The sequence below is a fragment of the Kogia breviceps genome, chromosome 1, assembly GCF_026419965.1.
Source record: "Kogia breviceps isolate mKogBre1 chromosome 1, mKogBre1 haplotype 1, whole genome shotgun sequence".
Lineage (NCBI taxonomy): Eukaryota > Metazoa > Chordata > Mammalia > Artiodactyla > Physeteridae > Kogia > Kogia breviceps.
This window is the reverse complement of record NC_081310.1, coordinates 101506143-101650321: the sequence shown is the minus strand read 5'-3', so window position 1 is coordinate 101650321 and position 144179 is coordinate 101506143. Positions and strand designations below refer to the sequence as shown.

Genomic DNA, 144179 nt, shown 5'->3' with positions numbered 1-144179 from the left:
AGGCCACTAAGTTTGTGGGCATTGTGGTATGAAACAGTGGATAACTGAAATAGGTGGAATCACTAGAATTGGTTGGAAGGTGAGGAATAAAATGACTAGAATGACTCCCACTAATTGAGGTTTAAAGAAATAGATAATGAATGTAGATGATGGTGTAATGAGCATTGGGAGCCTTTGGGATATTCCAGTGTGGCCAGATGTCCAGCCGGTAGGTGAATACATGGGTCTGGGGCTGCCTGGATTGAATCATCCTTTTCAGTAATTGAGATTGGATTAAGTCACCAAGGAGCACCCAACGAGTGAGGGGAGGTAGAAGCCAAAGTTCAGAAGAGACAACCGTGGGGAACACGAACTTTTAAGATTGGGCAGAGGAAAGAAAGCCAGAAGAAGAGATGGAATTTTTTAACACAGTTAAAAAGGGGTAGAATATGTTTATGTACTTTGCTTTTTTTTTTTTTTTTTTTTGCGGTACGCGGGCCTCTCACTGTTGTGACCTCTCCCGTTGCGGAGCACAGGCTCCGGACGTGCAGGCTCAGCGGCCATGGCTCACGGGCCCAGCCGCTCCGCGGCTTGTGGGTTCTTCCCGGACCGGGGCACGAACCCGTGTCCCCTGCATCGGCAGGCGGATTCTCAACCACTGCGCCACCAGGGAAGCCCTGTACTTTGCTTTTATTCTTCCTTTTTTTCTGGCTGATCAATGAGGAAAAAAAGAAAAGCAGTAGAAGAAATCAAGACTCTACCTGGGATGGTAATGGAAGGGTATCCCAAGGACCTAATCAGTCATTCTCAGGATGTAAACTACCCCTAGAAACACAGCAGGTCAGTGGTGAGACGTTCCCCATCGCATTCCAGGGCACGTGGGAGACACTCAGCAAAGTGGCCTGGCAAACCCTGAGAAAAAACTATTAAACAACCTTGCTGCCTATGCACCTCTTTCACCCAAACAGAGATCTGAGGAAAACCCAAACAAATGCAGAGAAATATGGACAAACTAGCCACTTGTCAACATCAGAAGAGGCAGAGATGTGTGCAGAGGCAGCCACAGGTGGACAGAAATCAAAATCTATAGAACATAGACAACACAGTGAGGAAGAGACAAAGATACATGAACATAGCAAAGGGGCATGTTTCTTGAACTGTGCGACCTCTTCCTCAAGTTCGTATCTCTCTCAGATACAACATCAGTGTTGCTTTATGGATAACGTCCTGTGGGAAACTCAATTATTCCCTTTATATTTCAGGATATGTAAGTATACAATTACATATTTATGCCAGAGTCACAAACTCCCCATCCAAAACCCACCATAACAGTTTAAATTAACAGAGCTGCTGATACTCTTTACAATATGGAGGGTATGTGTGGAGTGTGTGTTTAGTAATCACATCACATCCCTCAATCAAACTCAGCTATCTTGGATTTAGTCCCCTCATTTTACAGGTTTTTTTTTTACTTTTTTTTTTTTTTTTTTTGTGGTACGCGGGCCTCCACTGTTGTGGCCTCTCCCATTGCGGAGCACAGGCTCCGGACGTGCAGGCTCAGAGGCCATAGCTCACGGGCCCAGCCGCTCCGCGGCATGTGGGATCTTCCCGGACCGGGGCACGAACCCGTGTGCCCTGCATCGGCAGGTGGACTCTCAACCACTGCGCCACCGGGGAAGCCCTTTTTTTACATTTTTGATAATAAGACTGCAGCACTCTTTGCAACTCTCTACCTCTTAACCAAAGACTCAATTTAACAAGCACATGCTGAGCACCCACTCTCTGAGGTTCTGCAGGGCCCACACAGATGTAGGTAGTAGTGCCCTAGTAAACCAGCACTCCAGAAAAGATGCCCTGATTTATAGCATTTGCCAATTTTTGTAGTTGAAACACTCCCACTGTGGCTGATTTCAAGCCACCAAAGGTTTTACAACTATCTCACAAAAATCCTGACTATTTAGCTGTCCTGGGACAAACACTTAATAATGAGTTGCAGGACTTCCCTGGCAGTCCAGTGGTTAAGACGCCACACTTGCTTCCACTGCAGAGGGCACGGGTTCAATCCCTGGTCAGGGAACTAAGATCCCGCATGCCCTGTGGTACAGACAAAAAAAAAAAAAAAAAAAAAGGAAAAAGAATGAGTTGCCACATGGAGGGAATCTGAGGTACCCCAGATGACAACCAGTACCAACCATCAGCTATGTGTGTGAAACCTTGTTGGTCCTTCCAGCCCAGCTGACTATCCAGCCAAAGTGTGCCCAGGTGAGACCAACACAAGAACCTCCCAGCCAAACCAAAGAAGCATGAGAAATTATGCATTATTGTTTTAAGCCACTAAGTTTTGAGATGCTTTGTTATACAGCAATCACTACCTAATACACATAAAGTACAGATTGCAGGGGAAGGGTCAGTCTATAGAGAAGCAAGAGCCTTTTTTTAGCTTTCCCATCCCTTTTTTTTCATCCTCAGCCCTATTCACAAGTTATCTGGGAAGTTTCAGTCTCTTTCTTTGCTACACCAATACTTCCTGGACACCTAGTGCTGAACATAAGCATTGGCAGCTCCAATGCTCTAGCCCCTTTGAATATGATGACAGTCCAATTTTTAATCAGACTATAGGCTGCACAAAGCAAAGATTCATATTTACAAACAGTGGTCTTAGGAAAATGTGTTTTACTGAAAACCAGGACTGATAATTCCATGAAGTGAGGGGAATATGAATCCCCATGAGCAAGGCCACCCAAAGGCAGACAGAACATTTAATAACACCCTCCTCCTCTGTTTTATTGTCTCCGCTGGATACTGACATTTCTTATCTGTCCCACCATCAGTAACGGACTTTGACCAACTGTAACTGATGTGTTAAATATTGACTTGGTACAGTAGCGAGGATCCAGGATCCATTTCTTCCAGGACATTCCATTCCCATAGTGAGTATTTTGGGGGACAGGGTGCCGCTGTTTCTGCACACTTTTGCATAGTGGGCTCCTCTAAGGGATTTTCTTCTACTAAAGATTTCCAGAGACAAGGTCTGTCACTTTGGCCTGTGTACCATCATCATGTGTGAAACACTGGTGACTCCAAAGTGTCAGGAACCAGGATGATGAAAAAGCATCACCTCAAAAATTCAGTTTTCTAAAGAAAAGCAAGAAAATGATGATAACAAAAGTCAAGATAGTGTTTCCTCCCAGGAGAAGGGAGCGGGTTAATGATCAGCAGGTTAATGGTCAGGGAGCGGGTTAATGACACAGAGAGAAGGCTTCAGGTAATGCTCCATTTCTTACCTGAGCGCTTGGGTCACATGGCATTTGCTTCATAGCAATTTTTTAAAGTATTCACATAATTTTTTTTATTGAAGTATAATTGATTTACAATATTGTGTTAATTTCAAGTGGATAGCAAAGTGATTCAGTTTATATATATATGTATTCTTTTTCAGATTCTTTTCCATTGTAGGTTATTACAAGATATTGAATATAATTCCCTGTGCTATAGAGTAGGATCTTGTTTATCTATTTTATATATAGTAGTGTGTATCTGTTAATCCCAAACTCCTAATATATCCCTCCTGCTCTTCCCCTTTGGTTGGTTTTCTTTGTTTTTTAATTTTTAAAATTTTATTTATTTTTTATACAGTAGGTTCTTATTAGTTATCTGTTTCATACATATTAGTGTATATATGTCAATCCCAATCTCCCAATTCATCCCATCACCACCCCTGCCACACTTTCCCCCCTTGGTGTCCATATGTTTGTTCTCTACATCTGTGTTTCTATTTCTGGCTTGCAAACCGGTTCTTCTGTACCATTTTTCTAAATTCCATGTATATGCGTTAATATACAATATTTGTTTTTCTCTTTCTGACTTACTTCACTCTGTATGACAGTCTCTAGGTCCATCCACGTCTCTACAAATGACCCAATTTCGTTCCTCTTCATGGCTGAGTAATATTCCATTGTATATATGTACCACATCTTCCTTATCCATTCGTCTGTTGACGGGCATTAAGGTTGCTTCCATGACCTGGCTATTGTAAACAGCGCTGCAATAAACACTGGGGGGCATGTGTCTTTTTGAATTATGGTTTTCTCAGGGTATATGCCCAGTAATGGGATTGCTGGGTCATATGGTAGTTCTCTTTTTAGTTTTTTTTTTTAACATCCTTATTGGAGTATAATTGCTTTACAGTGTTGTGTTAGTTTCTGCTGTATAACAAAGTGAATCAGCTATAGGCATATGTATATCCCCATATCCACTCCCTCTTATGTCTCCCTCCCACCCTCCTTATCTCATCCCTCTAAGTGGTTGCAAAGCACTGAGTTGATCTCCCTGTGCTATGCAGCTGCTTCCACTAGCTATCTGTTTTACATTTGGTAGTGTATATATGTCAATGCTATTCTCTCACTTTGTCCCAGCTTACCCTTTCCCCTCCCCAGGTCCTCAAGTCCATTCTCTACATCTGTGTCTTTATTCCTGTCCTGCCCCTAGGTTCATCAGAACCTTTTTTTGTTTGTTTTTTTTAATATTCCATATATATGTGTTGGCATATGGTATTTGTTTTTCTCTTTCTGACTTCACTCTGTATGACAGACTCTAGGTCCATCCACCTCACAACAGATAACTCAACTTCGTTTCTTTTTATGGCTGAGTAATATTCCATTGTATATATGTGCCACATTTTCTTTATCCATTCATCTGTAGATGGACACCTAGGTTGCTTCCATATCCTGGATATTGCAAATAGTGCTGCAGTGAACATTGTGGTACATGACTCTTTTTAAATTATGGTTTTCTCAGAGTATATGCCCAGTAGTAGGATTGCTGGGTCATATGGTAGTTGTATTTTTAATTTTTTAAGGAACCTCCACACTGTTCTCCATAGTGGCTGTACCAATTTACATTCCCACCAACAGTGCAAGAGGCTTCCCTTTTCTCCACACACTCTCCAACATTTATTGTTTGTAGATTTTTTGACGATGGCCATTCTGACCAGTATGAGGTGATACCTCATTGTAGTTTTTTGCATTTCTCTAATGATTAGTTATGTTGAGCGTCCTTTCATGTGTTTGTTGGCAATCTGTATATCTTCTCTGGAGAAATGTCTATTTAGGTCTTCTGCCCATTTTTGGATTCGGTTGTTTGTTTTTTTGATATTGAGCTGCATGAGCTGCTTGTATGTTTTGGAAATTAATCCTTTGTCAGTTGCTTCGTTTGCAAATATTTTCTCCCATTCTGAGGGCTGCCTTTTCATCCTGTTTATGGTTTCCTTCACTGTGCAAAAGCTTTTAAGTTTCATTAGGTACCATTTGTTTATTTTTGTTTTTATTTCCATTTCTCTAGGAGGTGGGTCAAAAAGTATCTTGCTGTGATTTATGTCACAGAGTGTTCTTCCTATGTTTTCCTCTAAGAGTTTTATAGTGTCTGGCCTTACATTTAGGTCTTTAATCCATTTTGAGTTTATTTTTGTGTGTGGTGTTAGGGAGTGTTCTAATTTCATACTTTTACATGTAGCTGTCCAGTTTTCCCAGCACCACTTATTGAAGAGGCTGTCCTGTCTCCAGTGTATATTCTTGCCTCCTTTATCAAAGACAAGGTGACCATATGTTCATGGGTTTATCTCTGGGATTTCTATCCTTTTCCATTGTTCTATATTTCTGTTTTTATGCCAGTACCATACTGTCTTGATTATTGTAGTGTTTTTAGTTAAGGAACCTCCATACTGTTCTCCATAGTGGCTGTATCAATTTACATTTCCACCAAGAGTGCAAGAGAGTTTCCTTTTCTTCACACCCTCTCCAGCATTTGTTGTTTGTAGATTTTTTGATGATGTACATTCTAACCAGTGTGAGGTGATACCTCATTGTAGTTTTGACTTGCATTTCTCTAATAATTAGTGATGTTGAGCAGCTTTTCTTGTGCCTCTTGGCCATCTGTATGTCTTCTTTGTAGAGATGTCTATTTAGGCCTTCTGCCTATTTTTTGATTGGGTTGTTTGTTTTTTTAATATTGAGCTGCATGAGCTGCTTATATATTTGGAAGATTAACCCTCTGTCCGTTGATTCATTTGCAAATATTTTCTCCCATTCTGAGGGTTGTCTTTTCATCTTGTTTATGGTTTCCTTTGCTGTGCAAAAGCTTTTAAGTTTCATTAGGTCCCATTTGTTTATTTTTGTTTTTATTTCCATTACTCTAGGAGGTGGGTCAAAAAGTATCTTGCTGTGATTTATGTCACAGAGTGTTCTGCCTATGTTTTCCTCTAAGAGTTTTATAGTGTCTGGCCTTACATTTAGGTCTTTAATCTATTTTGAGTTTATTTTTATGTATGGTGTTAGGGAGTGTTCTAATTTCATTCTTTTACATGTAGCTGTCCAGTTTTCCCAGCAACACTTACTGAAGAGACTGTCTTTTCTCCATTGTATATCCTTGCCTCCTTTGTCATAGATTAGTTGACCATAGGTGTGTGGGCTTATCTCTGGGCTTTCTATCTTATTCCATTGATCTATGTTTCTGTTTTTGTGCCAGTACCATATTGTCTTGATTCCTGTAGCTTTGTAGTATACTCTGAAGTCAAGCAGTCTGATTCATCTGGCTCCATTTTTTTCCCCTCAAAACTTATTTGGATATTTGCCATCTTTTGTGTCTCCATACAAATTGTAAGATTTTTTGTTCTACTTCCGTAAAAAATGCCATTGGTAATTTGATAGGGATTGCATTGAATCTGTACATTGCTTTGGGTACTGTAGTCATTTTCACATTGATTCTTCCAATCCAAGAACATGCTTTATCTCTTCATCTGTTTGTGTCATCTTTGATTACTTTCATCAGGGTCTTATAGTTTTCTGAGTGCAAGGCTTTTACCTCCTTAGGTAGATTTATTCCTAGGTATTTTATCCTTTTTGTTGCAGTGGTGAATGGGATTGTTTCCTTATTTCCTTAATTTCTCTTTCTGATCTTCTGTTGTTAGTGTATAGGAATGCAAGAGATTTCTGTACATTAATTTTGTATCCTGCAACCTTAGTACATTCATTGAAACGCTCTATTAGTTTTCTGGTGGCATCCTTAGGATTCTCTATGTATAGTATCGTGTCATCTGCAAACAGTGACAGTTTTACTTCTTTCCAATTTGGATTCCTTTTATTTCTTTTTCTTTTCTGATTGCTGTGGCTAGGACTTCCAAAACTATGTTGAATAATAGTGATGAGAGTGGACATCCTTGTCTTGTTCCTGATCTTAGAGGAAATGCTTTCAGTTTTTCACCATTGAGAATGATGTTTGCTGTGAGTTTGTCATATATGTGGCCTTTGTTATGTTGAGGTAGTTTCCCTCTATGCCCACTTTCTGGAGAATTTTTATCATCAATGGGTGTTGAATTTTGTCAAAAGCTTTTTCGGCATCTACTGAGATGATCATATGGTTTTTATTGTTCAGTTTGTTAATATGGTGTATCACATTGATTGATTTGCATATATTGAAGAATCCTTGCATCCCTGGGATAAATCCCACTTGATCCTGGTGTATGATCCTTTTAGTGTGTTGTTGGATTCTGGTTGCTAGTATTTTGTTGAGGACTTTTGCATCTATATTCATCAGTGATATTGGTCTGTAATTTTCTTTTTTTGTAGTATCTCTGTCTGGTTTTGGTATCAGAGTGATGGTGGCCTCATAGAATGAGTTTGGGAGTGTTCTGTGCTCTACAATTTTTTGGAAGAGTTTGAGAAGGATAGGTGTTAGCTCTTCTCTAAATGTTTGATAGAATTCACCTGTGAAACCATCTGGCCCTGGACTTTTGTTTGTTGGAAGATTTTTCATCACTGTTTCAATTTAATTACTTGTGATTGGTCTGTTCATATTTTCTGTTTCTTCCTGGTTCAGTCTTGGAAGGTTACACCTTTCTAAGAATTTGTCCATTTCTTCCAGGTTGTCCACTTTATTGGCGTAGAGTCGCTTATAGTAGTCTCTCATGATGCTTTTTATTTCTGTGGTATCCATTGTAACTTCTCCTTTTTCATTTCTAATTTTATTGATTTGAGTCCTCTCCTGCTTTTTCTTGATGAGTCTGGCTAAAGGTTTATCAATTTTGTTTATCTTCTCAAAGAACCAGATTTTAGTTTTATTGATCTTTGCTATTGATTACTTTGTTTCTATTTCATTTATTTCTGCTCTGATCTTTATGATTTCTTTCCTTCTACTACCTTTGCGTTTTGTTTGTTCTTCTTTCTTTGTCTTGTTCCTTTAGGTGTAAGGTTAGTTTGTTTATTTGAGATTTTTCCTGTTTCTTGAGGTAGGATTGTGCTGCTCTAAACTTCCCTCTTAGAACTGCTTTTGCTGCATCCCATAGGTTTCCGATCGTCGTGTTTTCATTGTCATTTGTCTCTACATAGTTTTTGATTTCCTCTTTGATTTGAACATTAAATGCAACATTTGCATTACAGGGGTCCCAGAAGGAGAAGAGAGAGAGAAAGGACCCGAGGAAATATTTGAAGAGATTATAGTCTAAAACTATAAGTTTCCTTCTAGTGTATTTTTCATTTCAGTTATTGTATTGTTCATCTCTGTTTGTTCTTTAATTCTTCTAGGTGTTTGTTCTTTAATTTTTCTAGGTCTTTGTTAAATATTTCTTGCATCTTCTCGATCTTTGCCTCCATTCTTTTTCCAAGGCCCTGGGTCATCTTCACTATCATTATTCTGAATTCTTTTTCTGGAAGGTTGCCTATCTCCACTGCATTTAGTTGTTTTTCTGGGTTTTATCTTGTTCCTTTATTTGGTACATAGTCCACTGCCTTTTCATTTTGTCTATCTTTCTGTGAATGTGGTTTTCGTTCTACAGGCTGCAGAATTGTAGTTCTTCTTGCTTCTGCTGTCTGCCCTCTGGTCTTGTTTGTTTTCTATTTCTGTGAGTCTGTTTCTTTTTTGTAAATAAGTTTATTTGTATCTTTTTTTAGATTCTACATATAAGTGATATCATATGATATTTGTCTTTCTCTGTCTGAATTACTTCACTTAGTATGATCATCTCTAGGTCCATCCATGTTGCTGCAAATGGCATTATTTTATTCTTTTTTATGGCTGAGTAATATTTCATTATATATATATATATATATACACCACATCTTCTTATTCATTCATCTGTCGATGGACACTTAGGTTGTTTCCATGTCTTAGCTGTTACAAATAGTGCTGCTGTGAACATTGGGGTGCATGTATCTTTTCAAATTAGAGTTTTCAACTTTTCCACATATATGACCAAGAGTGGGATTGCTGGGTCATATGGCAATTCTATTTTTAGTTTTTTAAGGAACCTCCATACTGTTCTCCATAGCGGCTGCACTAATTCACATTCCCACCAACAGTGTAGGAGGGTTCCCTTTTCCCCACACCCTCTCCAGCATTTATTATTTGTAGATGTTTGATGATGGCCATTTTGACTGGTGTGAGGTGATACCTCATTGTAGTTTTGATTTGCATTTCTCTAATAATTAGTGACGTTGAGTATCTTTTCATGAGCCTGTTGGCCATCTGTATGTCTTCTTTGGAAAAACATCTATTTAGGTCTTCTGCCCATTTTTTGACTGTGTTGTTTGTTGTTTTGATATTGAGCCATATGAGCTGTTTGTATATTTTGGAAATTAGTCCCTTGTCAGTTGCATCATTTGCAAATATTTTCTCCCATTCTGCACATAATTTGTATACTTTCGTAAATGTAGGTTTTATTTCACCGTAAAAAAATAATTTAAAAGTAGTGCCTTGTGCATTCTGATTTCTTATCATGTCACCTGGGAGCTTGTTAGAAATGAAGAATATGGACCCCACCTCAGACCTACTAGACCTACTGATCCCCAGTGGTTTGTCTGCACGTTAAAGCTGAGAAGCACTGTCCAAGCTTAAAAGACCATTAAATCACTAGTCCCAAGGTATTGGGAAAGTCCTTGAGTCCTAGTTTCTTATCAGCAAAGTGGGCATAATAATACAGATGTGGCCTACCTTCCAGGCTGCTGTGAGGAGGATGTGAGATGATGAATGTGAAAGTACTTTGAAAAAACAGTAAAGGACTATCTAAAAATTAGGTATTTTTATCACCTTGGGGTAGAGCCCTGAAAGAATCAATTACAAAGAAGCAAAGCATTTCCTCAGTTGCATACTTTCTGGAATCTTTTCAACTCTAATTTCCTGTCAGCCTCACGCTTCTTGGTTCTTCTTCAAACTTGCTTTCCTCCCTGCCCTAGGACCCAGATGCAGGGTCCTCCAGGACCTTTGCAACCTCTCTAGCACAGTTGGCCTGTTTCAAAAGGCACTGGGGTTGCCAATGTGACTTTCTCACAAATTAAATTGTGCTGTATAACAACAGTGTTCTGGCCTCACCTGGGTGGAAGCTGAGTTCCAGAGGAATCTGTGAATAGCGGATAGGCAGACCTCCAATACACTTTCCGTTGCTCATGGCTCTTGTTTTTCAGGAAATAAAAAGCAGAAATCCTGTGCTCTACACGTTGGAAAAACTCAAAAAGTGATGAAAAATACATGCCTTATTTTGTAAGATATTAAGTCTTCTAAACTTTGAAAAATACACAGCAATTCACAAAAGGTCCAAATGGACAGGTAAGGAAAGTACTTATGCGTGTGGCTGGCCCAGGTTTCTTGCATTGGGGTCCTTCTGCTGAGTTTCAGGAATCAACATGATGTTATTTTTAAGGATGAATTTCATAAACACTAGACATTCAGTTGTCAAGGTTAATCATTTGTTCATTTAAGTATGTCTTTAAAGGCCGGTCCACACCACGTTCTGTTCTTGGTTGTCCTTGTGATCTACTAGTACAACATGGAGAGATATAGATGTGTATGCATGCGTGTGTGTGTGTGTGTGTGTGTGTGTGTGTAGGTTTTTCAACAACCACATTAAAGAAAGAGAAAATATCAAAGGGGTATAGTGAAATTTTTAAGAACTCCCCCCAGAGCACATGTTCTAGAGTCAGACCTTCCTGGCCAATCCTAGTACTACCAGTTATTAGTTATAAGACTGGGTAAGTTACTTAACTGCACTGGATATAAATGTTTTCATCTGCACAATGGGGACAAAAACATGACCTGCTTTTTAGGTTTACTGTAAAAATTAAATGACTTAAACCATGTGCCTAGTATGTGATAAGGACTCCATAAATGTTAATTACATAATGATCAAAGAGAGGAACTAGACATCAACTTAGGGGAAAAAACTTCAAACTTATTAATGTCATTATCATGCTTATTGATATTCTTCTGATGATATTTGGGCAGAAAAGAGTTAACATAGCAGGCTCTTTTATCTTCAGACAAATTATGCTCAGAGGCTGAGAATGTGTTTGCCAATAATTTATTTAACATAGCTTCACTGTGGGAATTATAATAATTTCACAAGCCAATAGCATACAGGATAAGTCTCTTAATAAGCCAGTAAAAAAATAACATAGTCCAAACCAATGATAGATTAATTACAGTATTGTTCCAGGTAAGGGGGAGATGAAAGGAATAAAGTCCAAATTTAGTTGAGGTGTGCCTTTGCACGAGCTGGTTCAGAATAGTCAGCGTAGCCAACCAAGAGCTGACTTCCAGCTGCTAGAGAAGTGGAAGTCCCTTGTTGCTAGGGATGAAAGCATTGGCGTTGGCGGGCAAGATACTCTCCTTCATGAGGCTGCTGCACAGTTTTCACCACTGCTGGCAAAGAGTCACCTTGCCAAGGCAGGGGCTAGTGCCCCAAGGTCTTCAGAGAGCTATTTAGATCAGCAAAGGGTAGCCTTGCCCAGACCGAATGGTCTTGGTAAGTCCTCACCAACTCTTGGTGTTTAAGGCTGAAATGTCCCTTAGCCAGAGTGGCTCCTCATGCGTTCTTATCCATAGGCCCCCAGCAGTGCCTGCCAACAGCTGAGCTACTGAGCGCTTAGAGACGACAATAGATGTTTATGACATCAGGACACAGCTTCCTCAATGTAAACAACTTCACTTTTGGATCAAAACAACTTCAGTCTTAGATCATAAAAAGAAAAGTGGGTTTGAAATCATGTGAAACCAATACACAGGCCTAAACTGCTATACAAGGAGAGGTCTGCTTGCAAGGTTGGCCCTTGGCTGGTGTCTGGGAACATAGATTTTAAGAAGGTTCCCACCCTTAACTGATAAGACCAGCTTGCTGTGTCCAAACTGTTTATACAAACAACGTGGTTTATGCTCAACCCCCGCTTTCCTTCTGAGAGTCTGGAATTTGGGCTTGTGCCAGGCAGAGGCTGCCTGCGCACACAGTCAAAACCTTGGGCACTGAGTCTCCAAGGAGATCTGGTTGGCGTCTCTCTCACATGCACAATTCTTTGCTTAATCAAAGAACCAAGTGTGTCCTTTGGTACTCCACTGGGAGAGGACCCATAGATGCTTGTGCCTGGCTTTTCCCAGACTTCACATACCTGCTCTTCGCTTTGCTGACTGTATTTGGTGTCCTTTCACTGTAATAAATCAGAGCCATGAGTAGGATGGGATGCTGAGTCCTGTGAGTCCCTCTCGTGAATCATCAAACTTGGGAGTGGTCTTAGAGACCGCCGGATACAGTGCTAAACTAGTTGCCTCTGAAGGGAAAATATTGTTTTGGAAAACACTGGTACCAGAGCATTATCTAACTTAACGTCAATAAATGAACATATCATTTTCATAAAAAGACTCAGAGACATAGGACTCGAAAAAATGTTCTTGAAAGAGTACAGGATAAAAATGCTGCCAAGCAGCATTCTGTCCTCAATAACCCCTCTGTAAAATTGTAAAAATATTAGGAATCTTCCGGCGCTGTAAAAGTTAACTGTAATGTGTAGAGGAAGGCAGAACATGGCAGTGCTGTAATTGATAATTTTTAAATCATCACACTTTAAAAGTCCTCCTGCTCCCTTCACACAATTTACCCGCTAATGGACTTGATTTCATTGTCAGGATGAATTAATTTTGATATTCACTCACAAGTCCTGTGTTTTAAGAGATAAATGTAAATATATTGTGTTATAGATATTTCTAGACTAACTGCTTCAGCAGCAGTTTTGGAATGTATTCATTCAACAAGAATTGATTGAATACCTTCTATGTGCCAGGCAGACATGTAAAATCTTTAGTTTAACTTCAGTCCTGCTGTTTTCATTATGCTACCATGGAATGCAGCTTACTGGCCCTAGTTAGGCAAGCCTCTCAAAACCCCTTGCTTTATTTTCTGTTGAAGATGATAATCAAACCATGTATTTGGGTATGTTGTTGTGCTGGGCTTTGTATCCAATGAATTAGTCAGGAGTATTGTTTTACATCCTTTTGATGACAGCAGCTTTCCCATTAAAAAAGCAAATCCTTCATTAAAAAAAAAACAAAAACGTTTAATAGCATGGTACTCTTTCCAGCTGGTTAAATTTAGAACACTGAAAAAAAAAGTTTCATAAAAGACTCTTCTCCAAGACTGGGCTGGAGTATTTTCAATTTGAGGGTGAGTTGGATGAGTTTGTATTTAACTCACATATCTACATTCGTTTGTCCATTCACACGAGGGGGCCAAGCCCTCCTGGCCCTCCCAGTTTGCATAACGGTGGGTGCAACTGCTGTTGCATTATTGCCGCTGATGACGGCACCTCCCTCCGAGTGGTGACAGATTTCAGGGAAAGAGGCCTGTGCCAAAGCTGTTAGTATTTTCCACTTCAAGCCTCAAATTGAAACATTCCCAATCCCCTCGGAGGCCCACCCTTTCTGTTCTTTGAAGTAATTTGGAAGCCTACAGTCTGTAACTGGCAAAAATGATGGAGACAGACAGTCAATACATCCCGTTGCAAAAGGAAGCAATACATTAAGTCAAATCAGTGTTTGTCTACTGAGCACGGGAGCTGTGGAAACGCTGAGTCAGGAGTAAGAAAGTAAAATGTTGCATTCATGGAGCATATAATCAGGTTGACTGTCTAAGACAAGGCTTTTTGGTGTCAGGGAACAGAAGGCACCCTTGGGCTGGCTTATGCAAAACCAAGCCTTTATTATAAGTGAGAGAAAGAAAGCTGCTGGGTCTCACTAAGAGCCTGAAACCGAGGACTGAGTGCCAACAGGAACCAGTGTGGCTCTCCTTGTAGGTCTCAAGTCTCTCGCTGCCTCTTTTTCTCTGAGTTTCTATTTCATGGTATCTCCATGTTGACCAGCTATGTGAGCTTGAAACCAGCTGAGACTGCTTGTGGTACCTGCGAGATCATTCCTCCCCTTCCATGGGAATAGCGTTTTAGCTGGACACAAAGCTACCAGCCAAAGGCTATTCTTCCACTCCTCCCTTGCTGCTAATTGCAGCTGCTGACTAGGCTCTGGCCAAATGCAATACAGACAGGAGTGGCGTACGTGTACAAGTTCAAGGTTATGCTCTTACATAGAAAGGCTTGAACTCCTCTCCTCATTTTCCCTCCTCACTGCCTAGGTGTGGCTGAAGATGGCAGAGCTGAAGCTATGTCTTTGACCTGGAGATGGAAACTGCCAGTAGAAAGTGGCAGAGACACGAGGTAGAAGGAGCCTGGGTGTCCAACTCCGTGGAGTCATCAGGTTAGCCTTGGACAGACTAGGTACAGACACTTTTAGGAAAGAGAAACATGCTTCTATCTTGTTTCAGCTGGTGTTATTTTGGTCTTTATGAAAGAAGCTGGAGCCTGGAACCTAACAAATAAACCTGCTTTCTCTGCTTTTCTATATATAAAATGGAAAATGACCACCTCATATCTTCTAAATTTATAAGACCTAAGTTGAAATGACCAACCAAGGATCAAACACCCAAGCAAAAGAATTGATTGCCCCATCTTGGTTTTCTAGTCAGCTAAACTGAGAGGGGAGAGTTGAAGGATACAGGCCTAGGGTCTGGGCTCACCCTGTGGGTGGGGCGGATTTCAGGGGTCCTCAGAGATGCCCATCTACTTTATTGACCCAGGCTTCTGTACTGAGACTAACCATTCCTAGAGGCATATATGTACTGTTGTAGAAATAAATAATGTGTAATATGTAAACGTAAAGCATATGCATTAAGTGGATTAGTGAGTGAGAAGGAAAGCTCAGAAATTGGAAAGGGAACCAACATCTCTCTCCCAATTAATAAGGTCTCCTGTGGACCCGTCCTCCCACATGGATCTTCCAAAGCTGCTGGTTCTGCCAAGAAGGAGGATGATCCCAAGTAGAGAAGAAAGACTCTTCAGTGAAGGGTATTCCAGGAGCTGTGTTCTCCTGCTAGACCCTCAAAGCAGACAGAGTGACTATGAGGTGTGTTTGGTAGGTAGGTAAGAGTTTGGGATGAAAGGAAAGGATGCCAGAGTGGAGAGCAGCACTTTGGGTATATGGGTGTGTCACCCCCAGGGATTGAGATAACAGTAAAGGAAGAATGAGGCAGGGGAATTCTTTGTGTTCATCATCTTCTCTCTTCCCCTATTCTCCCTCTCAGCCAGCAGCCAGCAGCCAGCAGCCAGCAGCCAGCAGCAGGGCATAATAGTTAAGGGAATGGACTCTGGAGCCCCCCTGAGTAAGCTGGCAGGTCGCCCTCTCTGGGCCACAGTTTCTTCACTTTCATCTGTAGAAGGAATACAGTAGCACCCACCTCACAGCATTATGTGAGGACTAAGGAGGTAATAATATGGGGAAAGTGCTCAGAACAGTGCCTGGCACAAAGTAAGTGCTATGGATGTTAACTATCATTATTAAGCCTGTAATAATCATTATTATTCTTTCATTAAGCAAATGCTTATTAAGCCCCTGCTAAGCGCTGAGAGCAAGAGACCCAGCTGAGTTAAGTAACTTGCCCGAAGTTTCACAACTAGGAATTATTGATGCTGGGTTTGGATCAAGTGGGTCTGACTCCAGAAAAAAGGGGTCTGAGGGGAATTCTTATCCGTTTCACCCCACATGTTCCCTTTCTTCTTTCTTTTTCTCTCTCTCTGTCTCTTTATTTAAAATATTTATTTATTTATTTATTTGGCTGCACCAGGTCTTTAGTTGTGGTATGTGGGATCTTCATTGCAGTGCGCAACAAATGGTTAGTTGCTGCATGCGGGATCTAGTTCCCTGACCAGGGATGAAACCCGGTCCCCCTGCATCGGGAGTGAGGAGTCTTAACCACTGGACCACCAGGGAAGTCGCTTTTTTCTCTTTCTTTTAATATGGTCATTAAAGATGTAAAAGAATTAATCTCTAAATTAAAGGAGCACACAGTCTAGTGAAAAGAGAGGCTAGAAAATTATAATATGTAATAATTTCTATGACAGAGGTTAAAAACTAAAAGTCATAGGAGCCCAGAGGAGGTACTTAACCGGATTAGGGGGAGCCAGGGAGGCTTCCTGAAGAAAAGGACTAGTGAGCTTAGTGAGAGAGAGAGAGAGCAGGTAAAGCAGAAGATGACATGGAAAAAGGCTTTCTGGCCACAGATGTTTTACTAAATAACTAAAAGTGAGTCATTGCCTAGAACAAAGAATGTGAAGGTGAAATATATGAGGCTCAGAGAGTGTCCGCCTCTCCATCCCAGTAATTATCAGTGAGACATTCCACGTGAGGAGGGCTTTGTGAACTCAAAGATGTGTGCACTCATCCTGGAAGCACAGGTGAGTCCCACAAGAGTAGGACAAGACTGGGTGTGCTGCTATCTTGGGGCACATATGTTTTTGGTTAAATCAAAGATATAAAAACAAACAACTTGACTTTTCATGAATCAATTCAAATAGTAAAATCCAAGCAGGGAAAGCCATGACTTGGAAGGCATGTACTGTGTCTTGCTCACTGCTGTCTCTCTAGAGTCTAAAACAGAACCTGGCACACAGTAACCACCCAACAGATATTTGTTGAGTGGATAAATGAACTGGATGAAAAGATGTGTGCATTTTAAGAGCACTGTTTGCCAACCTTCACTTATCCTTTGTGTATTGATGTTGATTAGAACAGTATTTTTGGCTTACATTTGAAGGAGCTGATAAGTTATATATTAATCACTCTTTTGGATGGTTATATAAATAACTCAGTAGTCTTCAGCAGGTAACACTGCATTTTTATTTTAATTTATTTTTTTAGAAATAAATTTATTTATTTACTTTTGGGTGTGTTGGGTTTTCGTTTCTGTGCAAGGGCTCTCTCTAGTTGCAGTGAGCGGGGGCCACTCTTCATCGCAGTGCACGGGCCTCTCACTGTCGCGGCCTCTCTTGTTGTGGAGCACAGGCTCCAGACGCGGAGGCTCAGTAGTTGTGGCTCATGGGCCTAGTTGCTCCTTGGCATGTGGGATCTTCCCAGACCAGGGCTCGAACCCGTGTCCCCTGAATTGGCAGGCAGATTCTCAACCACTGTGCCACCAGGGAAGCCCAACACTGCATTTTTAAATTGAGGTGTATGCAGTATAATTGACTATACCCCAATTTTAACTCATAAATAAGAAGTGGGCACCTGCTTTGCACTCAGAACTCAACTAGGGATAAAACATGACCCCATCCCATGGATGTAAGATGTAATAGAAAGATGGAAATAACATGTGAAGAGGATCAGAATATGGCCCCCCCACCAAATATGTTGCTTTGGCATAAGGATTATTATTATTATTATTTGTGGTATGCGGGCCTCTCACTGTTGTGGCCTCTCCCGTTGCGGAGCACAGGCTCCAGATGCACAAGCCCAGCAGTCATGGCTCATGGGCCCAGCTGCTCCATGGCATGTGGGATCTTCCCGGACCGGGGCACAAACCCGTATCCCCTGCATCGGCAGGCGGACTCTCAACCACTGCGCCACCAGGGAAGCCCGTGAGGATTAGTTTGAAGTGAAGGCAATTAAGAAACAACAGGGGCTTCCCTGGTGGCGCAGTGGTTGGGAGTCTGCCTGCGGATGCAGGGGACGCGGGTTTGTGCCCCGGTCCGGGAGGATCCCACGTGCCGCGGAGCTGCTGGGCCCGTGAGCCATGGCCGCTGAGCCTGTGTGTCCGGAGCCTGTGCTCCGCAACAGGAGAGGCCACAGCAGTGAGAGGCCTGCGTGCCGCAAAAAATTTAAAAAAAATAAATAAAATTAAATTAAAAAAAGAAACAACAGACACAGGAGGAACCTGCTGCCTTCCCCTTTTCTGACTAAAATCAGGGCATAAGTTTCCCTTTGTGAAGGTGTCACCCCCCCTTCCCTCTCCTGTACTAAGAAGACCCTTAATCACAAGAGACTCTTATCACTGGAGTTTGCATAGCAAACCTTACTAAAATAACCCTTATCTGCATTAATTTTCCCCATATATTTACCTTCCCCCAATTTTATGCCACTAGAAGCCAGAACCTCTTTACTTTTGTCATGTTACTCTTGCATATTCATGGCCCTATGTTAAAATGGTATATAAGCTCTCAAGCCTAACCACTTCTTTGGGTTTTCACTTCTTTTCTGTGAAGCTCCCATGTGTGTGCATAGTTAATCTTTTCTCCTGTTAGTGTCTTTTGCCAGTTTAATTTGCAGTCATCCGTGATCAAATCTAAGAGGGTAGAGAAAAAGTTTTTTCCTCCCTTACACTTGCATTAAAGAAGGGTGATCGAAAGAATGCTCACCATCACTAATCACTAGAGAAATGCAAATCAAAACTACAGTGAGGTATCACCTCACACCAGTCAGAATGGCCATCATCAAAAAATCTACAGACAATAAATGCTGGAGAGGGTGTGGAGAAAAGGGAAGCCTCTTGTACTGTTGGTGGGAATGTAAATTGATACAGCCACTATAGAGAGAAACAGTATGGAGTTTCCTTAAAAATCTAAAAATAGAACTACTATAGAACCCAGCAATACCACAGCTGGGCATATACCCTGAGAAAACCATAATTCAAAAAGAGTCATGTATCACAATGTTCATTGCACCTCTGTTTACAATAGCCAGGACATGGAAGCAACCTAAGTGTCCATTGACAGATACATGGGTAAAGAAGATGTGGCACATATATACAGTGGAATATTACTCAGCCATAAAAAGAAATGAAATTGAGTTATTCGTAGTTAGGTGGATGGACCTAGAGTCTGTCATACAGAGTGAAGTAAATCAGAAAGAGAAAAACAAATACCGTGTGCTAACACATATATATGGAATCTAAAAAAAAAAAAAAAAAAAAGGTTCTGAAGAACCTAGGGGCAGGACAGGAATAAAGATGCAGATGTAGAGAATGGACTTGAGGACACAGGGAGGGGGAAGGGTAGGCTGGGATGAAGTGAGAGAGTGGCATGGACATATATACACTACCAAATGTAAAATAGATAGCTAGTGGGAAGCAGCCGCATAGCACAGGGAGATCAGCTGGGTGCTTTGTGACCACCTAGAGGGATGGGATAGGGAGGGTGGGAGGGAGATGCAAGAGGGAGGAGATATGGGGATATATGTATATGTATAGCTGATTCACTTTGTTATAAAGCAGAAAGTAACACACCATTGTAAAGCAATTATACTCCAATAAAGATGTTAAAAAAAAGTGTGGGGCTTCCCTGGTGGCACAGTGGTTGAGAGCCCGCCTGCTGATGCAGGGGACACGCGTTCGTGCCCCGGTCCGGGAAGATCCCACATGCCGCGGAGTGGCTGGGCCCGTGAGCAATGCCCTCTGAGCCTGCGCGTCCGGAGCCTGCGCTCCGCAACGGGAGAACGGGAGAGGCCACAACAGTGAGAGGCCCGCGTACCGCAAAAAAAAAAAAAAAAAAAAGTGTGATCATTATCAACGCTAATTGTGTGATAATGACTAATGGTGGTTCAACTCATATATACAAAGATAAGACTATGTGAATAAATGTAGTGTAAGATAAATAACTGAGTGATAGTTTTTAATGAAGTATGTGCAATTTCACCTTGGGAACATATGCTTAAAAATAATAGTATATGATCATTTAAATCTCATGAAACCATAAGAGGAAAAATATCCTTTTTTTCTTGTATAACTTCTGGCAGGACAGTTGTAAAACCAAATAATTAAAAGGCAAATTGCAACAGCTGAAATTGATTTTTGTTTTTGGATTTGGAATACAAGAATGCATTGTTTTATTGCACTTCATTTATTGTGCTTTGAAGATACTGCATTTTATATAAATTGATGGTTTGTGGCAACCCTGCATCGAACAAGCCTACGGCACCATTTTTCCAATAATATTTGCTCACTTCATGTCTCTGTGTCCCATTTGGGTAATTCTCCCAATATTTCAAACTATTTTGTTATTATTATATTTATGATGGTGATTCTTGATGTTACTATTGTAATTGTATAACATAAGACACCCATATAAGGTGGTGAACTTAACTGATAAATGTTGTATGTGTTCTGACAGCTCCACTGACCAGCCACTCCCCATCACTCTCCCTTTCCTTGGGCCTCCCTATTCCCTGAAACACAGCAATATTGAAATTAGGCCAATTAATAACCCTGCAATGGCCTCTAAGTGTTCAAGTGAAAGGAAGAGCCTCACATCTTTCTTGAAGATGTGAGACTTTAAATCAAAAGCTGGAAATAATTAAGCTTAGTGAGGAAGGCATGTTGAAAACAGAGAACGGCTGAAAACTAGGCCTCTTGTGTCAGTTAGGCAAGTTGTGAAGGCAAAGGAAAAGTTCTTGAAGAAAATTTAAAGTGCTACTCCAGTGAACACACAAATGATAAGAAAGCGAAACAGCCTTATTGCTGATACATAGAAAGTTTTAGTGGTCTGGATAGAAAGAAAGTTTTAGTGGTCTGGATGGAAGATCAGACCACCCATGGTGGTGGTCTTAAGCCAAAGACTAATCCAGAGCAGGCCTTAACTCTCTTCAGTTCTGTGAAGGCTGAGAGAGGTGAGAAGCTGCAGAAGAAAAGCTTAAAGCTAGCAGAGGTTTAAGGAAAGAAGCCATATCCAATAACTTAAAAGTACAAGATGAACCAGCAAGTGCTGACGTCGAAGCTGCGGCAAGTTATCCAGAAGATCTAGCGAATATCATTAATGAAGGTGCGACACTAAACAACAGATTTTCAATGCCTGGCTTCAAAGCTTCAAAGGCAGGCTGACTCTGTTAGGGGCTAATGCAGCTGGTGACTCTAAGTTGAAACCAGTGCTCATTTACCAATCCAAAAATCCTAGGGCCCTTAAGAATTAGGCTAAATCTACTCTGCCTGTGCTCTATAAATGGAACAACAAAGCCTGGATGACAGCACATCTGTTTACAACATGGTTTACTGAATATTTTAAGCCCACTGTTGAGAGCTACTGCCAAGAAAAAAAGATTACTTTTGAAATGTTACTGCTCATTGACAATGCACCTGGTCACCAAGAGCTCTGATGGAGATGTAAAATGAGATTAACGTTGTTTCCAAGCCTGGTAACACAGCATTCATTCTGCAGCCCACAGATCAAGGAGTAATTTCAACTTTCAAGTCTTATTATTTAAGAAATACATTTCATAAGTCCATAGCTGCCATCGATAGGGATTCCTCTGCTGGATCTGGGCAAAGTGAATTGAAAACCTTCTGGAGAGGATTCACCATTCTAGATGCCATCAAGACCGTTGTGATTCATGGGAAGAGGTGAAAATATCAACACTCACAGGAATTTGGGAGAAGTTGATTCCAACCCTCATGGATGCCTTTGAGAGGTTCAAGACTTCAGTGGAGGAAGTAACTGCAGTTGTGGTGGGAATAGCAAGAGAACTAGAATTAGAAGTGGAGCCTGAAGATGTGACTGAATTGATGTAATCTCAAGAAAAAAACTTGAATGGATAAGGAGTTGCTTCTTATGGATGAGCAAAGAAATTAATTTTTTGAGATGGAATCTACTCCTGGTGAAGATGCTGTGAAGATTGTTGAAATGAAAGCAAAAGATTTAGAATATCATGTAAACTGAGTTGATAAAGCAGCAGCAGGGTTTGAGAGGACTGACTCCCATTCTTAAATTTCTACTGTGGGTAAAATGCTGTCAAACATCACTGCCTGCTACAGAGAAACCGTTCATGAAAGGAAGAGTCCATCTGTGTGGTGAACTTCATTGCTTTATGTTAAGGAACTGTCACAGCCACCTCAATGTTCAACAATCACCACCCTGATCAGTCAGCAGCCATCAACATTGAAACAGCATCCTCTACCAGCAAACAGATTACGATTCTCTGAAGGCTCAGATGATGGCCAGCATTTTTCAGCAGTAAAGTATTTTTTAATTAAGTTGTATACATTGTGTTTTTAGACATAATGCTCTTGCACACTTCATAGACTACAGTGCAGTGTAAACATAACTTTTATATGCACTGGGAAACCAAAAGAATTGTGTGACTTGCTTTATGGCAACATTTGCTTTATTGTGGTGGTCTGGAACTGAACCCACAATATCTTCGAGGTATGCCTGTAATGCCTATGAATCATACCTATACCTGCTTCAAGCTGAAAGTGAAGAGTGCTTCCATCACTTTACAAAGCAGTTTCTTTGAAAACTTTTTGAAACAAAGACTGGGTGAGGTCAAAATATTTTTAAAATCTGTGATCATGATCCAAGAATTTTAAAATGCAAAATTGGAGAAAGAAATGGAAACTAGTAGAGTAGCCAATTCTAAACACACAAAAAAGAGTGGAAAAATGTTTTCCTGTTAAGTTGACTACATTCTCCCCTAAGTAATAAGGATTTTACTTGAACAAGCATTATAATGTAATAGGTGGTTATTTATCTGGAATGGCTGGGAAATGGGCCCACCTACTTAATTTCATTTTTTGGATGAGGTATCAGATAACTCACTCAAGAATTTCTATTTTTAAGTCACCTCAATACTTCACTTCTCTGGGCTTATTTTAATCTTTCTTTAATTCAGGAAACAAGCACAAAAGAATTTTTCAGGACCTCAGATCACCACTGTTACTCTTTTAAGGCCAAATTCCTCACAGCCTTCAATACCTTGCTTGATTTGGCTCTCTGCCTACCTCTCCCACATCATCCTTCTCCCTCTTGCTCCAGACCTCCAGCCACTTCTCTCTGTTTCTGGAATCCTCCAGCTCATCTCGCCATTCAGATCTCCACTTAAATATCACCTGCTCCCTGACTACCCTCTCTGAAGCTGCACACAGACTCTCTAGCACAATATCGATTTGCTGTCTTCATGGCTACAAGAAATTATCTTCCCTATTGTATTTGCTTGATTAAGGTCTGTGTCCCCACCCCCACCCCCCAGGAGACTGAAAGCTCCTAAAGAAGGATTTTTTTTTTGAGCAGGTTTTGGGGTGATTTTTATTTTATAAATTTTAAAAAACTTTACTTAAAAATTTTTTTTCTATTCTTTTTCAAATTCTTTTTCCATTGGGACTTCCCTGGCTGCCCAGTGGTTAAGACTCCATGCTTCCAATGCAGGGGGGCACGGGTTTGATTCCTGATTGGGGAACTAAGATCCCGCAGGCCACACGACACGGCCTAAATAAATAAATACATAAATAAAAAGAAGGATCTTAACTGTCTCATGTACCATTGTATTTCCTGGGCCTAGAAGAGCCCCCAGTACAGGATGGGCACTCAACAAATAGCTAATGAATGGAGTGAAGGAAAGATTGATCAAATGGCATGCCTTCAAAAATGCATTCTATAAAATACATTCTGTTATCAGCTTATTTTTCATTCATTTATTATATATTTATTGAATAGCTACTGTGTATAAAGTGTGGGAGATACAATGTTGAACAGATTGGTTCCTGCCCTCCTGGAGTTTATAATCTAATGAGAAGTAAAAGAAAAACCAGTTAGTTTAGTTTACTATATTAATGTTTTTAATACTATTGGACAAAATGCCTCTTTTCCAAATGTCTTCATTGCCAAAGGTAAACATGTTTATTTCAAGAAACAGGTGCTAAGCAACCTTCTGTGGAAATACTCTCCTTTGTTAGAATAGCTGTGTGCTGAAATTTAGACCATTGAGAAAATGATTCCTGCTGCCTCAAAGAGTGAAAAGGAATTGCATTTCAATAGGGAGCTCTGGTCTTTGCATTTCTGAGTGAACAAGTTTACAGAGGAATTAAACTGCATTAGTATTTTGATACCATCTTAAATTATCTAAGCTTTCCGATAAGCAACAAGGATTGGAATGTGAGTCATTTTGCACTTCAAAATGGTTGCTTAGCTGCGATTCTTGATGTTAACCCTACTCGTTGCAAACAGAAGCTTTTAACTACATCCTTATCAAAATCAAGAACACAATCATTATAAAGAAGCTCAAAAGAAGCAACTGTATTTGATGAAGGTGCAAGGCAATGAGACTCCGAAACTTTATGATCCTCATTCCCTTTGAGAATCAACGAAAGCAGTAGGATCCTCTCCCAGAAAAATGTCCCTGAGCATGGACACAAAATTCACCCGCATAACAGTCTTGCGAAGGTGATTGGGACCTCACCGCTCTTCCTAAACTCTTTCCCCAGACTGCCAAGTTCTGGCAGCTGTGAAGGGTTGGTCTGATTTTGAACGTCAGACTTCAACAGTCAGCAATTTCTTTGATCCTAAATGACAATAGATAAAATGACTGGGATTTAGCAGTGGCTTCAAGCAGGAATAAGGCAAGAATAAAGGCCAAAGGAGAGAGAAGGGTCGAGGAGACACGGGGAGAAAATGAATGAGGAGTGAATGAATGAGGAGTGAATGAATATGGGAGTGAAGAGAGGAAGGAGAGAGAGAAGGGGAGACAGAGGCAGGAGGTGGGGGATAGGGAGAGCGGGGCAGCCCTCCCGTCCGGACCTCCAGAGGAAGCACTTACTCCCTCAGCTCCTGCTGGCCCCGCTGGTCCATGACCAGTCAATCTGTCCAGCTCTCCCGGGCCCCTTCCATTGTAAGCCTAGGGATTCTTTGCTCTGCTTCTCTCAGCCCACCTGCCTTCTTAATAAGGACCTCTGCACTTCTCTGCTTCTTCGCACGAGAGATGGGTTTTCTACTCCTGCCGCCTCCATTTCTTTACCAACCCTTCCCTGTCTTACCCAGTTATTTGATTTCTACCGTGGTCTTGGGGCTTCTCATCAAGAAGGACCATAGTGAAAAATAAAATGTTTTTTCTTGTCTTCACTTATTTTATATATAGTTACTCACCTTTGCCCTTAAATCTCTCTTCTACCTTGTTTTCTGGGTTCATTTTAGTGACTTTTTTGCACTTCTTCGTTGTTTCACTTGCTCCATCTCTTTTTTCCCCTCCAAATCTGAGCAGTCCCAGAGTTTAGCTCTCACTTTTCTGTTTTCGTTACACTCCCTCCCTGAAGAAACTATGGATTATAATGATGTAGTGTAGTGTGGTAAGAAAAACGTGGGGTTCAGAAGCAGAAAAAAACCCTAAATTCTGGTTCTAATATCACCGCTGTGCAACCTTGAACAAGTCACTAACCTCTCTGAGCCTCTGCTTCTTCCATCTGAAAAAAACTGAGGACAATAATATATCTCTAAAATTCTTGTCGTGAGGATTCAATGGGATAAGGTTTGTAAGAAAGTGCTTGTCATAGTCTTTCACTGAATAAGCATCTTGACCATCAAGTATATGCCAGCCTCAATATAAGATGATGCAATCAACAATAGACAGTTTTCTGCCCTAAATCTACTCACAGTCTAGGAAGATGATTGGCATGTAAACAAGTAAATTAAATACACTGTGTCAGGAGCAAAAATAGGAATATTTACAAAATATTTAGAAAGGACACACAGGAAAGGGAATAAATAAATCTACAGGAAGTTTGTGATACAAGGAAGGCTTCTGGGGAAAGGTGATATTTGAGATGGAATTTGAAGGATAAATGTTAAACAATAGAAGCAGAAAAAATCAGGTTATGTAGAGGCACCTAACTGTGAAACAGCATGGACTATTCAGACTGGAAAAGTATGGAGAGGCCAGATAATACTGTGGTGATGATAATGGTGATAACACCCAATTATTGAGTGACTGCTCTGTGCCAGGCACTGCCATAGAATTAAGTACTTGCACACGTGATTTCTTGAAATCCTCATTACAACAACTCTGTGAGCGGGATAGCTTGGGGCTTGCCCCTGTGGCCAAATGAAGAGCCACTAGACTTCTAAGTAGGGTGGATACTATGATCATAGTGTATTTAGAAAAGTGATTAAGGCATCAGGGATTTTTTAATCATGGTGAAGTACACATAACATACATTTTATTCTTTTTTTTTTTTTAAATTTTTTCTCGGTACGCGGGCCTCTCACTGTTGTGGCTTCTCCCGTTGTGGAGCACAGGGTCCGGACGCACAGGCTCGGTGGGCCTAGCTGCTCTACGGCATATGGGATCCTCCCAGACCGGGGCACGAACCCGTGTCCCCTGCCTCGGCAGGCGGACTCTCAACCACTGCGCCACCAGGGAAGCCCCGTTTTGTTCATTTTTAAGTATACTGTTCAGTAGCACTAAGTATATTCACATTGTTGTGCTACCATCACACCATTCATCCACAGAACTCTTCATCTTGTAAAACTGAAACTCTGTACCCATTAAACAAGAACTCATTTCTCCCTTCCCCCAGCCCATGGCAACCACCATCCTACTTTCTGTCTCTGTGAATTTGACTACTCTAGGTACCTGATATAAGTGGAATCATACGGTATTTTTCCTTTAGTGACTGACTTATTTCATTTAGCATAATGTCCTCAAGGGTTGTCCATGTTGTAGCATGTGTCAGAATTTCTTTTTATTTTTTTTAAGCTGAGTGATATTCTATTGTACGTATATACAACATTTTGCTTTCCCATTCATCCATCGATAGACACTTGGGTTGCTTTCACCTCTTAACTATTGTGAATAATGCTGCTGTGAACTTGGGTGTACAAATATCTCTTCAAGGTCCTGCTTTCAAGTCTTTTGGGTATATACACAGAAGTGGAATTGCTGGATCATATAGTAATATTCTATTATTATTATTTTTTTAATTTTTTTGGCCATGCTGCACGGCTTGGAGGATTTTAGTTCCCCCACCAGGGATTGAACCCGGGCCCTTGGCAGTGAGAGCATGGAGTGCTAACCACTGGACTGCCAGGGAATTCCTAGTAATATTCTTTTGGAAATCCATGCTGAAAGGCATCAGGTTTGAAGATAAATCTGGGAGAGGAAGCCTGTGGGCAGGATGCCATTTCCTGACTAGAGATGGTAAGAAACTCAACTTCAGGCTACTGGGAATGAAGAGAAGGGAATGTAGGTAAGCAATTGACAAGATTTTGGTGCCTAACTGGGGGTAAGAAGGGGATTCTGGATGACTCCCTTACAGGGTATCTCCAGACTTTTTGCCTGAAGTGTATATAAGTTTAGGGACCCCCTTTGAGAAAAAGAATTTTTAAAATGAATTTAAAAATTAAGTGCAAGGTTCTGAAAGGGGTCCATGGAAGTGAGGGGGCCCTTCTAATGTACACCTGAGGGAGAAGAGCACGTGCAGATGACATGGGCATAATTTTATTTGTCCTGCCAACATCCTTTTCCTCTGGGGTTATGCGTCTCCCCTTTCTCAGCTCCTGTGGTGATGGAGGAGCTGCCTATTCACCTTCCATACCATCTCAGGCCCAGACCTGCCAGTCAGGGTTTTTCTCCCTGCGGCTAAGAGATTGCTGTGGAGAGGGGTAGGTGACTCAGAACAGGTCAGTGAGACTCAGTTCTGGGATTTTTGTTGGAACTGCTGGGAAATGGTTCATTTTTCTATTATGCCTTTTTTTTTTTTTTTTTTTTTTTCTTTTCTTTGTGGCTACTGAGAGGTTAGGATGTAAGCCTGAACCTTCTGGTGGTAAATCTGACACCAAAAGGGAGGAGTCAGTGGAAGAGAAGAGGTATATTGAGATACACTGGCTTGTGATACACTTTGATTGAGTCCCTGGGTCCAGTCACGCCTAAAGTTAGAACGACTTCAGCCATTTCTGTCAGATGAACCAATTAAGCCCATTTTCTGTCTATGTCATTTTGAGTTAGTTTTCTGTCTGCTCTAACCAAAATATGCAGCTTCTGTATCTGTTCACCAAAAAGAACAATGGTGGGCCCTGCTTGGATCACATGCCTCCTTGGACCCAGTAACCATGCCTCGGGGGATAGGGCAAACCCTTTGACAAGTCAGCCATGTGAAAGCCTCTGGTGGGGAAGGAGGTGGCTCTGAGATTGAGAGACTAACAGTATCCCATGAAGTGAGTGGTGGGTACTCCCCAGATGAAGCCAAACATTTTAAAAAAGGAGTAGATGCGCCTTACAAGGGTGATTTTAGATTCTTCAGGGATCTAGGAAGTTGGGTTTTCAGAAATCATCCTAAAGCAAGCCCAGTTTCAAATCCTAATTTTGCTCTCTATTAACCATCTGCTTTTGGCCAGGTTGTGTATTCTTTCTTACTGAATCAGTTTCTGAGTGTAAAATGGGTATAGATAATATTTACCATTTTAGGATTGTTGTGAGGGATGGCTATAAATGAAGTGACCATTTTATTTATCGTCTAAACAGGGACGCTTTTGAGAGCAAAAAGGAACACTGTCAAGGAGCCTTATCAGGATGGCCTGAGACAAAAAATATTAGCAGTACCCCCTTTCACTCTCAAAAGTAACCCTATTTGGGTGATAAATTGTATGATCTCACTGCCCATAATGCACCACTAATATTGTTTAGCACATAGTAGCTGCTTAAAAGTCGCTTAGCCTCCTCTGAGCCTTCTAATAGAACTGACTGTTCCCTTCTTATTATACTTCTTTGTAATTCTCTGGCATTGTGTATTTACAGGGGATATTCTCCAAAACATTTTTTACTATTGTCCTGGTGGGAAGGTACATGACAATACGATCTACAGATTTGTATCTGTGAAGCACTTTCTTAAAGCTCCCCACCAACTGCTTTTAATTAATGGGTATTTGGAAAGGTAGCATTGACCTCCTTAAAAGCATTTATTTCAATTCAAAGTGTTCTGCATATTAAAGACAGCTCCAGTTAAAATACTTGAGATTGTTGGGACATACCCTGCTAGCTATTTTGTAATGTGAAATTTTACTTAAACTCTAACATTTGCTGACACATTTGATTGTTAGACTTTGGTCAGGATTTTCTAAATCTGTCCTGGCAATGATAAGTTAAAGATGTATACTATTATAGGAGAACACAAAAAAATGGAGAAAAGATTGAAGAAATACTCCATGAAAAAGATATATACATGAAAAAATAAGCACATGAAAAGATGCCTAACGTCATTACTTATTTGAAAAATTAAAATTTAAACCACAATGAGATACCATCTCACACCTATTAGAGTGGCTAAACTTAAAAATATTGACCATAATAAGTGTTGGTGAGGATGTAGAGAAGCTAGAACTCTCATACACTGCTGGTGTATGTAAAATAGTACAGTTATTTTGGGAAAAGTTGGCAATTTCTTAAAAAGTTAAATGTATAACTTTCATATGATCCAGCCATTCCATTCATAGGTATTTATCCAAGAAAAATGAAAGCATATATCCATAAAAAGACTTGTACATGAATGTTCATATAGCTTTATTTGCAATAGCTAAAAATGGGAAACAACACAAATGTTCATCAACAAGGGGTAGGACAACACCTCTGACAGTGCATCATATATATATATAGTGATATATCCTTATAATGGAATACTACTCAGTAATAAAAAGGTATGAACTACTGATATATGCTACAATGTCAATGAATTTCAAAATAATTTTGCTGAAAGAAACCATTTGAAATGGACACACTGTATGGTCCCATTTATATAAAATCCTAGGAAACACAAACTGATATGTAGAGACAGAAAATGTATCCGTGGTTGCTTGACCAGGTTGGGTAGCAAGGAGGAGAAAGAGGGAGGGATTAAAAAAGACCCATTTTTAAGTATGCAGTGGCACTAAGTACATTTTCATTGTTTTGTGACTATCACCACTTCCCATCTCCAAAATTTTTTTTTTTTTTTTTTTGTGGTACGCGGGCCTCCCACTGCTGTGGCCTCTCCCGTTGCGGAGCACAGGCTCCGGACGCGCAGGCTCAGTTGCCATGGCTCACGGGCCCAGCCGCTCCACGGCATGTGGGATCCTCCCGGACCGGGGCACGAACCCGTGTCCCCTGCATCGGCAGGCGGATTCTCAACCACTGTGCCACCAGGGAAGCCCCTCCAAAATTTTTTATCATCCCAAACTAAACCTTTGTACCCATTAAACAATAACTCCCGTTACACAAAACTCACATTTCTGTGAAGTTTTCATGACAAAATTGAATATGATTCTTGTACATTCTACAAGGAATGACCTTGCAGCAGATTAAAGTGGTTTTGACCCTATGTTCTCCGTCGCCACTGTGGTGAGACAGGCTTACATAGTAGCAGGAATGGAATGTGATAGAACTGTGATTTGTACCTCAGATCTGGCCACCATTTCCCACACTCTTTACTCCCAAAGAAAAGTGGGTAAGGTCTTGTCCATGACACTTGGCCACTATCACACTACTGGAAAAACAGCCCAAACGCCTTGCCTCACTAATCCTAGGTCAACTGTGTCATATTTGTGTGGGAAGACTGAGCTAATTATCATTCCTACCTCCTGACTAAATTAGCAAATCACATATAAATCATTCATCTTCCTCCCTATTAACCTCCTTCACCTTCTCCCCCCACCCCCCAGTCATTCAAAGTCCTTGAAAATGCTAATAGCAGTCTTGTGCATTTTCTTTTTCTTTTCTTTTTTTTTTTTTTTTTTTTTTTGCGGTACGCGGGCCTCTCACTGTTGTGGCCTCTCCCGTTGTGGAGCACAGGCTCTGGACGCGCAGGCTCAGCGGCCATGGCTCACGGGCCCAGCCGCTCCGCGGTATGTGAGATCTTCCCGGACCGGGGCACGAACCCGTGTCCCCAGCATCGGCAGGCAGATTCTCAACCACTGCACCACCAGGGAAGCCCTACATTTTCTTTTAAAGTTGACTTATTCATTTCTGCTCCAGGATGGCTCAACTACGGTAAAATATTTGGTTCCTCTTCTCAAGCAGGTTGCCACACCTGGTTCCATGGTCTGTTCTGGCACAGTAGCTGGTGTTTGCTAAACAAAACTCTTATACTAGGGTCTCAGGGTTGGAAACATGTCCTAAGTGTGCAGGAGAAAGTGATGGCAGGAGGCACAGCTTTGGAAGCTGGCAGACCTGGGCCAGAATACTTAGGTCTCTGAGTTTCAGCTTTCTCACCTCTACAACGGATATGATGTCTACCTACCGGTTGTTTGGGGGTAGTAAATGAGAAAGTGTTTGGAAGGCATCTAGAACAGTGCCAGGCGCTCAGGCGAGTGACGAAAGTTTGGTTCCCTTCCTCCTCTCTATCAAATTACTTCGAGATCAGAGGGAAAGAAAGTGGTGGGTTCGAAGCGGGACCACTAAAGAATGGAGGCCACTTTTGGCCTAAAGGATACAAGGATATTTATCTCTATACAAAGATCTGGTTCAAAGAAGCCTACAGATTAAAAAGCAAAAAACAACAAAACCCCAGCCACCTGGGTTTTTGGATTAGCTGAACCCCGGATAAAGATGCTTGTAAAAAGGAGCTGGTGCGAATCCAGAAAAGGACTTGAAATGCCCAGGCTCTGCCATGGCACATTCCCCAGTTTTTTCCGCACGGCACACACAAGAGTGAACTCGAATTTGGCCCAAAGCCTTGACTGTTCCCATGGCGGCAGCAGGGGAGAGGTCAGACCAACAGGCGTGGGAAGCTGCTAGGTATGGGAGGAAAAAGCAGGTGTCGGAGGACGGGCCCCCTTTCTCAGGCAGAGGGGCCCCAAGGCTGCTCCTGGTGCTTCCCGCAGCGGGTGGAAGGGTCCTGCCCGCCACCTGCGCCCGCTGGGCCTGGAGACTGGGAGGAGGCAGAAGGAGGTGGCGGGCCCGCTGTGGTGGGCTTCCCTCCCCTCTGCCGGCCCCCGAGCGAATGCCTGGAAGTTGATGCGAACTCCGGGCCGCTGGGAAGCCCCCGGGCGTGGGGGCAGGGCCAGCTCTCATCACGGGGCTGGCCTCCGCCTGCGCTGCCCTGTCTGCCGGGTCCGGAGGAGGGGCAGCCTCGCCGCGGGCCTGTACGGCGGGAGGGCGGAGACGGGGTCCAGGGACCCGCGCGGGGAGGGAGCGCCGCGCCCGCCGCCCTTCAATTGGCCGCGCCGCCCCCTCGCGGGAGAGGCGGGAGGAGGAGGCCCTCCATTGGTCGGGCTAGTCGGCCAATCCCTGAAGGTCCGGAGGAGGCGGTGGGGGGCAGTTCGTGCGGGACTCCGGAGCCGAGCGGGAGGCTCTGTGGGACCTCCTCCGACTCAGTAGCCGAGGCACCGCCCGCGCCCCGCCGCCGAGTCCGGGCAATTCCTGCGCCGCCCAGGGGAGCGAGCTCCGAGCATCTTGTGGTGCGGCCACTCCTCGGGGCCAGGAGCGGGGAAGCCGAGTGCGAGAAACCCCCGGACCAGAGCTCAGCCTCTTCCCGCCTACAGAATCATCATGACCCACTTCAACAAGGGCCCTTCCTATGGGCTCTCGGCCGAAGTCAAGAACAAGGTACGCCTGGGCAAGGGTGGGGCGGGACCCCGAGGCCAGAGGTGGGATGCAGGGCGCCGCCCAGGGGATCCTGGGACTGGGTTGGCGTGGGCCGCGCTTCGCCCAGTGCGCCTTGTCTCTGTCGGGCTTCGCGGAGAGGAGATGTCGGGGCGGCGCGAGAGTCGCCGCGCGTCCCCGACCTGTCCCCGGCTCCAAGCGCCTGCTCCCAGGCTCTCTTCTGGCTTTGTTCCAGCGCTGCGGGCCGGGACTGGCGGCGGGCGGTGGGTTCCCGGGCTCCTGGAATCCCGCAGCGCCTGTCTTCGGCTCCAGGAGTGGTTCTGCGGCTGCAGGACGCACCCTTCCGGGAAGGGGGCGCTCCTGCGTGGTCATTCGCCCTTAGGTGGGGTCAGTACGCGAGTCTGGGGACCCAGCGAGCAGCCTTCGCCACCCTCTCCGGCCCGGGCTCCTGGCGGACCCTGAACCTTTTCTCACTCCAGACCCCAGGCCGAATTCAAGTGCGCGAGTAAAGTTAGGCAACTTTGGCCTAACGTGGCCAAACTGGGTCCCCCATTGTTCCTCGCCTCTTCCCGGGTGGGAGACCGCTGAGCATCCCACGCACGGACCTCAGGGACCACCGGAAGAACGGGAGCCGTCCAGAACCCTTCACGGTTGTCGAATACCGGTGCCAATTGCTGCTTCTGCGGGAAGCGGAGACAAAGCCTGAGTGCGCCGCTTTGGGAATATCTGCTGTAGACTTGAGATTTATTTTTATAAAACACTGAAGTTTGTAGTACGTTAGACTTCAACGATATCAAGGAAATCTTCATGGGTTGCTTTTGTTTAGGGTTTATTTGCTGAGGCGGGCTGTAGTTTGGAGTGATTGGGCTTTGGTAACGCTCGGTTCTGCCACTTTGCCCAGCATAAGAATGCGTTGGGTTTATCTTTAGTACTTTCGGTCTGGGAAAGAGATGAGAGGCGTCCCCCTCCCCAAATCCTCTCCTTCCTTCCTCCCTCCCTGCATTCCAAGCCCATGACATCAGGGGTTTCTGGGGGGAGAGAGCAGCCAATCGGCGCGGAACTGCTCACAGAACGCTCATTGTCTCCTTTCTGCTGTTCTGGCCAAAGCGCCACAAAGGAGGGCTGCTGTGGTTTAATTCCCATTAACCTCCCGGGAGCCGAAGCATGTCAGGATTGCCACCGCACCGTCCTACCGCTTGTAGAATTCACTGCCATTGTCAGAGCTGTAACATCCCAGCGTTGGGGGTGTACGCGCTGTGGAGTGAATTATGTAGAGGCCATGAAGCGCACCATTGTCACACCCCAAGGGAGAATTGTGGCTCTTCTCGCCCCGTTATATAGTCTCCAGATCATATTATAATTCAGTTGTTAATAAGTTCTAAACAATCCCTGAAGCAAAGAGTTGGTTGATTTTAGTCTGTGTATCCAGAATGGAAATTTAGATCTTTTACCTTGTCAAGTGTGTTGCCCATTTTAGAAAACGATTTTCTGAACATTTTTGTAAAGAACAGAAAAGTGAGTGGTTTGTGTATGATTGATTACAAACCCCACCAACTGCAAACTTGCAGAATATTGTTCAGTTCTTTCCAAGGTTTGCATAAGGAGCTTTAGGAATCCTTTCAGAGGACTCGGCATGTCCAAACTGCTGGATGTGATACCCTGGCCTGGCTTGTGCACATTAATTTTAATTCGCCCTTGTGATTCTTGGCTGGCAACAGTTGAGTCTCTACCTTTTGCATTGTAAATGAGGTACTGATAACTTTGGCAGTCCTTCTAGAGACTTACTTTTCTTGGACGTTAATATCCATGTTAATTTCTTTTGGCTGACTAATGAAGCAACTTCTGCCCTTTGCCTACTTATCATTGAGCGGACTGAAGGAAATGCGTGGACTGAGGCTAGATCATTGTAATTATTATACGTTTTTAAAAATAGTAAAACCTCAGCTTTCAGAACCTTTAGAAAGTTAGTTTTAACTTTAGGTTTATATAGCTGTGGGTTTATCCCTTTAAGCATCAAACCATCCTTAATAACCCCTTTCATTTATATGGTCCTTTCATGCAGTATTCTTTCATAGGAAGTCTTTTTTATACATATATATATATATTTATTTATTTATTTATTTTTGTCTGCATTGGGTCTCGTTCCTGCGCGTGCTTTCTCTAGTTGTGGAGCGGGGGCTACTCTTAGTTGCGGTGCGTGGGCTTCTCATTGTGGTGGCTTCTCTTGTGGGCACAGCTCTAGACTCGCGGACTTCAGTAGTTGTGGCTTCCGGGCTCTAGAGCGCAGGCTCAGTAGCTGTGGCGCACCAGCTTAGTTGCTCCGCGGCACGTGGGATCTTCCCGGACCAGGGCTCGAACCCGTGACCTCTGCTTTGGCAGGCGGATTCTCAACCACTGCGCCACCAGGGAAGCCCCATAGGAAGACTTTTGATCTCAGCAGTAGAGCAGCCCTCTGAGGATTCCTGGGATTATCCAACATCATTTACAGATCAGGATGCTGAAGCTCAGAAAGATGGGATTTGCTCCAGATCACAGAAAAATGTTGGAATATTCTAAGAATTTTAACTCTAAGAGTGATATCTTAGTTTAGTGAGGTACTTAGGGATGTTCTGCTACATGTCACTATTGCCCACCCTCCTCCCTGCTATTTTTGCTGTTCACCTGTCAGTTCCTGGCATCATGATTATTCATTTAATGCTGTTTTAATCTCTTCTGGGCTTGGAAATCAAATATCCATGTTTGCTAGTCCTTTGTATGAGATACTGCATTTCAGTTGAGGGCTCAGAACCACCTGATTGAGTGGGTCTGTGGAACATGATCTTTGTTATTGCTTGGTTTGGACACCTTTTGATTTCTTTCTGCTTTTTCTTTATGTATTGCATAACTGATATGTTGCTTAAATATTAATTTTTTTTTCTTAAAACCTCATTAACAGAGTGGGGGGAGATCGTGTGGAATGGACCTTGGAGTGATGCAGATGTGGGTTCTAATCTCCCTTCTGCCACTTACTACCTTGAATGATGTTGGGCAAATTATTTGGTATTTCTGTCCTAGCTTCCTAATCAGTAAAATGGGGGAAGTGAGAGTTAACCACCTCTGAAAACTAGTATTGGTGTTATATTTCTTAGACTTGTATGTCACTGCCTTTTTAAGTATTCCATTTCTATTAAAAAAAGCCTTTGGTCTTTTTGTATTTGAATTGAGGAAGTATTTGATCTTAAATAGTTTTAATTAGTAAAATTTCAGGGAAAAGTCAGTAAATTTAAGATACATGTTTGATAAGATAATAATACCTGGTAGAACATACAAACTTACTTTTTTTTAATAGGCAAGAAGATGTTTGAAAACAGCCTAAAAAAAGTAGAATCCTTCAGCCTGCAATATAATCAATATGTCTCTAATGACAAGAAAAGGATCATAACTTGCAATCTACAAAGACTATAATGGAGTAGAAGGTCAGGGAATATATAGAAGCTGGTGTAGAAAGTTCAGTGAGGGACGGAAACACTTCTAAAGTAGTAAGGTCTTACATGTATCATAAAGGTTACGCCAGGTCCTTGACTGCATCTTGGGGACCAAAGGTAAATACCTCTATGCCTTACAAGCCATAGAAACATGACAGGTCCCAAAAGGAAGCGCAGCATTTCCTGACACTTGGCTCTGAACAAGATGTTGGAGTCGGGTACTCTCTTGTAGAGCTGAGGATGCAGTGAAGCATACCCTCAGCAGTCTTAGAGCACATGCTGCTGGGAGCTTTCTTACAGGTCTCAGGGAACGTGGAGGAAATTAGTTGTGGGGCGGGAGTGGGTGAAGCTGAAATGATCTTACCTGGGCATGTTTCTTGGGAGGAGTCTAACTGAGATACTAAGAAGAATGGAATTGGAATGCACATTCTAACAGTTTCTGCTCCCAGGGAATGTCTGATTTGAGCAAAGTAGCTTCTCACAGAATCTTGGTTTCAAAATGGTATCCCTCAATAGATAAAAACCATTTTGGAAGGCTTATTTACTAAAATTGTAAGTCATTGAAGAATAAGTTAATAATATAGTAATAATTAAATAGGACCAAATGTCCCATGAGGCCATGCCGGCCTACCAGCCCAGTGCCACTTTGACAACCGGTTTGCTCTGCAGATCAAAATAACCCCAGGGTGTCTGTGGACTCCTGCTGTAAACTGTTTCTGAAGATGGTCTGCCTTGTTTTCTGCTAGAGGAACAGAATCATGGTAAAAATGTATTGATGGGTTTAGCTTTAGCTTTTCTTTTTTTAACTTTACAGTTCAGAAATAGGTTTTTTAAGATTTTTTTTTCATGTGGACCATTTTTAAAGTCTTTATTGAATTTGTTACAACGTTGCTTTTTTAAAAATTAATTTATTTATTTTTGACTGCCTTGGGTCTTCTCTAGTTGTGGCAAGCAGGGGAGGGGCTACTCTTTATGGTGTTAAGCAGGCTTCTCATTGCAATGGCTTCTCTTGTTGTTGAGCACCAGCTCTAGGTGTGCAGGCTCTATAGTTGTGGCTCGTGGGCTGTAGAGCACAGGCTCAGTAGTTGTGGCGCATGGGCTTAGTTGCTCTGTGGCATGTGGGATCTTCTTGGACTAGGGCTTGAACCTGTGTCCCCTGCATTGGCAGGCAGATTCTTAATCACTGCGCCACCAGGGAAGTCCCTGCTTCTGTTTTATGTTTTGGTTTTTTGGCTGCGAGGCATTTGGTATCTTATTTCCCCGACCAGGGATCGAACCTGCACCTCCTGCATTGGAAGGTGAAGGAAGTCTTAACCACTGGACTGCCAGGGAAATCCCCAGAAATAGGTTTTAAATTCAGAACTTTTTGTTTATTGTTTCTTTCCACCAGCAATAAGATCTCGGTCTTATTCACTGATGAGCTATATCAAGATCTATATTTTAGAATATAACTTGGCACATAGTAGATGCCCAATAAATATTTGCTGATTTAATGAATTTACCCATCAGGAATAGATTTTACCATCTCTAGAAACTGGAAAGTAACCATGTTTGACAAGTCTGTGTAAAGGAATTCTGTGGTGCAAGTGTGATGTTTTTGAAGGACATGGTGATTTTTATAGTTTGCTTTTCTTGAGCAATTTCTTTTAATAGTTAATAGTACACTGAAAACTTACCAGTAAGATAATTCCTTCTTTGTTGCTGAAGTTCTTTCTTAGACTCCCAGATTAGGGAGGAACGGTAGAGGCGCCTTCTGCAAGGCTCTGTCAGATGCATCTCCCAAAAGACCTCCTGCGAAGTTGCCATTAAGCCTGCCGCCAGGGTACCGTGCTCCTCCTGGTAGGGATGTGCCATTGTGGTTTGCCTGCTTTTTTGGTTTGTTTTTCTGTCTTGACCAAAACAGTTAAAGAAATAGACAGTTTGCTGAATTGAGAAGAGGTACCATGCTACTTCTTTAAAAATACTCAGACTTATTTACTCTGGAATAGTAATGGGGATCATTATCAAGCTCGCTATCCTGTGATCTACAGCTTTTTACACTCTTTCCTTTGCCTCAGTTTTTTAAGATTCCAAAAATAAGCTTGACAATGAAGACCTTGCTGCTACCATTATCAAACAGAGGCATATCCTCTATCACCCTATGCCTTTGCCCCTTCCAGGTGGAATCATGAGGTTAGTGAGTGTCTTCTTTTCACTTAGCAGTATATCGGGAGCCACAGTTAATATTATCTGTTACATTTTAAGAAATTGTAAAAAAGAAGACGAGGAAGCAGCACAATTGGATGGTTTTGGTTTTTCAGCCAATTATGACCATTATATCTAAGAGAGAGGGGAAATGTTTATTTCTCGTCTAAATATGACTAGGTGGTGGAAAGGAACTAGTTCTTAGAATTTTCTGCAAGTTTCATTTTCTTCTAGGCATTAGCCTTCTATAGCATATACCACGTGCATTGGCTTTCCTTAACTCTGAACTCGTAGCCATGGTGGGCTCTTAGCTATTATTCATATGTACTTGTGCTCAAGTTTTTGTTAAGGGTTTTTTGAGCCTGGGGTTGATCCACACTGTTTGTGGGGCCTGAAGCTTATCATTACAAAAAGTACAAAAGAATTTTGCACATTTTATAAAAACATGACCATGGGAATCTTTGTGAACTTGAAGATGTTGGGTAGGTCCCCTCTAGGTTCCTCGCAGTGAGAAAGTAGAACCTGGTGACCTTGGAGACTGACTGGGTTGTAATCTTGGCTCTGCCTCTTACCCTGTGACTTTGGGCCAATAACCTGTCTGTGTCTCATCTGTAAAATGAGGATGTGCTAGTTCCTACCTCTATAGGGTTTTGGGGAGAAATAAGCAAGATAGACAATCCACGTAACGTTTCAAATAATGCCTAGAGCCAAAAGTACACATTATGTAAATGTTAGCAATTGTTCCATTTTGCTCTGTTGGGTAGGTTCAGTCCCGTGTTCTCCTGATTAATCTTCTAGATTTTAAGATTACCGCCAGTACTTGGACATTCAGGCACGAATCTGTTTGTATCTGAATGAGGCTTCTGGCAAATAGGGGACTAAAGAGCCAAGCAGTACCTCTCGATTTCTCTTCTGTGTCTGTGATCTGCCCCCAGAGTCCTGATCCAAGCCTCCTCCCCTGGCAGCCTGTGATTCATTCCTGCAGTGAAATCCCGGAGTCTCTCTCCCTGTTCTCACTCTGTCCACATTGCCCACAGGGCCACGGACTTCTGTGTAGAGCTAGAGGCCTTGTTTTCTGGGCGTGCCATTACTTGGGTTTTTCTTCCTAAGAAGTCGATTGCTGTTAGACAAGACACATCTTTCATTTCTTGGTTCGGGCGGGGCTCGTATTCCTCCACAGTGGACTAATAAACATATTTACCTTGTACTGTTGTCACTGGAGGCCTTCAGTTTTAAATGGTCTTTGGAAGGATCTTCCTAGATCTGTGTGAAGCAAGTCCATGAGTAGAGAAGCCTAATTCCTAGCTTTCCCCCGGGTGGTAGGGAGGGGACCTCTTCAACATCTTCCTTCCTCCCAGGACCAGGAAGCTTCAGGGTGTGAGCCATGGGCACTGTTGGGCGGCCACATCTGCAGTGGGAAGGCCAGGAATTAGGGATGTGAGTGCAGAGAAAAGAGAAGGCCCTCTGGGCTGGGAAGGAGTCTTCTGGGCAAGTCATAAGCTAAGCATTTATGGCCCTTTTCCTCTCTTCCCCCCACATTTTCTAGGGGATCCTAGCTGCTGAGTGGTGGCTAGGCATGCTGGCTATGATATCATTGTTGTTTCTTCTCTCCCCTTCTCAAATGTTTGCACACTCATCTTTCTTCATTATCTCAAGCCTCTCTGCCTGCTTCGTGCTGCAGAGGTTCTACAAATGGATAGAGAGAGTGCTTTATCATTGCAGTTTTCCCTCCTTCCTTTCGTTTCACGTGGGAGGAAATAGAGAAAATAATCAATACCATGTGTAGTGAGTCTCTCATAATTCAAACATGTGATTCTACTTTGGATGCAAAAATAGCAACAGCAATCATACTTCTAATCGAGTATAGAAATTATACTTATATTAAATAGCATATTTTGAGCTTGTTGGAGTCCTTAGCCCTTAGCAGCTGAGCTGGAACCTTAAGGCAGCTCTTCAGAGTCCACACACAGCCAGATCTCTCCCCCTGAATGGACATACATTTGTCTCTTCTTTTCCCTTTCTTCAGAGGCCTGGATGTTGAATAAACCCCCGTCCCCCAACCTCACCTCGGCCACACACACACACACACACACACACACACACACACACACACACACACACACAGAGGCGTGGGCTTTGCCAGCCCCAACCTCACCTCGGACACACACACACACACACACACACACACACACACACACACACACACACACACACACACACACACACACAGGCGTGGGCTTTGCCAGCCAGGCTTTCATTCCTAAATTTCTTCCTCTCTGGGCTTCATTTTTCCATTTTCTTTTTCTCCTTTCAGTGACAACTCTGCTATTGACATCCTCTTCTGCAGTCGGTCTTACAACATTTTCTAAAACATGCATGCAGTAGGAAGCTACTTTTTATAGGGGCCAGGGGAAGAATTAAAGTCTGAGGCATCTCTGCCAAATCTCTTATTGTGAACTTTTGAACCATGCTGGCAACGCCCTTTGAGACTACAGATTCCGGGGCTGGTTTGAATCAAAGCCGCAGCAAGTTCACAGTGTATCAGTCTGCTACAGTGATGGTGGTGGTGGTTACTTTTGGTTGCACTCTCATTTCTCCATGAGTTGGAAGGACTTTATGTTAAGCCCCAGTGTCTAAGCCACCACTCTGTTCCTGGTTCTTGATCCTCTGTCTGCAAGCAGCGTAGTTGCCTGTGCTATATTCTCTGTGTATAGCTTAGAGTTCCTATCTCAGTTTGGTTAGAGGGGTGGGAGTGGGAGAACATCCAGTGGTGGAAAAGCCTTAGACTTTGGAGCCAGACCTGGGTCCGAGTCCCTGCTGAGCCCATGACCATGGACGGGTCATCTCTGCATGAAGATGATGCATCTACCTTGCGATGCCACCTTCCTTGCCTATGAGAACCTCTTCTCTTTTTTGATCCGTATTTTGTGAATGAAATATCTGTCAGGAAGAATGCAAACCGTACCAAAATATAAAAGTAAAGAAGTGAAAGTATCCTGCATCCCTTACCCCTACCCAACTGCTTGTACAACTTTAAATATCATTTGAACATTTTAGAAAGTGAATTATAGTTTATTGTGTGGATTTCCACTATGTAACTATTCATTACTTCCCTGCTGATGGATATTGTCTTAAAACGTACTTGTGTGGAAAAGTGTGTAAGTTTTGACCTAACATTTAAATGTGTTTATAGGTATTACCAACTTGCTGTCTAAACAATTGTATAGTTCCCACCAAAGGTTCAGAAGAGAAGGAAGATCTCCTCTTGATGTTAAGAACAAATAAAACTATCAAAGCAGCCTTGTCAAAATTCATGTCACTTGCTTTAGTTCTTTATTTTCAAGTCTTGAGTCAGTGACATTTGTGACCCCTATGCCATCTGTCACCCCCACCAGACTCAAGTGGGAGTGGGCAATGAGATAAGGCCAAAGAATGGGGCGAGGACATCTCTTATAAATTATGATGAGATAATTTTTTAAATAGAAAGCTCAGACAGCATCACAATGATCTCTTATCAAAATAGCTATCAAATAGTAGTATCAAGTAAGTGGTTTTTATGGTATATTGGATTTGAAAGAGGAAATCTCTAGTATCTGGACAGAAGTGACCAGCAAAGTGTAGATAGAAGGTTAGGGGTGGACATTTATTGAGTTCTTAAGATGTATGTAAATTAAGTCATTGATTCTTCTCAGCACCTTCTGATGGAAGCGCTATTAATGATCTCTGATTTACTGGTGAGGAAACTGAGGCATGGTGGAGATGGAATTCTAAACGGAGCATTAAGTTTCCAGAGCCCATGCCCCTAATCATTTTAATTTGAGGCCAGAACTCTGGGGAATCAGCATCTCTTGGGAGGAGGAGAAGGCAGACCAGCGAGGGAAGCTCCAGGTCCTTTAACAAGAAGCCAGAGGGAAGAGAGACGGGAGGGTTCCCCAGGAGTGCTGCAGAGAGGCCAGGAAGAGGAAACAGGCCACTGGACTTGGCCACAGGGAGATCACTGGTGACCTTTTAAGAGATCATTTTCAGTAGAGCAAATTTCCGGTGGGGGTTAGGAAGGAGTACTAAGTGAGGAAATGGAGAGGTTTGTCTTGAAATAAAAGAGAAACAGGACAGTGTTTGAGGCTGGCAGCAGGTTCAAAGATGCGCTTGTTTCAGACATGATAGGGGGGTAGTCTGTGCCCACTGATGGACCAAATAAAGGAAGGGCTCAATACACACGGTGGGTGGGAGCAAAGCAGCGAAGAAGCTTCTTCGCCATGAAAAGTTGGGAAAGGAAAAAGGACCAGGAAAACAGAACTGAGGTGGATAAGACATCCCCTTTTCTGTTGCAAGTGCTGTGTTCCTCTTCTCATGGAACCACTGTTGTATGATGGCGTATGCAGCCGGGAGTAGGAGGAGAGGGGTCCAGGCCAAGGCCTGCTCGTGGAATACACTGTTGATTCAGTTGCTTCTCTCCGCTGAGTCCTGCTGGGGCCCCTTTGCAGCCTGGGTTCTGCTGTCTCCTCAGTCCCTCGGCCCTTGACCTGGAAAGGATGCGAAGCTGGGCTTATTTTGTTCTTTGTGCTTGGGTGTCCCCTAGCAAGTCTTCATGACACAATGTCCAGGGGACCTTGGTGTTGTGGTGCAGCACTCTGATGGAGGGTGCAGTGCTTCCAGAGGAACTCACTTTCTCCTCGCATTTCTGTGCTCTCAGATGACATTACAATCAGGTAAAATGTGGAGTTAGTTTTTACTGTTGAGATGTGGAGAGTGCCGTGTGACTTCACTGAAATTTCACACCCTCTGGTTTTCATTGGGGAGAAAACAACAGTGATATCTAGCACAGTTAATACCTCTCTGTAAGACTCCCATGAAATCTCTCTAGCCAGCATCTATCCTACATTTAAAAGGAGGTGTTTCAGCTCTGTTCTTTGCTGGTTGGATAAAGCCATCTCTCCTATGGGCAGGCTCAGCTTTGGTAAGCAGAAGAGGATCCCCAAGAGGAGCTCCAGATGTACTGAAAGCTGACTGAGATGCTGGGATCTGTTCCTCCTTGGCCTCCTTTCCACCCTCGTCTCATCAGTAGTTCAGAGTCAGGGGGCAGTGTGTGTTTTGACTCTGTTCTGGGGCGGACAGCTGGGAGCACTTGGATGAATGTAGTCAGTGGTCTGGGGGCGGAAAGGGTTTCCCAGTTCCAGAGAGAGATGAGTTTACGGTTGACACTTGGGACAGTGGGGGTGGATTTCATGCCTTCTTCCTCAGGTCATAATGGACTCCGAGACTCATCCTATGAAGCAGACTTGCCAAGTAATTGATGAGGAATGAATAGACATTCCCAAGCTACAAAAAAGCTACTGCCATGATATTCCTTGTAATTATGGAAAAAGAAAGGAAGATTTTTTTCAGTGCTATTCACATTGCCCAACTCAGATTATTTAGGAGGCATCTAGAGTCCTGCTGAGGAGACAAGTGTTAAAAACCTGGATAGCAGCAAAAAAATCTGGGTACCTGCAAATACTGTGATGAGTGAGGTGTAGACCCTTAAATATTCTAGAGGTGAGGCAAAGCAAACAAAAACTTGAAGAGCATCTCTGTTTTCCTTTATCTCTGGGGGCTTTCGTTAAGATCCCCTTTCAGCAAGATCTCTACAGTGAGGTAAAATTCAAGACCCAGCCTGCCTCCTTCCCGAGTGAGAGGATGTCCTCCAGCAAGCTTTCTCATGGGTCTCCTTCCCACCGTTGCTGCATTGGCACACGTGCTTTCTCCACTCCTGCCTGCCTCTCTGGTCGGCTCCCTAGGATTTCTGCTTTTTTATCCGTGGCCTGCCCTATGTGTGGCATCCAGAATTTCTGTATGACTTCCATCTAAATAGTTAGATGGTACTAAGCTATTTCTCCTGCCCCCAAAGTCCCTTCTGGGCCATATGTAGCCATTCCTGGCTGACCAGTCTCTCACGATAGGCTGTGTATGATTCTCCTAATCTTTTCTGCACCCAGTTTGCTCCTTCTCAGAACTGATGCCAGTTTGTAAATGTCCCCTTTTAGAGTGTGGCCCACAGAATTGACCACTGGGGTACAGTGGGATTATTAACTAGCTCCTTTGTTTGACTACAAAGCACTAACTCATTCTGTTTTGATCCATGCCATCACCTGGTGAAGTGGTTCGAAGGAGGATTCCAATCCTTGCTTTGGCAAGTTGATTTTCTGAGTCTAGAGGTGACTAATTGCCTAAGATTTTATAGTTCACATACTCCTCTCACACCTGTTTCATTTAAATAATTCTTTCCTTGATTACCTTATGAGGCTGTTTCCATCAAACAAATAAGATGAGCAATAGTATTTTATAAATAATTGTAGACCTGTGCAGACCAAGATAGCATTAGCTTTTTTAGGCTCACTGAGTAAGCACTACTAGTTAGTTCTAGAACTTTGGACAGGATTTTACATATGTCTTGAAGAATTTGTTGATTAAGCTAGGATCTTTCTGAATCTGAATTTTGTTTCTTTTTAGCTATTCCCAATTTATTTTTTATAAGTTTATTAAGTATGCCCAATAGTTTCAAATTGTTAGCTACCAGAACAGAAGAGCACAGATCTAAATCTAAGCCTCCGGGTACACATCCCTAGGAGCTCCTCCTACCTTGACGTAGATCAGCACAGTGGGCATGGTTGTTCCTTCTGACCAGGCCCTACTTCTAGGGTTACGAAACTGGACTTCAGGAGTGCCATAGACATAAGGGACTTTTATCAGAAAGTAAAACAGATATGTCCCTAGTGATCCATCTAAGATGAGATCTAGGAGATGTGACGCCCATAAAAACCAAGCATTCAAATGCAGATGGCTCTCCGTAACAAGAGAGATCTTTAGATCTGTGGCATTTCCCTAGTCTGGTAATACTATCGGTAAATAAAAAATCATTTACTGAGTACCCACTATGGGTCAGGCATGGGCTCTAGGGGTAGAAAGATGAATGAAGCCTGTTTTGACCTCAAGAAGACATAGGCAGGTGGTCTTGGATATACCTCACATACCTACCCTGGCTCCTGGTGATGACTGCCCTGCCCCTCTGAGTGCACACCCTCTCTCTGTAGTCCACTCGAGTATGACAGCCAGGTTCTTCAGCCTGTAGGGGAGACACCCTTGACTTTGGGTGGGAGTGGGGAGGGGTGGGCCCATCTCTAGGTTCCTGTTACTACTGTTTGCCAAGATTTCTCACGTGGTGAGCTATTCAATGTGCACATCTTTATTAATCATTATTTCTGAGTCTAGATTTTTCTGGGAATCCAGCCTCTATGATTACTTCCTCATTGTTTAAGTTTCAACTTTCAAAATCCACCTTTAACTATGTATGTTCTAAGCTTTGTAGTCTGATGGTCATTTTCTAGATGGAGAAGACAAAGTTGACCTTCTATTGTTTCTGCATTTTTCTTACCATTTGTGAGTTATAGTATTTGCTTTAGGCACTGGACCAACTCCTCTTAAGTTATTTTAAAATCTTGCATTTCTTGTCACTTTCACGGTATTCATATGTTGAGTCATAGTATCTTTGTATTTATATGACTATACATGTTTGGAGGGAAAAATTGTTGCTGGTGCCATATGCTGATACCTTGATCTGAAGATCTGGCCATACCTCTCAGAGAAGGGCCAAAATTTAAAATGCCCTTAGACGGCACTCTGGTTTACCCCAGGCAGATGTGATTTTTCCCTAGTTTGGGAATATATAGTCATTTCCTCTCAAATATTTAGTAAGTTCATGCCATAGAATGAGTCTCAGATTCTATAGTGAACTTGAAGAAGGCACGCAATCTACCATGACATCAATGTAAAGTGATTTTCTCTAGAATTCCTACCCCCTACTCCCCATAAAATACAAACCCACTTTTCATTTTTTAAATTAAAATTTTTTTCCCAGTTTAAAGAAAAAATATATATTAAAAATACAGTTGCTCTCCGATCCCATTCTTTCTTCCCTGTAGAAACTGCTGTCTTACATTTGGTATTTACCATTCCCCCAGGATCTGATTTTAATCCAGTGTTTAAAGTTGATGATAGTAGACTGAACATTTGTACTAGCTACTTTTTTTTTCTTTAATTTTATACTTTTTATTTAAAAAGTTTAAAAAAATTTTATACAATTTTTAAATGTTCCTTTCCATTTACAGTTTTTACAAAATATTGGCTGTATTCCCTATGTTGTATAATACATCCTTGAGCCTATCTTACACCCAGTAGTTTGTACCTACCACCCCCAACCCCTAAATTCCCCCCCCCCCATAACTACTAGTTCTCTATGTCTGTGAGTCTGCTGCTTTTTTGACAAACTCACTTAGAAAAAATAGTTACTTCATCTCTTTCAGCAGCAGTAATCTGGAAAAAAATGAGAATTTGGGATGCAAACACAGGCAGGAAGGAGAGTGGAGATGTGTGGTGATGGGACTGGACAGTAGCTGAGGTGAGCCTGTCCGTGGTGGAATGCTCTTTTTGAATTGTAGACAGGAAAGGGAACAGGTTGCAGTGGGGTTTGGTTCATACCAGTTCTGAACGCAAGCTGCGAGTGTTAATTCTGAGGTGTGTCAGGCACTGAGATGGGCTTCCTCCTCACAATGGCCCTGGAAGGAAGGAGACAACTTGCAAGAAATGAGGTCACCAGGGTTAAGTTACTTACTTATGTCACTCTGGAACTGGGAACACAGTTTTTGAAGTTTGACTTCAAAGCATGTGATCTTTGGTCTGTTGTATCCCCAATGAGAATACTTAAAAATTTGCAAAGGTATTTTACATGTTTGGAGGATCTGTTGGGGGAAGGGTTTAAGGTAGGTCAGCCTTGTTAAAGCCTGTTCATTCTCTTGCATGAGATAGCAACAAGGAAAAGTGATAAAGCAAAGGAAGGGAAGCAGCATCTTGATATTTCAGATGGAAATTTACTGTTCGTTTCTTGTTTGAGTCTGTGGAGGTCCCAGTCTTTCTAGTCTCCCCTTATTTTAAATACCCTACTTTATTCTTTTTTTGACGAATGTCTTAACACACCTTATTTAATATTTGTCTCTTTCCACTAGAATGTCAGCTTTTAGGACAGAGACTTTTGCCTTTGAACCATGCCTGTTACAAAGTGGCCATTTGAATGAAGGACAAAAGGAAGGAGTAATGCAGAAAGAAGTTGAAGGAAGAATCCAAGACACACAAGGATCACTTGAAAGAGAGGGAAGCTGACAGTGAATATGATTTTACTTAAGAGAGTTTGGGGTAATGCTGGATTATTCTGGTGGCTCAAAATGGCGTCTAGTGAGAGTTCAGGCACGACTGACATTTGGGGGGACACCCTTGTAACCACCAGAGACAGTAACCTGTCTGTCTGCTTCAGGTTGTAATGACTGCTGGGATAAAAAATGTATTGTGGGAAGGAATATAGAGGAAAGACATGTCTTAATTCTTTAGCAGATTCTACAATATCCTGGTGTAAGCCGGCTGTCAGACAGTTCTCGTACATATACGATCATCACCCGGCCTCGTGCCAGGTACAGCCCCATCTTTCTGCTAAACTGCGTCTTGGCCAAATGCTCCATAGAACAACAGTGTGGAACAGCGCCGTTTGGGTCAGTTTGTGGAGATGTGTTTGAAGATCGGTTCCCCTCATTACTCAGTATCCCCTCTTAGGGATTCTGCCAGGGAAATTTCTCAGACCTCAGTGCTAGGAAGGGCTGGGTAATTCTTAACAGCCAGAAGGAGCCGGCTTTTATCTGATCTAGTGCCTCCCTTTACTGCTAGGAAGTTTAGGCCCTCAGGGCTTGTGTTGTTGAAGGGGATCTTTTTCTAGTGCTGTTTTGTACAGGATTCATTGTAAGACATGTGCATGTGGTCTGGAAGAAGACTTGGCAGACAGGACAGGAGCTTACTTCTGGGGAGGTGGGAAAGGGAGTAGGATTTGGAGGAGGGGTGAAGAGAGACCTGTACTTTTTTACTCTGTCTAGTGTTTCTCAACTTTGTTTTCCACATCTCTTTCCCAAAGAGTCTAGACGTTTTTCCTAATTGCCTCCCGACCTCCACCAAATTTAAAACAAAGGAACAGAGTTTGTTGGGGAGGGTCACAAATTATTGTAATATCTAAGGTGGTTTTCACTCCCTTGGGGGGCAGTATCACCCCCACTGAGAACATGTGCTCTACGTACTTATACCTGTTTAATTTTTTTAAAACAAGTGCTATGGGACTTCCCTGGTGGCGCAGTGGTAGAGAGTACACCTGCCAGTGCAGAGGACACGGGTTCGAGCCCTGGTCTGGGAAGACCCCACATGCCGCAGAGCAACTAAGCCCGTGCGCCACAACTACTGAGCCTGCGCTCTAGAGCCCGCGAGTCGCAACTACTGAAGCCCGCATGCCGCAATGAAGAGTAGCCCCTGCTCAGTGCAACTAGAGAAAGCCCGCGCACAGCAACAAAGACCCAACGCAGCCAAAGATAAATAAAATAAATAAATTTATTTTAAAAAAAAAGAGGTCCTCAACAAGTGGCCTAAAAGAATAAATAAAAATAAACAAGTGCTATTTTAGAAATCCAGAAGAAAGGCCTTTGTACTGGAAGGTGACTCCAGACTGGTGCTCTTAGCTGCTCTGAGGAGAATGCAGGGGCGAGCAGAGGCTGCAGCCCTTCTGGGCATGGGCCCTGGGCTCAGAAGCACTGGATGGCAGGAGATGGTCAATGCCGTCAGATGCCCTAAAGGCTTTTTTCTCAGTCTTCATTTCTTTGCTTTTTGATTGTATTTGGGGGGCGTGGGACGTTTGGTGAGCTCTAGGGAGAAGCCTCTAGCAGGTGTTCTCAGCAACAATGGTACAAAAGTCATTGCAAGTGTGTCTTGATGTGAGAAGAGTTGGGAGGCCCCGCTGCAGAGAATTCGTGGGTGTTTAGGCAAGGAGGCAGGGCCACGTGAGGAACAAGGGGCTGCTGTGGACTTGAATGCACCAGGCAGAAATTCTGAAATCCACTTAGGAAGGTCAAATAAAATAAATCTTAAAGAATAGTAAAGAAGTGAATGTTTTTAAACAACTTGGAGGAGTGATTTTTAAACAGACTGGAGTGAAATTTCCATGAGGTATTAATGAGATAAGATTAAGTAATTTTTTTGCACAGGCTCCGGACACGCAGGCTCAGTGGCCATGGCTCACGGGCCCAGCCGCTCCGGGGCATGTGGGATCCTCCCGGACCGGGGCACGAACCCGTGTCCCCTGCATCGGCAGGCGGGCTCTCAACCACTGCGCCACCAGGGAAGCCCTAGATTAGGTAATTTTTGAAGCTAACTTTCTTGTTCTGAGGAGGAAATACCAGCATTTACTTCCTGCCTGATAAATAAAGTTTATTGGCCAAAGCTTACATTTATTTTAAATTGCTCTCAGTCCCTTGATTTTAAAAGATGTGTATAAGAAACAATTTAAAAATAACCTGTGTAGTTAAAGAATATAATTATATTAGCTTGGGGTTGTATTCTAGTATACTTTTAAAGGAAACTTATGATTTCTATATCCTATGGAGCAGAGCTGCAGGCCAGAAGCTAAGAGACAACTTGAAATAGATTTTTTCCCTAGATGATTTTGAAGAATGTTTTTCTTTTTTAATTTTGAACGTAAAAAAGGAAAGGGCACATTCCTAAATCTTGAATTCTATTTAGCTGACGTGACTTCAGAAAGCTCACTTATTAGCAGTATTTGGGTAGAAAAATCCTTGCTGCTCCTTCACTTAAAGGAAAACTCTAAGTCAAAACCAATAGTTATATGATGTGGAAGCATACCTGGTTTTCATTTTTAGTTTATCACCTGGACTCTTGGCTTTCCATGCGTGTGCTTCTGAATTTTTTCCGTGCATGTGCTATTATATTAAGTCTCAGAGACCTAGTCAGTGAGCCACCCAGAGCCCCACATGTAACTAGTCAGAGGTCAGGGTTTGAACCTGTGTTCATCTGAGTCCAGTCCTTGATTTTTCTTTCATCATTCCCTTGATTAGAACAGTGAACAGAGGACATGAAAATTCTCCCTGGCGTTCCTACTTGGATATTTCATGTTAGATCTGTAATCACTCCGTGGTTTGGGACACGGCACCAAACCTGTCAGAAACATTTTGAACAAAGGAAACATAACTACGCTTTTATGGTTTTTTGGTTGAATAAAAATGGGTCTCATTTGGTTGAGAATTACCACCACCACTAACCACCCCCCCACAAGAAAGACAAAACTCCAACATAACTTCTAACTCTACATTTGAAAAAATGAAGAGAAAGAATTTCTTTACAATTTTTGCCTATTGACCAATTTATTTAACACACAGCTTAGAATGGGAGGAGACCTAGTGCCCTTATTCAGCCAGCCTTCCTGTCTGTACAGACAGGAACTGGTTCGGAAGTGAGACGAATGAACCGGTGTCCCATAGCAAGATGCGGGAGCCAGGCTCTAGCCAAGGCAGAGCCCCTCCTACCCTAGCATATTGTGTTTCTTTAGATTTATTGAAATGCATCTCCTAGTTGAGAGTGCTTTGCTTTTGAAAAAAATTCAACTCACTCTTAGATATTGCTTTTCATAGCTGATGCTTAAGGAGTACTACTTCCTACTTTTCTTCCTTGCCTGTGCCTTTCTGTTTCCCCCTACCCCCAAATTCATATAGAGAGAATTTCTTTTTCTAGCCACCTAGAACAAGACTCCGGTGTGAAAATATAGCTGTCTTAAAATTTTTCTAATCTATTATTTGTCCGTTTTCTAAAGGTGCCGTATGTAAGTGGATGTGTTTGATGTGTTGAGGAGGTACATTATCCAGGACTGTTGTCTGGGGTGTAGTAGGAACGATGGTTCCCTCCTGCGCACCAGAGGCTGCGTGTCCCTGCGGCAGAAGCTTCGCGCATCACTACCTCCTCCTTCCCTGTCCACACATCCAGATGCCAGTGTAACTCAGACTGGCAGGAAGTCAGAATAGATGTGCGATTTTTAGGGGTTGGGGGTCCCGGGAGCAGGAAATTAACACATTAACATTTTGCCTGATCTCTCTCATAAACTAACCTCCAAGCCAAAACTTGATCCAGGAAGCATTGCACAGTGTTAGTTATCTTAACATGAAAATATAAACGCATTGAATTTCCATCTGTGATGCTGGTTGAGTAAATCTACAGCTTAAATAAATTATCCATTATTCTTCAAAGGTGTAGAGCCATTTCTCTAACTTGGAAGGCAGTGCGCACGGTGAGGACTTGCTGTCTCCTTAAATGACACAGCACTTAGTGAAGTCATTTGCCCTCTGGTGAAGCAGAGGCCCCTCCTCCACACTTGGTGGGAAGGTTTCCTCTGTGACTGGGGTAGACTGGAGCTTGGAGGGCCTCTCCATGACGAGAATGTCCTCATGCCATCTCATTTCTTTCCGTAATTAAAACTAATCATGTGTTACAGAAGCAAACATTTCCACTGATTATTTCCATTTCCAGCAACGGCTGCAGCTGACTCCTAAGCTCACTGTGATTACCGTCCCCCTGGGCATTGTTTGTGTGTTGTTGGCATTTTCACCTGTGCTAATGAGAAGAAAAATGACACATAATCTTTCCTTCTTCCCAGGTGTGTTCTTCTCCTTAATAACTGATTGATAAGGACTGACCCTGGGACAAGGCATAGCATAAGAACTTGAGCATGTGATCTTTAACAGTACTTAAATTGTATTATTATTTTTTAAATTGAGGTTTATGGTCTTATTATGAAGGGATCTTTCAAAACCTGTGTTTAGCAGGTATTGTTAGCATGTATGATAGTAAAGCATCTGTGTTGGTAATGTTGCCTTTGTCGTAGAATTCTGTAAGTAAAGAGTTAACAACTTTTAATTTTATTAAATGTTTGGGTGTTGATGCAATGCTGGGTAGGTACTACGGGTCCAAAAGTGAATCAAATGCTTTTCCTTCCTGTGAGGAGTCTAATATGATACAGACTATAAGCAGAATTTCAGTATTCTAGTGTAAGTACAGTAATTATTACAAGGAAAGTATGTGTGGGGGGTGTGTGTGTGCAGTATTTGGCTGACTAGAAGGCATAGAAACACCAGAGCTTTCCAGGCAACAAAACTATTAGACTGGTAGGTATTGCAATACTGTGTAAAATAGTTGGATGTATCAGAATCCTGTCAGTCTCACTCCCTCTCACTCTTTTTTGGAATGTGGTAACTGATGACTTAATCTTTAACATTTCCTGTGGCTGGTGCCATATTGTAATACACTATTAGCCCCTGTCACTTCCTGTTCTGTCATGAATGGGAATCTGTTTTATCTTGATCCATATTTTCTCCCCCTCAGTCCCAGCTTCTCTCCACGTGTTGTTCAAAATTTGTATGACACCTCCTTAACCAAAAACTTTTATTAGTTACTGAAGCTGTAATGGTTAGGTTCGCCAGTGAACTCCAACCAGTGTAATTTACTGCAGGTCACAGCTGTGGTCTTAATGGTTAATTAAAGCAGAAGAAGCCCGCAGTTTTGCGTGCTTTAGTGAAACTTCTAAAGTTAGTTAACTTGTATTTCAGATTGCTTCCAAGTATGATCATCAGGCAGAAGAAGATCTTCGCAATTGGATAGAAGAGGTGACCGGCATGAGCATTGGCACCAACTTTCAGCTGGGCCTAAAAGATGGCATAATCCTCTGCGAGTAAGTTTCGGTCCTAATATGGCCACTCTTCTAGTCCTTTCCACGGGCCTCCGTCTTGCCCACCTTGCCTGTGCAGGGTGTCAAACCTTGATATTCTGCACATGTTTTTAATGCTTTCCTTTCCTGATGTCAGAAGAACCAACTTTACATTCCAGTCCTTGTTTGTTGTGCCAATAAATATGGTATCACTTATGCTTTTCTTTTCAGACTCATAAACAAGCTACAGCCAGGATCAGTGAAGAAGGTCAATGAGTCCTCATTAAACTGGCCTCAGGTAACAGCCAAACCACCAACCCCTGATTCCAGTCGGTTACTCTTTATGTAGTGAGAACTTGATAACAATTTGAAAATAGACATTTTAGCAGAAATTTGTGCACATGACTGTATTGTGTTTTACAATGTTATTTTTAATGTTTCCGTTATTACTTACAATTAGTTCTGTGACTATTAGATGTTTAGCTTAGAAGTTTTCTTATTACATATTTAGCCTGTATACTCTCAGAGAGGATTTGACACAGCTTACACAGAGAAATACAGCCTATGGTCTAGGTCCTAGAACACAGGATAAATGAAGGAAAAAGCAAGGAACTTAACATAACAACTAAAGGTTGACTGTAGAGCACTGTATTAAGCATAGTCTTAGTTCATGAATGTGTATGATAAAGTAAAATTGGATGTTTTGTCTTGAGCATATGCTTTGAATTATGAGGATAAACATTTAGTAACCACACATTTTTTAAATTAAAATTTAAACATAATAAATTGTGCATTAATATAATTTTGTACCTTTTGACAAAGAAACTTCCAGCCCGGGATAGGTCAGACACAGAATTCTTTAAAACATGTAAGGAAGATCTTGACTTTAAAGAACTGAAAAAACTTGACTGCTTAAAAATATTAGAAAGACCATTATGTGACCAACTATGAAAATACTCTTCCTTTTCCAGAGAGAGCTACACTTACCATGTATCTGGTTGAGAATCCTTGCCAAGTAGCTTTCTGCCTGGCATCTTGTACCTAGTCATAAGCCTTAGAATTCTTAGATAATATGAATGTCAGTATTTAGCTCCAAAAGTTGTATGCTTTTTTTTCTTTATAGTTGGAGAATATTGGCAACTTTATCAAAGCTATTCAGGCTTATGGTATGAAGCCACATGACATATTTGAAGCAAATGATCTTTTTGAGAATGGAAACATGACCCAGGTTCAGACTACGCTGGTGGCCCTAGCAGGTCTGGTACGTATATGTCTTTAATGACTGGTTAAAAAATTCCCCCACTATGTTGGTGATTAATTGCATCTTTGCTCTCATAGGAGTTCAGACTAGTCAGGGAGGAGCCTGTCTCTTCTTAGCTTTGAGGAAAAGCTGCTGACATCAGCTGCCTAGTACTGGATAGCTTAATCAGAATACTCACATTTCAGAGGTCTGGGGTATTTTTGAATGGCTTTAGATGTGTTTTTACCCCTAGCTTGGGTCTTAAATGAAACCTTCATCTATGGACAGTATCATTTCTTTGTTGTTCCTTCTGTAAAACTGTTGGCAGAATCACTAGTTAGTGTGCATATTTCTGTCTAGGCTAAAACAAAAGGATTCCATACAACCATTGACATTGGAGTTAAGTATGCAGAAAAACAAACAAGACGTTTTGATGAAGGAAAATTAAAAGCTGGCCAAAGTGTAATTGGTTTGCAGGTAAGCAATGTGGTATTGCATATCAGTTACTTATTCAATGTCATTAATTCTTACCATGCAAAGTATCTCTCATAAGTAAGGAACAGATAGATACACTATAGTGTATATTTTGGGATGGATCTGTGGTTTATACAATTTATGTCCATTTAAAGCCCATGAGACGACAATGTTTTAGAAGAAACCTCAGGCGTGCCATCTGACTTAGTAATTGTTTCTCCAGGAAATGATTTTTTTTCCTAATTACATTGTCCTATTTTTTTAAGAAAATATACTTTATAAGTTCCTAAATGTTATTGACCAAATGAAGCAATTTTAGAAAACCTCAATACCAAAGTCATTTTTTTACCCTAGTAAAGCATGATTTATCAGTCCTGCAGAATACTTTGTTCAGGTATTTTTTTCCCTTCATGTTGTTCCCCTGCAGAGCGTCACAAAAACACCACTGCTAAATGCCTAATATGCTAAGGGCTTTACTGTCTGATACCTGCTGGATACAACGCCTCACTGTTGACTTGAGTCTACATGAGTTGGATTTATTTATTTATTTCAGCTTTATCGGGGTATAATTGACATACGGATTTATTTTTGTACAGTACCAAATCATGTCAGTGGCAAGAAATTGGAAACCTGAATTTCCAGACAGTAATCAGTTGTTTAAATTGTGAGAGCTCCATAGAAGGAACTAGTAATGAAGAAAATGATAAACAAGAGTTCAAAGATTAAGGAAAACAAATCAGGTCATAAAATATTGGGTTGGCTAAAAAGTTTGTTTGGGGTTTTTCAGAAGATGTTACGAAAAACCCAAATGAACTTCTTGGCCAACCCAATACTATATAGTCAGTGTGATCCCAATTTTATTTTTTAAATGAACATGCATATTTTTGTATATATATGTATCTGGATATGTACACAGAAACATAAGCTAAAAAAAGCTAGATGGTTATACACAAATCTTTACAATGAATGTCTAAATGGTAGGATTTCAATGATTTTTTTTCCCCCCTCCCTTCCTTTTTGCTTACATGTGCTCTTTTTATCTTCTCCAGTGACAGGTTTGACTTGTAGTAATAACGTTTTCCTTTAATAAATCTTGATTTTTAAGGAAAAAAGACCAGCAGTAGAAATGTGTCCCCAACCAGTAGAACAAGGTGTACTGGTTGGTCCTCCATGTTATTCTCAGTGGGGAATAAAAGTTAATTATTATTTCTCTGAGTATTGCTAAGTTCAGATTCTTCATTCTGCCCTTCTCTGACTCTGTCTAGTGACATGAGAATTAGAGGAATGAAATGTGGTTCTTTTCCCATGAAAATGTTGGTGATTTTAATGAGACTTAAGCCCTTGCTAAGCTGCCAGAGAAGACACCTGGCATTTACTGTCACATTTTATGCAAAACACGTTTGGAGTAGAAAAGCATGTTGTTTAGCCAAAGATTGCTCTGTCCCTTTAAATGGCTGAAGCAGGTACCCATAAATTTGGTTATTTGTGCTAAAGAGGGTAGGGGAAAGAGTTGGAGAGGAAATTATTCATAATTCTGCCACTGTAATAACTTCTTGTGTGTCTGTCCTTCTCTTTCTATGTGCATGTTTGTATCTGATGAATTATGTTGTGAGGCTTTATATCCAGTGAAGTTTTTGAGATTTTCCTTTTTAAAGTGAGCACCTTGAAATTTATTTGTAAAAGCATAGATTTTGTATCTAGTTGACTGCAGCCTCAGCATTGGAAGGCACTTGTCAGTTGCGTCCCTTCTAAGAAATCTTTTCAGTAGAACAGAAAGTTTTGTTTGTGTCATATATATTGTTGACTTCTGATAATTAGAGATTTTAATTTTAACTTCAAAGATGGGAACCAACAAATGCGCCAGCCAAGCAGGTATGACAGCCTATGGGACTAGGAGGCATCTTTATGATCCCAAAATGCAAACTGACAAACCTTTTGATCAGACCACGATTAGTCTGCAGATGGGCACCAACAAAGGAGCCAGCCAGGTAAGCAATACCTTTTTGTACTTGTTTCAAAGAGTATAAAAGGGCTATTTAAATTCACACTTACCTTATTCTTATTAACTGAGTCCAAAGCGGTTATTTTTGTATGATATATATATATATATATTCCTTCAGGAAAGTAAGATTTGCTGAGAAAGCAAAAGAATCAAAGGGCCTTTTCTGTAGCCACACAAGTATGGTGTGACCCATGGCTTTTATTGGCAGTTAGAACAGCTGGCCTTTCTACCTAACCAGAAGAAAAAGATATGTTTATTACAGTGGTCTTGTTCCAAATACAAGTGAATTGCTCATTCTGATGCTTCTTTTATTTTTAAAGAAGCCCTCAACTAATTTGGTGGGTAAAATTATCTGGTGTTTTACAAAGAACTCTAGCTAGCATCATGGTAAACGTGTGAATCTAAGGAGATGGAAATACAGCATGGTGAGAATGCTAGTATTCTACCACCACAGAAGATGGAAGTATTTCCTGTGAAGAATAAATAGATCACCAGCACCTCGCAAGGTAGTGTGCACATAACCATATCAGAGCGGGACATGTCTTACATACAACAAGAGTGGGAATAAAGTTTGAAAAAGCTTTTCATCATGACCTTAAGAGGTGTGGTGTTGTTGCCCTTTATGGAATATGTCCTGCCATATGAGGCACTGTCTCAGAGCTGCCACTCAGATTTGCTTTTTTACCGATTAAATCTGAAAGCATGTGCTTGGCATAAGTGGAGAAATTAGGTGAGTTACAGTACTCTGAAAAGGAGGGGAGTAGTTGTTCTGAAATAGCTGGCTCTTTGGTGTCTCAGAGCTTTCTGAAAGACTCAAGTCCTTAAGGACTGCTCGGCATAATTTTTGTTAAATGTATTACAGACTTTTGAAATTGGTAACCTGGATAGTGTATATGGTCATAATAGGCATTCAGGTGTAGCTTTCAGGTATGCCAGCATTATGCTTTGTTTTTATATTCGTTATGTCCAATCTTCTCATTCCAAAGTAGGTAGTATTGTCTCCCATTTTGCATTTGAGAAACCTAAAACTAAAAAGTAAGTTAACTTGTTTGAAGCCACATAGCAATTTTATAGCAGAGCAAGGATTTGAAGTAAGGGCTGACCTTAGCTCGAAAGCCAGTGAATATTGCTTTGTAAGAGAGTCAGCATCAGGATATTTTGGTAAGCTAGCTTTGCCCCTGAGCCGAATGAAAGTAATTAGTGTTCACATTCGATGGGAATTTCATAATTTATAAAATACAAGAAACAAGAATAGACTTTAGCTGCTGTTTTAACTTTTATACTATGTTTTAATACCAGGCGGGGATGTTAGCACCGGGTACCCGAAGAGACATCTACGATCAGAAGCTAACATTACAACCCGTGGACAACTCGACAATTTCTCTACAGATGGGTACCAACAAAGTCGCTTCCCAGAAAGGAATGAGTGTGTATGGGCTTGGGCGGCAAGTATATGATCCCAAATACTGTGCTGCTCCCACAGAACCTGTCATTCACAACGGAAGCCAAGGAACCGGAACAAATGGGTCGGAAATCAGTGATAGTGATTATCAGGCAGAATACCCAGATGAATATCATGGCGAGTACCACGATGACTACCCCACAGATTACCAATATGGAGACCAAGGCATTGATTATTAGATTCACAGAGGAGCTCAGTATTTAGCCCGTTGTTTTTATTCAGTGAGAACCAAGCTAGCCTTGAGTAATTTTTCTCTTGTCTTCCTAAAACACTATTATGCTTATTGTACCTAAAGGAAATACTGCCTTACATACATTCCTTTTTCCTTTTTCTGCCTCTTCCCTAAATAGTTGCCTTTTAGTGCTGTAACAGTTAAATCCTACAGCATAACCAATAACTCACATATGAAGTAAAAAGGAATACTGTGAAAGGGGAGTACTCTTGTACAGTCAATTCTTTTATTAAAGATCTATGCATTTTTACAATCCTCTACTTAAATTGGTATTTTCAGACAATAGGAAGCTTTGTTTTCTTTTTTTACAGTTTAGTATCTGGTTTCTACATGGAAGACTAAATTCATGCTTATAGCTAAATGTGGTCTTTGCCAACTAAATTTAAGATGCAGCATTTTAGAAATTTATATATCAATGTTTCTACAGTATTGTTTGCTAATTTTTAAATAAAGTCCTGATCAGTGTGCATTTGTGATTATATGTGTACTCATTCTTACCTAAGCCGACAAGATCTTTTCCGAGTGGTGTTTCGAAAGGAGCGTGTACAAAGCTGGCCTGCAGACATCGAGGTCTGGGGGGTGCGTTTGCTCTTCCTGTTTGTGCCAATGTATCGATGTAGAGTTGCTCTGTTTTCTTCCACTGTATTTATTGCTGCATTTCTCAGCATAAACTTATCCCATTGTATTTTTTATAAATAAATATTTTTTTTGAACATTCCTATGAGCCACAGGCTGATTATTTTCTGGCTAACTTCCAGATGGGTAGAGTCAGATTTTTTTTTTTAAGTATTCTTTCCCAGATACTGTTATACTTGAACATTTCTTTACTGAATCTATACACCAGTGCACTGAGTACTTGAGAAGGGGGCTTAGAAAAATGAAGGGACCTGCCCATTGCACACAGGAAATGCCAGCCAGGATTCAAACTATCATCTGACCTTTGCTTATTCCATTGTGACTCATCTGCCTCCAGTTCATTCTAAATCCATCTTGGAATAATCTTAAAATCATCTTGGGGAACATTGGTGGGGATGGGATGGGGGGATTTTATATTCAGATTCTAGCGTGAATAAATATTAAGAAACATACTGGATCAGGAATAGGACACGCTGTTTGATAATGAACTAGGATTTACAGTAGGAAGTGTTAGCAAAACCTAACCTTCAGTTATGATCTAGAGGAGGTCAAACAAACAGCTAAGTGTTGTAATGATAAAAAATTCAATCGCTAACACACTTTGACAAGTGATTTCCTCTGATAGCACTGGTTCTATTAGGCCTTGGGGGTGAAATGTGCCTGCTTGTTTTTTGCTTAGGCAGATAATGAGGACATAGGGGTGTTTGATGAGCCCACAAAAGCACAGTTGACTTGCTCCTCGTGCTGCAATGACTAAGGTTAATGCCTTGGCGAAACTGCTCTGTTGTAAATCCTTTTCCTAAAGGAGACTGTCAGATCTCAACTAATAATCTTGTTTGAGAAAAAAGTTGTAATTTGCATTTGTTAAAGGAGACCTGAGCTAGCATGCTGTTTCCTGCCCTCCAGGAAGAGGGGTTTAGGGAAACCTTACATTGCATGGCTTGCCCTGCCAAATAAGCCAGATTGGGCGTCCGTCCTGTTAGGAGGGTTAGTAATTCAGTTTACCTGTTGTTATCTAGTTGAAATGAGGCTGCCAATCAACACGTTAGATGTTCCTATTTGTTTAAAGCTTTAAAAAGGAAAAGCCGCCAATGCACGCCCACCGTGGCCCTTTCCTCTGACCCACCACTGAATCTAAATCTGGGAATGGGGTCCAGGCAGAAGGACTTTAAACCTTCCTCCGGGCAATCTCAGGTGGGGCTGTGGTTGAAAACCGCTCCTGCGGAACGTCTGCTAATTTGTAAGACTTAGCCTTGTACTTTTAAGAAAATTTAACTTTTCACATCTGGTTAATCTTCTGCCCGTTCTGTAACGCGCCCATCAGGTGGTAGTTCCTTTTACACTTTTGGTTTCAATTGTCCCTAAATCTAAGAATTGTACTTTGAAAAGCTATAACATATTTAGCACATTTCCCGGAGTGGAAGTGTAGGGGAAAGTCCTCTGTACTAGGGCAACATTCCAGAGATTTTTGCTAAGGTTTATTGGTTGTGAGTGAGGAATTGTCCTTTAAATTAGTTTTTACATATAATGTGCTTTTTAATTGACTACATAAACATGTTGTTAAAAGGTTTTTCAGTTCCAGTTGGTACAAAAAAGGTTGTATAATTTTATGGTTCTAGTATTGTAATGTGGTCAAATAGTGGGGACAAAAACAGTGAGGAAGAATGGGGTCCACATCAGGCCCTATCATTTATTCTGCGCAAGGCTCTTAGGAGAAGGAAACTTTTTCCAGGTACAAATACCTGATGGGCGCTTATCTTACAAAGGCCGGAGTTCTGTTCCCTCTTCATTCGTTAATGAGTTCTTGTCTCTCTGTGCCCTTGCATTGTTTAATTTGTTGATCCTTTTTATAAAACTCTGAAAAACAAAAGAATGAGTTAGACCAGTGTTCTGTATCTGCACAGATTGGCAATCATTTACTTGGCCATATCATTTTGGGGAATTTAATCCTTAAAGTTTTCCCTTTGTTGAACTAAAATATCTTGGGGGGGGGGTAGATTTCAAAGTAGATTTTTAATCAGGAAAGTGTAAATTGGAGAAAGAAGACCTAGTTAGCTTCCTACCACCATCAGAAATATTTTCTTTGGAGTACATACCAAATATGTTAAAGTGCTACTGTATTTTTATGTTTTATTTGGAAAAGAATGAGGATACACTTAATTATAAAACTGTAAAAGTGCTTGTTAAACTTCAGTGCCTGGCCGGACTAAGGAGTGCTTTGCATGCTCTGTTTAAAAGCAAAAGGGCCTAGGTTTTAGGGTAATAGAATGAAAGAAAATTGTTAAAATGTCACTTGACCTAGACAACAGAAAGAGATGAGAGACTTCATTCAGCTGTTAAAATATGCCTGTCTACACAGGATAAGGCAAATCAGCAACAACTGTTGCAAAAGCTGTTGGAAACAGCTGCTGCTATTTCCAGATAGCAGTACGGGGGCTCTAATGAGGGTGTGACATTTCTCAACATTGTGTGCTGTGGTTAATAAAGGGCCTCAGAATTGCAGATCCGTCATACTGGCGCTGAAGGTGATTGGTCTGCGCTGGAGTGGGTGTTCCCTAAAATACAACGGGTATGACATGATGCTTGGGGATGCAAAAATGCCTTAGAAAAAGATCAGCTGTGAAACCTCCAGACCATCCAAAAGGCCAGACCAAGCCATTAGCACCAAAGGGGACTTGCACTGCTACTCCACCCAGACCCTCCTACCCTGGGTCATTTGCTTAGTGATAATTGCTCAGCTTCACTTCTTTCCAGGGAGGTTTCAATAAGGGAGGTGGGATAAACCTCAGAATATACAGCCCAAATCTCACTCAGGGCATCTGGGTCACGTGGCCCTCCGGAAGCGAAAATAAGCTGGGAACCAGCCTCCTTTATGTGTGAGTCTTCAACGCTTCTGAGATTGTGAGGATGGAGTCTAAAACAGGAAATGAGATGTTTACTTACCAAATACTCTTGGTCCATAAAGTAGGGCTTTTCTGATGATCCATCATTTGTTTCCAGATCAACAGCAAAACACAGGAAAAGTGCATCCAGCACAGTTTCAAACATAGATAAAAAACTATGGGCTACTAAGTAGGCAAAAAAAGCAACCAATAGGAGTGGGGTTGCCCACACCTGAAGCACACGGTGGTAGTTAAATGCCATCAGTCCTCCAAAAACTGTGAAACACACCACTAGCACCTGTCCAGAACAAGAGTTTGTTGAAAATGTTTATAAGTTGGTTGGTTAGGGTATTTTAGAAAAGACATTTGTCAGGTATAAGCAATAGTTTTCATGTATGTGCATGTGTGGGAGTGTATGTGCCTTACTGTAAAGAGTGCTCGTCAGAAAGTTGGGTACAATGAAATAGGAAGAAGAAAAATGAAAAGCTATGATACCAAAAGAAAACCCAGCTAATTTGGAGGATGAGGAGAGTACATATACTTTCATTTGATCTGTGCCCAGTTTTTGTATTTATGCAGAGGTAACGGTACCTCACGAAATTTTTCGTGTTTTTTTCACTAAACGCTACAAAAAGCATCTTCCTTAAAAAAAATTTTTTAATAAATGCTCTTTTTGAAAACAACAGCACAATAATCCAGTGAGTGGATATACTGTAGTTTAATATGTGAGTATTTTTCCCCTGGGGATTAAAGTGGATGGGCTTTCCAGTGCTGGTGTAGGGAGATAATAGGATAATAGGCTTTTGGTACATGTAATTATTATATTTCCAGGAATATGCTTACAGGCCATGATGTACCTAACTGTTTAACGGACAAATTGGAGCCCCTCTGGAGCCCGCACTGCACTTGGATATCCATAAAGATGGACGCGAATGTCTGCATGCCACTTCATTAAAAAAAAAAAAAAATCAGCAATGATGCATTCCTTTTGGGAAGTATAGGAAAATGAATTACTGCCTAAAATAAAATACAAGTCTGTTCTAGAAGAGTAGCTCCCACTCACCGCAACTAGAGAAAACCCACACGCAGCAAGGAGGACCCAACGCAGCCAAAATAAATAAAATAAATAAATAAATTTATAAAAGAGAAAAAATGAAACCTTCCAAAAATTTTTGGAAGTAGTTATTACAAAATATATCAGCCACAATCCTACCAAGCTAACGTAAACAATACCACTTAGATACAACTACAACTTAGATTATTAGGCTGTTTTGAAAGGCATAATCAGTTTGTTCTTCTAGAGCTACTGTCCCATGAAAAGTCTCTGGGGCCCAGCTGTGCCTTAAAATATATGTGCAATTAACACACACCTGTGAAGTCCATGCATGTTCTAACTTGTTACTGACAGCTAACCATGATAGTAATGCACCAGAGATATACACCAAATGCCACAGAAACACAAAATGCTAAACAAGGAGCCAGGAGTCCCCATATTTGGAATTGGCACAACTGGAGACTGATATCTTGTTCATTTTAGGGCACCATGAGTGTCCCCGTATTCGTGTCCTATGTGGAGGACTGGCTGGAAGAATCAAGGATGTCTAGCTTAGAAGAGGGAAAATGTGGAGGGAGGGTCAGGACATCTGTGGTCAAGAATTTGAAGGGCAGTCAACTGGAAATAGGATCAAACAGGTGTGTAGAATTAAGCCCAGTGGGTGACACGGAAAGAGACATGCTAGCACAGTATAAAGAACCTTCAACTTGAGGCATGGTCAAGTAGGGGCTGGAGCACCACTTTTATCACTCTTTTAGGGATTCTTCCCTGTAACCCAGAAAGGGGATGTGTTATCTTTAGTTCACAGATAGGAAAAATGAGGTTTCCACAAGACTACATAACAACTCCTTGGAAAAAGATGGCAGCAGAAATGTAACTGGCTCCGTTTGGGACATTAACCATTCTATCTTTTTTTTTTTTTCCCGGTACGCGGGCCTCCCACTGCTGTGGCCTCTCCCGTTGCGGAGCACAGGCTCCGGACGCGCAGGCTCAGCGGCCATGGCTCACGGGCCTAGCCGCTCCGCGGCATGTGGGATCTTCCCAGACCGGGACACGAACCCGTGTCCCCTGCATCGGCAGGCGGACTCTCAACCACTGCGCCACCAGGGAAGCCCTAACCATTCTATCTTTATATTTATGGATTCAATGCTCTTAAAATCATCAGGTTTCAATACTATTTCCATATATTTTTATGACAAACAACCCCTATAAAACATTCATTTTCTGAGGTTAGTAGCATTTTCATTTTAGATATGAGAAAGCAGGATTCAGAATAGTAGAAAGAAATGATCATAGCTAAGAGTAAGACTAGGATTCGAATCCTGGCTCTACCTATTGTGGAATCCTGGACAAGCTATTAAACCTTAGTTTCCTTATCTGCGAAACACAGTTACTTCACAGGATTGAGGATTAAATGAAAGGATGAGGCACAGCATCTACCACAGAGTAAGCACTCAGGAAACAGCAGTTCTCCTTCACAGTCTTGTTGTATGGCTTAATTTTTGGATCCCAAGTTCCTTTATTATTTTAGTGAAGACATCTCACCTTTCCCAGAAAAATTACGAAGTCTCCAAAGCAGTTAACAGATGTAAAATGACTTGAATTCTTGGATAAGAGTTTGAGTGCATCTTTTGCTGATGTACAAAAATCTGTCCCATTAATGGCAGTTGTAGTGTATGCATTCTGAAACAAAAGACAATAGTTAAAAAGATGATGAGTCTTACTGTTGTAAAGACAATATAATGCCAATGCAGAATATTTGCAAAATAGAGGAAAATAGTTACTATTAACCCACTATCTCTACCCATAACAGGTCATCTCATTTTCAAAGTCCCTTCCAGTCTCTGGAATATATACACATATATTTTCACATAATTGTAATAAATGGAAAAGATAAGTATTTCTGGTCAGTATGGTGGATTGAGCATCACCACCAGAAACATGGAAATGATGCGTAAAGCATAACTATCTTAATGCATAGCAGAGTTTGAGGGGAGGGATAGAACTTTAGGTGCTAGAAGCAAAGCAGACCCTAGCTAATGGTGAGCGCTGAACCCAAAGACTCAATGGGCAGGGAATCAGTAAAGACTTTAGGAGTGAGGGGCTGGGGACTTAACGCCTTGGGGCTAAGAAACAACGCTCAGGCCCAGGCCAGGAAACTGAGCTGTCTGCATAAATACAGAATTTATAGTCAAACTCAATCAGCCATTCCAGGAAAGTGGTAAAGAAATGCAACATCTGCCTAGGACCATTGAAATTACTAGGGTCTGGCCATAGGCAGAGCAAAACCACATCCCCCCAGGCCAGGGAATGGTGGAGGCCCACAGACAACCATCCTTGAAGAAGATGAAGAAGGCTTCACAGGAAAAATGTACAGGTGACTCAAGGAAATAAACAGCACGTCAAACAAAAGAATCTGCAACTTGAGAACAATCTGAAATAAAGCATTCAAAGAAGTATGTTTAAGATGTTAAGGAGATAATAGAAGGAAGAGTGACCATAAAGAATGAACAGCACGGTATAAACAAATGAAGAGGCAGTGTAGAAAACAAACGGAGTAGAAATTCTAGAAATGAAAAGGTATACAATTTAAATGGTTCAGTGTCATTGTTATATTTCTGACTTATTTTCCTTTATACAGAAAAATAAGCATTTTCATGTTGCTCCATAGCTTATTTATAATTTTAATTTTTAATAAATACATATTTTATCAGGGGTGTGTGTATGTGTAGCTAGGGCATATATAGACTATTTCAAATATTTTGCTATTATAAACAACTATGCAATGAACATCTTAATTTCCTGATTTTGGATAATTTCTTAAGGATAAATTTCCAGAAATGAGATTACTAAGTCAAAGAGGACAAGTGGGTATATGTATTCACATAAGAAGATTTCTTTGGTAATTTTTCCAAAATACCTTTTCCTTATAACTATACGATAATTTCAAAACCATCTATTTCTTACATTTCCCTTGAAATCTTTAAAATGCTACTTGCACTGCAGTTTACAATTTATAACTTCCCTGGGAAAATACACTGGAATGCTACCTGCTTGGGTTTTGCCTTGCCTTTTGGCTTAGAGGATGAAAGTTTTTTTAACTCATGATATAAAACTAATCCTTTCATACACTCATTCAAAAACATTGTAAAGAAACCAATTTGGAGTCTACTGCAGTAATTTAGCCCCAGTGATGCAGGTCTTAAGCAAGGTGAGTTACAGAGGAGAAGGAGACTAAGGCCGTGGAATTAACTGACCCTCTCTTGGTAACCCCCTCTTCCCCAAGGCCAACTAGAGAGGAATATTTGGGTCTTAAAGATGAAAGCCTGGGTATTCACCTCCCCACACAGGGCACCCTGCTTGCCTCAGAGGGGATATGCTCAGTCAGGTGTCAGATGAGGTCCCTGCAGAAATGCCTTAATGGTATTCCATAAGAACTTTTGATTTCTGACTTATGTAGAATGCATGTGAAATTGCTTTTAATATCCCAAACTGGCTGTTGGTGGACTTAAGTCTTGAGTGGGGATGTGGAAACTCATTGCTCATTATTTGATCAAGCATCTTTGATCATCTAAGGTTCTCAGAGCCCTGACTACCAGCTCACATCCTGGGGACACATGTGCAGGGTGGGTAGGTACAGACTGCAAACCAAGGTCAAACCATTGCCCCAGGTGCTCTGGAAAATCAGGGAACTTTTTTTTTTTCATTCTAACTTTATGGACATGACACTAGCCACTTTAATTAGAACAGAAGGCTATTTAAAAGCATGGTGGTGGGCTTCCCTGGTGGCGCAGTGGTTGGGAGTCCGCCTGCCGATGCAGGGGACGCGGGTTCGTGCCCCGGTCCGGGAAGATCCCACGTGCCCCGAAGCGGCTGGGCCCGTGGGCCGTGGCCGCTGAGCCTGCGCGTCCGGAGTCTGTGCTCCTCAACGGGAGAGGCCACAGCGGTGACAGGCCCGCGTACCACACCCCAAAAAAATAAAAATAAAAATAAAAGCATGGTGGTTAAGGTAAGCACAGGCCCTGTAGCCAGTCTCTGGGTTCCAATCCTAGTTCTTTTTTTTTTTAAATTTTGATTGATTGATTGATTTTTGGCTGTGTTGGGTCTTTGTTGCTGTGTGCAGGCTTTCTCTAGTTGCGGTGAGCGGGGGCTCTTCGTTGTGGTGCGTGGGCTTCTTATTGTCGTGGCTTCTCTTGTTGCAGAGCACAGGCTCTGGGTGCGTGGGCTTCAGTAGTTGCAGCACATGGCCTCAGTGGTTGTGGCTCGCAGGCTCTAAAGCTCAGGCTCAGTATTTGTGGCGCACAGGCTTAGTTGCTCCGCGGCATGTGGGATCTTCCTGGACCAGGGCTCGAACCCATGTCCCCTGCATTGGCAGGCGGACTCTTAACCACTGCGCCACCAGGGAAGTCCCTCAAATCCTAGTTCTTACCATCAATTGGCTGTCGGTCTTGGGCAAATGATTTAACCCCTCTCAGACTTCAATGTCCTGATCTGTAAAGTGAGTTATAGCACCTACTGCAAAGGGTTGTTGGGAGGATTAAAGAACAGATTCCCTATAAAGCATTTAGCAAAGCGCAGGCACATAGAAGGCATGTAATAAAGTGTGGCTATTTTCCTCCAGACCTCACCAATGATGAACTCATTTACAACTGGGAAACACAGATGCCATTCTTTAAGCGCGGAGGAGGTGCGGAAAGGACCCGTGGTTTCTTCATCTGTAGACTTTAATCCCTCACATCTTCAGGGACCCAGGAGGGGCAGGACCTGCTTCCCAGACCATGTCCCAGGCCCCCACGTGGTCTTGCTCCACAGCAACACCACATGCCACTCAGCCTCTTTCTTTGCATTCGGGCTCTGTCCCCAGCCCCCCAGGGCCCCACTTCTGCCCTCTAAACTGAGGTTCTTGGTGTTCTTCCTGCTTCAGGCTGGGAATAGAGTTTCTACGGGACTTCCTTTACCTACAGATCATAACCTCATAGTCAGTTTAGCACAACTGCTCATAAGCAATAAAAATAGATTTTGCTCCCTGGCTAAAATGACTAAAGGTTAAAATAGTACTTTCTCATGCATGTGTTGACTCCACCGATCTTGGGGGCCCATAACCATTTATCTTTTCTTTAATGTATCATGCCCAGTGAAAGACGGCATTAAAACCACTCTGACAGGGAAATTATATATACGCCTTCCTGCAGCTACTACACCACTAGTATTTTACCACAGGTTCAACCCTGATTGCCACAGAGAGACCTAGAATTAATGTCTGAATGAAGAACTGGAGGAGGGAAGAATTGCTCATGACACAGGATATGGATTGAGAATTTCTGCAGTTTCAGCATTAGCTAATTTATACTTCTTCTGAGGAGAAGTGCTTCCTTGCCAGGCAGCTGGAAGATGGACTGCAGTACATGTTCAGTGTTGTTAAGTCCTGGCTCAGAGCATTTGCATTTGCCTGGCACGACAGAACGCTAAGGCAATCTGCAGACCCTAACAATATGTGGAAAGGATAGATATAAGGAACAGGGAACACGTTTTGTTGGTTGTGAAGGTTAATCAGGAGATCCTGAAGCAAGAAAAAAGGAGGTAGAGGTACCAGGCTTTTATTACTAGACAAAATTCAGTGTGCCTGTTTAGCATCACCAAACAAGTGGACACATCTGTGCCTGAGACTGAAGCCGTGAAAACACAAAATCGATACAAGGAAGGATTCTCCGCTTGACAATGGAAGCACCTCAACACTAGGTCGCATTCTCATTCCTCTGCCTGGGACTGAGGACTCCCTGCATGTACAGGTGGCTTTGCTTTCAGATTCGCATGGACTGTCCACCAAGGTCTGTCACAAGCTGCAGGGGAGGGTGGGTGGAGGTCTTGTGTGGCTGGGGGGATTCGTGAGCAATGAACTACAACTCAAGCTCAGGTGAGAGAGCAACGTGGAGTGGAAGCCCAGCCTGGGGTGAGGGAGAGGAGAGAGCATGGGGCAGGGGAGGGGGTAGAAGACCTCACATTAGTGGCATTAGGCTGGGCCCCTGCAGGGAACGTGGGGTGGGTGGGGCCAAGGCAGCAGCAGAAGGCAGTGAACTGAGACTCAGGGGTCAAGCAGAGAATTGTGGTGGGACCCCTCCAGACCCCGATCTCGGTGGGGCTGAAATGCCATGCTGTGAAGCAAGGGGCGCGACAGGAAGGTCCAGCCTGTGCTTCTGGAAGCTCTCCCAGGCTGCCCTGTGAAGGTTCGGGGAAGATCTCTCATTACCGTCTAACGCTGAGCTGCAGAGCCCTGCACCTCCCAAAGCTCATTCTCACCGAAGCCCTTGGGGAGCCCCCCAGGCACTTCCACTGTGCCTCCCGGGCTCTGCTTGAGTTGCACATAAATGCCCTGTGACCACTCAAACATTGAGCACATTGGTGTCCTCAGCAGTCATCAACCAGGGACCAGGCCCAAAGAAAATGAGCTCTTCTGTGGGCAGAAAATAAGAGTACTAGGAATTGTGGGACTTCCCTGGTGGCGCAGTGGTCGAGAATCCGCCTGCCGACGCAGGGGACACGGGTTCGATCCCTGGTCCGGGAGGATCCCACATGCCGCGGAGCAACTAAGCCCGTGCGCCACAACTACTGAGCCCGCGCGCCGAGAGCTCGTGCTCCACAAGAGAAGCCACCGCAATGAGAAGCCCGCGCACCACAAGGAAGAGTAGCCCCCGCTCACCACAACTAGAGAAAACCCACTTGCAGCAACAAAGACCAAACACAGCCAAAAATAAAATAATAAGTTAAAAAAAAAAAGAGTACTAGGAATTGTAACTCTTTCCCGGTGCTCTGCTTCCTTCCACTCCACTTCAAGAGATTCCTTAGTGATATGTCCCGAATGGCTTGCCACAGACCTGGCAGTAGCTTCCTAATTTGTCCCTGTGGCCTTTTTTTCCTCTTTCGCTATCAGTAGGCAGGTGTGCAACTTCTGTGTGTAAATAAATAATAATAGTAACTAATAATGGCAAGAATCATGGAGTGCAGACTATGTGCCAGGCCCTATTCTATAGTCTCCTGAATGCATTTAAGCCTCTTAACAACCACAACTGGACGATGAGGTAGCTGCAGAGACTAGAGTGCAGAGAGGTTGGGTGGCACAGCCCCGGCACACGCATGCGACGGAAGTTGCATCACTTACAAGAAATGGACCTCTGACTCATTCAGGCCCATCAGGAAAACATTTACTTTGAGCTGTACCCTGTGCTTTTCCTTGCAAAAGGTTCAAAATAATAAAGTGGTGCTCTTAGGAGATGTGTCATTAAAAAGAGCCAAGGATGCGGCAGGATGGTTTAGTAGCAAGAGGCTGGGTTCCAATCACGTTGCCTCCAAAGACTGGCTGAATGGCTTCCACTAAGTAATGTCACTTCGCACTTACACGAGCCCTCGGGTTCTAGCTAAAGATGCTTCACGTCTGTGCGGTTCTTCAATAGTGGACTAGGCACCCGCCTGCTATTATCTTACTTAATCTGCTCCTCACCACGACTCAGTGAAATAATCACCATGGGTATATTATTCCCATTTTACAGAAAATTCTAATTTTTGAAGAGAAAGGAAAGAGATTTAAGTGTACTTTTAGGTAACAGAAAAGTTGGATTACCTCTTTACTTTGAGAGTTGTCCAAGAATGTTAATTGCAGCTTTTACACAGAAAGAACATTTTTCCTCCTTAACTCAAGCCGGAAGCCAGCCCAGTCCACCCTGTGTCCTTCATCATCGAAGGGCAGCCATTCATCCTCCCACGAAACTGAAGTGGGCCCTTCTTTGGGTGGCAGAACTGTGAACCCGAGTTTCTGCTGACTCTTCAAAAAGGTAAACAGAGTTTCCCTCCGTACAGGAGGAAAGGCATTTGCCAAAAGCCATGCCGTGAATAGCCAGCTTTATTTCTGGAATGCCTTCCTAACAAAATTCTGATATTTATTAACTCAAAATAAAACAAGAACTACGAAAACAAACCTGAGAAACTGGATGATGAATAAATAACACTGGTATTCATACTTTCCTCAGAACCAAAAGAAATACAGTGAAATCTGAGCCCACAGCGATCCCCGTACATCCAAGGGTCTTTTCTGATAAAACCTGCAGCAACCATCACAAGCTAGTTTCATCTCAGCCCTGTTTTTATCACAAACACATGCTGAGGGAGGTGGGGCACAGCCTCCAGACCTGGCGCTCGCTGCTTGGATCAGTCCAAGAGCTCACTGTTCACCAGTTGCAAAAGTCCAGCGAGACGGCGAGTTGAGGGAACCCGCCGGCCCTTCGGGGTTGGTACCAGGTGGGGTGGAGACACTGTAAAGCCAGGCGCTCGGCAGTGCTGTCCTGTTTGCTCCTTTTACATGTATTTCATTTTTGCTTATTTTTTAGAATAACGGCTTTATCATTTTCATGCTCATCATTAAAGAAAATCAAGCAACATAGAGACAAAGAAGAAAGCAAGAAAATTGCTCTGATCCCACCCCTCAGAAATAACCACTGCTCACATCACGTGGACCTCACCCCAATGCTTCCCTGCAAAGATACACAGAAGGGAGACAGACAGAGGGAGGAAGTATGGGCAGGCAAGCAACAGTTATAAAAATGGAAACAAAAAGTACGGTTTAAGTAAAAGCACGAATGTGAATTTGACTTCAGCAAAAGAAACGGAAACTGAAGGAATATTTGAATGTCAGACAAATGTATCTTCACACACAAGACCTAGGTTTCTAAAGAAAACTTTCTAAAATTATTATGATAAATATTAAGAGGTTAGAGTGCTTTTTTTAAACACTGTGGCTTAAGTTTCAGCAGCATGGATGGTGAATGTCCCGAATTTAGTGCGTTTCGTTATTATTCTGACATTGTCAGGAGTTTGAACGTCTACAGCCTCTTCTGTGGTGGCGGCTTTAGATACTTCGTGGAGGGTACCCGGCACAGCCACTGTGCCTGCCGCCTTACATTCCTGCCCTGTGCCAGCTGCCCTGACACGCTCCTGCAGTACGTGGTGGCGGGGTGGGATTCCCTGGCCAAGACGCCCTCCCTGTGAAGCTCTTGCTCATCGAATGGCTACAGGAAGATGCTGCGGCAAACCAAGAATGGCCTCCAAATAATGCTTCTTCACGCAAAGCCAAATTCAATTCATTGGTACATTTGTTCCTTCAGTAGAATGTTAGGATTAAAAAGCTACCCCAGACGTCACCCAGGAAAACCCTCTCATTTTACTGATGAGGAAACGGAAGTCTCAACAGGCTAAGTGACCAGACACAGGTAACCAAGATGGACATGAATCAGATATTCACAGCCATGACCCTTCCTCCCCCAAATCCAGAAAAAGCCAAGGAGGCCACTGCATCTTGCTGAACTTGGCCATCGTTGATGTGCTAGCAGAGTTCCGCCCTCCCAGTGAAAACCCACCGGGACGAGGATGTGATGCTTAGTGATGAGCAGGTCCTGGATACAGGGCTGTGCAGCAAGTGTTGCCTGCCTCCCCACAGGCCCACAGAGGGCTCTCCCTGTGTTAACCTCATCTGACCTGGGTATAATCCGCGGAGGGAATGAGAAAGGCGAAGGGAGGCCTGGGCTTCCATAAGGCAAAATTAAAGTTGCAACCTGTGAAATAGAAAACGTAGGGCATGGGAAATGCTCGTACTGTATTTTGATCTTAGGCTTTATTAGAAGGAAGGCTACATGAATGGGCTGTCTCCTGTGAGTGAAGACCATTGGTTTCCTCTCCTCCTTACTCTTACCCTTGACAAGGAACTGCAGGCAGCACAATGAAGCCGTTAAGGCTACAGACCTGGAGTCATATGGATCCCCACAGAGCAGCCAGCATTCTAGATAAGCTCTTCAGCCTCTGGGCCTCAGCTTCCTCATTTGTACAATAGGGGTAATACCCACTTAACACACAGAGTCCTTGAGAGGACAAACTTAGACCGCATATGTAAAATGTGTACCAGGGTGCCTGGCACACCCTCAAAACTCAATAAATGGCTATGTTATTTGCAGACCTGAGAAGGTTGGTTCTTTAGTTAAGAGAATGCCGTATATCTGTGATTTGAAGCTCAGCCCAAGGAAACGGCAAGAGGGAGATGGAGGGCAGAAATGGGAATGTTTACATGTTTTCGTATATTGCACATCTGGGGGAATAACTTTTGAAGTCAGGTGTGTGTCCCTCCATGAACACACTGTTGATGGGTGTGGGGCTGGCGAAGCAACTGCCGACCTGTTAGGCTGCATGAGAAAGGCCTGCTGACAGAGAGCCTGGTAGTTGATTGAAAGGTCGCAGCCTGCTGGGAATAATTACTGCTCAGTGCATGGCTTGGCTCAGCATGCAATGAAAAGTCTTATAAGAAAAAAGCATTTATTTAAAGTCACTGGCTGTAACAACAGAACTCTTCTTTCTGAAGCTCCAGAGGCTATCAGCCCTTCCATTCTGGCCTTCTCTAACCACTGGCACTTCTGCTTGGAAAGCAGCTTTTCTTGCAGTCAGTCTTAGGTGTTGTTAGGGCAGCTCCAACAAGAAAGGGCAGCTCTTTGAGCTTGTATTTCCTTTTTCTTTATTGTCTCCCTGCTACTCTTAGCAGATGCTCCAGGCTCTGTGAAGGCAGCAAGAACCAGGGCTGGGCTGAGAAAGTAGGGGCTCATCCTTCCACCCACAGATGCGTATGGAGGGTGTGCCTCGACTAAGCTCGGGGCTGGGCACAGGCCACTGAGCCAGGCCGACAGGCTTGTGTTCTTGGATCTCAGGAAGTTTCTTTGTTGCCGCCTTGATGGAGGCAAGACATGGGCATGGCCAGCAGGCCCAGAGGGCCCTTCTCACCCCCACTGAGATTCATCCTCATGAAGTCATCTGGCCTCAGCTGTCTCACTGCTTGGATGAATGCAAGTCTAGCAAATGCTTCTCTCGGCCTCACCCCTGTGCCAGCTGAGGCCTTCTATAAAAGGCAAAAGGAGGGGCAAGATGAAACCACTTGCAGAACATCAAAGACTGGATCCACTTGCCGAAACTTTTAGGAACTTTCTAGTCCTGCCTAGATAGGAATGCTAACTGAGCCAAAATTCTCTTAGTCACTTCCTCTCCTATTTTTCACAGACCTCGTTTCTGAAATGTCTATAGAGATGAGACTCTAAATGGAAGAACAACTGTCCAGCTATCCCCAGTGTGTGTGTGTGTGATGGTTCACGTTGCTATCCTGACTTCTGTTTCGCTTCCCTCATATATTTCCTCCTTTCTTCCCTCTCTGCGTGCCTCATTCCCACAGGTGAGGGGAGGGAGCTGGGGCAGGGCAGGAGGAGACACCCAGTCTGCAATTCTTACTGGCTTTTGATTTCTAAAATTTTAAGCTCTTCTGGCCCTTCCTACCAGTGGAGAAGGTGAAGGAAGGGGGTTCCCAACATGACCCAAGTCTGGGAGCAACAGGTGGGTGTGCAGGTCTTCCTCCACCCCCTGGATTAGAAAATGAGACTCCCCTGCACTGGGGAAAGAAGGGGGAGGAAGAGATCTGTGGATCCTGACCAGGCGTCCAGCTCTGCTTTTTTTAAAGCAGAGCACGGAAAAGTGGCGAGACTCTAAAGGGGAGTGCCCACTCCTAGGGTCTGAGTTTTCCAGGAGTGAGGGGGTTCCAGAGACATGGGGGGCTTTTATTGCTCAAACTAGAACAGTCCCAGACAAAGCAGGAGGGTTGGTTACCCTACCACTAGCACATCTAGGCAGACAGGGCCATAGGTGGCCTTCCAAAAGACTCCTGCTTCCCAAGCAGAGCTTGGAGGAGCCATGAAGATGGGAAAATGGATGTCTCAAGGGCAACCTGTGTGTACTAATGCCTGGGGCTACCTGACACCTCATATAACCCCATGGGGGGATAGCCCAAGAATAATGGATTAAACTTTCTGCCAGTCCAGTGGAACGGGAGTTCACAGACAGAAATTAGGTTGAGAGGCATGATATAGTATTTCTTGCACATCTGAGATTGTGGATGAGGTTCACATCTGTGTGGAAGTCAGGCAGAGGTGAGACTCAGGCAGTGGCAGCACAGAGCACTGTCAGACTCTAGCTTTGAGCAGACCACGGAATCAGTAGCTGCCGCATCAAAGTGGCTTTTCTTCCCTTGACCACTGTGACTCACACCGCCTTCCTTTTTAAAAAAATCTTTTTATGAATGCATTCTCTAGTCTCTGGCCAACAATCACCACCTTCTCCCAACAAGTCTAATGTCTAAGACAAAGACAATTGGGGAGCGACAGCTGAGGGCCGTATTCACAGTCAGTGTCTTGCTTAGAAGGGTATGGAAGGGGATGAAGCATGGGCTTCAGAGGTGGCCACTCTGACAATGACTCTGTTCCAGAAGCAGATGCAGATAAAGAGAAATGACATGAAGAAACCTGCGCTCCATCATGAGGAAGATTAGATTTGGGGTAGGAGCTATTTAATGGTTTAATTTCATTTCCCACACTAAATGAATTTGGGAAATGTCGAAAGTAATCTACAGTCTTTCCATTTCTTAAGCACTTAGGGTAATGTTGAGAACTTGGATTGTCAAAGTTCTATCTTCCATTTGAACCAGCTCCCCACCAGGCCCCCACCCTGGCTGCCATCACAGATGATGGGCCAGCGGCAGTGGTAAGCATGGCGCCCACAGGGGACACTAGGCTGCAGATGAGAAGAACACAGGAGGAGCCAATGGGCGGCTGCCTCAGCCCCACGTGGAACACTGTCCATCAGAGCACAGTGTTTTCATGGGTCACCTGCTTCCTTACTTCTGGGGAAATTGAATTTTGCTGACTCCAAAGATAGTTTTCATAGATCAAAGTTAAAAACACAGGCAATCTCCCTCAGCATATTTGCAGCATCCCTAGAGCATGTCATGACAGGAAGGGAAGGACAAAGAACATTAGGGTTTGCTTTATGTCCTGCATGGAGCTCAGACTTATGAAAGGAGTCTTACAGATAAGCAAATGGCGATTCCTTGGATCAGATGACCTTTTGAACCAGTGTTGTTGGAAACAGTCCCAGTCATCCTCCCTAGGCAGTGACACAACCACCCTTGATAATGGGAGTGAAGAGGAAGAAAATGAATGCTAGATGCAGAAAAGAGGGGGCCAAACCGATGTGCTATGCAGGGGATGTTTCCTTAACCTCGGGCCACAGTCATTTTCTGGTCATGGGTTTGGATTTGAGTACTGGCTTTCCCTCACCATCATCCTTTGTGAGGGGTAACTTAGTCATTAAGTTCCCTGGACTGCAAGGACCAGAAGGGCTGCTCTTAGCAATTCAACTCCCCCCAACAAGTCATGAGTGCAGTGATTCTGGCTGAGGGTAGTGGGGAAGGAAAGGTGTTTTTGGAGAAGTTCCCTGTGGATGCTGATATACCCCTAGCTGAATAATAACCCCAGGAACCCAGCACTGCTCTAAGTGCACAGGATAGAATCAGAGCTTGTACACTTAGTGGGTTGATAATGATAATGACTCCCATTTATTCAGCACATACCTCTACATGCTAGGCACAAAACCAAGAGCTTTGCAAACATTATCTCTTTAATTATTTATAATAATCTTGGGAGACAGGCATTGTTACACCCAATCTGTCTGGTACATGGTAGACTTCCAGTATGTGGTAAATAACTAAGCCTCTCCTTCCCCTCACAGAAGAAACTAACATTTATGGAGCACATACTAAGAGCCAGACACCACACCATGTTTATGTGTATTCGTTTAATTAACCCTCTCAGCTGCCTATGAGGTAGGTGTTAAGAACCTTGCTTTATATATGGGGAAACCAAGGCTAAGTAAGAGAGGTGAAGTGACCTGTCCAATGTCACACAATAAGTGGAGAAGCTATGATCCAAACCCCTACCTGTCTGCCTTCTTCCCATTCCATCACACTGCTTGGAAATGAGCAGATGGTCCAGGTCCAGGAGGGAGGAGGGGGAGGAAGGAGGAGCTCTCATAAGAGGTGGACAAATATCTTCCAGAAGAAGGGGAGCGCTAAGGTGTAAGGAGAAGGGAGGATGCTTGGAGAAGGAAGCTGGAGGAGTGGTACCATTAATAACAGGTGAGATCCCATCCTTCCCAGATCCAAGTGTTCCCCACCCTCTGCCCTGTGAGCAGGGCCCTGACTTCCACATCGCCCAAGGGAGTGGGGTGATCTAGGTATAGTTCTGTTTATGAGGTGAGCTGGGGCAGCTCTCATCGACATTCTGTGTACTGTGACATACTTGTTTGTCCCCAGTGTCTCAGTGAAGCTCGGGAGGGTGGGGGGAGAGAAGATGCAAGGTAGAGAAGAGGAGAATCAGAAAGAGCCCTGCCCACTGTGTAAGCTTGGTTGAAGCACTCAAGCCCTCTGGACCCCCCAGATTCTGCTGTAACGAGGGGCAGGGCTTCCATGATCTCTTAAGTTCTGGGGTCTGAGTTCCTCCCTGGGGAAGGGGTACCCTGGTGGACTGGTAAAGGCCTGGTTTTAAATCCTGGTGGAGGTAACCCTGTGTCTGTATTTCCATGGCCATTCGTTCCCAGAGGAGGTGGATGACTTGAGGGGCTTGAGGGACTTAAGGGTGAGTTCGGAGGGAAGGGCAGAGCACAGGCTGGCTCAGCCCTTTGTCATTGTCTTTGGGATCTACCTAGCACTGAGGACATACCTCCTCAGCTTATCAGCTGAGTTTACGGGGAGACCCCAGAGGCAGGTCTACATCGTTGGCTGGGCCTGGGACAGGGTGAGTTGGTCTCTCCATTTCAAGGGTGAAACTTTAATAAGCTGCTCCTACACTGTATTTTCCAACTCGGCCATTAGGTACTCCAGGTGATATTTTTAATCTTCATCTGCTGTCTCTTGGGTCTCTCAGTTGTTCAGAACTTTACGAGGAAGAGGGGATGACTTATTATGTCTCCCAAGCCTTAACACTCAACTCAGTTACTTTCCTCCTGTCTAACCTGGAGCGAGTTGCTACTTAACCTCTCTGAACCTAAGTGTCATCATCTATCAAAAAAAGAAAAAGGGTAATAATTGTACCTTTCTCACAGGATTATTTGTGAGGATGAAGGGAGTTAATACATGTAAAGCAGTTAGCATGATGCTTGCTGCACAGAAGTGCCCAATAAGTGGTAGGAATTCCTGTCTTGAGGAGCTGCACACCTTGGAGGGAGCCTAACAGTTGCCTTCCAAGAGGTTTTCTGATTAGCTGAGGGCCCCTTGCAAAACTCACCCTCCCTTCCCTATAGTGAGGCAGTCATTCATTCAACAAACATTAACTGTTTCTCCGAGAACGTAGAAGAATTTCAAGTCAGAAAGGACAGATGGCAGCTGCACACTGGGCCTTTCCCCAGAAGGAGGAGAGGCTGCTGAGGCCCATTTAGGCCAGAGGGCTTTAGGGTATAGGAAGTGAGCTTGAGTTCACCCTCTTGAGCCCCAAGCCTGCAACACACCCACAGCAGGTGGGAGCCGGGCTCCAGAGAGGCTGCTCCCCAGGAGGCCACATAAAGCCGCAGCTCTAAGCCCAGCAGCTTCTGAGCCACGCACCAGGAAACATGAGAATACAGCTGGTTTTCTCCCAGACAGCCTGGGGTCTCTGACAAATAGGCGTCTCAATTACTTTCTATCTAAAGTCAGGACAGTAGCATTTGCCACAAAGCAGCTGGGCTGTGAGGATTACCATCATCTAGAAATGGGCTTTAATGTAAACTATCATATTGACACACATGCGAGTTTCTTCTACAACATGCACACACGGAGGCATCTCTCCGGGGCTCTCAGCATCAGCTGGTTGCCCCAGAATAGCTCTAAGCCAGTCGGTGGGGGCAGGAGAATTCGGAACCGCCGCTGTCATGGAAAGAACAGCTGTCTGCATGCTCTGTGATGAGGCAATGTCAACTACCCCAAGAACTGTGTCCTCTTAAGAACCTTTGCATCATTTTCATAATCAAGTTCAAGAAATTGCACAATATTCATTACTTTTCTTTTCTGAGCTGCACACATTTTTCTGGGGAGAGGAGAGGAGGCCCTGGGGGTCTGCCAGCTGGCTGACGATGAACCAAAATCAGAGACGGAAAAGTTACCCAGTGCCTTTGCTCCTGATAGATTGTGAGAAAGAGAAGCATTGAAATTGATCTAACTGCAAAGGAAGTGGAGCGGGGAGAGAAGGGTTTGGGGTATTACAGAGTCAAGTCTGCCACACACGCTTAGAAGACAGAGACTGACTTTACGTGCCCTGAAAAACAAGCACTGGCAGGCAGTGTGGGCTGGCCTATGAAGCAGGGAGGGGAGAGATGTGTACATCTTCCTAGTAGTAGCAAGTTTTTCTCCGCACTGGACTCGACAAGATTATCTGGAGCCTTTCTGACCAGTGTATTTGTTAGTTAGCAAGCCAGGAAGCTATGGGCATTTCAAATCAAATGCCAAGAGGCAATAATCTATGCATTTCTTGGTATCTCATATTTAGAGGGATGCCACCATAAAGCAGGCTGGCAGCTTGATGGGCTGCGTTAAGGCAGATCTGACCAGGAGATACAGCAGAGATCCACTGGGCACCCAGCTACCCTGCATAAAGGCCCACAGCACACATGGGAGGTGAAAGCTGCTGGACATTACTCTCCACTGTTGAGAATGACCGAGGTGACTGGCATTTTACCAGCATCTCATCACCAGTTCAATGTACTTATTGCTGTCACTACAGCAGCAGTGTTGGGAGAATCGCTGTAAGGGGATGCAGATAGTGGTCCACTCACATTCTCAGTCCACTCAACAAAGATTCTGGAGGCTTGAGATCTGGGCAACATAAAGCATCATTAATCTTTGTGATCCCAGGGTAAGTCCTCAACATGGATAAGAAAACCAATATAAAAAAAAAAAAAGATCCTGCCATTCAGGACACAGTGGAAGGACACGCAGTTCACATTTTCCATCCTGCCTCACATCCCGCACAAAGCGGGTCACAGATACAATGAGACAACACGGTACCCGCGTGCCCCAGCTCTCGGCCGGCACCACGGCAAGGCTGAGCATGCCCCATGAGGACCTCAGATAATTTAAGCTGATCCTCTTCTGCAGAAGCTCAGCAAGGTGGAGGGAGTCACCCAAGTTCCACAAAGACGGCAGAAGCCAACTGCTGCCACACCTGACTAGGGGCTGCCTTTACCTAAGAGCTCCTTCCAGGAGACAGAATGGAAATCGTCGTTCTCAAACTTGTTTGACCTCAGCCCACAGCTCACTTCCTATACCCATTCCCACGTCTGCTGGAAGAACAAAGAATTGAAAAGGAATGCAATGCTCACCATGATAAAAATACAACACATTAAACAAGAGCCAAATACTCACCAGAAGTAAAGTGGTAAACAAGGCAAGTATAACTGCAGTTGAATAACACAGCCAATCCAAGGCGACTCTGGTGGCACTCAGAGCAAAGGGTTCCTTCTCCAGTCTGCAAAATCCCAGCTCTGCCTGGGCTCATTCACAAGCACTGCATGGTCACCAGGCATCGCCTTGGCAGTCAGAGACATCTTAACAGAATTATGAATTTGAGTCCTCAGAAAACTAAGTAAAATATCAATGTTGGTTCATAAATGACACATCTCAGTAAGCTTTAAGTAACACACTATGCACTTTATTGATTGGTAAAAAGTCTTTGGTTGTATGCGAAAATGAAAATTCATGAATTGAAGAAGAATAAATTTGCCTGTAAGAATTGAAGAAAGAACACTCCGGAATACTCAATCAGTTTGGAATCATCAGGATGAGTCCTGTGGCCCACCAGTGGGTTTCAAACCTAGAGGAACACGGACCTAAAGCCACCATCAGCTCTGGGACAGACATCTGTGTCCTCCATGGACAAAAAGTACACTCAGGGAGACATTTCCATGAGGAACCTTGTGTGGACCATAAGAATAGGGGCAGGCGGTTCCTGCCGAAGGGTTAGCCTCCAGAGTCCCACGAGGGGACTTCTCAGTCGGGCTCCTGGAAAGTGCTGGGAGGGAGGGGGAGGCTGCAGGATCTCCTCGTCTGAAAATCTCTGAGAACACCCAGGCCAGTTGGCCTCCCAGAAGCTTTGACACTGACTTGCCTGAGGGGAGGAGGTGGGCTCAGACCACCCTGACTAGCCTTTTCTGCACGATCCAGCCTTCAACGCCTTCACTGTCCCCACACCTTTCCTGTCCTCCTCTACAAAAGTCTGTCTGAAGCCAGCCTTGCTCAACAGCCAGCAACTGACTTGTCTGGACTCTGGCTTGGGCAGGCGCTCAAGCGATCCACCCAGACAGTGGTTGTAACTCCCTCTCTGACTGTTTCAAAATGTATAGTAAGTATGGGCTTGGGTCCCAGAGGCAAGACAGATATGGATTCAAACCCTAGTTATGCCACTAACTAACTATGCGCCCTCTCTAAGCCTCGGTTTCCTCATCTATAAATTGGAGATAACTATTTCAGGGGGCTGCAGTTAAAAGTCAAAACTGATCCAATGCAGGGAAAGTGCTGAGCACACAACTAGCCATACAGTGAGTGCTAGGAGGCCATGGCTACTGTTGTCGCTATCAGCTGGTGACCTCCGGTGGTGCTCTATGCTCACGCCTGACAAATCCAACCTCTTCTGTGCAAGCTCTCCTAATCATCAAGTCAAAGTACCTCCCCATACCAAGACTCCCCTTTTCTGAACTTCGCAGTCCTCATTCCAGCACATGTTGTTCTTTAAACATCTCATGCAAGTGCCTCATGATCTTCCTCATTCCCCACACTAGCTTGTCAGCTCCTTGAACGCCTGGCTTGCTTTATATTGACTCTGTTTCACCACAGTCCCCTCCCCCATTACACCTGGTTCAAATGGCTTGAATACAGCATAAACAAATAGATGTTGGATAAATAAATGTGTGAGGTGTACACACATAATATTTTCAGCTATCTACACATTTGGTATTTATGATGTAGAGAGACAAGTAATGAAAAATGATGAGATGTGTGATTTCATCCCCCACCCCGCAAGTGAATTACTGTGTAGCCTTAGGCTGGGTGTCGACAAATGTGGCAACTGCCACCAGCCACCCTCCCAGGACCAGTGAAGACAGATTAGACTTTTAAGCAGCAATGCTGAAACACAGCCGGCTACTTGATCTTAAGTAAAGAAGAGCATCTGGGTTCTGTTGGTAACAAATGGATCTCATTCTCTTCTAGCATTTCCCAGCTCCTTTTGCACAAAACTAGCAAAATAAAAAATAAGTCTCAACTCTTATAAATCTGATTTCCAGAGAAAATCTTTCCGTGCCAGGAAATTTTTCAAGAGGCTAATCTAAATTCCTTCTCTCACTTTGAGCTCACTTTCCTTTGTCTACTGCCAAATGAGATCAACAATAGCTTTGACTACCATTATACAATTATCTTTATTCTTACAAATCTTTATTTAACTCTGCTTTCCAGTAGTTGATTTAGACTAGAGGTGACCTTTCCCTCCCCACCAATATTCACGTCACTTCTTTCTTTCTTCTCCATTCTTCCTTCTCTTCTTTCTCAACCTCCTAACCCTTAGGTCTCCCAGTGGTGCCCACATCAGCTGGCAGTGTCTAGTCCTGTAGGAGTCACCCCACGTTAAAGCTGCTCCGACAGCTAGTTTAGGCCCAGGCCTAGTGCACGGACACCATGAACAGAATCCAGAAGACCTATCCCTGTTTGCAACACTGATTCACTATGAGCTGGATCCTCGAGGCTAGCTGAGCCTTTCTGTGATTCAGGGACAATCGTTCCCACTGTAAATCTGTTATAAGGATTCCTCCCCTTTATAATGGTAATTATAGTGTGATTAATACTAACACTACTTAGGATCTTGGAAACACTTTGAACTCCCCAAAGAAAAGCTACTGAGCTAATATAAGGTGCTGAAACTTCAGAATGCAGCAAATACATCCCTTAGGATAAGAGGGCAGAGAAAACAAACATGAACCTGGTATGAGACAGTGGCTTCCAAACATGTTCAAGTAGCAGAGCCTGTCTTCAAATGAAACCTTCAGTGGAATCTCACTCCTAAACCAGATAAAAGTGGAGCTGCTCTGGTTGCAAGGCAGGGATGGGTGGTGGTGGTGGTGGTGCTGGTGCTGGTGTTGCTGGTGCTGGTGTTGGTGGTGGTGCTTGTGGCGGTGGCGGTGGTGTTGGTGGTGCTATGGGCCCAGAACCCACCTTTCCTCCTCCTCACCCATTTCTTTCCCCTCCTGAGTGGTGGTCCCTGCAGCACCCATAGGGAGCCCCTAGGCTTCCATGAGGCAGTGAAGGAGGGACATGGAAAGAACCTGAATTTACATAATACAATGAGGGCACTGCAACTCAACCTTCAGTTCTTAAAGGGCCATGTGGCCAACATATTAGTATATCAATGGTCCCAATGCTTTTGTCTTTCTCATCTGTCTATACGTTTCTTAGCTTGATTTTCATGTACGTATATTTTATCACAGTACTTTTTTGTAATGCATCTCAAAATCTTTGTGGAATAAGTTGGTATCTGGATATATGCACAGAGTTCTAGGAGAGAGAGGCTGGCATATTGCACTGTGACAAGACACTTATAGAGTTTGGCCTGACTTTGCTACAGGACCCACCATTCTGAAGGTGCTGTGGTATTTTACTGTGTTTTATACATGCTGGATTGAAGTGATCCAAGTGAAAACTAAATACACTCTAAAATGTATTCCAAGATTCTTAAGAAGAGCCTTAAATATAGGGTTTTACTACAAGATGACTACAATCTCCCCTGAACAATGAAAGATATTCTTAATGCCACTTACAAGACATTAAACATAGATGGCCTAATTAGTCCCTTTACTTCTACTGGTATATTTATTAGGAAGAGGGGCAATAATAAGAAGTACTTTTCTAAGCGAGACAATGTATAAAACAGCCTGCTGACTTATAAAATAATGCTTTGTGTAAATTTTACTACGGGTTATTAAAATTTCCTAAATTATCTACAGAAAAATAAAACATATATTTACATTTCCATCAGTTAGAAAGACTCAGGAGAAAAAAAAATCTGAAACTCAAACAATCACAGTATGCAATTTTTCTGATTTTCAAAGGAGTATTTATAGCTTGAAAGGGAAAGGCTGGCAAAATATATAAAAATCAGGGAGGCAATTCTTTTCCTATTTCAGGAAAATTATAGTTCTTAGAGAAGACATTGAAAATTAGCTCTCAGCTGATACACACGCCTTGTGTTAGAGTTTCTAAAGCCCCCTCCTCTTTTCATTTCTGAAAAGAGAGACATATTTCTTTCAGAATTTGAAGAATAGCATTAATGACCTAAAGTTCTAAGGTGAAGGTCTGCAGACTACAGCTGAGGAACCAGATCCATCAGACACAGAGTGCTTCCCTCTGGCCAGAGCTAAGAATAATTGTCACATTTTAAAAACAGCTGGAAAAATTCAAAAGAAGAAGAATATTTCTTGACACGTGAAAAATACAAAATTCAGATTTCAGCGCTCATAGGTAAAGTTTTACTGGAACACAGTGGGGCCCATCCAGTTACATCTTGCCTATGGCTGTTTCTTGCTGCTGTGGCAGAGCTGAGTAGTCATGACCCAAAGTGAATGACCCCAAAGCTGAAAACTTTTCCACAATCTGGCCTTCACAGAAAAACTGGCCAACCCCTGACCTAAGAGATGATGCCCACTGGCAGGCCCCTCTGTGTGTCCCTGGGGCACGTGGCAGGAGACATACCTGGTTGAAATGGCACAGGCATTTGTCAAGACACCGGAAGCAGCGTCGGGACACACAACTCGACCAGGCACCGTGCTGCTGGGGTCAGGTTAAGAATGAAAGGATCAGTGTCAGAAACAACACAGGAAAGAGGTAAGCAGGCAGTTTCTGTGAACATAACCGTGTTGCTACTTGGAGACCCATGTACCTGGGGAAGCACTGCAGCAGTTCTCACTCGGTAGAGAAGTTCTTCTATTCTGTACATGCTACTCCTACTACTATTTATTATCATTACTACTACTGATGCGCAAGGTTTCTCTCCTGTGGGCTTACCTGTTAGGACTGCTGTTGACTTCAGCAGAAAGGGAAATGGGTTAGTCCATATTTACTAGCAAAGGTGACCTAGACCTCCTGGTTCTAGTAAAGAAAAAAGAATCTCTTCCCTCTTCACCTTCCCCTAAGTGTCTTCAATTATAAACTCTGCTTTTTCAAACCAAAGTCTGTATTCATGAAAAATTCACATCCGGATCTGAGACAATAAAACTAATGCACTGTAGATACTAGTTACGTGTCCACATAAAAAAAGAGTCAGGTTTAATATTTTTGGAAATACATCCTATAGTGAGACTTTCAGGGCTACATTTTTAGGGATAAATTAGTCCTTCGAAATATAACTTGAACTTGCGTATAACTCAGGAATGAATAATTTAACGAAACTTATTGGGGGAAGGGGTGATTGAATGTGCCCAGACCCAGGGTGGAGGATCCTTGAAAACAATCCTGAAATAGTTCTCTTTGAGGACCCCAGGAATAACTCAGCCTTACATGGACATTTTCCTGTCCCAATGTTAATTCAATTGGATGAAATTTGACCTGGTTACTTTTCAGCCTGGCCATGGTTGTAAATAAGCCACTTAATGTAAGAAGGGTCTCACAGTGGCCGTGTGAAATGTTTAAATTGTAGGTACAGTATGGGGCTGTAAGGCTGCTGAGGAAGACCATTTTTCTTAACCTAAGAAAGGACATATTCTCTAACAGTGACACCACTAAAAGAGAGTTTGGTCCCTTAGTCCTTATGGGATCTGGCGAGTGATAAATAACCTTTTAGACCTCTGCCAGAGAGGATGACCCACTAACTTCTCTTTCAGATTTATGGAGGCTGTTTCCCCAAAGAATTTAAGGTGTCTAGCTCTAGGGGAGATAGCTATTTCCCTACTGCTCATTAATTTGTATCTATTACTAATGCATACACATACCTATAATACCTAAATATGAATATATTTAATATATATAAACTATATGAATATATTTAAAATTAAAAAAGCTGCTCTGTTCTTCAAGAAATCCTTCTCCCAAGTTTCCTAAGACTGAAGGATCACTTTCAAAATGCAAGAGTCGGAGTAGCTTGATTTGTCCTGGATGTGCAAATACTTCTTCAAGTCACAGACATGTAGCTAAGCAGTACTTCAACAGAAATGCAAGAAAATACTCTGATCGGGGGCAACGGCTTAGCATGCATTTCAAGATGAGGAAGCTAGATAATTTTATGCGAAATTCAATCAATTGTTCGTAATTAATATACTAATCTTAAATCTTGATTACAGACTTAAATATCAACAATTCAGATTTCTGCTTAAAAGAGCAAACAAAAACAATTCTAAAGTATAATTATGAACCCACATGTAAAACTTCCCCAATTAACTAAAAGCACATATGTATACCCAAAAGGTGGGACTCAGGTACGTTTGAGAAACTCTGACCTAGTCACCAATGCTGAGGTGGGGATGGGGTCGAGATTAACATTGTGTGAGAACAGAAAAGTTGGGGAAAATACAACCTTCCCTTGTTTGGCAGGCCATAAATACCATGAGAGCAGCTGTTTTCCTGGTGTTTTGGTTTCCACTGCCATTCATAACCAAATGTGCATGGAAATAAAAACCAGGGAGGAGAAAAACCCCCAGGCACAAAAGCCCCACAGTTTTCTGTCTTTTGAGCTGAGATTGAGGTCAGCTTGCCCATTTCTAACTATCGAGCGCGCGCGCGCGCACACACACACACACACACACACACACACACACACACACACACACACACACACACACCAGCAACTTCCCAGGTCACCCTCCAGGAAACACATAAGGTGGGGAATATTTTAGCATTAAGATAGAAACAAACAAACATTATTCTTATCTTATAGTGTATTTTTCTTTCTTTAAAAAATAAAGCATGATAAATGTCCATAAAAACGTGCTTAAATTGCTTCTTAAGAATTCCTCCCATTTGTTCAGCCTTTAAATAAGAAGGAAAACCAGCAAACTCAGAGCTATGCCCTCTCCACCCCACCTCTGCCACCACATTGGAGAAAATCCAACTAACAAAGCTATGAACAAAACAGGGACAGGGACAAAAAGATTGCTGGGGGTGGGGGGATGGGACCTGAAGAACACTGGAGCTTTCTGAACCGCCACTGGCACAGGTCACATTCCTGTCCCGGGACCCAGTGTAGTTTTCCAGCGATTAACTTTTCTGTAACCCAAACACGGAGCGCACTCTGTTTTAGGGTGCTGCCTTACCTTCTCTTTCAGAGTGTTATAGATGTACATGAGAACGGCTCTTGGAATCCTCACCACAGTGATTAAAAATGACCCTTTGACAACTGTTCCCTGATGGTAGCAGAAAAGAATGGAGAGAGATGAAAGGATCGGGCAATCAGGAGGGTCATTTTTATTTCTGGGAACAGGAGAAAAAAAGACAGCATTTAGAAAACACTATTTAGAAAGAAACGAGAAACTTCTCTCTGGTTCAAATCATCTGTGGTACTAACAATTTAGAAAGCAGGGACGCCATCCGAATTTGGCAAATTTTTACACTCCTTGGTAGCTATGGTTGAATGATTTCTTGGACAAAGTTAATTCCTTTTGGTGGCGCTCAATGTTACAAACATGGAACAGAAAATTTAAAAAAAAATACTGATGAGTTAAACAAGTTTTCCTCTTTACCACGCCTACCACCTCCACCAATCCATTAAATTGCGTATTGATCCCATTTTCATTTTCAGAAGTTTAATTATATAATAATCCCCAAGGTTTAAATTACACACATAGATCTGTAAATATTGCCAGTATTAGCTCGGTGATTAAAATCACCACCAAATCACATGACCAGGATTGGCAGCCAGAGAGGAACCAGCTTACAGCGAAGGGAGGAAACGTTCTGGCTTTCAGACAGCTCCAAGCTCCTGAAACCCAGCTGATTTCTACTCTGCTCTGTAAAGGTCACTTCACTGTGAATCATTTACGGGACTTGTCATGACACAGCTCTCAAGAATGCAAAAGTCAGTTTCACAGGCAGGAAAAAAAGTGAAAAAGAACAGAATGGGCATATCCCCTACCCAAAACTGAAAGATAAAACAAAGGAGGGAGGGCTGATGCAACCCCTCCCCCTACACTCTGATGCCAGTTCTAGAAAATGAGGCCCTTTCCGAAAAGCTACTTCACTGATTCCAAGTGAAGCTTGCTTTCTTCATAATGGATTATTCTACAACTCGCTCTGGTTGCTAATAAGTCACTATGAATTAAGGTTTTGACAAGAATCTAGGTTTTGAGGGAAGAAAAGGAAATTGGCCAGAAATGTTTCAAGAGTTGGCAACAGCCGTATTTTGCTGTTACTTAAATCATCCAGGAAGGAATAGAGAATATGAAAGTAATATTGGGAGCGGAATAACTGCAATCCAGTTGTGCCACAAAAAGGGCGATGTGTGTTTCAACTCAATATTGTTGAAAATAGGAAATACCAGGGAAGCTATTGCTGATATGAATTCATTTAGATCTGATAAACTAGAAAAGTAGCACAGCCAGGAAAATCTGACACATTTTTTCCCTTTTCATCATTCTTTTTTTTAAAAGGAAGAATGTTTACTTTCCCATTTAGGAGATTTATGTGCCTTAGAACATATTATGGTGCTCAAGAGGGGATGCAGGGAGAAGAAGGCAGCACCTGCTTTCCATCTGGTAGGGAAACAAAGGATTCACAGGCCATTGTGAACAGGGTCTTGGGGGCTGGTCCTCCAGGTACTGAAGTTTGGGGTTAGGCATCTGCTTTCTGAGGCTTTGCTGGGATGGGATTAACCATTTCGGGCAGAGGAGTGTCTGCACTGTCTGGACTGCCCTCATCCATGTTGCATCCAGGGCTTGGCTGGAAGATGTAGACATTCCAGAAGCCGAGTGACCAAGTGAGAGAGAAAACCTGAAAAGAAGGCCAGCTTGTGGAGCCAGGAGTCACTCAATACCCACCCTGAGAACTAAATGCCACCCCAGAGGGAAAGGTCAACCAGTGGAGGGTCCTGGAGTCCCCACTTTCTCTCCCTAGACCTTATTTCCATGTTCAAAGGTAACATCATTTTATCATTCCTCCTCCACTATGCATGTGGCTGGGGACTTCATCTCTGTTAGCTTCACAACCAGCAAAAACTGCCTTCAGGAAGAGGCTTTGATTATACCTGGTGAAGCTGAAACTGAGACTTCACCATATTTTGAGAATTGGCGTTCGGGACTGCAATGCAGCGAGGGGTGTATTGGGTAGCTCAGTGATGGGCTTGTGAGGATGCTAGGGCCTCCCGTCAGGCCTCTGCCTCTGCCTCTAGGGAGTACTGCGTGCTGAGCATCTTCCACCGGGTTCTGTGGGTGGTGGCAGTAGGAAGACCCCGTGCGGTGTGAGAGAGCAGGAGACTCGAGGATGCGTCCCACACACCTAGCTCCCCTACTTTTAAACTTGTGGCTGCTGAGTGCCAAAGGTGCCTGGCCCTGTGCAGTAGAGCCAGGGCCCCAGGACACTGCATCAGCTCAAGTCACTGGGCAAAGCATTTCATGGTTCCATTCATCCAAGTCTGTAGCACCTCTGGGTCATGGTACGTAAGTGCTGTTTTGCAACTACTATTTGCTCGGACAGTAGAGCATAAGTCGAATCCAGCAACATCGGGCTCCTAGAGGCACGTTTTAGCTTCGGTTAGATCCAGCCTAGTGCTCACTGAGAACTCTTCAACAGTATGGAAAATTCATTTTGTGTTACGGCTCCTGGACAAGGACCGGGCTGCACAGGATGGATGGCCTCCAATGTCAATCTGGTCCTGAGCAAAGGAGCATGGTGTGTCCTTGCAGAGACCTTGCAGAAATATCCTTTCCTGATATTTCTTTCAGCAGAACTACTGTAAGATGGGATTGTGATGACTGTGGGGAAGCTGTGAGATTCATCTTTCCAGTCTCAAAGAAAATGGAAGCTCTTTGCTATGAAGAACAGGTCCTTGGCAGCTCTTCTCAGGGTTAGGAAACTCATCTGTCTCCTACCTAAATTCCTTAGGCTCCGCTGTGATTCCACTTCCTCATTTCCTCCTCAGCAAATCCAAAGCAGCTGGAAACCATCTTTTGTATAGCTGCAAATGATGAAGTCATGCCTCATGTGTCCCTTCTCCAAACTGAGCGGTGCTGGTTCCTTCCTATCACACCTCAGCCACATCTTTATGGCTCTCAGTTGACCCCTCTTCAAGCAAATGGTTGTAAAAGGGAAATTACAAAGGTTGCCCATGTCCTGGTACTTGATGGTCTTTGTATGAACTCTTCAGCCCTCTTACTGCTTAAATGAATGACAGAGATGAATGCACTCTGGCTATATTTAATTCTCACCCTGCGTGCAGGCTAGAACATGAGATTAAAGAATCGTGAGCCCAGGGGCTTCCCTGGTGGCACAGTGGTTGAGAGTCTGCCTGCCGATGCAGGGGATATGGGTTCGTGCCCCGGTCCAGGAGGATCCCACATGCCGCGGAGCGGCTGGGCCCCTGAGCCATGCCTGCTGAGCCTGCGAGTCCGGAGCTTGTGCTCTGCAACAGAGAGGCCACAACAGTGAGAGGCCCACGTACCGCAAAAAAAAAAAAAAAAAAAAAAAAAAAAAAAAAAAAAAGAATTGTGAGCCCTGAGATAAGGAAAAACCTTGAGGTTTCAAAATTAGCACACAGTCAAAAAGAATTCAGAACTCTTTAATAAATGAAATAGTGGTGCTAAAAATAAATCAGCATGCATTTTACTTTGAATTAGTTTGTTTATTTTTATCAAATATATGAAATATCTTAAAAAGTCAAATGGTACTGCTAGGCATAACAGGAAAAACAACAGTTTTCTTTCCCCACCACTAATTTTCTCTCCCTGGAGGTAATATTTTAGCTGTTTCTTCTGGAACTCACCCTCACACTTCTAAATTACTTGTTCTTACTGCTATTTCTTGATTTTTTTTTCAGTCTCAGAGACTGTCAACTGACTTCCCACCATGGTAGATGCAGGTTTCATTTTCCCACACAGCCTAACTCCCCAACACACTCATTTCCCCACCCCTCTTCTCAACATAATTACACTGATGTTTTGAATGTTTTTTTCCCCAGGTTTATTGAGATATAGTTGACATATAACATTATGTAAGTCCAAGGTACACAATGTGTTGATTTGATCCACTTATATATTGAAAAATGATTACCACCGTAGCGTTAGCTAACACCTCCATCACCTCATATATTTAACCATTTCTTTTTTGTGGTGTGAACATTTAAGAACTACTCTTTTAGCAACTTTCAAGTATATGATACAGTCTTATTAAGCATAATCACCATGCTGTACATTAGATCCCCAGAACTTATTCATCTTCTGTCTAGAAGTTTGTACCCTTCCCCCTACCCCCAGCCACTGATAACCACCATTCTACTCTGTTTCTGTGAGTTCAGCTTTTTTAGATTCCACATATAAGTGATATCAACCAGTAACTGTTTTTCTGTGAATTATATCACTTAGCATAATGCCCTCAAGGTCCATCCATGTTGCTGCAAATGGCAGGATTTCCTTTCTTCTCATGGCTAAATAATATTCCATTATAGATATCACATCTTCTTTATCCATTCACCTTTCGATGGACGCTTAGGTTGTTCCCATACCTTGGCTACTGTGAATAGTGCTGCAGTGAACATGGGAGTGAAGATATTTCTTCAAGATATTTTTAAAAATTTCCTTTGGATATACACACAAGAAGTGGGATTGCTGGATTGTATAGTAGTTCTGACTTTAATTTCTTGAGGAACCTCCATACTGTTATACTGTTTCCATAATTGCTGTACCAATTTACATGCCCACCAACAGTGCACAAGGGCTCCCTCTTTTCTACATCCTTGCCAACAGTTATCTCTTCTCTTTTTGATGATAGCCATTCTGACAGGTATAAGGTGATATCTCATTGTGGTTTTGATTTGCATTCACTGATGATTAGTGATGTTGAGCACATTTTCATGTGCCTGTTGGTTATTTGTATGTCTTCTTTGGAAAAGAAGTTCAGTTCCTCTGCCCATTTTTAAACTGGATTTTTTTTTTTTTTTTTTTTTTTTTTTTACTGTTGAGTTGTGTGAGTTCTTTATATATTTTGGTTTTTAGCAGCTTATCAGACATACAATTTGCAAATATTTTCTCCCATTCCATAGGTTGCTCTTTCATTTTGTTGACTGGTTCTTTTACTGTGTAGAGATTTTTAGTTTGATGTAGTCTCACTAATTTTTGCTGTTGTCGCTTGTGCTTTTGGTGTCATATTCAAAAAATCATTTCTAAGACTGATGTCAAGGAGCTTTTCCCTTATGTTTTCTTCTAGGAGTTTTATGGTTTTAGTTCGTATGTTTTAAGTCTTTAAACCATTTTGAATTAACTTCTGTAAACAGTGTAATACAGGGGTTTAATTTTATTCTTCTTCATGGGGTTATCCAGTTTTTCCAGAACCATTTATTGAAGATATTATCCTTTCCCCTTTCTGGGATCTCAGTTCTCTTTTATTGATCTATGGGTCTATTTTTATGCCAGTACCATACTGTTCATATAGTACCATACAATACTATAGCTTTGTTGTATAGTTTGAAATCAGGAAGTATGATGCCTCCAGGTGTGTTCTTCTTTCTCAGGATGGTTTTGGCTATTTGGGATCTTTTGTGATTCCATACAAATTTTAGGATTCTTTTTCTATTTCTGTGGAAAATATACTTGAAATTTTGATAGGGAATGTATTAAATCTATAGATGGTTTTGGGTAATATGGATATTTTAACAATATTAATTCTTCTGATCCATGAACACAGGATATATTTCCATTTGTGTGTGTCTTTCTTTCGTCAGACTCTTGTACTTTTCAGTAAACAGACCTTTCACCTCCTTAGTTAAATTTATTGCTAAATATTTTATTGTTTTTGATACTATTGTGAATAGGATTGTTTTATTTCTTTTTCAGATATTTTGTTGTTAGAGTATAGAAATGCACCCATTTTCTGTATGCTGATTTTGTATCCTGAAACTTTACTGAATTCATTGATTTAGTCTAACAGTTTTCTGATGAAGTTCTTTAGGATTTTCTATATATAAGATCATATCATCTGCAAACAAAGGCAATTTTACTTCTTTTCTGATTTAGATGCTTTTTTCCCCCCTTTTTCTTGCCTGATTGCTCTGGCTAGGTCTTCCTGTACTATGTTGAATAGAAATGGTAAGAGTGGGCAATCTTGTCTTGTTTCTGATCTTAGAGAAAAAACTTTCAATCTTTCACCACTATGTTTTAGTTAATGTTTAGGGTTTACATTATCAGTACATAAATAAAATAAAATCAGTACAGAAAAAAAATACAACTGATCCAAACAGTGTATTCTGATTATATTTCCTTTTCTGTACAACTTTTGGTTTTTCCTTAAGTTAATAATGTTTCACATTTTTTATGTGCTTGGTTTTCCATGGACTTCACTAAATGCTTCACCAAAGTATAAATTTTTTCTCCACATATTTAAACAACACATCTGATATTCTCTCAGTTTGCTTTTTATTTTTTCTTGGAGACATCCCTCCTGGAGCTCACTGCTCTCCAGCTCCTCCTTGGACTCATTGTGCTCTATACCTGCTGACTAGCTACCCTCCTGGGGATTCCCTTCTTTTCTTCACTGTGTTGGAGCCCATTTCCTGAAACTCATGTTTTCCTCCTTGGCTTACTCATTAGTTTCAGTGGAGAAAGGATGTGGGGAGGAAATCTTTTGGGATGTTGTATGCCTGAACAGGACTTTATCCTCCCTTACCCTTGACTGATAGTATGAGTAGGTCTAGAATTCCAGGTTGGAAATAATCTTTCCTTAGAATTTTGACAGCCTTGTCCTACTGTCTCCCTGCTTCAGAGTTGCTGTTGAACATCAGATCTCATTCTAGTTTTTTTTTAAATTTAATTTTACTTCTTATTGAAGTACAGTTGATTTATAATATTAGTTTCAGGTGTACAACACAGTGATTCAATATTTTTAAAAATTATACTCCATTAAGGTTATTATAAAATATTGGCTGTATTCCCTGTGTTGTACAATATATCTTGTAACTTATTTATCTTATACATAGTAGTGTGTACCTCTTAATTCCCTATCCCTACCTTGACCCTCTTCACTTCCCTCTCCCAAATGGAAACCACTAGTTTGTTCTCTAAATCTGTAGGTCTGTTTCTGTTTTGTTATAGTCATTTATTTGTTTTATTTTTTAGATTCCACATGTAAGTGATAACATATAGTATTTGTCTTTCTCTAATTTATTTCACTAAGTATAATCCCCTCCAGGTCCACCCATGTTGTTTCAAAATAGCAAAATCTCATTCTTTTTTAGAGCTAATATTCCACTGTATAAATATACCACATCTTCTTTATCTATTCATCTACTGATGGACACTTAGGTAGCTTCAATATCTTGGCTGTTGTAAATAATGCTGCCTGAACACTGGGGTGCATATATCTTTTGGAATCACTGTTTTCATTTTCTTTGGATGTATACCCAGCAGTGGAATTGTGGGATCATATGGTAGTTCTATTTTTAGTTTTTTAAGGAACCCCCATACTGTTCTCCATAGTGGCTGCACCAATTTACATTCCCACCAACAGTGTACTTGGGTTCGCTTTTCTCCGTGTCCTTACCAACATTGGATATTTGTGGTCCTTTTGACAACAGCCATTGTGACAGGTGTGAGGTGATCTCTCATGGTCTTGATTTGCATTTCTCTGATGATTAGCAATGTTGGGCATCTTTTCATGTGCCTGTTGTCCATCTGTATGTCTTCTTTGGAAGAATATCTATTCAGGTCTTCTGCCCATTTTTAAATTGTGTTCTTTATTTTTTTTGATATTGAGTAGTATGACTTCTTTATATATTTTGGATATTAACTCCTTATTGGTCGTATCATTTACAAATATCTTTCCCATTCAGTAGGTTGTCTTTTCATTTTGCTGATGGTTTCCTTTGTTGTTCAAAAGCTTTTAAGTTTAATTTGTTTATTTTTGCTTTTGTTTCCTTTGCTTGAGGCGATAGATCCAAAAACTATTACTATGGCTTATGTCAAAGAGTGTTCTGCCTGTTTTCTTCTGGGAGTTTTATGGTTTCCAGTCTTACATTTAGGTCTGTAATCCTTTTTAGTTTATTTTGGTATACAGTATGCAAAAATGTTCTAATTTCATTCTTTTACATGTAGCTGTCCATTTTCTGGCATCACTTATTAAAGAGACTTTCTTTTCCCCATTGTATATTTTTGCTTCCTTTGTCATAAATTAATTGAACATAAGTGCATGAGTTTGTTTCTGGGCTCCCTATTCTGTTCCGTTGATCTATGTGTCTGTTTTTATGCCACTGTAGCTTTGTAGTTTTGATTACTGTAGCTTTGTAGTACAGTCTGAAGTCAGGGAGTGTGAAACCTCCACCTTTGTTCTTTTTTTCAAGATTGCTCTGGCTATTTGGGGTCTTCTGTGGTTCCATATAAATTTTAGGATTATTTGTTTTTACTTCTTTGAAAAATGTCATTGGTATTTTGATCAGAATTGCATTAAATCTGTAGATTGCTTTGGGTAGTATGGACATTTCTACAATATTTTCTTTCAATCCATGAACACAGGATATCTTTCCATTTATTTGTTTCATTTTCAATTTCCTTCATCAAAGTTTTATAGTTTTCAGAATATAAGTCTTTTACCCATTCTAGTTCTTGATTTTGCCTGTGATCTGTTTTTCCTATGTAAAGCTTCTGGGATCTTCTCTTTACTCATGTCCTCCAGCTCTGGGAAATTTTGATAATTTCTTCCCTTCTTTTTTCTTTGTTCTCTACTTCTGAAACTCATATTAGTCAGATGTTGGGTGTTCTAAATTAGCCTCTCATTTTTTATCCTTTTTCTCCCGTTTTGCATCTCTTTATCTTTTGTTCTACCTTCTGACAGAGTTCTTCAACTTTATATTTTAATCCCTCAATAGAAAAATATCACTTTGCAATCATATTTTTAACTACAAAGAGTTCTTTCTTGTTCTCTCAATATTCTTTTTTTTTGATTCTTATTTTATGGAAGCAACATTTCTTGGTTCTTTCTGAGGATAATATAGTTGTCATTGTTGTAGTTTTCTTCTGCTGCCTGTATTGTCTCTATTTTCCCTAAGTTCTTTTTGTTTGTTTGTTTTGTTCATTTTGATCTTTTTCTTTCACTAGAGGCTTCTTCTAATGTTTAACAATCACTGGTTATCAGTTCACATTTAAGAGTGAGGCAATGAAAAGTGAATTAGAGGTTCTATATGAGGGTGACTGCTGACCGGTGAGTTCCATGACCTGGTTCAGAGTCAGGGAAACAGGCCATTTTATTGGGGGACACCCACATGGCACCATCTGTAGGTCCTTTCTTGGGGTTAGACAATTTCTCCAGAGAAGAATCCGATAATCTCCTGCCAAGGAAATATCAACCTGGCTGTCAACATCCTGGAGGCTAAGCTGTGGAGTGTGGGTTGGTAGTAGGTAGAATACTATTCAGTATTTAGACTTTTACTTGCTCCCCCTTCTTTCAGTGCAGAGCCTTGCCCTAGCCTCAGCTGTGCCAGATGCCCCATGTCCAGACCCTCTCTGATGACTTCTCCAGAGAGCAAAGCTCCCGTCTTGTCTTCTGCTGGTGTGAAGGAGGGGCCCAACTGCTCCTTAGAAAGACCTTTAACTAGTCTTTGGAAGCCCATTTTACACTTGAAGTCCTAAGCCTCTCTAGGTTTTTGTGGCTCAAACCAGCCTCCTCTCCCACCGAATGCACAGAGATAGGGAGATATTCACTTCACTGGAAGTTAAGTAAAAAGCTCTCATTGAAAATGCTTTGATTTTGTGGTACTAAAATAGCACAAAATCACTGCTGTCAGAGAGATATAATCTGCTGGCCAGTTTGGTTAGAATAATCTCTGCTCTTCTACTCAGGAGTAAGCAGCACACACCACCCCCTCCAATGGCTCAAAGGTTCTCAATGCCAAGGGCCTCAGCCCTTTGTGCATCCTATGGGCTCTCTAATGATGGAGGCTCCCAACAGCACCTCTGTAATAAAACCCACAGTACTCCTTATCATCAGGAGGTAATTGCTCAATGGCATGAATCATCCCTGGTTGACTTTCTTACCTCCATGAACCCTCATGTTTTTTCACTCATTTAGGCTGAGAGATTACAGGAGGATCAGCCCCATAGGAGTAAACTTCCTGTTCTGAGTCCAACCCTGTCATTCTACTGGCTGTGTTCTTCTTGCCTGTGGCTTTATCTTTTCCTCATGAGAGCAGCATACACAAAAGAGGTAAAGGGTTGAGATGTGTATGTGTGTATGGTGTGTGTGTGTGTGTGTGTGTGTGTGTATGTCCTCAATTATTTTGATGAGATAAAGGAGGATAAACACTTAAATAAGTATCACAGTGAACAGAGAAGCAAGTAATTAATTCACTAGCACTTAACTATATGAACATGAAATATATTTTATAGTCATGTACAATTCCCTTAGGATTTAAAATTGTTTTTCAAGAAAATATTCTCCTCATTTTGCATAGGATGAAATGAAGCTTGCAGAATTTACTGAAGTGTGTTCCAAATAGATCAGTAATGTTTTTAAAGTTTGAAGTCAGTAAGAATGGATATTTATAGGAGAAGTCAACCCTTTCTTTTGGATACCTTTCAATTCTAAGCAGTACAAATACTTCCCTGTTGGGCTTCCTTCTGGATTTTCTAGCTTAAAGTAAAAGAGGTTGGAAATTTGACAGATTTAAGATATAACATTTCTTTTTACTACCAAATGAACATCCTTCCTAATTTTGAGCTTCGTCTTTTACTCTTGCCAATCCCTTTTGAGAGGTCATGTCAGAATTCCAAAATATATTTTGAGATACACAACATGAAGCATATAGACAAATCAACAGGAATAACATGCTAGACCTACCTGTTGAAATAACATGTAACCACTGCCCCAGCTATAGTCATTTGCTGGCATGCAAGGATGAATTCACTAGTCCAGATGAGGCCAATTAAATGGTACCACCACATATACCGAATGCCCGAAAGAGGCTTATATTCCACTTGGCCGCCTTCGATGACCTGTGCGGCTCCTAAAGTTTAAAACACAAACATGCTTTATACCTATGTTTTCCTAAGTATGGAAGAAGCTTCCTCATACCCGGGCTTTGGCATTGTACAAAACACAGATGCCAAATTAAAGTTTGAAATACCCACCATAATATAAGATCTTCATAGCAAAACTAAAAATTGAGAACACACATTTAACTTATGAATAATATTAACAGGGATAATTATGATGACTGATTGGTAGGCAATTTGCAAGACACTTGACCTATACTCTAATACTCACCCCACTTTAAAGATTATGAAAACTGAGGTTTGGAAGAGTCAAGTGATTTTGCAAAGTCTCATTGCTCATGACTAGTGGAGGGAGAATATAAACCTGGACACACTGGACTCTAAAACCCATGGTTTTTCTACCACAATACTTAGTGATGAAAACAAAACTTATGTTGATGAAAGCACACAAAGCCATTAGGACTCTGTTATAGAACCCCACTTCACCAAAAGTTTAGACTTAATAAAAGAGACAAGGATCTTCATTTTTTCAAAGGGATTCATTTCAGATTTCATTTCAAGAGCAAACTTTTCTAGGACATTTAAAATATCTACTGGGCCTCAGTGTTAAGCTTCTAGGTTCAAATCTCAGCTTCACTCCCTTTTGGGTAGCCTGGGGCAAGTTATCTGGCCTCTTGGAGTTTTAGTATCCTTATCTGTAATACCCATATGCTGGTGGTAGTTCAAGAGAGAGTAGAGTGGGATTACCTGGTCAGTGCTGGCCCAAAGAAATATCACTACGTAAGTGATAATGATTTTTATTATCATTATTAAATTTCAGGAGCACAGCACTGTATTAAACTGAGGCCAGTGAGGTAACCCCAGCAATGCTCTGCCATGCACTGGTTATACCCTGCTTTATTTGCTCTCGTCTAAAGAAGTCTTTGAATTAGCTCTGCAATTCAATTCAATTCCATTTGGATCTAGTAAAACCAAATCCCAGCTCTGCAACAGCATTTGATCTCTAGATGTCCTCTGCTGTGTATTTTAAATAAACTACTGTAAGAAAGAAGATGGCACTTTGGTCTTTGGCAAAACCTACAACTTGAAGAACATTTAAAGATAGTTTCATATTTCCTTTCACAGCTATAAACTGCTTTTAGGTTCATAATTCATGTGTCTTTAGACATTCACAATAGGGTCTGTGCAAAGGAAGTGGGAGAAGATAATCATGCTGTAGAGCAAACTAATTCCACAGACTAAGGCTGGTCTTAGTAACTCACGCTCTGTGTTCTGCTGAACAAGAGTCACATTGTGAGAAATAGTGGAGCAGCTTGGTTTACAGAGAGAAGTTAATATTTTATTGAACACTGGGCTCATTCTGGCTTGGAAGCAATCTCTGATTCAGGTAAGGCACTGATAAATGCTTATGCTTTTCCAAAATGGGTGTGTTTCAGAAAAGCATTCACAATCCCAAAGGAGGTGACCCCCCCACAACTAACAAGCAAATGTAGGTAGATCAGGTGAGTGGAGACTTGGAGAGCCACTCCTGGAATAGCAGAAGTGATGGGGCCAGTCACCATGCACACTGATGCCCCCACAAGGTCACCAGTGATGGGGACAGACTACAGTTTGCAAGAACAGGTCTACAACATCACACATGGTTCGGGGGTGGATGAAGTTTCCAAAGAACAGGAGGGATGATTTCCTTGACAGACAAAAGGCAAGTAAGTACAAAGGCCCTGGGTGCTAAGGGGGGATCGTCTCTCCTTGGGGCTGCCCTGTGCTGCCAGTGGCACCTTCACATACATCCCAGCTTGGCACACTGATGGCAACAGTCAGAAAGTAGAGAATGGCTGAAGGGATAAATCATGATCCACGCAGGCCTTCACACCCTTGGCATTCTGCACAGAAGCAGAATTCATAAATTATTCTTGACTGGCTACTTGTTTTTGAACATCTTTACTGAAGCCATCATCTATTTATTTTTCTGGTTCCATTATACCAGACTATTTAAAGGTTTTCCTTTAGGACAGGGTTTTTCAACCTCTCAACATAGCAACTGGCACTTTGGGTCAGATAATTCTTTGTTAGGGGCGGGAGGGATGGAGGCCTGTCTTGTGCATTGGTAGGATGTTTAGCAGCTTCCTTGGCCTCTACCCATTAGATGCCAGGAGCTTCTTCCCTCCCCTCGTCCAGTTATGACAACCCAAAATGTCTCCAAACATTGCCAAATGCCATGTGGGGGACAGAACTGCTGCTTGAGAACCACCGCTTTAAGCAAACATTCTCTGAAGAATCAGGCGCTCTGGCTTCAGGAAGACGCTTAGGGTGGGGCAGGCGTGTTTATGCGCGCAGGACTGCCCTCTCCTGGATGGCTGGGTCGGTGGCGGCGAGAGCCTCTCATCAAAATACCAGTTGCTTGGTTACTAAGGACCATGACAATATAGCTACCACTAAGTGTAGCTAACGGGCGTGGGAACTGGATCCCAAGATAAGATTTATCTAGGGGGATGGTGGTGGAAAGGACACTGAACTAGAAGAGGGCTTGGTTCCAATCTCAGCTTTGACGTTTGTGATAAGCAACCTGGGCTTCCGTCTTCTTATTGTAAAGATGAAGAGGGAAGACAAGATGAACTCCAGGGTAGTAGTTATACAGTTTGAGAGTCACGCAGGCCGAGATTCACATGTCTGCTCTGTCTCCTAATGGCTGACCAACCTCAGGCAAGTTATGAGGTTGTGGGACATTTTAAAATCTCTGTTTCATCATCTGTAATCAGAAGACAATAATACCACTCCCTTGTTGATTCCATCTAGTCTCACGGCTCTAAAAGCCATACACATAGCTGTTAAGAGGATTAAACAGGTAGGTGCTTAGAAGAGTGAGTACAATATAAGGTTAGCTATAGTTGAGGTACAAGTAGATATGATTCCAGTTCTGAAATGAGCAAATATTTATTTAGCATATACTGCATGCTAGAATTATGCTGGACATTAGCTATCGGGAAAAAATGAAAAAGGCAAACACAAAAATCAGAAAGAAGATATCATCAGAGTGAATATCACATTTGCTACATGAGTTTGTTCATCTCTCTTTCTTCTGGACTGTTTATGATCCCTCCCCCAACCTCTAAGAGCTTTTTCCCACCCTCATGCTCAGTCAGTGGCCTCACTTCCGGTTTCTCTGAGAAAATGAAGCAATCGGAAAATCTCTGCTAGCACCTACCCCCATCTCTACCCCTTATCAGCATGTGTCCATAATTGGACCCCCCCTTAACATGATAAATGGTCTGTGATCCTAAGGCCAACCCCTGCACTAGATCCCCTTTCTTACCTACTTGAAGATATCACTCCAGAAATTTTCCTTCTCTTTTTTTTTTATTTTTAATTTTTATTTTTTTAAGGTTTTTTTTTGGCCACATCCCATAGCATGTGGGATCTTAGCTCCCTGACCAGGGATCGAACACACGACTCCTGCCTTGGAAGGCAGAGTCTCAACCACTGGACCGCTGGGGAAGTCCCTCCCTCTCTTGCTTCATCAGAATATTCGTCTCTACTGAATCATTTTTAATCACCTCACATCTTTAAAAAAAACACCCTACTTTCTGACTCCCTTTCCTCCTCCAGCTTCCTTTCTATTCCTCTGTTCCTATGTACAGCCAAACTTCTGTCTCTCATTCTTTCCAATTCTTTTGTCTCCACCTTTCTCTTAAACTGCTCTAATCCTGACCCATCCCCTCACACTTCTCTGACACTGCTTTGTTTCACTTCCATGTCGCTAACTTCAATGGTCAATCCTTAGTTCTTATCTGATTTATCAGCAGCACTTGACAAATTGAACCCTTCACCCCAATTCCAGGACAGTACATTTTTCTCCTCCTGCCCACTGGCTGCTCCCTTTCAGTTTCCTTTCCTTATTCTTCCTCATCTCCAAGACCTCCTAAACATTAACATGCTCCAACACACAGTCCTTGAATTTCTTTTCTATCTACACTCATTCAAATCTCATGGTTTTAAATACTATTCATGTGTTCCCCAATTCCCAAATGAGATTTCTAGCTGGCCCTCTCTAGAAACTTCAGACTCAAACAGCTAACTCCCTACTTGACATCTCCATCCAGCCGTCTAAAAGGCATCTCAATCAACACAACTAAAAAAGAACTTTTGCTCTTCCCCGAAAATGCTCCAAAGTCTTGTCCCATCTCAGCTGATGGCCATCCCATCTTCCAGATGCTCAAGCTAAAAAACCTCAGTTTTATCCCCAACTCCTCTTTCTTTCACACCCTTCATCTAATATCAGGAAATCCTTCAGAATCTGATATGTCACACCATGTCCACCATTACAACCCTGTTCTAAGCCACCATCACCTCCTCCCTGGAGCACTGCCATGAAAATGTTAAGTCAGATCATACCGCTATGCTGCTTAAAATGCTGTAATGACTTCCCATTTCAGAAACAAAGTTCCTATAATGGACTACAACGCCCCAGGATCTGACCCTGTGCTTTCTCTGACACTCACTTGAACCATTCTCTCCCTCGATCGGGTCACTCTCACTGAATGGGCCTCCTTGCTGTGTCCCCAGCACCTCTCCCTCTTGCTGTTCCCTTTGCCTAGAATATTTTCCCTTCCTTTGCATAGTCTCATGGCTCTGCCCTCACCTCCTTCAAATGTTTGCTCACAAATTATCTTCTCAACAAGGCCCTCCCCAATCACTAACTTCAAAATTGGACCCCCCTCCTTAAGCATTTCCTATTACTCTTCTCTGCTTTATTTTTCTCCTTACCACTTATCAACTTTTAATACACTATAAAATTCACTTACTCATTTACTGCCAATCTCCCTCTAGCTTCCAAACTAGGAGAGCTGTATCTCCAGCATCTGTAACAGGATCTGATATAATAAATGTTCAATAAGTATTTGTTGAATGAATGATTATATGAATGAATGAACCAACCTTCCTCAAGTAATACATCCTATCATAGAGATTCGAGACAACTTTCTAGAAGTCTTCCTAGAGATCATCATTATAGCCTAGAGGAAATGCATCATGCAGCTAGCTATAAGTCTGGGTATTACAAGCAAGCTTTAAAGCATTTTGAAAGACTGAGGTGATATTGATATCATATTAATGATCAATGTAAATGGCAGTTTCTCAAGGGAGGCAGTCCAGTTGGGTGGGATAATTTCCCAAAGGATGCAGGCCCGACTTAAAAGGGTTCTAGATTCTGGCACATTCTATGCACTTGGCCTCTTCCAGCAAACTGGCTCAGTGTCCTGCTGACACCCATCCTGCCTGCGCCTCCTGCTGGCTCAGCTTCTGCTCTGACAGCACGAGGATTAGGGCAAAAGAGAAGAAAATCTCATTGACAGCGCACCTGTGGTTCACCTAGTTCTTTCTGTGTATACATCTCATTTAACACAACATTGATGTGAATTCACTTACTGACTCAGGACACACTTACTGAACTCACTCAAGGGCTGTGCACTGACCATAGAGACAGAAAGAAAAAGACACATTCCAGGCCCTCCAGATGTTCATTCTCTTGAGGGAAGACAACGCACAAGTCATTATCTTGCATTATTGTTTTTTATAGACCTTATCACTACCTGACATAATCTATTTACTTACTTATGCTCTCTTTCCCCACTCACTAGTACCTTTATCTGGTTCACTGCTGTATCTCAGTACCCAAGCCACATAGCAGGCACTTGATGAATATCTGTTGAAAGAATGAAGAATATAAAAAATGCAGGGAAAAATGAAGAAGAAATATCTAAGTATGCCTGGGCAATTTATAGGAGATTTTCCAAGAAGTAGATTACTCAAAACAAATCTTGAATAATGACTAGTTTTCCATGAAGTTTGGGGGAAAAAGTTGGGGTGAAAGTTAGGAAGAGGAGCAGATTCTAGACAAAGACCACAGCAGGTGCAAAGGCACCTAGATGTTCATGGAGATGGTTTTCCCTCACACTTCCCCACAGGGACCATAAACTTCTGAAAAGCAGGAGCTGTTTTAAATTTCTCCTGAGCAATCTCCCTTCCCCCTGTTCCTAGGACAGGACTGGGCCACTAGGAAACTTTTGTGAAATAACTTCAATTATCTTCTAGATCTCTGATAACTTAAAAAAGGACAATTTTCTTTTAGACTGTGTTCTCAAATATACCATGCAGAGCGGAGAATAAACCAAAAAGCGGAAGCTAGTACTAGACATTCTCTAGTTGACATTAGTTCCTAATATAAGGAACACATACTGTCCCTTATTTGCAGAGCAAAGCTCTGGTCCCATCTCAGTCTCCTAACACCATTATGAGGCACAGCCTGGGGAAAGCACCATTTTTACACTGTATAAAAGGAAAACAGGAAGCCCAGAGGATTAACATACAAGGAAGGCCAGAGCCATCCTGGATCCCAGGTCCCTTGATGGGAGACCCTCTGTCTGACCTTGCTGCCTCCTTTCCAAGCATGGTCCTTTGCCTTTAAGCACGCTGAGAACATGCCTGCGATGACCTCTTCTAACTGTAGTACCACTGGAGAGAAAGCGCCACCCCCTCCCACGGGCCTGGTTATGCTCCACTGAAACAATCCTCAAACAAGCCAGAGTTTGTCAACTAGTTACGAGACTCATTAACAGTCACTAGAGAAATAGCTCATCAAAAAAATGGCAAAAAATGATCAACCTAAAGTTCACTTTTTCTGCATTTTCTTTTCTTTTTTACACATTAAATTATTAACTCATCCAATCATCTGACACAATAAAAGTCTTACAGTATTTACCCACTGAGGACACCCCACAGCATTGGGAACATTGGGTGGAGACTGAAGAGAGAGCCTGAGGGTTCTGGGACTTCCTGAGGGACATGAAATGAGACAGTCAGGTGCTGTGCAGGCATCTCTCACCACCCGGATCACGTGGGCATCTGCTGAAGATCAAAACAAGCAGCAGATGACCTGCTCAGGCCCAGAGCCCATCGTCCTGGCCCTGCATGAAAAGGCCTTTGAAGTCAAAGGGAGTTCTGTGCACCTGGGTCGGCCCACAGGTGAGTGGAAAGGAGAGGCAGGTGGCCTAAGGGGACGGCAGGTCTGGTTTCTATGACTCCCAGCCCCGGGGAAGGGGGAAGGCAGTCGCTCTGTGCGACACCCTCTCCTGCGAAGCCTAACTTCAGCTGGCCCACAGACCCCTACAGTAGGTCCTGGGCACCTGGTTTCCTTTCCTGCCCTTCAACTCCTCTCACTTTGGTTCAGTTTGCTCCTTCCACAGATAGAGAAGGGCTGTGCTTTAATATGTGACCCTCTGATGTGCTGCCTTCAGCCCTACAGAGCAGTCCACTCTCTCCCTGCCCCTCCTCTCAGTCCTGTGGCTGAGGCTGTTTAATGTCCCCAGGCCCTGGCCCCAGCTGGGGCCCAAGTGGGGGAACTGAAGGACAGCCCTGATAGCAGCTCACCCCCGAGTTGGCCTTGGGGCGTGTTCCTCTCCAACTACATCCCCAACTCTCAGGACCAGCTCTCGCCTTGTCCCCTGTGAGCGGGTTCCCTCCTGTGCTTGGATATGACCCCACTAAATCCCCTTTGCCTCTTTCTGTACTTTCCGATCTTCTGGTCATTTCCAGCCCATCCTCTAAGAAGCCTTCCCTGACTCTCAAAGGGGGTTGGAGCCTGACTGTGGTGCTTCACAGCTCCCCAAATTTCTCCTCTTGTGATGTTCATGAGCCTTTGCCATCCTCACTGGGGGGAGAGGCCACCACTCTTCCCCAGTGCCTTGCCAGGACCTCGCCCCCCCAGTGCTCACCTAACGTCTGTGCATTAAAGAACGAAAGAACGTGTCCTGCTCCAAATCATTGAGGGTTTAACCACAGAGACAATTCCCTTCACACAGACTCATAGCCCATAACCACAGCGGGGCGGGCAGCTGTGCCCTGGAGGCTGGAGTAGGAAGGTCCCTCCCTGGTCCTGAGCTGTACTTCCCGAGGCCTCACCTCTCCTCTGTTGATTCTTTAGGGCGAGGGCCCAGCACCACAATCCACTACCAGAGCGTCAAGCCCTGCCACCTCCTGCCACACCTCACTCCCAGCCTGATATGGTTTTAGCTTCTGGCTCTGTTATGTTGCCCTCTGGCCGCAGGTCCCAAACACCACATTACAGGTACAGCTTGCATTCACCAGCCAGTTGCTGTGGTCACAATACTGCTTCAACTGGAACAGACAAACCTGAGGAGGTCTAATTTGATCTCCTAGCTTTGTATCCCAGACGTAAGGGACATGCGAGGTAGTGGAAAGAGCACAGGTTCTGTTCTAGAGACTCTGGCATCAGTAAGAGCCATCACACTTTCTAGCTGGACCCTCAGCAAATTGCTTTCTCAGAACCTCAGTTTTCTTGCCTGTAACTTGAACATAACAACACAGGCATCGAAAGGGGGTTGTAACACTTACAGGAGAGAACATAAGAAAGCACCTAGTGCCGAGCTTAGAATTTGGGAAATTTTCAACAAATGCTTGCTTTCCTGCAGGCACCGATGCCATTGCTTCCCGTTCCGCCAGGACCAAGACCACGTCAAGGAAATGAGCTGGAAGATGCTTGTTCAATGTTGCCCTAGTTAAGACTTCCAACTGTCCTGCAATTTCTGTTCTTTCATCTTTTCTTGGTAACAGAACCTCTCATTTTTAGGTTGTGCATGGCTGCCACCAATGAAATGACATTTCCTGTCACCCCCCTTGCACATAGGAGTTGCCAGGTAACTGGGATTTGGCCAATGGGTGTAGGTGGAAGTGTTGTCATGACTTTCCTGCTACCTTCTCCTCACAGCCCGAATAAGACGGGGTGGTTGGAACTCGAGTGTCTATTTCAGCTATGAGGTGGAAGCAAGTGGTAGGCTGTGCAACAAGAATAAAGGTGCATGGGTCTGTGTCCTCTGGCAGCCCATGCTGGCATGGGGTCTCCTCCTGTGGGCTTCATTTACATGAGAGAGAAATTACCTGTCATCTTGTTTAAGCCACTGTTTTGAGGTTTCTGTCACTCTCACACAAACCTCATTCTGATTGATTACTCTCCTGTACCTTGTTTGAACAAGGTTCCCTGCTGGATAATTATCGGAAGTGCATTGCAGGCCTTCAGCAAGCTTCCAAAGACCCCCGACAGAAGAGACTGCCCCTAGAGCATCTCTAAGCTGGCAACATGGGCTTTCAAGGGCTTGGACCTCCAGAGAGCTGGCTGCCCATCTTGAAGTAATCTCCATGGGGTCAGTTTACTCCAGAAGAGAGGTAAGAGAACCTAGTTTACTAAGGATCTATTACATGTAGTTATTCCTACATATACAACTGGAGCCTACAGGGAACAGAATAAACTTGATAAACATTAAGAAATTATGTAAGCCTTGTTGCTTTGACATCTGCTGTTGTTCTTATCTGCCTGGTGACAGTCTCCAAAAGCAACTTACTCTTTTGTACTCACATCAGAGTGTGAGTTTGGGCCTTAACTAAATCAAATGGAGGAGTGAGTGAGAGAAGATCTAGAGCAGTATCACTCAAACTGGGGGCCACAGACTAGTGGCCTGGGCTCACCCTGTATGTGATTAGTCCACAGTGAGATAAGGAGCTTGTGCCAGAAGGTAGGTCAACTGCATCACTAGGCTTATCGTCTCGTTCTGCTGACATTTTTTTTTTTTTCACAGCAAGACTTTCTTGACGGAGGAAGTGATGGAGGGATATACATTCTGGCATAAGCTCCTTATCCGGTGTCAGACAATCCTTTGAATAGCACTGTTCTAGAATGTGGTTGCTCTCTTACAGGGATCCAAAAAAATATAACCCTACCACAAACCAAGTGAATCAGAATCTCTAAGGATGGGGCCCAGGCATCTGTATTTTAGTAAAGCACCATAGCTGATTCTGAGGAATATCTCTGGTGGAAAACCACTGTATAGATATGACAGCAGAATGGAGGATAGTATTGTCTTCTCAGGAGCAAAGCAATGTGAACATCTGTGCACACTTGCTTTAAACTTAAGCTTGTTCTTCTGAGCACAACATTTTAACAGGGTCTTTCCTGGGTTCTTTTTTTCACATACTGATACAAAAGAGGAAAAATAATTTCCTGCTTTTTCTTCCATGACAGAGCCCCAAGCACCGTCACTGTTGGCATCAGATGCCTTTAGCTGCATGGGAAATTTGGTCCTTACAAAAACAGGCCAATGGTCCCAGAACGGTGACGCCTTCAGTGCATGACTCCAGGGTGACGGACCCCACTCCCACGCCCTTACCTGCAGTTCCCAGGCTCAGGAGCACGGCCACCCAGGGGACCCAGAAGAAAATGAGGATGGCAAATGTCCACAGTGGTTGGAACAGCAGGAAAGGAGAGTTGCTGATGGCTTTATTTGTGACTCGGAGAAGTTCAACTGTCAATTTTATTCTCTTTCTGAGGACAAAAATCAAGACGAGCAGAACTGCCTGGTAAGAGAGGGGTTAAATTATTCAAAATAATGAAGAATTGAGAAGAGCTGAAAACAAACCCTAATATTTTACTGACATCTCAGCAAACAACTCTTTTAAGATAGTTACTCCCTACTTTTATTATAATAGAATAGGCATAGTCTCAAACACTAACTGAGTTTCTACTATGTGCTGATACTTATGCTAGATCCTGCTGCTACAACAGTGGACAAGACACAGCCCCTGCTTTAAAGGAGCTTGCAATCTGGTCAGAGAATGAGAGAAAACGAGAATAAGGTCCTCTGGGGTCAGGGAACCGTCTATTTCTTTTTCCCTCCACAGCACCCAAGATGCTCAGAGAATGCTGAAGGACTGCAGAAGGTCAAGGGGACACAACTACGAGGGAAGAGGACAGTGATCGTGCCTCAAAGCAACCTTTTGTGCCTCCTCCTCTGCTGGCTTTGGCTTCCCTGTATATAAATATCATATTAAAGAAACAAACCTCCCTCTACCCTCACACCGTGGTCCAGCCCCCGTCATCTCTCATCTCCTTCACAGGCGAGCTTCTTGAAGTACTAGTCCACACTAGCCATCTGCACGTCCATACCTGCATTCATCCTTCAGCTGCCTGTAAACCTCCAGACCCCAAGACTCTCCTGAAACTGCTCTCCCCAAGGTCACATCATCTGACCTCCTGAATGTCAAATCCCATGGAAACATTCCAGATCTTGCTTGACCTCAGCATGGCATGTGAATCTCTTGTCCCCTCCTCTTTTCCTAAAATTTTCTCCTTTGACTTCTGTGACTGCTCTCTCCTCTGGCTCTCCTTCTACTTCTTCAGTTGCTATTACTTGGGATCCTTCGGGTGGTCTCTCCTACTCCTCTGTGGTTTTAGAATCCTTCTTAGATGTTGATAACCTTTAAATAAAAATCTCCAGGGTCCAGTGGTTAGAACTCCACGCTTCCACTGCAGGGGGCACGGGTTCAATCCCTGGTTGGGGAACTAAGATCCTGCAGCCAAGTAAAAACAAAATCTCCAGCCTCACCTTTCTCTAGGTGCTGGATGAGTAAGCACTTCAGTTACTGACCAGGCCTTGGGTGTCCTACAGTGTGTCAAACTCAACTTGTCCTGAACTGAATTCATTATCTTCATACAAAAACTTATTTCCCCTGTATTCCCTACTCCAGTGGCCCTAACTTTCCTGCACTCTCCAAGAAAAAATCAGGTTCCTCTCTTGCGTGCTTCCATTTTATCCCATACTTACCCTACTGTAGCACTCAACATACTCTACTGTAGATGTTTATTGTCTGCATTTCACATTACATCAAGCTCCTTGAAGGCAGGGCCGTCTGTTATTGTCAAGGACTGGCACAGTCCCAGCGCACAGCACAATCTCAATCACCTCGCACTCAGTTTCCCGATAGCGCTCTCAATCTATCCTCTCCTCTCTATGCCCATGTTGATGCCACAGCTCAAGTCTCAACGTCTCTCACCCAGACCCCAATAGCCTCCGCACCACCTTCTACTTTTAACCCCCTTAGCCCCCTACCCCTGCCTCAATCCCTCCTCCAACCCAAGCTAAAGGGATCTTTGGAAAAGGTAGAGTCAAGGATATCATCTCCCTGCTCCAAATCCTTCAACATCTCCCCAGAGCTCCTGGATAAAGATCGAAATCATCATCACTGTAAATCAGGATCTTCCTGGCATGGTCCCTTCCTGCCGAGGGAACTTCCAGCAGGTTCCTCTCCTGTCTCTGTGACCCCTCCCATGCTACTCCCTTGGCCTAAGATGCCCTTCCTCTTCTAGCTGGGCTTGGGCATTGCTGCCCTCAGCGACCTCAAAATCAAGTGGAGGAATGTCAGAGGGCAGTGTGGGATAAACTGTGCAAAACTGCTCCTGGGGCTGGGAGCAGGGCCTCCTGCCATAGCTGTGGGGAGTAGCCTGAGGAGCCAGGGAAGATGCCCGGAGGAGACAGTAGGAATTTCCTTCTCTGTGTCCTCAATACCTAGCACAGTCAACAAGGAAGAGGGACATTTTTTGTTGTTGTCATTTTTTACTAAAAATTTTAATGAGGCAAAATGATACAATCTTTAGGCAAATAAACTTGGCTTCTAGCTCCTGAGTGGAATGGTAAAATGTGTGTGTTTAAATGCATGTGTGTTTTTCAACTATATTTTATATATATATATATATATATATATATATATGTATGTATGTATAAAATGCTCCCCTCACGTTCAAAATACACCAGGATATTGACCACAAGTGATGAGTTAACTCTACCCCGTCACTTCCCCAGTCTCAAGGGAGATCAGCATTACCCACTGGGGATGGTGCTAGGGGTGCAGGCTGGTCAGGGTGGACAGCAGAGCCGACTCACCACAGGGGTCAAGCCTCAACTTCACCTTTCTGGGCTCTAAGCTGCAAACTGCTGCACCTCAGCCTGTGCCCCTAGGCTGACACCCTGAGGCGAGCATTCGATGCCATTCACCCCATTTTCTTCACCGCTGCTAGTGGTTTTATTGAAACCACTGAAATAACGTTCCTAGGCAGCCCCCTCATAGGCAGCCATCTCTCCCTGTGTACCATGTCACGGCGTTGCCAGCCCTGTAATGCATCTCATAGTGGGGCGTGCGTTATCTTTGTGCTTTGCCTTGCCAGGCCCACTGCTTAGTGCAGAGCCCCGGGCATAACAGGTGCTCGGTAAATGGTGATGGTGACAAAGAAGCTAGGGCTCTTATGAGAAAAAGCTCCTCAGCGGCCCGTCCTTGGCCGGGACTGAGCAGCAGTGACACGTGCGCTGAATGAAGGGTGTGCGGGACGTGGTGCGCTTCCTCACCTGCGCTCACAGCCTGCCCTTTCCCTAGTCTTACACTTGGTGAAGAGCTTCCCCCCCGCCCCCCCCCCCCCCGCCCCCGACCCTGGCATCTGGCAGCCATTAATGGTTCAGTGTGAGAAGACAAAGGGAGCCCTGTGGAGGGCTGGGGCTGGGGGAGAAGCCAGCTCTCCCAGTTCCCAGCCTGGCTCCTCCCCACCTCTAGCGCCCAACAGCCCAGCACACGGCCTGGGGTGCAGGGGGGCCTTTCTTCTCCAGCCTCCTGCACACGCCCTGGCTCAGCTATTGGGGGGGGGGGCCTGGTCCCAGGAAGAACCAGGAGCTTTGCTTTATCGGATACTTGCTCACTGAGATGCAGTTCACGTGACAAACACAAACCTGACACCTCACTAGAAAGGAGAAAACGAGAAGCCTGTACCAAACGTGAGAACTGAAGGATTCCCTTAGAGGAGAGAGCTGAGCTGGTGAGAGAATCTGCCCTTGCGGAAAGATTTAATGGGCGCGTGGAAACCCCGGCTGCCATGCCTCCATGAAACGGTTAGCAAGCAACACACCAAAGGATGCCTGTGGGCCACCTGAAATCAGTTCCCTACCCTCCCCGGGGCCCTGTGATTCCAGAACTGCTATCAGCTCCAGGGGAGGGACCAGAATGATTTTCAGTTGCCAACCACCCTCCCCCAACAACCAGTATCTCCAGGCTCAACGCTCTCTGTTTGCCTGCTCTCAACTAGGGAATTCACCAAGGAGGCCGCGGTTCTCTCAAACCAACTTAGCCTAGCAGCCGCACGTCTGGAAACAAAGGGCTCTCTGTGTTCAAGGGCAGTGCGAGTTGTCACAGCCTTGAGAGCAGAGCATCCACTGGCTAGAGGGGTGGTGACTCTCCGCAAACCAGGAAATGGGAACTCTTGTATGTCTGGCTCCCTCTCCACGCTGCGGCGTCCACCCTATAGCCGCCTGTGGGTGAAAGCGGTTCTACTGTGTTCAAGGGTAATGAGTCAGCAAGGATAACGGACCAACCTCTGAGATGGTGGACGTGACTTGGAATGAAGTCAGAGCATTTGCTCATCTTTTTGAAGGCTGCAATGCATTCCTATGTAGGTATCTCAAATAAAACACAAAGGCACTAGACATGTATGTACACTCACTACACTAACATGTATACACCTTCTGCAGTGAAAGAAAAACAAGTGCTCGTTGTTTTTTGGTTTAAATCTAATAATTTGGATTTCAGAGTTCTGGCCGGCTACTTGATCTACTGCTGGAAGAGTGCTCCTTACCGTGATAACTGTAGACACAACAGCAAACCCCAGCAAACACTTCATATTCTCCCTTTCTGTGTCCAATTCTGTGCTGAGGTCATTAGTATAGTCATAATACAGCCACCATAAGACACCACAGACAACTGGAAAGCAAAACACCAGCAGAACTCAGCGCGCATGCCATGAGGTAAGCACCCGCCCCTCCCTTCACACCAGGCGGTCCTGCTCAGGCAGTGGGTCCCAAATCCCTGGGGCTTTGCAGGCAATGACTGGCCCTCGGAAGCAGCTGGATGGGGCCAGCTGAGGACCTGCCAGACCTGGGGTGGCTGCCTGTCTCTGGGAGATGCAGGGAGGTGACTCTGGAACACAGATGTGCCCTGTCAGCCTAACCCATGGGTGGGGCTGGGTGTGAGCAGGGAGGAAACTACACCAACGGGATGGTGAGAGGAACAATATTAGAGTCTAAAGTCTAAAATTTCCAAATGAGCTCTGCGGGTGACAACCTCAGGGGCAGCCTGGATATTGGCTTGGCACCTACAAAACTGGGCGGGTGCCCCGACATTGCAAATGCTCTGCATTTAGGTACTAAGTGTCACCTGTACCGCATCGACAGTGACGACAGGGAGGTCACAGTTGTCTTTACTAGCCGTAGGTGGGGAAGGCACCCTCACAAGCCATAGTGCGTGTCTTCCGGCACCTGCACGCCGGGCACCTGTGATCTGCAGAACTGATTGTTTAGGGGATGAAACACCTACGGTCATGCCAATTATTTATTTATTTATTTGGTCATGCTAATTATTAAAAATGAAAATATCCTATACTAGTTCGGAAACGGCTGCTGCCTTGAGCTCCCTGCATGCCTCTGCCCCTCGGACCTTCTTCCCCGACAACTTCTGGATGGATCCAGGATCCAGCACTGAAAAGGAAAACAGTGGGCACTGGGCAGGGTCTCGGAGACCCTGCCCCAGCTCAGGGCCTGCGTCTCTTCAGATTGGCCGGAGCCTTTGCATGACAATGTGGGTACCCACGTGTCAAAGGGTGATGTGAAAATTCAGAAGACATCCTTTAAAGCAACGGTCCCCAACCTTTTTGGCACCAGGGACCAGTTTTGCGGAAGACACTTTTTCCACACACAGGGTGGAAGGTGGGGGGATGGTTCACGCCGTAATGCGAGCGATGCGGGGGATGGAGAGCGGCAGATGAAGCTTTGCTCAATCGCCCCCCGCTGCTCGCCTCCTGCTGTGCAGCCTGGTTGCTAACAGGCCTCGGACCGGGGCGTTGGGGACCTCTGCTTTAAAGGGCTTCCAACAGGCATTGGAACTGACTTTTAATGGTGTGGAAACCAGTACCACTCACCTGGCCGGCTCATCTGAGAGGCGGCACAGTGCAGAACAGACAGAAGGCTGGGCGGGAACTTTGCTGTGATCTGTGAGACAGGAGCAATCCTGTGGTCCTCCTCCCTGTCCTCTCTGGGCCTGAGTCTCCTCATACGTAACATGAGGGAGTCGGACGAGAGACTCTCTAAGACCCCATGTAGTTCAGAAATGCCAGCTTTTAAGTTCTACACTTAATGGTAAGGCTTTTCATTGAATCAAGAAGAAATCAATCAAGAGGAAATACTTACACAGCAATCCCAAAACAATCAGTGCAATGAAAATGTGAACCAGAAGGGTGGTGATGAATCGGAAGGTGAACGTCATGGCCAAAGACAAGGCTAGAAAATTAAGCAAAACATATAAATTCTAACAACCACCGAGGCATGAGGGGGATGATGATGGGGCTGGAATGCCTAAACCTTCCAAAAGAGTGAGGGCTGAGGACTTCCTTCAACCTCTAAATATATTGGACATCTACCAAACAAAAAAACAAGACACACCCAGGCCCCTCTCTGAAGCATACACAAGTTAGGTCTGTGACAGTGCCACTTCCTGGAAGTGCTAGCATTCTTCTTGAATTGAAAAAATTTCTTTTAAAGCAGGTATTATTCCCCAAACCCTAAACTTTCTTTTTTTTCTTTTAAGTCCAAATGAACCATCTAAAATTTTTTATCAAACGTACTCTTTTGATTTCATAACTTATCTAAAGTTCTAACTTTGTGTTCTCAGATACTCTCATTAAATATGAAAGATGAATGCCTTTAAAAATGAAAAATTTAAAATCATAAGATATATGTATAAAAATCTGCTCATCAGTTTCCAATTTGGGGGTTTTTAAGCCTATGAATTTATTCTAAGTACTTCAGTGAATTTATAAATACTATATTACTTTTTTTTCTAAACAAGAATTCAAGATTACATATAGATATTTGGGTGTAGTGGTTAAGAACATGGGTTTAGAATCAGATAGGTCTGGGCTGAGTCTCAGCTCTGCACCTCTGCTTGGCCAAGCCTCAGACCTCTCTAAGCCTCAGCTTGCTCTCCTACAAACGGTGATAGGGTTCTGATGAGGTTTAATGTGTTAACAGCAAGCTCGATGTCTGGCACATCTGGGTCATAAGAAGTCTGGAAGTTACATAATGGTGACTAGTTAAGAATCCCCAAGCATTCAGGAATTAGTAACCTTTGGGTAATGAAATTATGGAAAACTCAATTTTTAAACTGGCAAAATTATGTTAATGGATGATCAAAGAGTTTCTTTCAACCTTCCAAGGTTGGGAGGCAGCCGCTGTAAATAACGGGGTAAATAAGAGGTCACTACTATTGCCTACAGCAGCAGAGAACACTAATTCGTTCAAAGAGAAGGTCGACTCTTAAAGGGGCTCATCGAGCTGAAACAGCAAATGGGAAATCAAACGGTCACGAGCGCCTGGGGGCCTGCTTCCAGAAAGGCCGGGAAAAGGCATGATCTGGCTCAAGACCTTGACCCTCCTAAAACCCAGCAGGCCTGCTCCTAGGAGGAGCTGGATATATCAGGCCAATGCCCTCTGATGCTATTTAACATGATGCACATGCCTCCTTCCCTTGCTCACCAAGGAGCCTTGTGATCGGGCTTGCCTAGGGGAAGAGGGCACACGGGCCAGAGGACAAGCGTTGCTGGTACTTATCATGGCCAGTTCACAAAGTGGCAATCTGCTCTGCACATCCATCCTTATGTGGAGCTGAGGGGCAGGCCCTGGAACGTGGTCACTCTCTAAGGCAGCCCCACCTAGTGAGGCCTCTGGGCAGAGAGCCAGCTGGCCTTTCCCCAGTCTTACTGCCCCCTCCTCCACTTGAACCTGAAACACTGAAAATAACTACAAAGAAAATATATGAAGTGAAGTTTTATATTTAAGTCAAGAGGCTAATTTCCATTGTACAACATACATAAGTACTAGAAACTTTGGTATAAACAGTCACTGAAATAAAATTAATTGAAAATTACCGAAGGCGAGGACACAGAGACCGAGCATTGTGTCTCTTCCTGACATTATTCCACTTAGAATTCGATGGAGGGCGTCAACATCATTGATCAAAACAGATGCAAACAGGGAATAACACTCAGGCGTTTGAGGGATGCATCGATTAAACAAGGGAAAAGACTTGCTAAAAAATAAAAGAATAAGTGGCAAAGATGTTTACTTAATTAGTTATCTTAAAAAAAGATGTTTACTTAAAATTCTCAGCAACCAAAATGTATAAGATCTACAGTAATAAAAAGAAGTTTAACATCTTGTTTGCAGCCTACACCTTACAAAGCCAGGCATCATCTGCCACAGTGTTCAGCTGATGCCCGGATGGGAAACTGATTATGGAGACCCATAGACACCAGAAAGCTAATCTTGGGGAGTGACATTGCTGACTCTCACGTCTTGGCCCTTCCTGGATAACAAACTACCAACTCCAACACAAGAATCACATTTCTTTTAGGAACTGTTAGAGATTAGGACTGGCTCAATCAAAAGCTGTACTAATGAAACCACCAGCTTTATTTCTATCCTCTTTAAGAAGACGTAAAAGCCTTGAGAGTTTTGTTACAAACAGAATGAGTGCTTAATAAATGAGTGATAAATGTATGAATGAAGCTGTGGTTGATAACTGCCTTGGGTAGATGAGAAAGCTAACCTCTTTTGGGGCCCTTCCTGAAATGGAAAAATGCCCAGGAATGTTCATCCTAATGAATCTTAATGAGGCCACACATACCTTCACAGCATCCTGCTCTTCTTTGCTTCTGTGGGTCCCAAAGAGTGAAAATAATCCTGACCCAAGAAGTGCCAAATTATCTGACAAGTTGCTAAAACACTAGGCAGTCACCAACATCGCATTGCCATGAAGGCAAAATGGCGTCTGAAACCCCAGAGAAGCTCAACACAGAACATACGGAAGGATCTTTCTCAGGAGTCACAACAGTATATAAGAGTTCCCGAGTCACTGAATGGCGATTTAAGAGAAGAGTAATACAACCGAGCCATTGTTTTTTTAAATTAAAAATTTTGCAAGTGTGATACATTCACACAGCTCAGATTCCAAAAGGTGTAATAGGATAAACTGTGAGAAACTGCACTTTCTTCTCCTTGAGCCACGGAAATACATTTCCTCACAGGAGACCGTTGTTTTGGTTTCTTGTATATCATTCTAGAGACATTTTTAGCATACACGAACATAATAGGAAATTTAAATAGGAGTCTGCTGCTGAGGCTCAAAGATAATAAAAATTATATCCCCAAATGAGATGCCAGACCCCACCAAGCAGGGCTTGTCAAAAGAGAGGTAGGAGAAAACTGATTATTCTCTTAAATCCTGCACCCACACTGAATATAAGAGTGTTGGAAGTTGGAGATTAGAAGAGCATTTTATAAAATAAACTTTTAATTTTGGAATAACTTTAGTGTTACTGAAAAATTACAAACACGGTACAGAGAGTTTCCATGTACCTTCACTCACCTCCACCTAATGTTAACATCTGACATAGCCACGGTACATTTGTGAAAATTAAGAAATCAACATTGGTGCTACACTATTAACTAAACCACAGTCTTTATTTGGAAGTCACCATTTTCCACCAATTCCTTTTTCTGTTCCGGAATACCACACTGCATTTATTTGTTGTGTCTCTCTTGGTCTGTGACAGTTTCTTAGTTTTTCCCTATTTCTCATAACCTTGACACTTTTGAAGATTCATGGTCAGGTATTTTATAAAATGTCCTTCAAGCTATAGAATGACCCTCATATTTTCTCATGATTAGGCTGCAGTTATGGGTTTATAGGAAGAAAACCACAGAGGCGAAGAGCTATTCTCAGAGGATCACATCAGGGGACACGACAGCAGCATGACACCACTGCTGAAGTTGCCCGAAATCACTTGGTTAAGGTGGTTGGTACCTGCCAGTTTTCTCCACTGGAATGTGACTATTTTTCTCTTTCTACACTCTGTTCTTTAGAAGTGACTCACTAAATCCAGCCTGCTCTCAAGAAGAGGGAAATTAAGTTCCACCTCCTGGAGGAGGAATATCTACACACATTATCTGAGATCCTCTGTAAAGATTTATCCCCTTTCTCCCATTTATTTATTTACTTAATCAGTCATTTATTTATATAAGTATGGACTCATGGATATTTACTTTATCATCAACCCTAGTACGTAGCTTCAAAATTGCTAAATAGTACCCCGTGAGAAACAAATTTACCAACAAGAGCAGTGTTTATGTACAGTATTTTAAACGTTTTGGTGTTTGTTTTTTTTGGGCTTTAGCTTACAGTATGTAGTCACAGGGTTATTTCCCAAAGTTACTTAGGCCAGCTCCTTTTCTCTCTACCCCCTTCAGTTAGGTTATGTCATACATTTATAATAAGTTAAATTCATTTGTTGTAGTCTACTTTTTATCCTGAGATCTCCTGATACCTTGGTTGATTGTATTTTTTATTTGGATACAGTTGACTGTGTCCAGGTGTTGGCAAGTGCATAGACTCACGTACAAGAGCAATTCTAAAGAGATGTTTTTGTTTTGTTTTGAGAGAGAGAACTGCCATGTGAATCTATCGCTGTCCCTTAGGGTGAGGGATACTGCTCCTAAGTCAGATGAGAAGTGTTTCCTGGAAAACTCAGAGGCTTTACAGACCTTAACCCATGGGTTAAGGTCTGAGCCCTGAGAACGGGGTGGGGCTGGTGTCCAGGATGGCTACGTGGATGACTGCGGGGGCCTTAGCAGAAAGAAGCTGTGGGTGGCTGCTCAGTGGCCCGGGAAAGGGGAAGGCCCGACCAGAGGAATGGGGAAACGATCAGCCAGAGCAGAGATGCACTCGACCATGTAAGGGGCACTGCTGGTGAGAAAGCCCATTGGTGGAACTTTCCAAATAACCCGAAAAGTGCTTCATGGAGAAAGCTGGCTGGAACATCTCCCAAGCCCAGAAGACTCATTCTGGAATCAGTACTAGTCAAGTAAAAATGCTCCTGGCTCCTTCTGTCTTCTCTTCACTTTTGGTGTGCCAGCCCCAAGAGTCAGAAGCCCGTTTTAGCAAGCTGGGAAAAAGGGGTGAGTAAGCAGGAGAGGAGAGAGAAGCAGAGGATTGCACCTCCCCGACTCAAGCCGTCCCCCTGCTCCTGACCCAACCTGGGGTAGGGAGAAACTTCAACTTCCGGTCAAGTTTGAAGTCTGTCGCACTGCGCTGAACATTTTAATTCCTGAATTGAAAGTGTCTTTTACCACTTAAAGTGACTGAGTCCTTACTACCTAAAAGTAACCAGAGAAGTCTTGGGAATTGTGTTTCCACTCCGGCAGAGAAAAAATTAGTCTGGCTGAATAAATTTAAAGAGACAGAGAAACAAAACTAGAGTAGCTTTCTAACTACATCCTTATAGGTTATGTTTGATGTAATGATTATACAAGCAAATATACACACACACATATACATCTTATATATATATAAACACATAAGTCACACTTACGGTATTTCCTTTTTACGGAAAAGGTGGTACACTGCATACTGCTTTTTTTTTTTTTTTTTTTGGTGGTACGCGGGCCTCTCGCTGTTGTGGCCTCTCCGGTTGCGGAGCACAGGCTCCGGACGCGCAGGCTCAGCGGCCACGGCTCACGGACCCAGCCGCCCCCGCGGCATGTGGGATCCTCCCGGACCGGGACACGAACCCGTGTCCCCTGCATCGGCAGGCGGACTCTCAACCACTGCGCCACCAGGAAAGCCCATACTGCTTTATAGTTTGCTTTTTTTCCTTTAACTTAATGTATCTTGTAGCTCTGCTCATATTAGAATATAAGAGATTCCTCTTATTTTTACTGAGGTAAAATTTACATATAGTGAAATGTACAGATCTTAAACATACAGTTAGTGGCTTTTGACAAATACATATGTCAATGTAACCACCAGTCCTTTCAAGGTGCAGAACAGCATTTTTACCCCAGAAAGTTCCCTCATGCCCCCTTCCAATCAATCTCCATGCCTTTACAGGCACTATTAATCTGATTTCTATAACTAAACATTAGTTTTGACTCTTGTCTAATCCCATTTAAATGGAATCACATGGTATGCACTCTTCTGCGTCCAGCTTCTTACACTCAGCTGTCACATGTATCAGCAGATCATTCCTTTAACTGCTGAGTACTATTCCAATGTATGAATATACTACCACTTGCTTGTCTAGTCTCCTGTTGATTGCCGTTTGAGTTGTTTACAGTTTTGAGCTATTAAAAATAAAGCTGCTATCAAGGACCTACTGTATAGCACAGGGAACTATATTCAATATTTTGTAATAACCTATAATGGAAATCTGAAAAATAATATATTTATATACATACACATATATGTGTGTATAACTGAATCACTTTGCTGTATACCTGAAACACTGTAAATCAACTATACTTCAGCTAAAAAAAGATGCATCATCATCATCATCATAATTTTTAAGAAGCTGCTACCAGGGCTTCCCTGGGGGTGCAGTGGTTGAGAATCCGCCTGCCGATGCAGGGGACACGGGTTCGTGCCAGGGTCTGGGAAGATCCCACATGCCGCAGAGCGGCCGGGCCTGTGAGCCATGGCCACTGAGCCTGCGCGTCCGGAGCCTGTGCTCCGCAAAGGGAGAGGCCCCAACAGTGAGAGGTCCGCGTACACCCCCCCCAAGTTGCTAGCAACATTCGTATATGTCTTTTTATGGACATACATTTTCATTTCTCCAAGTAACTACCTAAAAGTGGAATTGTTGGGTCATATGGAGAGTGTACGCTTAGCTTTATAAGAAGGACCAAACTTTTTCCAAAGTGGCTGCAGCGTTTATATCCCACCAGCAATGGCTGAGACTTCTAGCTGTTCTACCTCCTCACCAGCACTTGATATGGTTCACCTTTAAAATGGGAGCCCTTCTAGTAAGCATGTAGTGATATCTCATGGTATTTTTAATTTGCATTTTCCTGGTGGCTAATGTTAAGCATCTTTTTATGTACCTATTGGCTCTTTGTTTATCTTCTTTTGAAAAGTGTCTGTTCAAGTCATATATATTGGGGCACTGTGTTGAAGCTATAGAACTATTTAGGGAGAAGAGACATCCTAACAATATTAAAACTTCCAATTCACGAATTAGGTATATTTCTCTACTTATTTAGGTGTTCTTTAATTTCTCTCAGCAATGTCTTATCAAAGTTTTCAGTTGAGGGCTTACATGTCTTCTGTTAAATATATTCCTAGTTATTCTATACATTTTTGATAGTGCTGAAGATGGATTTCAAAATTATTTCCTAATTGTTTGCTGCTAATACATAGAAATGTAATGACTTTGTAGTTTGCAGATTTGTTAAATTCACTTTGGATTTTCTATGTAAACAAGGTCATCTATTAATAAAGATGGTTTCGCTTCTTCCAATCTATTTTTTTCCCTTACTTTATTGCAATTCCTAGGACCTCTATTACAGTCGTGAGTAGAAGTGGTAAGAGCATATATCCTTGCCTTGTTTCTAATTTTAGGTGGAAAGCATTTTATAGTTCACCATTATGTGTAATATTAACTACAGATTTCTCATAGATGCCCTTTGTCAGACTGAGAAAGTTCTCAGCTATTCCCAGCTTGATAGTCTCTTATTTTAAAAAAAGAGCTAAATAGTGTTACATTAAGTGATATACCATTATTTATTTAAGCAGCCCTCTATTGAAAGCCATTTAGATTGCTTTAATTATTTTGCTATTATAAATGCTGCAGTGAATAACCTTATACAGATGTCATTTCACAGTGGTACATGTATACCTGAAGATTAAATTCCTAGAAGTAGAAATGCTTGGTTAAAAAGTGATGAATGTAGGGTGGGGGATCAAGATGGCGGGGCAGGAGAATGTGGAGCTCACCTCCTCCCACAAACACATCAAAAATATATCTACATGTGGAGCAATTCTCATGGAAAACTAACTGGAAACCAGCAGAAGAACTCCTATACCACCAAGGCTGCAAGAAAGATTTCTACATAACCAGTTAGGACAAAAAAGGCACTGGGTTGGGACCCATGCCCCTGAGAAGCAAGCAGGTCAAGCCACAATCTGGGCATCTGAGTCCTGGGCTCCTGTGTGGAGAAGATAAGCCCTCTTTCCTGCTGGAAAATCTGCTGCAACAGACAGAAGGGCTAGAGAAGCCTAGACTCTGCTTGCAAGGAGTGTGTGACTGCTGTCTTGCTGACAATCAGGGTGGAGAGAGCCATGCACAGGTGGCTGCTGCCTCGTCACACTTCTTAATCAGAAGGGGCAAACGCCCTGGCCCTGCTCACTCCACACCACAGCCTGCTGAGACTTGAGGGCAAAGAGTCAGTTTAGCTATGCAGAACCAGACCAGGTCACCTGGTGTGTGATCCAGGTGAAGCCACAGAGGCCATTGCGCATGGATAGGGCAAGTGGAGCCATAGTGGCCACTGTCAGGGTGAGCACAGGGAGGTGCCACAAGTACACATAGAGGCTAAGGGCTGAATCTCAGGCAGACAGGCCCTGGGAATTCATCTAGCTATACACAGACAGCCCAGAGGGCCTGTTATGAGGTCCAGGTGGGGCGGTGATGGCCACTGTCAGTGCATTCAGGAGTAGCAGATTATCTCCCAGTGAGAGCACCCCAGCTAAGCCCACTTCACACCACAGCTTAGCCCTAGACTTGGGGCAGACAGGTCCTGGTAGAAAACTGGCACTGAAGCAGCATAGATGGCAGGTGGGAGCACAGCCACCTAAACTCCTGCAGCCACAACGTTCTGACCTGCAGCCCCAGCCCACTCCATGCCACAGCCTTGCACTAGATATGGGATGAACACACAGAGAAAGGGATGCGATCTTGGGCTGCTTCTAAGCAGAGCCATGGGGGCCCACAGGTCCTCTGTGACCGCATGGGCCTCACTTGCTTTAGTATTCACCCCCCTAGGGGTGGGGCACACACTCAAGGGCAATAGAGCCTGACTGAACCTGACCTTCAGGGCTTCTAATCCAACAACTTGGGAGCAGAACATGCCCCTGACAGGGTGACAACAGCCACAGAGCAGAAGGGAAGCCCCACCTCATATCCTGCACAGGGTCTAGAAACTATAACACGAACTACACCTCTTATCAAGGGGATAATGGCCAGCAAACTCTGAGGAAAGACCTGGCTGGCAGCCATACCCAAGCCAGCAACTTGCAACAAAGACATTGGACATGCACAGTCTACACAGAGATGCTCCCACATAAAAACACTCCTTCAAGACCACAGTAGATAATTGTGTCTCCTAAATTTATAAAGACAGAGAAAGTTAAATAAAATGAAAAGGCAAAGGAACTACTCCCAATTAAATGAAAAAGAAAAATCCCCTGAAAGAACAATGAAATAGACCTCTCCAATCTACTACACCCCAAGTTAAAAAAGTTGGCAATAAAAATGATAACTTAATTAAGAAAGATTACTGATAGAAATGCAGATCACTGTAACAAGGAGTTAGAAACTAAAGATGAACCAATCAAAAAGAGACAATTCAACTGCCAAGATAAAAACCAATCTTGAAGCAATTAATAGCAGAATAAATGACACAGAAGAATGAATAAGTGACTGGAAGATGGAATAATGGAAATCACCCAATCAGAACAGCAGATAGAAAGACAAATGAAAACAAATGAAAGCAACATACGAGATCTATGGGATAATATAAAATGTGCCAACCTACACATAATAGGCATTCCAGAGGAGAAGGTAGGGGGAATTGAAAATGTATTTGAAGAAATTACGGCTGAAAACTTCCCAAACCTTAAGAAGGAAACAAATATCCAGGTGCAGGAAGCACAGAGGGTCGCAAACAATATGAACCCAAACAGACCCACACCAAGACATATCATAATTAAGATGGCAAAAGTTAAAGAGAGGATTCTAAAGGCATCAAGAGAAAAACAAAGAGTCAGTTACAAGGGAACCCCCATAAGGCTATCAGCTGATTTCTCTGCAGAAAATTTGCAGGACCTGAAGGGAGTGGCAAGATATATTCAAAGTCCTGAAAGGGAAAAACCTAGGATGCTCCACCCAGCATGATTATCATTTAGAATAGAAGGAGAGATAAAGATTTCCCAGAGAGGCAAAACAAAAATCATTCAGCAATACTAAACCTACCCTAAAAGAAACATTGAGGGTCTTCTCTAAATAGAAAAGCTGCAAGAATTTATAGGAAAGGGAAAATCATAATAGAAAAGGAAAATATATAAAAGGATTGAAGATTACTTAAATAAGCCAGGACATAGATTAAACAACAATAAAAAATTGTAAAAGCAATTGTAATTACAATAAATAGGAAAAGGATAAGCATGAAGATGTAAAATATGACATCAAAAGCACAAGATGTGAGGGAGGGGAGTATAAAAATGTAGATCTTTTAGAATGTGTTTGACCTTGAATGACTATTAGTTTAAAGCAAGTAAATAGATATAGTTGTGGGTCAACATGCTTGAACTTCATGGTAACTACAAATCAAAAACAGAACAGATTCACAAAAAACAAAAACAAAGGAACTCAAGCATACTACAAAAGAAAGTCATCAAATCACAAAAGGAAAAACAAAAAGAAGAAGAAATGAATGAAGAAGAACTACAGAACAACTGGAAAACAAGGATTAAAATGTAAATAAATACATACCTATCAATTATTACTTTAAATGTCAATGGACCAAATGCTCCACTCAAAAGACATAGCATGGCAGATTGAATAAAAGAAACAAGAAACTACAATATGCTGCCTGCAAGAGACTTACTTCAGGGCAAAAGACACTCACAGACTAAAAATGAGGGTATAGAAAAAAAAATTTAACATAAATAGAAACAAGAAGAAAGCAGGGATAGCAATACTCATATCAGACAAAGTAGGCTTTAAAACAAAGGCCATAAAGAAAGACAAAGAAGGACATTAAATAATGGTAAAGGGTTCAATACAAGAAGAGGATATTACACTCTTTAATATTATGCACCCAGTATGGGACCTCCTAAATACCTAAAACAAATATTAACAAGCATAAAGGGAGAAATGGACAAGAATACAATAATAGTAGGAGACTTTAACCTCCCACTGACATCAATGGACAGATCATCCAAACAGAAAATCAATAAGGCAACAGAGGTCCTATATGACACAATAAACCAGTTGTAACTAACTGATATCTACGGGACACTACATCCAAAAAAACCATAATACACATTCTTTTCAAGCGCACATGGAATGTTCTCCAGGATACATTATGTACTAGGTCACAAAACAAGCCTCAAAAAATTTAGGAGGATAGAAATTATTTCAAGCATCTTTTCTGACCACAAGAGTATGAAACTAGAAATTCACCACAGAAAGAAAAAGAGGAAAATACTAAACAACATCTTACTAAAAAAAAAAAAAAAAAAAAACAACCAAAAAACAAACAAACAAAAAGGGCCATGATGAAATCAAAGAAAAAAATTAGAAAATACCTTGAGACAAGTGAAAATGAAAATATAACCTTACAAAATCTATGGGATGCAGTAAAAGCAGTTCTAAGAGGAAAGTTCATAGTGATACAGGCCTTCTTCAAGAAACAAGAAAAATCTCAAATAAACGACCTAACCGGTCACCTAAAGAGTTAGAAAAAGTACAAACAAAACCCAAAGTCAGCAGAAGGAAGGAAACAATACAGATCAGAGAGGAAATACATAAAATAGAGGTAAAAGAATTGAAAAGATCAATAAAACCAAGAGCTAGTTTTTTTAAAAGATAAACAAAATAAACAAACCTCTAGCCAGCCTCACCAATAGGAAAAGAGAGAGGATCCAAATAAACAAAACAAGAAATGAAAGAGAAGAAATAACTTATACCACAGAAATATTAAAACATTAGAAAATACTATGAACAGTTATATGCCAACAAATTGGACAACCTAGAAGAAATGGTAAAGTTTCTAGAAACATACAGCCTGCCAAGGCTGAGTCAAGAAGAAACAGATAATTTGAACAGACATTACTAGAAGTGAAGTAGAATGTGTAATTAAAAAAAAAAAAATCTCCCTGAAAACAAAAGTCTAGGACCAGACAGCTTCACTGGGGAATCTTACCAAACATGTAAAGATGAATTTATATCTATCCTTATCAAACAATTCCAAAAACTTGAAGAGAGAGGAACACTCACAAATTCATTCTATGAGGCTACCGTCACACTGACGCCAAAACCAGACAAGGACACTACCAAAAAAGAAAATTACAGGCCAATATCTTTGATGAATATAGATACAAAAATCTCAACAAAATATTAGCAAATCAAATCGATCTATACATAAAAAGGATCATACACCATGATCAAGTCGGATTAATTGCAGGGTTGAAAGAAAGGTTCAACATATACAAATCAATCAATGTGATTCACCACATTAACAAAAGACAAAAACCACATAATCATTTCAATAGATACAAAAAAATTTGACAAAATTCAACATTCATGATAAAAACACTCACCAAAGTGGGTATAAAGGGGACATATCTCAATATAATAAAAGCCATTTATGACAAATCCATAGCCAACACAATACTCAACAGTGAAAAACAAACGCCTTCCCAGTAAATTCAGGAAAAAGACAAGGATTCCCGCTCTCACCACTCTGTTAAACATAGTATTGGAAGTCTTAGCCACAGCAATCAGACAAGAAAAAGAAATAAAAGGTATCCAAATTGGAAGGGAAGAGGTAAAACTGTCACTATTTTCAGATGACATGATACTCTATGTAGAGAACCCTAAAGTTTTCACACAAAAACTACTAGAACTAATAAATAAATTCAGCAGGGTAGCAGGTTACAAAATTAGTATACAGAAATCTGTTGTATTTCTTTACACTAATAACAAAATATCAAAAATTTTAAAAAGTCCCATTTAAAATCTCATTAAAAAAACCACATAGGAATAAAATTAACCAAAGAGGTGAAAGACTATATGCCGAAAACTATAAAACATTGAAAAAGAAACTGAAGAAGATTCAAAGAAATGGAAAGACACCCCATGCTCTTGGATTGGGAGAAGTAATATTGTTAAAATGGCTATATTACCCAAGGCAACCTACAGACTTAATGCAATCCCTATCAAAATACCCATGACATTTTTCACAGAACTAGAACAAATAATCCTAAAATTTATATGGAACCACAAAAGACCCCATATTGCCAAAGCAATACTGAGAAAAAAGAACAAAGCTAGAGGTACAACCCTTCCAGACTTCAGACAATGCTACAAAGCTACGGTAATCAAAACAGCATGGTACTGGCACAAAAGCAAACATATAGATCAATGGAACAGGATACAAAGCCCAGAAATAAACCCACACACCTATGCTCAATTAATCTACGACAAAGGATGCAAGAATATACAATGGAGAAAAGACAGTCTCTTCAATAAGTGGTGCTGGGAAAACTGGAGTTACTTGTAAAAGAATAAAATTAGAACATTCTATAACACCATAGACAAAAATAAACTCAAAATGGATTAAAAACCTAAATGTAAGACCAGATACTAAAAAACTCCCAGAGGAAAACATAGACAGAACACTCTTTGACATAAATTGTAGCAATATTTTTTTGCATCTGTCTCCTAGAGCAAAGGAAACAAAAGCAAAAATAAACAAATGGGAACTAATTAAACTTAAATGCTTTTGCACAGCAAAGGAAACCATCAACAAAATGAAAAGACAACCTATGGATTCGGAGAAAATATTTGCAAATGATGAGACTGATGAGGGGTCAATATCCAAAATATGCCAATAGTTCATATAACTCAATACTGAAAAGATAAACAATTTGATTAAAAAATGGGCAGAGAACTCAATAGACATTTTTCCAATGAGGAAATGTAGATGGCCAACTAGCACATGAAAAGATGCTCAAAATCACTAATTATTAGAGAAATGCAAATCAAAACCACAGTGAGGTATCACCTCGCACCAGTTGGAAGTGCTGTCATCAAAAGTCTACAAATAATAAATGCTGGAAAGGGTGTGGAGAAAAGAGACCACTTGTACACTGTTGGTGGGAATTTAAATTGGTGTAGCCACTAGGGAAAACAGTATGGAGGTTCCTTTAAAAAACTAGAATTAGAGCTACCATATGATCCAGCAATCCCACTCCTGTTTATATACCAGAAAAAATGAAAACTCTAATTCAAAAAGATACATGCACACCAGTGTACACAGCAGCACTATTTATAATAACCAGGACAGGGAAGCAACCTAAAATGTCCATCAACAGATGAATGGATAAAGAAGATGTGGTATATACATGCAATGGAATATTACTCAGCCATAAAGAAGAATGAAATACTGTCATTTGCAGCAACATGGAGGGACCTAGAGAATATTATACTTAGTGAAGTAAGTCAGAGAAAGACAAATACTATATGGTATCACATAATGTGGAATCTAAAAAATATTATAATACAGATGAATCTATATACAAAACAGAAACAGACTCATAGACATAGAAAACAAACTTGTGGTTACCAAAGGGGAGAGAGAGGGAGTATGGGATTAACAGATACAAGCTACTATACCTAAAATAGATAAGCAACAAGGATTTACTGTATAGCACAGGGAAGTATAGTCAATATCTTATAACAACATATAATCAATATAATCAGAAAAAAATAACTGAATCACTATGCTGTATACCTGAAACTAACACAATATTGTTTTTTTTTTAAGTTCTTTAAAAATTAATTAATTAATTTATTTTTGGCTGCATCAGGCCTTCCTTGCTGCATGCGGGCTCTCTCTAGTTTCGGTGAGCGGGGGCTACTCTTTGTTGCGGTGTGCAGGCTTCTCATTGCGGTGGCTTCTCTTGTTGTGCAGCACGGGCTCTAGGCTCGCGGGCTTCATTAGTTGTGGTTTGCAGGCTCTAGAGCGCAGGCTCAGTTGTTGTGGCACACGGGCTTAGTTGCTCCGCGGCATGTGGGATCTTCCCAGGCCAGGGCTCGAACCCGTGTCCCCTAAACTGACAGGCGGATTCTTAACCACTGTGCCACCAGGGAAGTCCCCTAACACAATATTGTAAATCAACCATGCTTTAGTAAAGAGTTAATGAATGTATGTACCTTCATGATTGATGAATATTGATGAATTAACCTCAGGATCCTGCCTCAGCATTGTATGAAATTGCCTATTTCCCTACACTCTTGCCAAGGGTGTTTTTTTTAACATGTTGCCAGTCTATGGGGTGAAAACATTAGAGTCTTAAATGGAATTTTCCCTATCGTGAGGGAGGTTCATTCTTTTTTAGTATCTTTAAAAAATATCATGCTTTTTCTCTGCAGCATCTATTCATATTCTTGTTTCATTTTTATATTGAGATATTGGTCTTTTAAAAGTTGACTAGTAAGACCTTTCATAAATTAGAGATTAATCTTTTTTATATGAATAGCAACTTATTTGCCTGTTAATTTTGCTTCTAGTGTTTTGTCATGCAGAAATATTTGTTTTTAATGTAGTCAATGAATTTTTAATTTTATGCCTCCTGAGTTTTAAGTCATGGCTAGAAGCCTTCCTTACTTCAGACTATAAAAGAATTCTCCCATGCCTTCTGGTACTTCCTGGTTTCACTTTATAAGTTAAAATCTTTAATCCATTTGGAATTTATCCATATAAGCCACAAAGTATAGATCCAGCTCTTCCCTCTGGATGCCTACCCAGCTGTCCCAGCGTACATGTTGAATAGTCCATCTTTTTGTCACTGATTTGAGATGCCATTTAAAAAAATCATTTACTAAATGCTTATAAGAATTTGGGTCTATTCCTGGATTATATAATATCTTTCACTGATCTTTCTACATATGAACTAGTGCCCAGCATTTTAATTATTAAACATTGTTTTAAAAACTGGAAGGGCTGGTTTTCCTTGTTTTTCTTTTTCTTGGCCATTTAAGAAACTTTTTTCCTTGCAAACTTACATCAGCTTATCTAGCTACTGAAAAAATCCTGCTATTATTTTTATTTTAATCATGATAAACCTATAGTTCAACTTAGAAATAACATCTTAATAATGTAGGGAGAAGTAACATTTTTATAATGTTGAGTCATACTGTCAAGAACAATTTCTGTCTTCTGATTTGTTCAAGCTTTCTTTGTAGGTCAGGAATATATGAAAGTTTTCTTCCTGTGGCTCTTGTACATTTCTTGTTAAATTTATTTCTAGGCACTTTTGTGTTTTTGTAGGTGCTTTTTCTTGCTGTGGTAAAAGAAGTCTTTTCAAAAAACATACGAATGCTACAGATTTCAGTATATTTATCTTGTTCCCTGCCACCAAAGTTTTCTTGTCATTTGTAGCTTTTCAGTTAATTTTCTTACCACCTACAGAGTAATAATTTTACCTCCTGCTTTCCAACTTCTAAACCTCTATTTTCTTTTTCTTTGCTTTTACTAAACAGTCTTAATACCAAAGAATCTGAATTGTTTTGAAAGAAAATGTTTTCTGAACTTTCATTTAGTGTTTCTGAAAAATAAGGTCAGATATATAGATTTAATGTCATTTTATTTTTCCCCAAACATAATTTTCCCTAAGACCTTAATTTTGTCAACATAGTTTGTTAAACATGGTGCTTTTTAGGCATTTAACTTCCCTGTACTGGTAAAGAATGACCCATCTTACCCCAGAGAGTGATGGAGAGAGGCATGTAAAGTGTGGGTCACCCCTGGTGACCAGCTAGCTGGTAGGTGGCTGACCAGGTAGCTGCCTACGGAGTACCTCATTAGCTGGGGCAGGGGATGCATCTATTGGCCACAAACTGTGGTTTCTTCCCTACTTCTGCTTTTCCTCTCCCCACCAGCAAAGCCACTCAGATATGCTGTAAGTAATTTGGAGAGCTGACTGTATATTTAGGTGATTCTCTATATGGAATTTATTCAAGCAAACAATGCAGTGACATGCACAGGCACCAATGTGAGAGGCTAGAAACAGAATTTACTGGAGGGAAAAGCCCAAGCCTTTTACATTTTAAATATATGGGGGACTCAAAATACAATATTACACTGAACACCAAAAGGAAAAAGATATGCTTGCTTGTTATCTTCTGCAGTAGTTTTTCACTTCTCTTAGAAGCTCATTCTTAGGTATACAAATCTTCTTGATATTCAGGCATTGCTCTAAAAGGGTATGTTATACCTCACGTGACCAACCCAGAAAGAAGAAACAATTGGCTTAGTCAAAAAGAGGTATTTAGAAAATGTGCTTTGGCCGTATAGCCACACTTCTCATGTTTTCAAGCTTTTCACTCTTGGCACTGCTCTTCCATGATAAATATGATAATTTCCATCTTAAAACAACCACTTGCTTGTGTAGGAAAAGGAAATGGAGCCCTCAAGCCTATTTCTATCTCCCTAACTCCATCCAAGAAAAGCCAGTCAATCAGCAGTTTTGTCTTCATTTGAAAAGTTTAGTGTTGGAAAGGTCTGCATTTGAGGGGTGAAAGGAGTAGGATCGGCTTGAGTGGTAGAAAAGATGGTGCCCCGAGGACACAGGTACAGGACCATTCTCCCCCCCCCGCCCCCCCCCCAAGCTTGGTGTGAGCCTAAGGAGGCCATTTGCCAGGCAAAATAAAACCAACGAAGTCTTGACTGTTTGTTTTGGGTTATAGGAACAAATATGGACGCTGCTTGGGTTTGAATGCCAGCTCTTCCACTTGTGCAACCTTAACCTACCCCTGCATCAGCTTTCTCAGCTGTAAAATAGGGTTGAAACAATATCCACAACACAGAGGTTTTATGAGGTCTAAGTAAATTAATGCATGTAAAGAGCTTAGAAAAGTATCTGGCAAGTATCAGAGCTCAGTAGATGCTTGTTGCTATCATTATCAATATCAAGATATAAGCTTCCCATGGAATTACAGTTACCATCCCATTTACAGTAAGAGAAGAGTTTATCCAACTCTGGTTAAATTACAGCCTTAAAAATTCTATTCTCTTTCAGTTCCTTCTGCAGGTCCAGTTACAAATCGTGTTCTTTAAAAAATCCTTCTCAAAAGACAAACACTGCACTACATTACTTATATGTGGAATCTAAAATAGTTAATCTCACAGAAGCAGAAAACAGAATGGTAGTCACCACAGGGAAGGGAGGGAAAAGGGGAGATGTTGGTCAAAGGGTATAAAGTTAAAAAAAAATTCCTCTCCACCTGTTAAATAATTTTCTTTCAAGTTACTACACCATTTTTGTTTTTTTTCCCCTGGACTTAGTTATGTTTCATTGAGACATGTTTATGACAACTAACAAAAATCAGAATTAAAAAAATAAGATATTATAGAAAAATGATATGGTATTCTCCTCTGGAAATAATTCTCCCCTCTTTCAATTACTTATAACACAAAGTATTTATTTTAGAATAGAATTGCACAAGGATGGTTAACTATATTCTTCCTCCTATTCTGTTAAACATCTCATTTTTTAGCACCTGCTATCTCAGCATTTTTCAAGCTGCATTTGCAACCTGTTAGAAGATTATGAAATAGATTACTTTTTGAAAAAGTGAAATAGAATAGAAACTATTAGTGTGAATCATATGCAGTAAGGGGAAGTCTTGTTTTGTGAGACTTTTATTTCTGTTCCATATACAGAAGTATGTATGAAGGTATGTATACTGGGATTGAGATGTAATACATGTCTTACTGTGAATTGCAGTCACGAGTTTGATGAACACTATAGTAGGAGGTTGGCATGATGCCTTGGTTCTACTTAAATTGTCATTATCTTGAAGGGATTTTGCACAGAGGTCTCATTCACTGTAAACATATGTACAATTTTCAAAAGAATGGTAATGCAAAATAAACCCAAGTCCTCCTTCAGTACATCTCAGCATCCTGATGGTGGCAATGATTTTTTTTTTTTTTTTTTTTTTTTTTTTTTTGTGGTACGCGGGCCTCTCACTGTTGTGGCCTCTCCCATTGCGGAGCACAGGCTCCGGACGCGCAGGCTCAGTGGCCATGGCTCACGGGCCCAGCCTCTCCGCGGCACGTGGGATCTTCCCGGACCCGGGCACGAACCCGTGTTCCCTGCATCGGCAGGCGGATTCTCAACCACTGCGCCACCAGGGAAGCCCGGCAATGATTTTTAATTGCATTTTCCCCTTAGTCTTCTCAATGGCTCACACGTGAGCCATTTACCATGGCAGTGCAACTACTGCTTCACCATTACAACTTTAATTATAGGGGACCTCCTCTGTGCCAAGTACTGCCCTAGTTGATAGAGATGAATAAGACGCTGAAAGCAGTACGCTGAGTGGTGTTCTTGAGAAGGACCTGTATTCTATTCTCATTGAGAAGAAAGGTGTGGACTCATTTGGCCTTGCCCACCAAGGCCTGTTTCTTATGTAGAAATCTAGAGCTAAAAAAAACTAACAATGTCTGGTTGCAATAAAAAAGTAAAAGTCAATGATTTCTACTTTGTAATAAATAGCTGGAGTAGAAAAAACACACCAACTACTTTATAAAATCATTCATTTGGTAAGAAATCATATAGTGCTTTTTGCTAGCTCCAGGGTTGTCATTTGAAGACTACGTGTATTTTTTACTGTTTGTTGAATTTTCTCCTTATTTAGCCTGGTTTCTAATCCATTGTCCTAAGCCAGTATGTATATTGCAAATAGCCCCTCCTTGTTTATCCCTGGCCTTCTGTAAACTGTAAGCTCCCTGCAGGCAGGGGCTCTACTGGATATCTCCTTTGCGCTGCTTTCTGTGATACCCAGAAGAGTAACAGCCTCCCACCAAGTACCCAATAACTTTTGTGATTGGAGAAGAAAAACGTATGGAAGCTTTTACCTTGGAGGAACTGGTAGCCTGGGGCACAGCGAGTCTGCATTTGGATTCTGGGTGTAGTTGAAGGAATTCAAACTATAAACACACAGGAAGGATCCTGGAAGCAGAAGACACACAGACTGTACCACCTTCCTACATTGCGCTTATCTTTCTAGGGGAGCCAGTAAGGAAACCATAGTCATTTTACCAAACTGGAAAAAAAAACCAAACCAGAATAAATCACTCAGGTTTAGAAAACAGGTCTCTGGGTGACCTAAGACAAAAAGAATCAGCATCAAAACTGAGACTGAGCTAGGTGCTCTCTTTTTCTCTCTCCAAAATGTCAAATTCAAAACTGAAAGTTATATATGATTGGTACTAAAATGATAGGAAGATGAATTATTATATACGCTTCATATTTTTAACCCAGCCTTGCAAACAGTTTTTAAAACTCTGGCACCCCATTTCACAGGCAGATGAAATTTGCAGTGGGTTGTCTCTAATTTCTTTTTACTTTCCTTTGCTTATTTAATGCTTAAAATATAAATCTGAAAAGCAGGCTCAGAGCAAGTTACGTAAATGCTTTTGGAACAGTTTACGGCTATCCCACTGGTCAGTGAAACTATCCATGGCTCGAACATCTTAATGAAAGAACATACCTGTCGGCAATTCAACCCAAAGCCTGTGGGTGCCTCTCTAGGACTGGATGTGCCAAGTGCACAGAGCTCTCTGACCTCCATCTGACCTTGCCTTTGGCCCCTAAATGTCTGCTGTCTCCTCCCGCCCTCTACAGCAGACCAGTCCCTGGCAGTTAGCAGAGAACAGCTAGGGTTTCAGATGAATTCCAGATAAACCTGAATGAAATTGAACAGCTCAGGAGAAAATGTTTATGGCCCTTTCTACACAAGGAGAGGCACCCACAGGAAGGACAATTTCCAGTTTTGCAGAGAAAGCCAGGGCAAGTTATCTAGGTCTGTACAGGTACCCTGCTGTGGTCCCCAGCCTCAGAAGGAAGAGTGACCCCATCCCTCAGTACCTACCACTAGTGTTTGCAAAGAGCTGGACCTCTTCCAGGGTATTAAGCTGCTCTTCAGGACAGCTGGACACACAGAGAATGGTGGAACTGAACCTCACATCCTTGACTTCCAGGTTGCAGGAATTCATAAAAAACACGTGTCTAGGAGACAAATGAAACAGGAGAAGAATGTTGTAGAGCATTTCCTGTCATTGAGTTTGATTGTGGGACTTAAAAATATCCACACGCTATCAAATGTGGGAATAATTAAGGCAAACTTTCATCATCAAATACTTCCACATAATTTAACATGTATTATGCCTACCTGGGTTCATCTATGGAGTTGTGCAGCTTGGGAACCATATTCAAATGTTAACAAAACTTCCCTTTTCCAGATTCAGCATTTTCTGGGATGTTGATAACACTAGGGAGTTCTCCGAGGAAGTCACTGAGGAAGGGAAAGGACTGATTAAACTGTCCCTGGTTTGCTAGGTGAGGCCAGTGCATGAACTACTCATGAAGTCCACAGAAAGCATATTTGCACCCAAGAGTGTTCAATTATACCTCAGAAAATAGCTGAACCCAGGGAAGTGAGAAGTGGAGAGGAGGAGACTGAGGCTTTGAATTAAAGGCTTACCCCTCCCCCTGCCTCCCAGTTTGAGACAGGAAACTCATGAGACCCTTCCTGCTGCAGCTGCCCAGCCACTGGGCACAAGAACAAAACTGGTTGTTGACATGAACAGGGTCACATGCTGGTTGGCAGTGGCAGCTCTCAGGCCCATGCCCTACACTTAACCCGGTTGCTGAGATCAGAGGAATGTCAGACCAAGAGCCCTGTAGGCAGTCCTCCAGGGGAGGGACCGGAGAAGGGGTGCCAGAAGCTTCTTTTTCCTCCAATTGAGGTTGGGAGAGAGGTGGGTGGTGTAACAGGAGATGGGGGAACAGATTTCCTAGGTGTATGATAAATACGTACTTTATTCTACTTATTAATTTAAAAAAATTGTAGTAAACGACACATAAAATTTTACCATCTTAAAGCTTTTATGTGTGCAGTGGCATTAAGAACATTCACATTGCTGTGCAGCAATCACTACCACCCAGAACTCTTTTCATCTTGCAAAACTGAAACTCTGTACCCATTTAATAATAATTCATCACTCCCAAACCCTGGCAACCACCATTCTACTTTCTGTCTCTATGAATGTGATTACTCTAGATATCTCATATAAGTGGAATCATAAAATATCTTTTTGTGACTGGCTTATTTCACTAAGCATAATATCCACAAGATTCATCTATGTTGTAACATGTCATAATTGCTTTCCTTTATAAGTCTGAACAATATCCCAGTATATATATATATATACACACACACATTTTGTTTATTTATTCATCTGCTGATGGACACTTGGTTGCTTCTACCTTTTGGCTATTGAGAATAATAAAATATGTACTTTTCATTTCAAAGAGGATGACTATTTCCCAGCATTGCATTATGAATACAATGTCTAAACAGGAGCACAGGTGCCTGTGGGGAGCCCCTTCCTCTCCTGTCTTCTTTGTGAGTGACACCCACAAGTGCAGGGGGAAATGCCCCTCAGGCAGTCCATGTTCAGCAGAGGAAAGCCCCCCTCCTCAAGAGCAAATTCAGGGGTAGAGGAGGCCTGGTCGGAGATTTATATTTGGTGATTCCAAACTTATACTCAGAACCTATCTAGACATTTAAGATTTCTTTCCTAGGAGCTGCTTTTGATTATCAAGTCTTGAAATTATCACAAAGCTGTATCCATCTTAGAAAATCATGGCCAGGGATTTCTCTCCTCTCAGGGGATTCCTGTCTCTTCTCTCCCTTTTTTGTTTCTGTGTTGGAGTCGGTGGGAGAAAAGTGAGACACCAAAGCTGAGAGTGCCAAAGCTGAGAGTGTAGGCTGGGGAGGGAGTGGGACACAGGTTCCCAGCATTCCCAGGTGGGACTCAGGTATTTCCACACAGAAACAATACTGTGGATGGTGTATAATTAGTAACATGATTTTGATACATTATGGATAATAATAGTGACAACTGACATTTATTAAGCCTTAGCTCATGCAGTGTCTCAGTGGATCCTTAAAACAATCTTGTGAGGTGGGTCTAATAACCAGTTTAAAAAGATGAAAACTCAGCTCAGAGAGGTTAAGGACTCTGCCCAATTTCAGTTTAGGACTGGCTGATTCTAAAACCTGTGTCCTTACTACCACACACATGTCTCCCTCTCATGAGTTGGGCGGACAGAGTTTTGAGTGGGAAAACAGTTTAAAGGCTCAAACGACTAATTTATACAAAGTTTTGAAATCTAACCCCTCTGTAGGTTGGGGACTTACTTGAAAACTTACTTTCTTAGGGTCATGTCCTGCCCCGAAAGAGGGGCCCCTTCTACTGGGGAGTTCTTCTTGCCACACACGTTGCCAAAACTGTCGTAGCCGAAGAGAAGTCTTCCTGTGGCCCCAGCCATCACTGAGTAGCCCATGATGAACACCTGGCAAAACCCAAGCAGCCGCCATGAGAGCCTGGCCAAGGGCTTGAAACCGGTCCCCCACATGCTTGGATGTTGATATAAAATGGAACCGGGTGGAAATGAATATCCCCAGCATCACTGCACTTTGCTCCTTCATCAGTAATACCAGCAAATCAGAGCAGTTAGCGCACTGCTCCTCTAGTACGTACTTTAACAGGTTAGGGAGGGAGAACATTCTAAAACAATGAAGCAGATTCCTCTCTATTTTCTCACCAGTTTGTGCTTCTCACCTTCTCTAAGAGTCTGTCATTTTTTTCTTCTTGGCCTAAGTTCACCAGGATAATTCAATTTTTTTCCATTTGAGGTTCTTGTTTTATCTAAGGTCATAAGCAAGGCCATGCTGCCTTTCCTGAGGTTCTATCCATCCATCCAACCCTTACTTCCTTCCACTTCCCTCTCCTACTCCCCTCCCCCAACTTTTCTTTTTGTCTTGTATTTAGGGGATTCTAACCCTCTGACCATAACAAGAAAATGGTGTTTTGGAGTAAGTCCTTAAAAATACACAAGATAAAGAATCTCAGGAATTCTGCTGGACAAGAACATCATGCAATCTATAGTCACTTTTGTCCAATTCCGTAATGAATGTGGAATATTTAAAATATTCAGCTCAAACGACTGTTCCCTTAATATGCATTGACAGGCCCTCTACTCGGATTGAGTCTGTATCTTCCCATAACATAAGCTTAGTGTTGTAAGTTTCTCAATCTACAATGCGTAGAATACCATTTAATACTTGGAATATATAGCACTGGTACCATATGTTCCAAAGGTACGTTGTCCCAAAGTCAAATATGTTTCAGATACTCTACATTCATTACTAATTTAGGAATCAAAATAACAGTCTTAAAGTGCCCAGTGTGTGCTAGAGACTCTTGCTGAGGGACACAGAAACAAACACAACCAAAACCCTGTCCCCGAGGAACTCGGCCTAGAAGACAGGCAGGGCTCAGGGCTTATAAACAGCTGGCCTCCTGGGGAAGGAGGATCTCTGCCCCTCCTACTCCGCTAGCACCTCCTCAGTCTTGAGGTCAAACTCCAGGACCAGTGGGTCACCCTTGCCGGTGGACAGACCGCTTACCTTTTACTTTGAGGCTGTGGCTCTGGGTGTGACCGTGGGCCCATGTGGCTGATGTGATAGGCTGACCCAGCCCCTGGGTGCTCCCCTCCTGCCCTTACTTCTGGAGTGTGGTCAGATCCTGATTGGTTTTGGACTTAGAAGGAGGAAAGGATTCCTGGGCTTCTGCCCGGCTCACCAGAGATCTAATAATGAAGTGATATTTCCCATTTATCAGCATTCTTTATGTTAATGTCCCCCTTGGGAAGCTTGTGGGGAGGAATGGAAGGTTTTTTGGGGGGCCGTCTTCTGGGGGGAACAGATTTGGGTAATCCTGAGTCTCTGTCATACTACTACTACTTAAAACCATCAAAATTTTTTTCCAATTTCAAACACAAAATTGCAATTCCAAACAGTAGGCGTGTATAGCAGTTAACGGTGGGGTTATCAAGGAGGTCACCTGTACTGGGGGAGATCTGGAAAATGGAGTCTTGAAAGATGAATAAGAAAAGGCAAGGTGGGAGAGGACACTGGAGAGGTAGTAGAGGCAGAGATGGTCCAGGATTTGAGCCGTTCTATTCTGTGTCTTACACACATATAAAGAAAGGCTGGCACTCTTTCTGTTTATAACAGACTGTCCCTGCTCGTAATTCTGGGCCCTCACCCCAAACCTCCTTTGTCTAGCCCTAACTCAGGGAAGCACCATCAATAATCCCATCCTGCATGTGCCTTGTCACTGGTCAGGATGTCACAAGAAAGACCAGAAAGCCAAACAGCAGAGAGACAGAAAAAACACTCCTTGCTATCTTGGCTGTAGTTAAAAAAATGTTGCAAAAATACTAAAAGCTAGTCACCTAAGGAAGAACTATCATTATTCAAATTTAATATAGTAAAGAGAATGTGGGCATTTCAGATTTATTTTGCAAAGGACATATAAATTTAAAGCAGTTTCTAGCTCTGTACCACCTCTCAGATGGTTCTTAATTCTTCAGGCTGTGATGGGCCATCTACAAATCCTTTCCTCTGAAAGCCGTTGGTTGAAGGTTTGGTAGTGCTGCACTAGCTTTGAATTGTAGAGGGGCTAGGGAAGATCATTAACAGCCCAAGTTCAAAGCTGCCAGGTACTGGCAGAACAGCTGCTCCCTGAATTTATACAATAGCAAATCCAGAGAGAAATACCAGCATCTGTGGGCAAGTTTAGGCAGAGGTGTTGTAGGTACAGTTTCTCACAGCTCCTAGAGAAGAGCTCCAAGGGTCATAATAGAAGCAACACAGAACATTCAATTATGCCTTTAAGGACCAACCTTCCATTGTGCCTGTGAGAAACCAGTCGGTAAGTCAACAACTGAAAAAAATGCCTTTCTTACTTGGAAAGAAGAACAAATATATTTTAGGGTTTATTCAAATTTGTTTCCTTTCAACAGAGGTAATTATGTGATAGCTATTGTCCAGCTTTATAGATTGATCATTTACCATGCAGCAAAGAGCATGGCTCAGCCTGGAATGGATGATTTCATGAACATAATCTTTGAAGAAGTTGAGTGAGCTTTTTTGTGCTGTTACCCACAACTCTAAAATAAGTACAAAGGCTACAAGATTCAGCTTCCAAGAGACCCTCCCAGGACAAAAATGGCACAGCATGATGAGGTCTACCATCAATCAGACACATCTGGAAACTAGAGTAGGAAGGGGGAATCCCGTTACCTTTCAAACTAGAGGGTTTATAGCAAAGGCTTGTTTACCTATTAGCTGCTAAACACAACATATGGAGAGGGCGTTACCCTCAGCTAAAGTAGGAAGAATGTTTTGATATTTCTAGGCTTACACTGGATTTGCCTTTGTTAGAGGAACATTTTATCAACATTTGGGGGCTGAGATGAGATGGTAAAAGAACTTCCACTCAGTGAGCTGGGATAATAAGAGACCACATATTGGCCTATTAAATAACAATCCCACTGCAAACGGTGGTTCTCATTTCCTAATGGAGTCTCGCATTAGAACGTGACTGACGGCAATAAGCCAGCCTCTCCAATTTACCGAGCCTAGGAGGTTGAGACACCTGACAGGAATTTCCGAGAACTGCAGTTTACGCTGCGGTACTGGCAGATAGATCGCTCCCTGAAGCACAAACTTTAACCTCGTACCACCGGAGCCTTCTCCCCAGGAAAGGCCCTGGGGACGCGATTTACATTTGGGGGACAGCTATCTCGGGACACACACACATACTCGGGTCTCTTCCCTGCCAGGCGCTCACACTTACTTACCAAACCAGCCCAAAAGAGAAAGAACAGGAACAACCAGGCCTTATCTGTGCATTTCCTATAAATCTGAGGTCGCCACTGTCTTTGCCTGGAGGTTCTCTCCGTGGAAACCTTCCAGAAAAAGAAGTAAGAGTATCGATGAAAAGAGGATAATCATATAGGTCCCAACCTGGAAAATGAATCGAAACGTACTTGAAGACTGCTCAGAATAACCCATTCCTTTTTTTTTTTTTTTTTTTTTTTTTAAACGTGGCCGCCTGAAGCTCTCATGGAGCCTTTGAAACACCTGTCCTGTGCAGAGCGGATGTTAAGGTCCCAGTCGCCGAGTCCTTACATGGAGGTGCCCCAGAGGCGGCCCCAAGTTGGTGCTGGGCGGCCAGCCTCTCCCGCGCCTCCGCCCCAGGAGTGGAGTCTGAGGGCCTCCCCGCCAGGTGCCCCCAGGAAACGGCGGCGCGGGGGTCGGTGGGTATTGATCCGAGAGGATCTGGGGAGGCGGAAGCGTCCGGGCGGGCAGGTGCTTGGAGGGGCCCGAGCCTTACCCCCGCGGTCCCTCCCCCGGGGCCAGGTGCAGGCCTTACCAGGTGCTCGGCGCGGAGGCACTGCATCCTGCGCTCCGCCCCAGGGGCCGCGCACTGGGAGCCCACGCAGAGCCCACGGCTGGCCGGCCCCGGGCCCAGCAGTCAAGCGGGGGGAAGGGGCGCAGCGCCGCCCCGCGGCCGCCTTCGAGCGCCACAGACTTCGCCCCGGGCGCTGCCCCGAGGGGCCCCCGGCCGCCGCGAGCACCCGGGCCGCCCGCCTCAACCTCCGCGCGGTGCGGCGCCCGGGAAGGCCGTGTCGCCCGCTGAAGCTCGAGGTCCCTGCTGGCCCCGCCACGACCCTGGGCGCGTCCTCTCTGGGGCTTAATGAGAGGGCGGCCACCGCAGTGAGCAGGAAGCCGAAAGTCTCAACAAACCCTTCCAGAGGGCGGGCCAGGGTGGGGTGCTGAATTACATCTACATAGCTAACAGGTGAGTGCCCTTACCTTGCCCCTGATTCTGTTTTAACTGTTTTAAGGCATTATTAAACAATCAAAAAGGCAGAAACTACCGTTATCCCCAGTCTACAGATGAGGGAAACTGAGGCACAGACAGCAGCCATGTGACTAGCTCGGGGACACACAGCGAGAAAACTGTAGAGTTAGGAGTTGAACCCCGCCACGACGCTCGAGGAGTTTGTAGCAGTGGTCTGCTTTTTATCAGGATGGCGGCCAGGGGCTGCTGGCTCTCTCCCATAATGCGTGACCTGGAGAAACTAAAGACGCTGGAGGAACCACGGGTTCCCCGAAGTAAAACAAGAATAAAAAGCCTGGGAAGTCTGAGGACTGCCGTAATCTGTGAGCATGTGGGCAGTGGGTGGCGGGAGGAGAGGCCAAAATGTTAGGTGGGATGAAGGAATTTAAGGTTCTGTTCTCACCTCTCTGTCCCAATCAATGGGACAATCATTGTCAGGTTGTTCACAATTGAAATGATATCCACTGCAGAAGCCACTGGTGGAGGAGTCCTTCGGGTAATAGCTGACCGCGCAAAAGCGCTATGGGGGTGAGACATTAAAACGACTGAAAATGGGCCCCCTACTCCCTTTCACTCTCTACTCCTCCCCATCCACACCCCCAGGGCTGCTAGGTTACTGTTTCTTTTCAGCACTGCTTCTCCCTGAGGGGAGAAACCTGGCTGAGGAATGATCTGGTGTAGTGTCAGAGAGTGGGATGGACAGACGGTGGTTCTCTGGTGCCTGAGACTTCAGTTCTGGGCTCATCACCGCCCTCCCACCCCTAACTCACTGGGCCTTCTGGATGCATATTTATCAGAGTAGCTGAAACTCCAAGCAAACGTGAATTCACAGGCCAAATAACTAGACCTGTGAGGAGTACAACTACTATAAAACAACCACAATTGAACAATGCATACCATCTGAAACTGAATTATTAGAACTGATGGACCAAGATTTTAAAATAAGCATGATAAATCTATTCAAGAAGGTGAAGAATGACAATGGCAATATGAATCAGGAAAAAAAATCATAAAACTAAAATGAATAGAAACATTAAACATGAAAAATATGATAACTGGAATGAATATTCACTGATGCTATTTATTAACAACGTGGGATAAATAGTAGAATAGATGCAGCTGAAGAGGAATCAGTGCTTGGAAAGAGTAGTTTCAGCAGCTCTCCAGAAGCAACAGGAAAAGGTTAAAACAAATAAGGCAGCTTATTTTACAATTTTCTAATTAATATCAAGAATAGAACTAGAACAGAAAGGGAATGATCTAAAAATGGAGAGGAGGAAATATTTGAAGACACTGTGGAGATAAATTTCAAGGTTGAAAGAAAGACATAAACCTCAGATTGAAAGGGCAAGTCTCAAGCCAAATATCTTTATTGTTTTAGGAATTTCTTAAAAATCCATTCATTGGAGCAATAGACTGACTACCCAACAAAGTCTCATCAGAATTACAGCTTCTCCTCAGAACCATAGATCAGTCAACTGGGTGATCCCATGACTGTGCCCTTCAAGGCTCACTTCAAACCTGCCCCTTGCTGTGCCCACCAGTCCTCAACTGTTGAATGACAAACTTGCCCAATCTAATCAGCCTCCTTGCATTGAAAGACCCATCTTATACCAGACCCTAAAAATCTTATAAATATCATATTCTTGAAACATCAACTATATTTATGTTCATGAATTTACAGTAATACAAAATAAAAATAAAGCCGCATTGACTGCCCCCAGAAGGTTCTAGGGGACAAACGTATTATTTCAAAAACTGGTAAATAAAGGGAAAGAATTAAGCACATATTCTGTCTCTTCTACCTGAACCATACATCAGGGTAATCACATAACTGATAAAGGAGGCTTCTCTTTATAGAAGTATTCTGGCTTCTAAGTGCAGAAGGAATGATAGAATTTAGGACCTCACGGTTTTCCAAACATCACAAAACGATGTTTGGAAGGCTGACAATCAGACATCAGCCTCCTCTCAGTGAAGAACACTGTCACCTGTGAAAGAGTTGTGCCAGAAAAGTTCACATGAATCTGACTATCGATTTATAAGAAATATAGGGAATAGAGCAAACAAGTCGAATGACACCACAGGGATGCCATCAGCAAAACCAAGAATGGGAACATCTTCAGACACACGACCTAGGGTTTTAACATCAACAACAAAAACAACAGTAGCAGCCGCAGCAAAAAGATTATAAGAAAAAAGACAGGGAGGGGAAACCTGTAAATTAAGAGACTTGGGGGATATTTTACGTAATAACGATGTATGGCCATTGTTTAAATCCAGATTAAACCAAGTGGAAAAATAAAAGGAAAGACCATTCAGAGGACCATCTAGGAAATGTGAATCCTGATTGGCTATTTGATAATTTTAAGTAACTTCTATTAAGGAATTTGAGGATCTGATGACGTCATTGGGGTCAAGTTTAAAAAGGAAAGACCTTATCTCTTAGATTTACATACTGAAACTTTTACAAGATGATACAATATCTGGGATTTGCTTTTAAAAATCCAGGACAGGGGCTTCCCTGGTGGCGTAGTGGTTGAGAGTCTGCCTGCTGATGCAGGGGACATGGGTTCGTGCCCCGGTCCAGGAGGATCCCACATGCTGCCCAGCGGCTGGGCCCGTGAGCCATGGCCGCTGATCCTGCGCGTCCGTGGCCTGTGCTCCGCAATGGGAGAGGCCACAGCAGTGAGAGGCCCGCATACAGCAAAAAAAAAAAAAAAATCCAGGGCAAAGGGCAATGGGTGGAGGTGTGGGGGAAACAAGATGGACCATCAATTGATACTTGCTGAAGTTGGGGGCAGTATACAGGGGGGTCCATT

General features: G+C 42.7%; 2 protein-coding genes across 3 annotated transcripts; one reads left to right on the top strand and one right to left on the bottom strand.

Moving 5' to 3' along the window:
* Nucleotides 1-31992: 31992 nt before the first annotated feature.
* Nucleotides 31993-58810, top strand: CNN3 (calponin 3). Its single transcript, XM_059063670.2, has 7 exons — nucleotides 31993-32433; nucleotides 52586-52707; nucleotides 52915-52981; nucleotides 53807-53944; nucleotides 54284-54400; nucleotides 56239-56385; nucleotides 57699-58810. Exons 1-7 carry the CDS (start codon nucleotides 32377-32379, stop codon nucleotides 58038-58040), a joined length of 990 nt encoding a protein of 329 aa, XP_058919653.1. The 5' UTR covers nucleotides 31993-32376; the 3' UTR covers nucleotides 58041-58810.
* Nucleotides 58811-60250: 1440 nt separating this feature from the next.
* On the bottom strand, nucleotides 60251-141004 carry SLC44A3 (solute carrier family 44 member 3). 2 transcript variants are annotated; one of them, XM_059070183.2, is made up of 15 exons: nucleotides 140887-141004; nucleotides 140312-140419; nucleotides 136812-136954; nucleotides 134466-134602; nucleotides 133450-133543; nucleotides 115614-115774; nucleotides 113878-113967; nucleotides 112272-112396; nucleotides 107989-108175; nucleotides 97599-97764; nucleotides 86885-87041; nucleotides 84333-84410; nucleotides 64211-64348; nucleotides 61673-61909; nucleotides 60251-60586 (listed from the first exon to the last, which is right to left on the bottom strand). In XM_059070183.2, exons 1-15 carry the CDS (start codon nucleotides 140911-140913, stop codon nucleotides 60488-60490), a joined length of 1947 nt encoding a protein of 648 aa, XP_058926166.1. In that variant the 5' UTR covers nucleotides 140914-141004; the 3' UTR covers nucleotides 60251-60487. The 2 variants fall into 2 exon arrangements, with proteins under 2 accessions (XP_058926166.1, XP_066893057.1); XM_067036956.1 differs by having other exon boundaries at nucleotides 60415-60586; nucleotides 84333-84407; nucleotides 140887-140929.
* Between the last annotated feature and the right edge of the window lie 3175 nt (nucleotides 141005-144179).

Bases quoted from the DNA above. Each gene is read 5' to 3' on its own strand.
- CNN3 (XM_059063670.2), top strand. From the start codon at position 32,377: ATGACCCACTTCAACAAGGGCCCTTCCTATGGGCTCTCGGCCGAAGTC. The intron at 52,982-53,806 runs GTAACAGCCAAA...TTTTCTTTATAG, and splicing joins CCTCATTAAACTGGCCTCAG to TTGGAGAATATTGGCAACTT. The intron at 54,401-56,238 runs GTAAGCAATGTG...TTAACTTCAAAG, and splicing joins AAAGTGTAATTGGTTTGCAG to ATGGGAACCAACAAATGCGC.
- SLC44A3 (XM_059070183.2), bottom strand. From the start codon at position 140,913: ATGCAGTGCCTCCGCGCCGAGCACCTG. The intron at 84,411-86,884 runs GTAAGGCAGCAC...ACCTGACCCCAG, and splicing joins ATAACACTCTGAAAGAGAAG to CAGCACGGTGCCTGGTCGAG. The intron at 64,349-84,332 runs GTATGTCTCCTG...CTTTTGTTTCAG, and splicing joins GCCTGTGCCATTTCAACCAG to AATGCATACACTACAACTGC.